At 45.7% G+C, this 144,179-nt stretch overlaps 1 protein-coding gene across 4 annotated transcripts; it reads right to left on the minus strand.

Annotated features, from left to right (window-relative positions):
- Window positions 1–2,292: 2,292 nt before the first annotated feature.
- On the minus strand, window positions 2,293–100,458 carry AKTIP (AKT interacting protein). Of its 4 annotated transcripts, none has more exons than XM_078671235.1 (10): window positions 100,363–100,458; window positions 70,658–70,771; window positions 64,842–65,050; window positions 36,493–36,557; window positions 36,308–36,408; window positions 31,365–31,453; window positions 26,286–26,384; window positions 19,489–19,596; window positions 5,938–5,998; window positions 2,293–3,201 (listed from the first exon to the last, which is right to left on the minus strand). In XM_078671235.1, exons 2-10 carry the CDS (start codon window positions 70,697–70,699, stop codon window positions 3,091–3,093), a joined length of 885 nt encoding a protein of 294 aa, XP_078527361.1. In that variant the 5' UTR covers window positions 70,700–70,771; window positions 100,363–100,458; the 3' UTR covers window positions 2,293–3,090. The 4 variants fall into 4 exon arrangements, with proteins under 4 accessions (XP_078527361.1, XP_078527362.1, XP_078527363.1 ...); XM_078671236.1 differs by lacking the exon at window positions 100,363–100,458 and adding an exon at window positions 96,249–96,397; XM_078671237.1 differs by lacking the exon at window positions 100,363–100,458 and adding an exon at window positions 95,327–95,484.
- Window positions 100,459–144,179: the final 43,721 nt, after the last annotated feature.

Consider the following 144,179-nt stretch of genomic DNA (forward strand, 5'->3'; position numbering starts at 1 on the left):
ACGCCTAATTGATAAGCTGGGGAGATGTATCATATAAAAACTTAGCCATTAATGAAAAACTCAGAATTTTTTTCTGCTATCTAGCCACAACAGTCAACCCCGCTTTCTACTCTAGGATTATCTGAGCAGGCGACTAACGTTTCGCTCGACCCTATTCTAGACGAAAAATTCCCACTGCATCCATCGACCCTCCTCCTCCCCCTCCTCCCCCTCCTCCTCCCCCTCCCCCTCCTCCTCCCCCCTCCTCCCCCTCCCCCTCTTCCCCCTCCTCCCCCTCCTTCTACCCCTCCCCCCAATGGGGGTTTAAAGCAGCAACAGGGTCAGCGGAGGCAGTGACTTGTGGACTAAGCAAGCTTAGATGGGAGGGCAGAGGTGTGGGGGGAAGCTTTAAAAACGTGTACCCCCCGAAGAAAGGAAGAAGAGACTGCAGTAACCATCAAAGCAAACATTGGCAGATTACTAGGTCTTTGAGAAAGTTAAAATTATACCAGCAAACTTCCCTAAGCACAAAAGGGAGGAAAAACAATTGCTTGGTGATATTGAGCTTTGGACCGACTTTATGTCTCTGCAGGCTGCTTGTCTAAGAAGGGGTTTTCGCTGCGCCCCTTTGCTTCTACCACAGTACTCACAGACATTGGCTTGCTGGTGGGGCAGCAAGAGTTGGCAGAGCTGAGAAAACGTATGTGATCCTGGCAAATAATGTGTAGGAGAAAAAGATCAAGCATAAATGGCCATGCAGCTGGGATGAGGCACAACCTTATCAGACACTCAACTTGGTTTGCGAAATGGACTCCCTGTTTATGCACAAACTGTTCCTTTGTTTATTGCACTATCTCATTTGTTTGATTACGCAAATAAATAGTAAAATAGTTGAATAAAAAAGTGTCAACTGTCTACCCAATTAATAAATAACTCCTCCGGAACCCGACTAAAAGGCTGATTTCCAATTCGTTTTGCCACAAATACTAAACAATGGTCGTTAAAAAAAATCCTTGTTCCCAGTTGAGAACTCTTCTTCACAAAGCACTGCAAAATGTGCGCCCCCCCCACCACCACCTGATCAGAAGAGTTTCCTCTCCAACCTAGGGCCTATATGTTCCTGCCTCTATTCAAAGATGCTTTTAAAAAAGGAAACAGGAAGTTTTAGGCAAAATATTTGGGGTCTCAAGTGTAACCATATAGAATTTTTCAATCCGACATCCTAGACTCACTACTACAGCACAATTTTGAAAACCCTGCTTCAGAACAAGCTTTGGCTTAAGCTTTCCTTTGTTGACCAGTCTGGTGTGCGCCTTCAGGCGTTTTGTTAAACCTGCTACTACACCACAAATTATCAAAATAAAAAGCCTGTATTTATATTAAGGAGAAAAAAAACCAATGAAGTAAGTGGAAACATCAGTTTTATCAGATGGAAGCAAGTAATCCTGCCCATTGCCCACCCTGGCTAAGCACAACAGTTAACTGCATTTAAAGAAGGTTTGCTTTGTGGAATTTCCAATGTGCTGGTGTCAGAGTTTTGCATGGTAGGAATTGGTGTGAAACTCTAAACAAAGGTTAGGCACTGATTAAGTAACCAATTGTCTTTTAAAAGTGGTTCGGTTTAGGAGGTTTGGTCTGAATAGCACCCTTTTCTACCTTGTTTGAGAAGCAATAGATTGTCTAGAAGACTGAGAAGATGGATTAAAAAAGAACCCCCCCCCCCCCAATTGTAATTCCCGATTTTGTTTAGCGAATGCTGAATTTCATTACAGATACAGCTTAAACTTAAGAGTGGTGGATGCGTTTGAGGTCGTTTTAAATTCTTTCATGCCGACTGGAATTGTGCCTTTCAATCTAGATATTAACCTCACTTGGAAAACAAGAATATGGCACGTATAAAAACGACAAAGTGAACATGTCATGCGTCGGAGCAGTATAAAAATATTAAATAAAATGCTATGGGAGTGAGCTGGGAAGTTGTTAGTAATCAACTAAAGTTATGATGTGCAAGTCTGCTAAAGTGGTCAAAGACCTAGAAAAATAAACTTAAGATGAGAAAGCCAACTGAAGAGCTTATACATAAGAAAGAAAACGAAACCAACCAAGATAGGTGGTAGTTCTGCTAAAGCAACAGGAATAATTTAAACGTTAACACACTGAATCACCAGGCATTGGGTAGTAGCAGCCAGGACATAGAAAAGAGGCAGGTTTCATTTTAAACATTTGGAAAACATGCTGAGCTAACTTGAAAGTTTTTGATGCCTTGAAGATACATTGCTAAGAAATCCTCCTGTGACAAAGCAAGAACACACGTCAAGTTCAATTAATTTTATTATCTTTCAAAACAGGTCAATTAAAAACACATTAGTCACCGTGAAGGACTGGCATTTCAGAGTAATTAATCTGCAAAGGAATCCCCCACAAAACTGAAATCTAAGAAAATTAGATGAATGATTATTTTTGAAGGAAAACGTCATGACAAAGCTCAGAATAGTTGTCCCAGTTATCACAATGTGATCAGACCAATGTGCGCTTAAATGACAAATCCATTTTCTGAGGTGCAGACAGAGGATGGTCCTCTCAGCATCCCTTCCCAGATAAAGTCTTTGACGTGGAGGTTATTTAACAAGTTATTTACAATAATATATCCTAAATATATTTACAAAGCTGAAACAAGCCATTTAAAAACAAATATTGTTCTGACTTTCTATACAATATGTAGTGTAGCAAAAAAATCTGTCACACCAGTCATCAAGCCAATCATGCTTCATTTCTAGTTTATCATTTCCCAAAGCCCCAACCAAGTAAAATAGAGCCCACACATCTCATTACAGAAGTGTGCAAGGTTCAAGAAATCAGCATACAGCTATTGCAAAGTATAATGAAGAACTACTGACAGTCCATATGATCGCATAGGATTACATCAGTAAAAACTGAAATGTAGTCAATCATCTATTTCAGCAGGTTGTAAATCTGATTTTACAGTCATGGTCATAATTAAGTTAGAGATTTGTACAAATCCAAAGGCATAGAGTAAACCATGTAGCAGCGTTTCCCCACCACACCCTGTTGTCCTCGTGCCCGTTGGCTAGGAAGTGCTGTGCATCAGAGTTACGACTGCAGGGGTTTCTCCTCTTTGCTGAAAGGTTGCACCGACCCAGGTTTCACCCAGGAGAGTCCAGATACATGCAAACCTTTACTTTGCTGATCATCTGGCTTCTTCTACAAAGTGGGAAAAAACAAGTGACTATTCAATATGCAAATCAAATTGAAAATTAACTACTCTTGAAGAAGTTTGAATTTAACATGTTGAGTGGGTACACGCAATGGGTCAAGTCAGATGCTAGAATCTACGATGACTGAACTATCAGAAGCACTCTTAAACAATCTAAAAACACCATTGCTTTATAGAATCTTAGATCTTCTACAAACTATAGGCAAAACAAAGCTAAAGAAAAAAAAGCCAAACACAATTTAGGTGTACTAACAGCCACAAATATCAAACAGGTGTTGAGGTTTAGATGCACAGCTTATGCTAACTGGAATACCATGCACTATCTGACATGTGGGGGTTTTATAACAGCGCATCTTAATGACAATTTTCCCTTCCTCAGATTGGCAGCAGCGAGAAAGAGGGGACAGAGCGGTGTCTGCTTTCAAGCTACAATCCCACTTAGGCCACTGCCTCACGAGACCCATCAGATAGTAGTCAATTGACCCCCCCCCCCCCGCCCCATGCTCAGGCCATGCAATTTGGCATAAAAACAACAAAGCAGCATTTTGTTCCTGATAAACTGCATCCCACTTGCCAAAAAAAGAACACCTTTGTACCACAAACCGAGCCTAGGGGATCTAGCACCTTATCTGAACAGGATCTTGAAAGGCATGGTGGAACGCTGGGATCGTTGCTTTTTTACTGCAGCAGCCCCTTTCAGTAGAGTTATTCAGTAGAATCTTGCTGCACACCCTTAACATGCACCACAACTACCCTTCTACTTTGCTCAGAATTACAGGTTTTGTCTCTGAAGGGTTATTACATCTTTTTGTCTGACTATGCTCCTAAGTATCCAGTTCATAATCATTTATTTTTGCTTTCCCCTCAGACATTTGGTTTAAGACAGACCTTTGGGCAGCAGTCTTGAAACTATGGGGAAGATTGTCCTCTGTGCCATATTGCAATGAAGAGCTATAACAATGAGCTTGATTGCGTGTGAAGTAACAACTTTTTCCTCTTTATGCACCTCACGGTCAGTTAAAGGCAGCAAACGCGAAATTGAGCAATTGTTTCAGACTAATTTTATAGTAGGACAAAATTGTGAACCGGTTTAAGACCTGGCCCCTAAATGCAGGATTCAGACAAGGGCTCATCTTTACCCCAACTTATGATAAGTCTATCCTTGAGCGACCTACAAATCACCATTGCCTAGTGACTATTTTCACTTCAACTGACAAAATTAGAAATTCTTGTGACCCCCGAACTTGTCGCTACCATAGCTTCAAAGGATACCCTTCACCGGTCACAAATCTATGGTGTTCAATGTAGAAGTCAACAGGGCTCTACTGGTGTAAGTCCATACATACCACTCTGCCTTGATCAACTTCACTGATCATGGTTTCAAATTATGATTAGATTGGTATGGCAGGTCTTGATTCTAGCAACTTTGATGCATTCGTTTGAGCATTTTCAACACTTAATGGGCTCACTCTTTTCGAAGCCATATTCTAGGAATGCAGCATCTCACCAAGTACAGACATCTAAGACTCCTACTGCAAAAAAATTCAACATTTGCTTCAGAACAAACTTTGGTTTAAGCTTGCCTATATTGACCACTCTGTTGCGTGCCTGCAGGCTTTTTGTGAAACATTCTAGTACAACACAAATTACCAAAATAAATAGTTACCCGTGTTTAAAAAACAAACACAAAACAAAGAAGTCATTGGACATTTTCGTCTTATCAGATGGAAGCACGTAATCCTACTCATTGTCAACTCTGGCTAATCACAAGTTAACTTCACTAAAAGAATGATTTCTTTGTAGCATTTCCAATGTGTTGGTGTTAAGCCTTTGTATGGTAGGTATCGGTGTTAAACTACAAACAAGCGTTAGGCACTGATTAAGTAACCAGTTTTCTTTTAAAGGCTGGGTTTAGGAGGTTTGGTCTGGAGAGTGCCCTTTTCCATTTAGTTTGGGAAGGAATGGATTTTGAAGTCACTTGGCAAAACATGAATATGAAATGTACAAAACTAACGAGGTGAACAAGTTGTGTGTAAGGCCCACTTTCTCATTAAAAAGGTGGTATGTGCGGGTGCTGGACAGTAGCAAGTCCTCAACTAAAGTTAATGTGGAAGTCTGTTAGGGGGCCAATTCAGTGTTTAATTTGAACCAGGGGTTTCTGGTGCTCTGCTCAGCATCAGAACTTAATTCTCAAACTACACTTATGACAGTGTCACTTGGTGATGCTATCAAGTTTAGAAAATGGATATAACAGCAGTTGGTTTTTTAATTCAATATACATTAAAAAGGACTAATATCCGTTGCCCAAGGCATCCTTATTGTGTTGGATGCCTGGAATAATCTAAATTGTCGCACTTAAAGAGTGCGGTGTTTAGTAGGGGTGTAGGTACGGACATAGGCAGTGCAGGCAAGGGGCAATGGGTAGTGCAAGCTGCAGTGGCCTCCTGACATAGGCCCTTACACTTTAAAAAAAAAAAATTACACTAATTAAGCACTGGGGATCATAGTTTGTCAGACCTTGAAAAGCAAGCTTAAGATGTGAAAGCCAACTGAAGATCTTTTCCATAAGAAATCTGCAAAGTAAATTATCTTTACCCCTCTGACTCACTCCCACATCAACTTTCAAATCGTTAGTAACAAAGAAAATGTTGCTATGAAACAGTAGATTAGGTGTACAGTATGCATAATATACAAATGATTAGAATGGGAAATGCATACTGTACCTTTTGAGACAGCATCTTTTCTCTAGCTTCATCATGTAGACTTGGGTTCCAGGGAGAAAAACTACAGAATGTAAAACAATCCCAAAATTGTAATTAAAACACGCACTCTAAACACATCCACAAATGTACATAGTACTTTAAGTAGAAGTCCGAAAGAGGAGGGTAAATTACTTTTAATCCTAATTCGCCATCAGGAGTTTCTTAAAACATTAGCGAATTAAACCTTTAAAGTTAGGGCAACAGCATCGGTGTAAGTGGTTTTGGAGCTAGTTAAGGAATATCACTTTTCGGGGCTTACTTCACTCCAAGCTTTCTCAATGAAGGAAACTACGGTGAAGATCTCCATCACAGTGACAGCATTATTGCGCTATGACAAAACATAGGGGGGGCTTTTATCTAGCATGCGCTTAAAACCAACTACTGGTAAAAGTGGATCAAGATTATATGGCTGTGAAATTTTAAGGCTGGATGGTTGACTAACCTATCACAAAGCAAAAGGGATGGTAATTAAAAAAAGCTCTATCCCAGGCTCAATGTTCCAAGCGGTTAGACTGATGCTGGGTTGGTCTCTGGAGATGTACGTGTTAAATATCATAACCCTTAATATTAAAGGTAGTGGACTGTCTAACTGCCTCAAGCATTTCAAGATCGGTCTTCTGGATATTATCCAATGTTCTAGTAGGGATATTTATTCAACCCAATAAAATATAAAAACATTTTTTTTACAGATGCTAGTGCCTTCTGGGATAACCAGATCTGCGAGGAAGAAAATTAGTAAAATCTACAGGTTTGGAAAATTTGAGTCTTGATCTCGTTTGAGAGAGAAGTCTTCAGCAGATCTGTCCTGTGATTATAGGGGTTCATCAAACACCATAAAATATAAGCCCGTTCATTAATCCTTCTAAAGGAAATGCCCTTCTTAGATCAAGAGTCGGGTGGTCTTAGGGTGGCAATTGGTGCAAATGATGGCCAATTACTTAAAAAAAAAAAAATATATATATATATATATATATATATATATATATATATATATGTCCTTTACATAAATTCATTTATTGGGTTGCAGACTCTTATTTTTTTTGTTTAACTATGCATTATGTGTTTTTATGTCCTTCATTTTTAAAATAGATTTAACCCCATCAGCAAATATGGATGTTGTGGGCATTGTAAAATACTATCTGTACAGTGTAAAGGATATTTTAATAAGAATTTCAGATATGTATATTTAACAGCGTGCTTTATTGAAATAAAATCAGTCTGGCAACCTCTCCCGTGAGGAACAGTTAGGATTACAATTTAGTACATTTTATGAATCACTGTATCCCCGCTGATGTCCAAGACTATGAAATATAATAGCAAATGTATCTCCCCCCCCCCCCCCCCCCCCCCACACCCAACTCCTCTAGGATGGGACAAACAGGAGTATCAACGCACAATCATTCCCATGGGTGTCTGTTATGGATTCAAAAGTGTAAGCATTTGTGCCTTGTAAATTTGTGAACCAACATCCAGATAGATAATCTGCAAATCTCAACTACAGGAAAGGAAAGAAGTAATCTTTCCCATTGCAAAATGAGCAATAGTTGGCATTTGACAGCATGTTTTATTTGTATGGTGCCTATGCAACCGGGCAGTTTTCAAAAGAAGGGGTAGAAAGGAGTTAACCGGAGAATTAAGTGGAATCCTAGCCAAAGGCTTGGCAAATGGCCTGGTTCTTTAAGTGTTTATGTATTTTGCTTCCTTATGAAGAGACCAAGATAGAGAGCTACAAAGGATGGGGACTTGCTAGTGCAGCAACATTAGCCATATTTTCTTTATTAAAAAAAGTTGCCATTTTAAAACACCTTACAAAAATACGCAGTTACTAAAAACCATAAGAAACATTAAAAATAGTGCAAAAGTTCATGTCAATGCAGCTCATGGGTGCCCAAAATGTATCAAAAAGATTGGTTAAAACCAAGTCAGTATACATTAAAAAATAAATAATAATTCGATTAAAACTACAAAGGAATATGGCTAAATACACGGTTAATGAAGCCATTACAAGGACATGGGGACCTTTTTGATAGTACACGAGTGCTAAACCTATGAAGCGGCTTATGTAGGCACCAGTTCATAAAACCAATCACTAGAGTGAAAGTGCTTCAATAGGATGCGAGAAGACGCAATATGGATCAGGGAGACAACGGCCAGTTTAATGTAGTAGTTATCTTATTCCCAAGGTTTTCAGGAGAAGGCTTCTGTTTAGTGTTTTAGACTTTGCTGCGCAAGAGATTTGACAAAGTGAGTGGTTAGGCTAAGATCAGAGACTAGCAGAGACTAGATCACTGCTCTTATACATGTTCCGATTACTCTCATTAGGAAGATTGATTTGAGCCAATATCTACGCTCTGTCAGGAGGACAGGCACATGTTTTATGTTCAATGGATTCCCAGTGGTAGTTGCATAACCGGCATTTGTTCCTGCCATCCGGCTTCCGCGATCTCGGTGCCAGATCTAGAGTTAGTAGGTCGCCAAGTCAAGACCTGATGATCTGCCACACACTACACAAGTATCTCAACTATATGGTCATGGAACCAGCGCTGGAAAGCGGACTGGTGCAGAAGAGACGGAGGCCCCTGGAGGAGCAGAGCGGCGGGATTGTGGAACAGATCCCCGGACCTGAGGCTGGTCGGTTGTTCGGCGGGGGCCCCTGAGAGAAGCCCTGCAGTCGGGAGGGTCTTGCGGTGATAGCGGGGAGCGGGACGCAGGCTCTTGAGGTGCCTAGTGTGCGGCTTCTGACGCTAGTGCAGAGCTGGCCCGGAATAGCGCTGCCATCTACAATTAGAGTGGACTGACCCGGATGACACCGGCGAACATTGCATCGGGCGGCTGAGGGCCCCGGCAGGGCCTGCAGTTCACGTCTGGGTTGGGAGCTCAGCGGAGGCGGAGGGACTGCGGACTCCTTTCCCCCCTCAGGCATTACGCTCGCGCGTGGGACAGTGAACGGAGTGGCAGGGAATCAGCTGCAAGCACAAGGACACGGGGAGATTGGACCCGAGATCGAATGGCGCAGGGCCCCGCCGACTGCTGAGAGGTGGTTTGCTCCTGAGAAGAGCAAATGGAGGCCGGCCATTTTGATCGCTCGAGTGATCTCCCTCACACCGGGCGACCTATGGCCTGAAGGGGAGAGTTAATACTCTGTGAACATGCAGTGCTGGAACGGAGGGTATCCTTGCCCAGGGAGTCAGAGCCGCGGCTGAACAGTCCGCCCTTGGGTGCTGTTGCGAAGACCCGAGTGGTGTCCAAGATGGCTGATGTCGGTGGCGCAGCGGCGGCAGGGCTGGACCAGGGTCAAACGAATGAGCTGAGCATGGGTGGCACGCTCCAAGAATACCCGGATGCATCGGCACAGGAACGCAGACTGAATGCATGCCTAGACAATATACTGGAGGCGATCACAGCGACCAAGGAGACACTGAACCAAGATATAGCGCAGGTGGCCACGGGACTGGGCCTCCTGAGGGCGGATCACGCCAAACTCTCCGATAGGGTGAAAGAAAACGAACTGCTTCTCCAGGAGCTAAAACCGGAGGTGGTCACTGAAGAGCATAAACTGTCCGATATCCTTACCCGACTGGCGACGCTGGAGAGACGGGCGGAGGATTCCGAAAGTCGCAACCACAGGAACAACGTAAGGGTAGTGGGCCTGCTGGAGAAAATCGAGGGGGACGATGCAGTGGCGTATATGGAGGACTGGTTCAGATCCACCGTAGCTCCTGAAGGCTTATCTCCGTTCTTTTCGATCGAAAGGGCGCATAGGGTCCCGTCTCGCCCGCCCATGCAGGGTCGCCCCCCCAGACCGATGGTGGCCAGGCTCCTGCATTTCAAAGACCGTGACTTATTGATACAAAGGGCGAGATCCGCGGGACCCTTCCAGGTGGACAATAGCTCGGTCACAATCTTCCCGGACTATACACAGGAAGTTCAGAGGAGCAGAGCAACGTTCCTAGCGGTCAAGAAGGAACTGAGAGAGGAGGGAATACAATACTCGCTACTCTTCCCAGCTAGACTGAGAGTGATCCTGGACGGTGCGACCCAATTTTTCCACACCCCTGATGAGGCTTGGTCGTGGCTAGAATTGTACAGAGCAGGAACTGACCGTCAGCACAAAGGCCAGTTCAGATCCGAAAGTCTCAGCGGATCCGTAAACGCGACAGACTCAAGCAGGCGATGAGAGAAGACCTGATGGCGGCGGAAAGGAAGGAAGCGCTGGCTGCAACGGCGACTATCACGGGGTCGCAGCGGGGGGAGTTGGAGAAGGACTCTGACTCGGAGGGCGGAGGAAGAAAATCAGGAGGAGAACTCTCTGAAGCTGACAGCTCTGGAGGACCGACGGTCACACCACAGACGGCAGATGGACTGTTTAATGAATAGTATGGGGGCATGGTGCTGGCCCTCCACTGGAGCAATTTGTCCTGATGGTTGGCGTTTGGCAGGTACTCTGTGGTAACTTTCATATGGGATCATGGGCTTGAGGGGAGGGTTGACCTGCCCCGGGTCGGTACTGAAGCACCCCCTACTGCCCTTAAGGCCTCCTGTGGAGACAGCCACAGGATAGTGGAATAAGTGTGATGTTACAGGTTTGGATGGGGGCTAAAGCAGTGCTCTTAGGTCCTGTCCTGGGGAGTGGGGTTGGGGAAGTTTGTTGGGGTGTTTTGGGGGGGGGGGGGGGGGGGGTATAGCTGCAAAGATGGGGGGGTAGGTTAACTCGGTTGAGGTGGAGGGGGGATGGCAGCGATGGGGTAGTTACCTGATTTGAAGTGCCTCACATGGAATGTTCGTGGACTAAGGACTGTGTCAAAGAGATACAAGGTGCACGCCTATCTGGTGAGGAGGGGTGTTCAAATTGCTATGTTGCAGGAAACTCATTTAACCAAACAAGAATGTGATGCATTGCAGAAAAGGTGGCGTGGCCTTGTGTTTGATACCTCTTATTCAGCGTTCGCGAGGGGGGTGCTGGTATGGATCAGGGCGGGGATCCCTTTCCAGGTCACGAGTCAATTGGTGGACCCTGGGGGTCGGTTTGTGGCGATGGAGGGGAGGCTATATGGCCGTGAGGTGGTCTTGTGTAGTGTTTATGCCCCCAATGTTGATCAGGCCCGATATTTTGATGTTCTCACGGGCTCGCTGGCCCACTTTCTGGCAGGCCCCATTATACTAGGAGGAGACTTTACTTCAATCACCGATATTGCGTGGGATAGATCACACCCGCCACTGGCCGACTCCCCGGAGCGCAAACTGTCAGAGCGTAGGAGGGACTGGCAAGAGCGATGGTACCTGCTGGATGTGTGGAGAACACAACATCCTAATACTAGGGATTACTCCTTTTACTTGGCACTGCACGCTCTACATGTCAGGATAGATTCCATACTGTGTAGCGCCCCCATAGCAGCCATGGTGACAAACACTGAATACCTTGCTAGGACCATTTCGGACCACAATCCCTTGCTTATGGCGGTAAGATGGGGAGAGGGCGAGGTATGCGATCCCGACATGGAGGCTGCGGCCGGATACTCTAGAGGACTTGGTGTTTGGTGACAGGGTCAACCAGGGTATAGCGCTTTATTTCAATGAGAACGAGGGCTCGGCCGCCACGAGATCGATAGAGTGGGACGCTAGGAAAGTGGTGGTGAGGGGTGTATGCATGGGCAGCTTCTCGAATGTACGGACGACTGTCCTAGCGGATCTGGAGAAGGTGGAATGTGTGCTGAGAGAGATTGAGCGATGCAGGCCTGAGCGGCCTGATCTGCAGGACCGATTGCTGGAAGCGAAGGAGGTGGTGGCGAGGGAAACGGAGAGACTGCGATGCTATGACTATAAGCTATACCTCACAAAAGTCCATGCGGAACGGGATAAGGTGGGCACACTGCTTGCGAAACTTGCTAACCCGGAACCACGGAGTGGCCCAATTATGTGTATCAGAACTGACACGGGGGAGGTGGTCCACTCTCCAACGGCAATATTGCAGCGCTTTCAGTCGTATTATACGGGCCTCTATGATACTCAGTTGGAGGCAGGGCCCTCCGAAATAAGTGACTATTTACGTACGGTGCAGCTCCCGGTGCTAGATGAGGGGACGGCGAAGGACTTGGGCGGGCCGATGTCCTTAATGGAGATCCGAGGGGCTATTAAGCAGATGGCCAGAAACAAGAAGCCGGGGGTAGATGGCCTGCCAATTGAGTTTTATGCGAAGTACGTTGATGTATTGGCGCCCAGGCTACTGGCAGTGTACTCGGAGGCGATAACTCTGGGGCACCTCCCCGCCTCCATGAGAGAGGCGCTGGTGGTGCCGCTTCTGAAACCAGGTAGGGATGCGCTGGAGGTGACGTCATACAGACCCCTCTCTATGCCGACGGTGGACTACAAGATCTTGAGCCGTATTTTGGCCACCAGACTGCTACCTCACATGACCATGCTGGTACACGATGACCAAGCAGGGTTCATCCCTACTAGAAACACGGCCATTAACACCCGCAGGCTGATCCGTATACTGCAGGGGGGCCTTGAGCTCGGACTCTGCGTCAGCTGTCTTGTCGGTGGATATTAAGAAGGCTTTTGATAGCCTTGAGTGGTGTTACCTAGATGGGGTACTGGAGAAGTTCGGACTAGGTGAGGGGTTTGGACGTTGGACGAAAGTGCTCTATTCCTCTGCCACCGCTAGGGTGCGATTGGGGTCACTCATATCATCTGCTTATCCGGTACGCAGAGGAACTAGGCAGGGATGCTCGCTCTCCCCTTCTGTTCGCTCTCGCGATGGAACCACTGGCGGCGCAGGCCAGGATGGGGGGAGTCCTTTAACGGAATCCACTATAGAGGGAGTACTCACTACATCTCGTTGTATGCTGACGACCTGTTGCTGTATTTGGAGGACATGGAGGCGGCTTTAAGTGGGGCCATGGGGCTGCTCTCCTCCTTCGGCGGGTTGTCGGGACTTAAGGTGAACTGGGCTAAGACTTGTGTTTTCCCACTGCGTCCGGATATCCAATGCCCTCCTCTTGCAGTAGACGTGATCTGGGCGGACGGATGCTTTACGTACCTGGGAGTCCGGATCTATCATGACGCGGCGAGCCTCCTAGAGGGCAATATAGGGCGGTGTATCAGGGGATTGCGTGGCTGCATGTCCTTCTGGGCCTCCCTCCCTTTGTCGGTGCAGGGTAGAGTGGCATTGTTAAAAATGGTAGCTCTCCCTCGACTGCTGTATTACTTCAGAACATTGCCTGTCTGGATCCCACAGCGGATCTTTAGGGACCTAAGGTCGTTGGTTATTGAGTTCCTCTGGGGGCAAGGCAGACGTAGGGTGGCGCTGCACACCATGACTAGACCCAAGCTCGAGGGAGGGATGGCAGTGCCGGATTTCAAACTATACTACCAGGCAGCCCAGCTCCAGGTTCTGACAGACTGTCGCTAGGGAATTTAGGGGCCCTGAATGGATTTGTGGGAAGGGTGTCCAGAGGCACGTACTCTCCTATATAGTTATGCAACAGAGACTGGCATTAAGCGAGCTCACCTTAGAGGAAAAAACCCTCCGGTTGTGCTGGAATAGGAGCCTGAAACGTGCACGGGCTGCGAGACCTTATGCCCCGGAGATCCCTCTCGGGATGCTGACGGCGCTGCCGCACGGGGGAGATTGGTCTCCGCTGTTGGACTGGGAGGAGCTGGGCCTACAAGTCATAGGTGATTTGTTTGCGGAGGGAGTAATGGCCCCGTTTGAGGTGCTGCAGGAGCAATTTGGCCTCCCAGATGGGGGTTATCTCCTGCATGCGACGATCTCTGCAGCGATGCAAAAACACTGGAAGGTGGGACTGACGGAGCCGGATACGACCATGGCTTGCCAGTACGTGGTGATGGCCGCGGGTACGATCAAGGCAGTAACCTGTCTCCAATCACGGATGTTGAACGAAGGGCTAGAACCACTCACGGCGCTGAAGGCCAGATGGGAGGAAAGTGTAGGCAAGCCTATTCCGGATGCAGAGTGGGGCCACATTATAGCAAGAACATGGAAGGGTAGTAGGAATGCTAGGTTCCAACAGGTACATTTTTTCCTTTTGCATAGAGCTTATCTGACCCCGGGGAAGCTCCGCCGGCACTTTCAAGTGCAGGACGCGGCATGCCTGAGGTGTTCGGCACCGGAGGCTGAACTGGATCATATGATGTGGGACTGCCCAAAGCTGGGTACGTACTGGCCTGAGGTGGGTGCACTTCTGAACACGATCACGGATAGGGAAGTGGAATTTGACAAGGCTGCATGCCTATTACTTTGGGTTCCTCACACAGCGAAAACGAAAGTCACAAGCAAATTCATTGATCTGGGGCTCACGTTGGCCCAGAGGGAGGTTACATGGCGCTGGAAAACCAAGGAAGGCCCGGCGGTGAGGAGATGGACGAATGAGTTGTTGAAATGGTCAAGGTGCGAGAGTGTACTGAGAATGCGGCAGGCCACCAGAATGGGGAATGAGAGGAGCCTGGAGACGGCTAGGGCTTGGGAGACGATTGTGCAGGCCTTGTGTGATTATTTGACAGGAGATGAGGAGGAGAGACTTTCGGAGACTGAGGTTCCATGAGACCAGAGGCACGAACACTTCATTATTGATGGCGCGCCATTCTGTCCAAAACCCACAATTACAACCCACGTCAGCAGCAGTTAGGGGGAGGGGGGGGGGGGGTATAGGGGAGTTCTTTGACCACCCTGGTAGGGATAGGAAAGCAGGTAGCGATGGGTAGGGGACATGGAATGTCGACATAATAGTGTATTAGCGGGACCCTACTCCGCAGATCCGGTGGGTCCATGTGTTGCTCACATGGTAAGAACGGCTCCTCCAGGGGGTGTCTAGGGGGAGAGGGGGAGTTGTTGAGGGGAAACAAAAAAGCAGATGCATCATTATGTTGTTGACCAGAAACCCCTCTGTATCATACTAGGAGACCTTTTGTTGGACTTTGAAGTTGCGCCGCCGAGCCTCCGGGATGTGGGCTGATGGGCTGTGTACAACCCTGAGAATGTATGGTACATTGTATTGAGGGGGTGATGGTTGATGTCACCCAGTGTTTTGTCCATAATTCTGCAATAAAAACAATTAAAAAAAAAAAAACTATATGGTCATGGAAACATACATTCACAGAGGAATACTGAATATTCAGAAAAGTCTGTCTTTCAGCATCCTGCACTCTATCATTCTTCATAATGGTATTTAATCTTCCACAAATAAAACAGTCATACAGCCCCAAGCTAGTCGGACAACCGCGGCTTTGGCCCCTCAAATTACAAAACCACTACAATGTTTTCAATCTCCCAGGTTATTTGGTATTTCTGTGGACAATCTGTTTATAGACATCAGTATTACCAGGAACATACAATCATCCATTTAGCTCTTCGAGATCTGTGGTGTGATATACCATCTCTTTCTCTTGCGGTCTCCTAACCACAATGCTCATATGTAGAAAAGATTTACGTATCTATTGGTCTTCATATCGTAGAGCCCAAGACACATCCATGCTGTATGCACTAACACCTCCCCTACCCAATGAGTTGCATTTATTCTAAGCAGGTTTTCTAATCGGGATATACAGAATGAAGTCCTAATTACTGCACTCAAGTGCATTTCGCCACTCCTCAGAGGACCATGGTCTAGCTCCCATGCATGTCATAGCAGGAAAGTAATAAGAGGTATTAATCACCAAAAGTAAGATGGAGAACTTATTGTTCTACATTTCTCCTGTGAATAGTTTGTAAAATCCTATGTGAAGGCGGACAAGAGGCTCACTCCAAGAGTGAAATTCTAGCACAAATTGGGTAAGCAAATTGCTTGGATGGATCAACCTTTAATATCAGGAATAAGTTCAGCATTTTCAGAGCTTAGAAGGCTGACCAGCTGGGGTATTGGAAGCAGAGCAATAGATCATCCAAAGAGAAATGCTCTCCTCTAGTGATTATTCAACCCTTGTGCTTCTGGGCATCTATCCAGACCTATTCCGCCAGAGGCTTGATAGCAAGCGATCACTGACAGGTGGCTCAGTCAATAGGAGATGGGATTGACCGCGTGACATTGACAGACCTTGGGCATGAAGTGTGTATAGGAGATCTCACTGGACCCAGAGAATGTATTGGACTCTTGAACTGGAGTTCAATGCACAAAACCCTGCTACTGTTTGGACTGTGCAGCTATGTTCACTGCCAGAGTGAAAACTGGCTCATGCGTTTCAAAACCCAGCTTCATTCGCAGGGGCACACGTCAGGGATGTTCCCTTTCTCCTCTGCTTTTTTTTATTTTATTTTTTTAATCGTGGTGTAGCCCTTGGCTGCACTTAATGGGCGTCCACTGGGGGGGATCCCTTTACGGTTGACGTCCTTATTAGGTCTCGCATACACTGCTCGAGCTATGCTGCGAGAGATCCTTTACAATGTTGTGGGCTTACAAACCAGCCACAGCATACCACAAGTTTTTGTTGTCACTCTCGTATGCAATTGTTAAATGGCTGGAGTCCAGTAGGCTTCCCTTCTCTTGTGATTGCTCCTTCCTGGAGCATTGACCAAGTACATGCGATCTTCCTAATGGGTGTTCTACATAATCAGTGTTTTTCCTCTTATTTGTGCAAAGCACTATTTTTTTTTTATTTCATGAGCTCCTCAGTATTCTTCCTAAGGCCAAGTCCTAACATATCTACAGATTAAAAGAGTATTAAATGTATTATGTTATACAAAACTGGCTGAACTTATCAGGGATGCATGTATACAAATGTTACAAATAATGGGGGATTCTAGACATTTGATAAAATTGGTGTATGGTAAACAGCCATTTCAACGATTTTTTTTACTTTGCGATACCATTACAACGCATGCATTACCATGGAAGTCTTTACTACGCATTTTGTTTTTAGAGTGCATGGTCTTTTACCACGCATGACTTTACAACGAATATCGTTGTAAAGGAATGTATAGTAAATGACCATGCGTTCTAAAAAAATTTAGATTATCTACGTCGTAAGGAAACGGAGGATGTTTTCCTCATAAAGACGTGCACCCCCCCTTAAGAAGACGTGAAGCGGGAGGAGAGAGAAACCAGAGGAACCAGAGAAAGAAGAAAGAAAGAGGAACCAGAGAGAAAGAGAAAAAGAGGAACCAGAGAGAAAGAGAAAGAGGAACCAGAGAGAAAGAGAGAGGTAGATGTAGTGCTGGGGGTAGTGTTTTAGGGTTTAAGGTAGTGTAGGGGGGTCGTGCTGGGTAGTGGTTTAGTGTAGGGACAGGACTGGAGGTCGGGGGGTTGTGCTGGGGTAGTGCAGTAGGGTTTAGGGTAGTGTAGTGGTGCATGTGTAGTGTAGGGTAAGGTTATAGGGTTTAGGGTAGTGTAAGGGGGTCGTGCTGGGTAGTGTAAATGTAGTGAGAGGCCTGTCATTTACCTTAGAAACTTTTACCCCGACTAGACCTTTACCACGCATGTCATGCGTGGTAAAGGCATAGTCAGGATAAAAGTTTGCGTTATGATGGTATCTTGTTGTAATTGACAACGCATACTAATACCTGCGTTGTAATGGTACACGTTGTATTGGTATGCGTTGTGACAAGTGCTATTCTTGGTGTATACTTCCTTCTCTCAACACAGATGTAAAGTGGCTTAAACACAGACTCCAGTTGGAAACGGATGCATAACGTACCTTACACGACTCAGAATGGAGTCTGGTCATTGCATGCCCCCCCCCCCCGCAAGATCACAAGCAATGTGTAATATAAACAGATTTGATTCTATATATTAAATAGCTTACCTTACACTATATATACACACTTTGGAGGATCTACCCATGTGCACTGTCTACTTACCCTAGGTACTGATCTTCCCCTCATGCTTTGGTCTTGTTCAGGTTTGAGACTTTATTGGGAGAAGATTACCAAGTACAAAATTCCCTAGAAGTATGTGTGGTGGGCCATATACCATTTCGCATACCTGACAGCTACTGTGAAATGTATTGGTCTAGCCGTACTGGTAGAACACCGCAACATTATGCTACACTGTTGTAGACTGAGCCTTTGTGGTCTCTTATTGACCCATAGATTAAGAACGTGCAAAAAAATGGATCGAGATGAGACCCCGGAATTGGTACCTACGCACACAGAACTAGTGCAGACAAAGGTCCAGGAAACCATGCAGGGCCTGCGGTAAGTTAAACTGTGGGCTGGTGCAGGAGAAGGACATGCTGGTAGGACAGTCTCTATGCCCCCATTGATTCATGGGGCCTAAAGGAGCTAAGGGAGGGGGGGTAAACAGAACTGCTAAACAATTGAATCATTGACTCCCTCAACACCTCAATAGGCTGCAGTGTCAACAGCATGAGAAACCTGGGAAGCACTAGCTCCAAAGACTGCAATTTGAGCAGAGTCCAAAGATGCCAGGAGAGTTGGGGCAGTTGTAATCCCAACTGCAGAAGTTCTCTGAAGGAGTGGCAGGAAGGGGGTGAAACCTTTTTGCCTATGCTTCTACTTGTCCCTCAACTTCGTTTCACCAGAGGATGACTAAGATCAATACCAATTACCTCAGGACTTCAGAGCAGAACTATCCGGTTTGGGTTCAACAGAATTTGGCCTCACACTTTAGTGGTCTATGGTGCTCTCTGATGTGTGCAAAGACCGACGTCTTGCGGGTCTGGGACTGACATCTGCTTGTGGCATGGCTTGAAGTCCACGGGGTAAGACATTTCTCTAGCACACAGTCTTTAACAAACTTTGTTAGTCTGTGGGCCCCGTCAAAAAAGAAGCACCTATGCGTGGCTCAGAGTAATCACATCCGGAGATGGTGCAGAGTAGATGAGTTAGATGGCATGAGAGCTATTGAAAGTTTCAAGATCCAGTGTGATGACTGGGAGGAGCCAAAGAAAAGAGCCAGTAGTTGTAAATAACCATCATAATGGGCCATTTATTTTATTTCTAGTGGTTAAGTGAACTGACAAATTAAGATTACTCACACCTGAGCAGTGCAACTTTCCTCGCACTGCCCACCAGCGTGAGGAGACACCTGCTCATGGCAGAAATCTGCTAATCCCAGTGCAAACACTGATCTACCTAGCTTTTGATAAGATAATCAACTACCACAATGACAGATATATTCTTCTCCTAAAGAAATAGTTCTCAATCGTTTACCAACTGAAACAAAGCAGGGTTGACGCTCCAGTGTGATGGGAATATAGATTTTTACTGCAGCGGCCAGGGAGTGGAAGTAAATTAAGCCACTTACAAAAAGAATCTAAGGAAATGGGCAAGGAATAAACTAAATGTGTGCTTAACAGGTGATTATGGCGTTATTGCAAGCATGTCAACACTTAACCCACGCAGGAGCCTGAAGGAAAAACGCAGGCTTTGCCTAGACAGAGGGAGGAGACTTCAGATATTTGTGAGAACATGGCAACTAAGTTACAACATAGGCTACTGAAATATTCAGACCACTTATAACTAGCATATGAAATGTAAATCAGACACAATCGCTGCAACAAAAGGTTTGCAAGATCAATATTGTACATCTTACTCACCTAATTGCATAGGGATCTTGTATTTTTGGCTGATCAAACAAGTGGCTGTTGCATAGCTTAACACTGTCCACCACTTTGCTTTTAAAAAGTTGGACGTCCTTTTCATAACTAGAACATAAACAATAGCAGATAAATTACAATTGTTAAAGCCCCAACAATACACACCAATTGCATCATCACGCCAACTGGCCCATGTTTAAATGTGCTCTATAAGGCATATGAAAGCACACAGCGATCCATGTAAAAATAGTTGGAGTTGCAATCTAGGTTTCCAGCTTATAGTATGCCTTCCCTTTGTATTCTTAGATGTAAGTATGGAAGTTTAACAGCAGGTTCGCACCAAATTGAAAAACAAGATCTCAAAGCATGTTAAAAGTGTATTCTAAACCAGGTGCATATTATAATCTTAAATTATTTTATTTTCTAGAGCAAAGCAAGCCTGGCACAGGTAAGCATTAAATAGTTTACAGTAGTAATGCAGTTTGAATTGCATATGCACTTTGATTACAGTCGAGTTACTGGTAGTGCAATGCTTTTGATATGCTGTACAAATACTTTGTACAGGCTTTTTTGTATAATGTCAAGTAGATTACTTTACAGATTACATTTCTTACACAGTGCAGTATACCTGGATAAAGCACTGGGACATTTCCTGTAAACAGGTAAGTAAAAGCGTTTGTTATTTAGTTACAGTTTTAAAGGTTCATAGATTTTCAAACTCCACACTTAGAAACTTTTCATAGAGAAACAGTTAGTTATCCTATGGAGGAAAATAGTGTTATCGGTTAACAGGCAAGTACTTTATTGTGGGAGTTGGTATTCTGGGGTTAGCGCAGGGGTCACCCAGGGTCAAACACGGACTATTGTTTCACCATTAGCGGCCTGAAGGCAGCCGGGTGCAGAGCGCTGAGGCCCAATGTTTTCCAAAGGGGGATACGGGTCTTCCAGTTGGTGGTTGCTGACAAGCAGGCCACTGGGTTGTGGTAGCAAAGCTCCTGAACTTAAGCGCAGGGCAAATGGGGGTTTGAGCATGCACAAAAGGGGCACCCTCAGCGGCACGGGGGCAGCATAGTGCGGTTTTGGCGTCGGGAGCCCTGTAGCTTTCAATGGGGAGTCTCTGATTTGCAAACACACTTCAGTCTTGGGGACTAAGGTCTTCTGGGTGCCTCCACCACTTTGAGAGTTAAGTTGGGATGCTGGGGGTTGGTTAGGCAGTCGGTCGGGCCACCCAAGGCTGGGGGGAGTCCGCTGCAGGGGTGCCTTTTACGGTCGGAACTTCCTACCAGCTCCTGGTCGACGTGGGGGGGGGGGGGGACTTTACGGTTTCAGTCTGAAGGTGTTGGCTGGAGGCTTGAGGCAGGTCAGGGGTCGCCGGATCTCGGGTCAGGATCGCCGGGGAGACCTCTTTGTGTTGGGCCACTTGGGCCGGGGGCGTCTGGTGCAGAGTGATGCAGACTCGCGGATCCTGCTAGAGCTGGAGTCTGTTGGTGAACATATCCAGTGTTCAAGGGAGAGTCTTGTTTTGAAGGCAGGTCCTCTGGGTTCTTGAGGCTGCTGGACACACCGGGGATTTGCTTATGCAGGTTCGATGTGGGGACAGGCCGGTAGGGCTGGGGCCAAGTCAGCAGGCATCCTCCTCATTAGCTCCGGCACGGCTGTTCGGTCCTGCTGTTCTTCTTCTTGTTTGTCCGAGGAAGCAAGGTTCAGGGGTGCCCCTAAATAGGTTTAGGGACGTTCCAGGTAGATAAAAAGGTTGGGACCAACGGGTCCCTTCCCTGCGGTGGGTACACCTTCTGTTATGCCACCCTCCGGGAGGGGGGGGGCGTAAGCCTTTCCCTGGTTGGCTGGGTCACCCCCATTTGCAAGATGGCAGGACAGAGTTGTGCTTCACCTTGCCTTCCCCACCAGAGGAGTGGAGTTGGCCGAAGTGGGCACACATCTCTTCCTCACGTGTTTCCCGCTGGTTCTCCTGAGCAAAGTGTGATTCAGAACCAGTGGGGACCAGTTGCTGAAAGCAGCAAACGCCCTGGGGAATCTCAGAAAGGTGGCAAGCCTTTGAAGCTTCCCTTTCGTGGACCCTGCCCATCCTGGGGGAGGAGGCATGGCACCTCGTCCCAGGATGTGCATTGTTTCAGGCCCCAGAGAGCAGCAGGCTCTTGACCCAGGGGTTCAGAAACATGTCTGGTGGTGGCAGCTGAAAGCAGCCACTCAGCCTGGACACTAGGGGTAGGTCGCTTTTCAGGGGGTATCTCTAAGGCACTCTGTGTGCATTTTTCATTAAATCCCACACTGGCAACAGTGTGGGTTTAATGTGCTGAGAAAGTTCATACCAAACTTCAGTTTTCAGTGTAGCCATTATGGTGCTGTGGAGTTCGTAATGACAGACTCCCAGCATCATATACTCTTAATGGTAGCACTGCACTTACAATGTCTAAGAATGGAAAGACACTGTAGGGGTACAGGCTCATGCACCGGTCCCCTCACCACTGGTATAGTGCACCCAGCTAGAGGGGTGACCAATCTATGCCAGGGCAGTGGGTAGTAGGCATGGCACACAGGGATGTGTGCCATGGTGACTCAACCTTGTTCTGCACCAAAATATGCAGCCTGCTAAGGCAGTGTGTGAGTGTAATAGTACAGGGCCTCTAAGTGTGGCACAATTAGTGCTGCAGCCCATCAAGGTCTTCCCTGGTCTCAGTGCCCTGGGTACCTGTGGTACCATTTACCAGGGGCTGACCTGTGGCCAGAGATGCCAATTGGGTTTTGTTTTCAATGCAGTTTTAGGGCAAATAGGTCCTGGGTACCTGGTTGGCAGAAGCCCAGGGCACACTCCGAAAAAGCACTTCCACAAAAAGTGGGGGCAACCATGCAGAAAGAGGGCACTTTTTTACAACAATGACACGAGCCAAAGAAAAATATGGGCAATGAGTGGGCAGAGCTTCAAGTCCATACTTATTACAGTATGCCTCATAGAGCAGCACATGCGCTGCCCAGGCCCTCCCTAAAAAGGACCCATTCACTACTACTGATCACTATGCAATCCGCTGCTATGGCCTTACTTCTGCTGCATAATTCCTGGTGAGGATGGTAGCAGTCCACTACTATGAGGGAAGCGCTGTAGATGCCCCTCCCGGTTCAACAAGACTGCAATCCGTAAGACAGGACTATGCCAATGCACACATGATACATGTATGCCTATGAAAACAAAAATCAGAATTAAGGATCCAGACATCAGTACAGTAGGGCACTCAAGGTAAGGGTGCATGTCCATTACCAGGCAGAGGACTTCTGTCCCAAACAAATCTGTACTATTTTTGGTATTTTTAACATTAAATTATATTTATATTTTTTGCTATTCAAATTATTAGAATCTTGTTTTACAGTATTTTGTATGTGGTTTTAGTTCCTGGCTCAATTCATTTATATAGAAGGGTGTTATGCCAATGGTTGGCCATGTTTGATGCTGGGCGTACTCTAGCTCAGAGTTACCAAATGTGGTCCCTTCATGGCTGTAGTAATTTTAGAAGTGCAGTTTGTGAATAGGAATGGGGTTAGTCTTAATCGGGAGGTGGATGTCCCACCCCCAAACACTAGTTGCTCCTCCCTATTCCCCATCACCTTTAGTAGTAACTATTCCCCCAGCCACTCCTGTTCCTCCCACATTTACTACTAAAATGTATACTTATGTGGGCAGAAACTCCGTACTAGGGAAGAGATCTCTGCACAGAAAAAGATAGGAGAGGCGAAGGTCAAAACACTGCACACAGGTTTGTGAATAGCATTTTGTAGTACTACAAAACAGTTTGTGAATAACCCTACTTTTGTCTAACGGGTTACAGATTTTTTATTAACTTCATTTGGGCAACTAACTAATGGGGTCAGACGCACAGAGGCCCAAAAATATTAATACAATAGTAGGACAGAGGGACAGAGAGACCGATATGATACTGTTGGCGGACTCCAGGGATTCTAATTGGATGCTGTGGCAGACGATGTCTTAACATGCTTCTTAATGACTGCTGTACGTGTATTGTGAACTGTATCTCTTTTTCATTGTAATAATTGATGTGGCTGTAACTACTGCTTGGTGAACAAAAATAAAATACTAAAAAAAAAAACTTCATTTGGGAAACACTTTTGAAAAGAATACTTAAGACGCAATATTTTTCAAACAAAAAATGGAACACCATATACTGGTAGAGACCTTTTCGTTCAGATCTAGATATGTACACATTTTTTACATTTACTTAAGTTCATTTCATCATGAATAGCACACACTACAGTACCCCAGCTCAGACTGTGAACTAGATGCATTCCCATTAATGTGAGGATAAGATAGGACTTTAACATCACTTCCTGTGATATAACTTCATATTATAAAATTGCCTAGGTTAATAATTTACATGACTTGAGCCCTGCTAGAACTTGGTTTTTGACATTAAACTTTGATTTAGCGAAATTTAAGAGAAAAGCATGGAGGAGAGAAAAAAAGGAAAACAGAAAACAATCAAGAGGGAGATGCAGTGAAAAGCGTAGGAAAGAATTAAGAGCTGAAATCAAAGCTTTTCAGCGTTATTTGGAAATCCACAATCCTCCACAAACTGCTGTACCCTCCCCGCTCCCTTATTCTTTGCAGTTACCGCGGTCTTGAGGGAACGCCGGACCAGAGGTCTGCATCCTTGTTTATTATGGGCCTGGCTCAGCCTCCACACAAAGCCACCTACTCTGTACATGTGCGTGCGTGGCGCCTGCAGTGGATGTCACACCCAGTAACTGACACATGGGATTTCATAAAGGTGCGGAGGAAGGTGTCTCTGCTCATTAGTTTGAACATCAGGCATGTGGGGTGTACCAGATCACCCGAGAAGGGTGGCTAGCATCGGTGACAGCCTTCTACAGGATATCCCTACTGTGCACCCATCTCCAAAAATAACATGCTTTTGCAATGCAATAGGTTTACGCCAGACCTATTGCATTGCAAATGGATGGCAACTTGGCATCACGGACAACTGGAGGGAGGGTGGGGGTGGGAGAGGAGAAGGTACTGACAAAGCTGCGTGAATGGAGAAACTAAAGGAAATAGTACACGCCCCGTGTAACAACCAAGTAAAGGGGCCAGTAGCCAAGGGAGGATACAAATTAAGACATGGCTGTACTTAGGTGGGACTAGCAAGCCTCATAAGGAATCAGAAGCCAGCATTTACAAAGGACAAACACCCAAGCCAATGAAAAATAAGGGTGGGGGAGTGGGCGAAGCTTCTCTCCATACTGAACTGCCACAGATCTTCGCAGAGCAGCGTTTGTGCGCTAGCTCACGCTCAACCGAAAAAGGGGGGTGGGGAAGATTCGAAGAGCATATAGTTAACAGCCCAGCAACCCAGATGCCACACATTATCTCATCATTTCTGGCCTAAAGCTCGTACTGTCCCAGTATTAGAATGAAAATACCTGGTACATATTACCACCCAGTTGTCTAAGGGAAACCTGTAATTAAGCATTTAGAAAAACAAAATCAGACAATGCATTTTTATTAAATGTGTAGGAAATTAGACCAGTATTGAGATAGACCTGTTGAACATACACTATGTGGTATCTGTATAACCCAAACCTAGCCAAAAGGCAGTGTAGTGATCCACAGGGTAAATGATGAGGCAGTTGGATTATGGGATCAGAAATGCACTCTTACTGCACCGTGGTACAGGTTTTTCCAAAGAGTATTCAATTCTTTACTAAAATTTACGAAGCTTTGGGGAAAATCCGGACTGATATGAAGATGTTGTTCCAGATACTGGATTCATAGATTATTATTGTTTATTATTTTTCAACTTAGTGTCTAGCCTCACTGTGTCCTAGATGTGGGGGTCTCAAGAGTAACTAGAGATGGTGAGCTGATCTTAAAGATAAGCAGGGGTTCTGGTTGTAATGTCTTTGTAAATGATAAATCTGGTCTTGAACAAAATGTGGGGCAGCAAGGGAGGCCAATGGTGTTCCATCAGGATGTGGTGATGCAGTAATTTTTCTCAGGCCATGATGTGATGTGGCAAATGTGGAGTATGGGGACGATGGAGCAGGGAGGTACCACCATGCAGATGAGTACAAGGGCTTGAACAGCAGTTGAACAGTCCCTTACTAGAATAAACTGTTCTACTTTCTTTGGAAGAGAGGCAGTTTTTGGAAAGATTTTCTATGTAAATTAGGTTGATGCCCAGGGTAAAACCAAATGACTTGGCATTCAGAGCAAATGTGAGGTTTGAAGCAGTCAATATTGGTATTATGGAGCGAGGTTTGTACTATTTTGCGCTTTGTTCTCGCAAACCAAAATGCTGTTGTAGTGGGTTTGAGCTTGGAGGGGTACTGGGCACCCAGATGAAGGCAGTGCTTTATGCATTGGATGACAGATGACTTTCAAGCAGAGGGGTCTGTCGACTGTAAATTTGTTCATTTTGTTTGTTTTATTGGTTCATAGAGCAGCAAGGCGCTCTATATAGAGGCTGAAGAAAACATGCTACAGTATGAACCCTAGGAGACTTCAGGTGCTCATACAAATGAAATACAGAGCAGGTTTCTAAAATGGGAGAAGCATAAACGTGTTGATTTCTTCCCCTTCATAGAAGCTCAATTCTTCTGCACATTCACAACATCTGGTGCCGGTGTGGTACTGCTCATTCACTAATTTGGTTTTAGATCAGGCTTACGTTCAGTTTGATTCAGACTGCAAAATATACCTGCAAAACAAAAACTAAATGAAACCACTCAAAATGCATAATCTGGCGTGGAGAAGAAGAAAATTAACTTACAGTACTGCAGCTTCTGGATTTAAGGGACCGACTGTGTCAATCTTGTAGAAGACTCTTCGAGCATACATTAGTACCTGCCATATGTGATTATGGTTCCGCCTGAAAGAAATGAAATGTAAGGCTTCTGATTTTAGTCAATCCAAACCTACTGAAGCCCCCACAATCATACTCAAGATTTCACGTCCATCATCCACAAAAATAGAACTTTTAACTTGTTTATTAACAAGCAATATCATGCAAAGGAAGAGAAAACAGATGGCACTCTTATTTGGTATGCAACACAGCTACAAATACTCAAATGACAAACATCTCAGCACTGTCCAGGATTCCCCTGTTCTCTACCTTATACAACCTGTAATTTAAAAGCTTTTTACACAAACCTACCCAATCACTCCCACTGCGGCTCCCTCACTCAGGTCGCTGTGCATAAAGTTTCCTCATTAATGGGTACTCCCAAGCCAATTCAAAATTTGGGAATGGCCAAATCATCATGGGTTCTCAACTTTGTAGGAAACCAGAGAGGGGCCCTCACCCTAGGGGACAACAGCTCCTTTAAGACCTGTAGCTTCGGTCTATTTTTCCTGAGGTGCTGCATAGAACACAGAACTTGGAACAATTCAGCCAAATGTCAGATTTTGTGCTGCCAGTGTTAGTTACGAAATCAAGTTGGCCAGTATCAGCCAGCAAAGTATCCAAATTCAATCTTTCTCTAGGTAGGCAGTCTAACAGTCTGCTGTATTACCACTGGGGAAGCCACTTCGGCCTCCAAAATAACCTTCTGCAGTATGCGCTCGACCAACCACCAATCTTAGTGGATTTGGCTCAATTATTTAGTGTAACATTACTGAATGCCTAAAATGATAAATCCCAAACACAGTATTTAGATTCCCTCCATACTTCGGTCACAGAAGTCATGCCCATTACGTCCTCAATTGATTCTGCCAAGGAGTACATTTTAATCTCAATTATACAATTTACTCCACCCGGTGCACTCCATTTTCTTTTGGGTGACAGTCACTCACCAAGTCCATGAAGTGAACGTCTATGCAATTAACTCACTGGGAGACAGTTTTCATTCACCAGAAAGATCAGATGCTCAGCAACCGCCCTCCAATTGATCACATTCTCTTCCTGGTGCAGATGTGAGGGTGGGTGGCAACAGGTGGCATGTCTTGCAAAATCACCCAGGGACGGTGGAATACATTCCGTTTTCAATGCACTAACAAAGCAGCATCTCCCAACCACCACTGGGAAAGGCTGAACATACCTACTAGGTGTGATTTTGGCTAGGTCTTTTAGCACTAGTATTTTGATAACGACAATTGATGGACATGCTAAATAGTTATTTTGGATTGAAAAGAGTGGAATCACATTCTGTAACCATGTGAAACAGGGAGTATGGATTGTCTTTTCATTTTTGCCACTGTATTAAATTAAAACCCTCCCACTGAGATAACGGTTGGTAGTGGCAAGCGGTCGATATGTTTTTAGGGGGGGGTTCACCACTTTTCAGCACTAGAGCATTTTGCACAGAAAACATTTCTGCTGTACACATGATCAATATGGCCGCTGCCAGTTTTCAAATATCACTGTTGGCTATCTTGAACTGGACTTTGGGGGATTCTTTTTTTTCAGGTCCACAGATTTCAAAAAGGTAGTTACTTTGGATTCTACATGCAAGGTAAATGGAAAAGACCCTGTAAGAGTTTGATCCTAGATGAGCTGCACTAGATATTAAACAGGGCCAGGCAAACTTAATAGAAAGTAATGTAGCTTTAGCTGTGGGCCGAAAGGTCAGTGGTGTGCTTTGGTGGTCAAAAGTGATCATATCTTCGAAAACTTTGTGTAGGTCTTTAACTTCTCTTTAGGCAGTAGCTCCACAAAATAGTACTAGAATGCGGATGTAGTGACCAGAGAGGGCAGACTAGTTGGCTCACTAATAGCAGTCTGCAGCCATCCTCTTCTTTTTGCAACGGTCTTGAAGTAACAGATCCTAAAGCATAGTACCACCTCTTAGCAGCAGAGGCAATTAGGTGGAGCACTAGCACGTAGACAAATAGGATCCTATGAAGTGAATGAACACATTTCCACAGATAGACAGGATAACATCCTCAGTTCAACTCCTGTACTTTAAGGGATTGCATTAGAATGGCAATTCTACCAATTTGCTAGAAAGCAAATAGATCAAGATCAACTTTCAGTTGAAAAGCACAAACCCCTACAATTTGCTATTCCAGAAATACATCCATGTTTGAGACATTGCCTTAAATATCTGGGATCAAGATAAAAAGGTCAGAACATTTGAAGTATGTGTTTTTTTCTCAACTGTTAGAAAGGTGATCCCGGGGAGGTAGAAGATGTCTGACTGACCACCCCTAGGTCCACCCCTCCTTCTGGAAGTGGCCGAGCGTTGTCGAGAGGCCTCCTGGGTGAGGTTCCTCTCCTATAATCGTACAGCAGAGCAATCACACCACTACAAATGGACACCACACAAGAGGATAAGTTCTTAGGCTTTATCAGTAATAAAGGTTGATTATCTTCGGCAATATGTACAAGCGGATCGAGGGATCCGTAAAGTCTCGTAAGCAGGGAACAGGGTAGCGGGTCAGTCTCAGTACTGGTGGGGCGTAGGGATGCCCTGCGCACAGCTCTCAATCCTCGAGCTGGGGGGGTCCGAAAGGTCGAGCCGCGGCAGCGCCAGCAGGACTCGAAAGATGGTTTTGACGAAGTTGGGCCGCGGCAGCGCCAGCAGGCTTCGAGGTAGTTTCAGCGAGGATGGGCCGCGGCAGCGCCAGCAGGCTCCCAGGATGGTTTCAGCGAGGATGGACCGCGGCAGCGCCAGCAGGCTCCCAAGATGGTTTCAGCAAAGATGGACCGCGGCAGCGCCAGCAGGCTCCTAAGGTGGTTTCAGCGAAGATGGGCCGCGGCAGCGCCAGCAGGGCTTGCGACTCCAGGATACAACTGGCGTCCTAATCCAGGCTAGCCCAGATATAGGACTGGAGTCCTTTGATGTCCAGACCCTCGCACCTGGGGTCAGAGGGGCCGGGATGGTGGTATCCAGACACCCAGCAGGGGGGTGGAGCCAGCGCCCAGGGAGGCCGGAGGGCGATCGATACCAGGCGTCCGGGGACGGCTGGAGGGCCATCGAAACTCCCCTCCTCTTGGATCCGTTGAGTGGCCACTCTACCACCTGGGGGGGGGGGGGTGATCTTGGTGCCTCGATGTCGGGGCTTCGCTGTGGTCGTGGCCACGTGCTCGGGACGTGATGGGCCCAAGATGGCGTCGTGCCTGACATGGTGGTCCGGGGTGGTAGCCGGACCTGCAGAGTTGGGATGCGTAGGGTCGCCGTGTACCAGGGGGGAGAGCCGGGGGTTGCCAGGGTGGCTGCTCTTGTCGAGAGTTCGTGTAGGGTAGCGCCAAGGGGGCGACAGCGGATCGATGGAGGGCCGATGTCGTCCTGGGCCCGCCATGCGGGAGGGGTAGGACCACGCCATGAGGCCGGGTCCAACATCAACGGGAATATCATTAAAACCTGAGCATTCTACAAGAAACCTCATTCAAAACAGTTAGATTGTTGAAGGACGAGTGGATTAGTTCTAGTTTTAAAACGGCATAGACATGGATGTAAAAACCAGTAAAGCAATGGGCCTCAAGACAGGCAGGGATGAGTGCTAATATTACAAGAGGTACAAGGGTGAAATGGTGTAGTTTGTAAAAGGTTGGTGCTCAAGATCCAAGCCGAAGTCGAAAGTAACTGATCATTCACCCACACCCACTATTCTTACAGGCATTAATAAAAATATTTGACCATAGTTTATCACTATAGTTGTGCTTAGGTTCACTTAATTTGTTTCTAAAAATCTATATCTAAAGAATAATAAACACATCTAGAGATATGCTAAGCAGATCTAACTCTTTAACCCTGCCCTCAGAGCCATTTGTTGTGCCAACTACCTTCAGGACACAACTTGCCAACATGCATAATTCGAAACTACATAGTGATGTATGATTGCTTGGGAATCTATATACAAAAGGTAAACTTTGGTAGCTGAAGTCACAAGTAGGATACACTAAAGAAAGTTTGTGCAGATTTGCCAATCCTGGTACCCCTACCCAACCTTCAGAATAGTAGGCAAAGAAGTACTCGTAGCCAAGCAGGTAAGGAAGTAAAAGCATGCTTTGGGGCAACCTTTCTAAACTCTTATGAAGGCGACCCATACAAGCTGCATTTTGAAGTCCATTACTTTGTCCTTACTAGAGTTAGTAAGGAAAATGCTAAGCCTTCAATCCAAGGACGACCAACAGAGTAAGCCAGCAATCTATTCATGCTTCCAGAGTTGGTGAATGGTAACCAATAGTTAGTGAATTTGGAAGATATTCTTGTTCAAACCCAGAGTGTCAAATGGCAGAATGGAGAGGGAGGATTTGTGGGCAAGGTCAGGAATTTAATGTCATCTAGGCAAGCTACCAAATGTTTGAACACTGGTTTCCAGGTTACAAGGTTTCATAAGTAATAATATCATATCTAGCATGAAAAAGGGGGTGTTGCTCTGCAAAAAAATGTTGGCCTCCTTTATGAAAATCGAGCTAGAGCCCAAAGGGAGAGTAGGGTTACAGGACAAGGTACAAAACCATTCTATGAGTTTTCAGCTGTATTTCAATGACAAAGATAGAAAAATGGTAACGCGAATCAAAGACAGTAACAATCTGAACTATAACATAGTACACCACCTCAGTTGATATTACTTTTACAAAACAAATTTTGCACATGGTTGGGGAATTGATTTTGGACATATTCCCCACTTCCTCATCCGTCAGTACTTGCATCTAAATAATTTTGGATGCAAAAAGACTGTCCAAAGAGTAAATACTCTTAAGTACAGTTTAGTATCACAATGTGAAAATGGTGAAGGGAACTGTCACGGAGCAGTACTTACGAGTATTAACAGACTTTCAAAATGGCACTTTTCATATGGTGGCATCTGGGATGGAAAGGAATGATGTGGTAATCAAGCTAACTTACCAGAACACATGATATTGACTTACCAATTAGCTAAAACATCTATACAAGGAACTAACCTCCATTTTGTAAAGGCTCTTTTCACATCCAGTTCCCCTGAAACAGGATCGACTAGCGGGTGGAAGACTGGTATATCGAACACTAAGCGCTAGGTTTAAAACAAAACAGACTGAAATTAATAAGTTGCAACACTTACAATGCACTTCCATAAGTCAAAATTTAAAAACAAACATATTTAGGTCTTAACTGCACTCCCACCCATCTGTGCCAGTACCCAAGCAACATTTGTTTTCTTGTTAACTATGCGTTTCACAGGCTCTCAAGAGGAGAATGTGGTCATGCTCCCGTTTTACCACAATCCCCCAAATACATTCAGGAACTAAGCAAACTTTAATTTAAAGACAATGGATTTGACCGAATTTGTATTTCCTCTCTCAAGAATGGTTTGTTAATGTTATCCTGGTATCTATCAATAAGGAGCCCAGAGGGGGTTAATGTAAGAAACGGGTAGCCCTCCACTCAATAAAATCACATAAATCAACAATACCCACCCACAAGGCAAAAAGTATATATATATACCGTGTGTAGAACACTAATCGTTGTCTTATCACACGGGGTGTATACATCACAAAAATGTAACATGTTTTAGCAAATATAACCTGTTTTTTGCTCATGGTTAATTGCTATACATCAATTGCCTTAACAAATTTATAAAAATTGCTTCCTTTCCACTGACAGTCTCGAGAGGGGACAACACTTGATTACCTGCCAGCTCTCCCCTGGGTGGTTCACCCGTGAGGGGTCACTTTGACTCCCATTTTTTTACGTTTACACTACATTTGTGGTGTTAATCGTCTATTTTAGATGTATTTCCGCTTGATTGTGAGTAATTGGTTATCAAGCGCGGTCCCCTCTCAAGAGACTGTCAGTGGAAAGGAAGCAATTTTTTTTATTTTTTTTTAAACCTTTATTTGTACAGAAAGGATATACAAATCTGGGCCTACAACCAGTCCCGCCGGCCACGACACGATAGAGCAATCAAGAAGTCCAGAAGGAAAATATACAGGATCAATCATAAGGGAGCGCAATCAATACAGCCCAAAAAGGGGAGGAGGGGGGGGGGGGGGGGAGGATCTGGACGGCCCGCAAACAGGAACAAAGAAGGTTAATTTTTATAATATTACAATAAGGAGTATAACAGGCTCGGTTACAGCATAGATGAATCCGGGGTCCCAAAGCAAACCAGTGGCTACAAAAAAGCTAAAGGGCAGCAACGCGGAGGAGTGGCACTACAGTATACATCAGTATGGGAACAGATGTGGTCAACACAAATCAATATTCAATGAGACTCGTCTTTATACACATCCACCACCCAGTAGTACATCGGAAATAGAACAAAGGAACCGGAATATCGACATCATTAAAACTAACCCGTCATACTAACCTTTGGGAGAGAAAAAATGAAAGAGGGGAGGGGAAGGAAGATGGGAAAAAGAAAAATACAGACTGAAAGAGAAGAACGCCGCGCCGATACAAGCACCCCGTAGCAAGGACACATAAAAGAGCAGGATTATTAGCAATGAGGAGGGGATGGGAGTCGCAATTGAAATGCAGCCTAACCACAAGAAGGAGAGCAGTGATGATACTGACCCCACCCCAATCATACCATGGGAGGCAGGGACAGACGCGGCGCTCCTATAAGAGACAAAAGGGCCATAGAACTAAGGAAAATAAAACAGCAGATAAGACCCATCCCACCCATCCCACCCAGCACCCCTGCAGAAGGCTACGGCCTACCCCCCCAGCAGCGTGCCTGTCGCCCTAAATAGAACCCGAAATGTAGTAGAGACAAGAGAAAGAAGAGGAAGAAAGACAAAAAGAAGGACATGAAGACAGAAAGAAATAAAGAAATAGGAGGGCGGAGTAAAGGAGCAGAGAAAACGGTCGGCCTGAGCCCTCCGCCCAACCATACAATCGTAATACATTTAAACGAAAACGACACAATCTCGAGCGTCAGAGAACTTATAAGGGGGTCACCCACAGCACTATGTATACGGGCAACTGCGCCACGGATCTGTACACCAGCAACCCACCGGGAGCATTGTATCTCACCCCAGGCCTTTCTTAGCCACAATTTCCACCCACCACATGACAGCGGAAAGTGAGCAACACGGTGCGGGGCAATCACACGAATGAAAAAAATTCCAATAAAACGTAGGCCAGGGAGGTCAATCCATAAGCAAGAGAACAAAAGTCCGGGTATGCAGACCAAGTGTCCCAACAATGTTAACAAGGGCAGTAAAAGACAGGAGTTCAGTCTCGCCGTTCGGGAAAGCGGGGGTTCCCTTGCAGTACATAAACACGAGCTCATCAAGGCAAAGATATGCAGCAGTCCACCATGCTTCTCGGGCACTCGGGTAGGATCGGGCCCCAGCACGATATCCAAGTCCCCGAACTCCAAACATTGAAGCGCAGGAGGTTCCAAAGCCACTTGCTTGCATACCTGTCGACGGACAGCAGTAGTAACCCTCGTCGTGACCGAGGGGGGCGAGGCAGTGGCATCACTGAGACGAGGGGACCATGAAGAACCGTCCATCTAAGATGGCGGCGGACCGCACCGATCCCCCAGGGGCAACGGGGGCCAAGGCCGCAAGCAAGGATCGTATTGCACCAAGAACGTCGCCAATTGTAGGCTCACGTACACATGTCCAGGACCCCGTGCAGCCCGCCGTCTTGGGGATATCCGCGGCCTAGCTCGATGGCCGCCATTTTGTAGTTTCAGCCTCGTCACCACCCTCCGCGACTCCCGGATCAGTCCCACAGATGCGGACCCCCTCAGGTATTAAGGGGGTCCCAGTAATGGCAGCCTCTGTGCAGAAAGGAGGGCCGCCAAAGTCGGGGGTCCGCCTGTACTATCGCTGGCGTGTCTGACAAACAGATCCCGGGCGCGAGGCTCCAGGGTGGATGGACGGAGCAGCGGCGGGGGGACCCCTTCACACGATCAGTCCTCGGAGCACCGCGCCCCGCACCAGCCTCACGGTCGCCAAGGCAAGCCCGGATCAGGACCACCAGGATGCTCGCACAGTGGTCTCTCGCCAGTGGCTCACGCTCTCGGCCGGGGCCGACGTTTACATCAACGCCGGGCTGGGTCCAATAGGCGAGGCCCCGGTCTCATCACCGCGGAGGCCCCGGTCCCTCCGGGGCATAACTTCGGAACCGCGGCACACAGGAACCTCCAGGTCAGATGGTGAGTAGGAGCAACACTTTACGTTTCTGTTTCTTCTCGAGTGTGTCGTTTCGGGGCAGGATATGCGAGTCAGGCCGGCAGGCTGACGGAGCCGAGCTAGAAAGCGACCATTACGATCGCGAGCTTGGCTCCTCCCCTCAGCAATTTTTATAAATTTGTTAAGGCAATTGATGTATAGCAATTAACCATGAGCAAAAAACTGGTTATTTTTGCTAAAACAGGTTACATTTTTGTGATGTATACACCCAGTGTGATAAGACAATGATTGGTGTTCTACACACGGTATATATACACTTTTTGCCTTGTGGGCGGGTATTGTTGATTTATGTGAATGTTATCCTGGTGACATGGTTACATATGGATGATTAATTTCGAAATCTAATTCGAGGATATGAGCACTAACCTACCATAGCAGCACCTTATGTTTTATAAAACCAAAAATATTCAGCTACAGGCTAGATTAACTTATCTCCATAGTAAATATTTTGGTTTACGTGTGGATCGCTTAGGATTGCTCGTTTTAACTCGAAATAGTTTCATTTTGGAATCTATTCTTACACGATTAAAGGAGACAAACTCTAGTGCTGGTGAATGACTAATATAAACAGGACCATCCATCTACCTTTAGACTACTTCAAAATCACTCAAGTACACAGAGCAGTGCATAAACATCTCCCACTCACTTTCCTTTAGCAAATAAGGTTTACCAACGTATACGGTTTTAGCAGACACAAGGAACCTTTCTGAAAAGCCCATGTTTAAAGAAATCACCTAGATGGCACAACATCATACATGCAACACAAAAGTGGCATTTCAACCGATTTTTCATAAAACACTTTAATTTTCACGTTAAAAGGCATACTCACTCCCGAATATCAAAAACTGGACTGTGCTTATAGGTTTATGAAGTGTTCCATATGATGCGTTTCCATTTCCAGGAGGAGTGGGGGGGGGGGGGTGAACTTACCAAAACACACACAAGATACGCTTCAAACTTCATTAGCATAACTTTGAAAGCAGAATAACCTCATACCAAAAACCAATACCATTAACCTCAATCAAATTATATCTTAACATTCTGCAATGATCTTCAGCCTTCTAAGTTAGCGTTAGCTGCATTACAATTATCTGTAGAATAATTCACCATGCAAATTGCCCTACTCTTTGATGACCTTACTAACCACTTACTGCACAGGTTTTGATCTTGCTCGCTACAGATATTGCAATGCTTTTTTTCAGTAAGAGAAAGATAGTCTGTTTAAATTCTCAAACTTTTGGAGCAGCCACTTTAAAACTACATGATACCCAAGTCTACCCATTCTTTTAAAGTGTTTACCAAAACCTGCTCATTTTCATGTAACCTGCTAACCATCTTCTAGTTAGCTGAAATAGCTGCCCTTGTTCATAAATTAAATTTACTGATTTAGCCATTCTTCTAGATCCGCAATCTCATTTGGGTTATAATATCTGCGGGAAGGGTGGTACAGAAAAAAAAAATCTTCACTCAGTGGATACAGTTTAACATATAGCATTGAATTACAAATGTTTGCTTACATCAAGGCCATGAACTACTGCTTTTTTGTTCTGCAGGGTAGATCTAGTTTCTAATGGTAATCTCCTCACTAATCTATCCATAGCACATCAGGCATTTTCTTATATAAATAGATGTTCAGAGGTTTGAGAGACCTGTGAGTTTTATAGGGTTCTCACATTACACTGAAAAGAGGATTAGAAGACAAACAAACTGATACTTACTGGACATTCTCCATCTGGGTAGTTATCAGGAATATAAACTGTAAACTTGAAGACTCCATCTTGGTAAAGACCGTGCCGTATAAATATAACTCCAAACCACACTGGAATAGAGAAGGCACCCTTAAAATTGTAATCATGCAGTAAATAAATGTAAAGTAATTTTTAAATAGAATAGAGCTCCTTACTTAATGCAGAACGATGCGATGGCTGAATGTAGACCCCAGGTAATTTTTGCTTAACGACCAACGTGCTACAGGTAGAAGTGTGAAACAAAAATGTCAAATACAAACTTGTTCTTTTAAAGGCTACAAATAGAGTGCCACTGTACAACACATTAGGTCAATGACTTCAAAAGTTGCTCCATCGACAGCCAATGCTTCACTAATAATCCAGATGTTGGTACCATTTCAAAGTGATTATTGAAAGGATGCCAAGTCATTAGGGAGGAGAGAAATCAAAGTCATCCAACATCAACTAGGAGCTGTAAACCAGTTGTGGAAAAACTACAACTTTATAAACTATATTGCTTTATAAGAGAAGTGTTTAGTTAGCTTTCACAGGATATACTGCTTTCGAATGTTTATATGACATAGAAGTTCGATTTTAAAAGGTTAAGAAATACGGTGTTGATATTGTCTCAGGGGTAATTAAGGTAAGAGAATTGTGAGGCACAGGATTTGCTTTTAAACAGGAGTTGCTTCACGATTGAGTTATAGTGGCAATACAACCGTCTAAAATGTGAATTTCTATGGACTGAACAACTAACTGTTTATGCATTTAGCCATGCTTCATTGCAGCAACAAGATTTACTTCTATCCAGTACTTGTTTTGCAGATCAAATGCTTTTCATGTTTCAACCATCTTAGTTTGCCCAGAAGGTTTTTGGAAACAGCCCGAAAGACTGCATCCAAGAGAACTGTGTGTTTCTGCTATCACATCACTGATTCACATGAGCCCTCGCGCCTCCGAATGGTAAACCACCTTAGCAGCTGATAAAGGCTGAATGGGCTGCTTGTGAATCCCGGAAAGACATGAAGCTGAAAACCCTTACAGGCTATTAACTCTGTAACTGCAACACATTGAAACAATAGCAATTGTAAACCGGGTGCACAAAATATTTGAGTTATCGGCGCAAGTGGGGAGGGTAACTTCCAACGTGCAGCAATTTTCCCTTCTCCGCTACAATCTGGACTTCCATTTTCAAGGCATGGTCAGTATACAAGCTTCACGAAACTGACAGTTTGTAAAGCACTTCTCCAGGAAGAAACTAGCATATGTCGGCGGATGGCTGCGTCCACGATACTTCAAGGCTAACACAATGGGTCAAATCATGGGAAAATGTAAACTTTATGTAAAAAATCTGAAGGGTCTAAAAAAAAAAAAAACCTAGGTTCTCTTTGGAATAGAAGAGCTTCAATCGGACTGCTTGAAATTCAAAAGATACAAGGAAAGCCTCCAAAAATACTTCATTACAGCTATGCAGGAGTATATATTTTGGTTTTTTTATTAACCAAATACCCGTTCGCCTTTTAGGATATCAGCTTGCAGTGATCTTCCCGCTGTAATTTCCTAATGCCGGACGAGTTTCCATGGCTAACGCCGTTTCTTCAGCGGCATTGAAACAGTGAAATGGCGCTGTGGGTGCCCTGTTACATATTCAATTAACAGGTGTGTTTTTATTAGTTATTCGCCCTTCGTGGGACTCCCAAAGTGCGTGCTGATATTCCAAGGCCTGTTGGGACATGTAGTTCTGGGAGCAGTCAATTATTTTCCCTCAGTGGGTTCCCGAGCGCCGACTTGCAAACATTATTGCTATCTTTAATCCTTCGTAGGTAGTAGGAAGTCCACTGTAAGATCACTGCAAGCGGATATACTAAAAGGCGAACTGTTGAGTGCTGCCCTAGAGCTCATGGGCATTTGCAACAATATACATATATACATATACATATATACACACCCACACACACATATATACACACACACTCATACATATATTCGTTTAGACAGGATGGTAAACGATCAGACTGTCCTTAGAGGAGTAAGTGTAAAAATTATGCATTAGAGCATGCACAGACTGGCTAACAAACTGGTGGGTGGGGTTTAACTTTTCACGATAAACAATTAGCAGTAATAATGAAATTTAGGGATTACACAGCCTCTTGCGGTTTGTGGACACCACCAACACACTTTCCATTTGAAATAATGGAAGAGGTTATTGCAGCAGCATTTTAAATTCCGAAACAGATGGGTGACAATTTTAAAAGACCACGGCTTTAAAGATTAACCAGTTGCAACTTTAGGATTCAATTGAAATACATTACAGTTCAATGCAGAGACTGTATTAGCAATGGTCAATGAACTGACGGGACACTTATTTAAACCTTTATTTTTTCGTTTTATAATACAATAGAAAAAAACAGGCAGCCAGTTGTGGCATATATGGTAGGAAAGCAACACAAATACCATACACAGCTTTTTATAAGATATTATGGAAAGTACCAGTCACAATAGGGACCTCAGAAGGATATCCAGCCTCACCCCTCTAAACCCGTACCACTCTCTCAATCAGCATGTTCTATCGTGGGGTTCCCATCCATCTGTTTCTTCCCACAGTCATCCTAGTCACTTGCCGTAGAGGACCTGTCGAAGTTTGATTTAGAAGGTCATTGCGGAAGTCTCTCCAGGCTGCCAAATCCTCTGCTAACTGGTCATCACATCAGTGTAACCTCATGTGTTTTTCTTCAGCTAGTGACTACTACATTAAGTCCCTCTGCCAATGTATTATCTCCGGTGTTCGGTGACCCATCCATGTAATGGAGATCCTTCGTTTGGCCAATACTACAACCAACACCAGCTGTAGGAATTTATATTAGTTTTCTTCCCCTTGGTCTTTTGACATTACCAAACAGGCAACACTGGGGAGAAGGGTCTATATGCAAATGAGTAGTCCTGACAATATCAGCTAAAACTCGTACCAGAGTGCCTGCGCCAAGAAGCAATGCCAGGCTAAATGCAGGAAGTCGTCATAATCTGGGCCTCATTAGGGACAGCTATTTGGGATGTGTCAGGGATAAAAAGTGTAACTGTAGGTGTGAAGTAAGTCCTATTGAAGAAGTTGTAGTGTACCAATTGAAATTGGGCATTACTGGAAAGAGTGAGTATTAGTTAGTTAACCCATGTTCAATCCCTATCAGACAGAGGTGTATCAAGGTCCAGATCCCAGGCAAGTTGCGTCTGGAGAAGGGCCCCAGCAGCCTCAGCCTGCATGGCTCTGTATAATAAAGATATCAAGTGTCGCCTCGAGCCACAATTCAGTAAAATCTCAAGTGTTTGTGTGGGCATTGGGGCCATAGGATAGGAGGGCCAGGGAATCCTAGCTATGCTAACCAAACTGGCATGTTGCAAGAACTGGCCAGTGCCAAGTGTTAACTCTTAGCGCACCTCTTCAGAAGTTAGGAATGTTTCTCCTGGGTATAAGTCTCCCAGAAGCGAGCATCCACCCTCCTGCCAAGCCTGAAACTGCACATTATCCAATAACTGCCCAATGGTTTTCAGTATCCTTACATCAAGTTCCCTGAGGAATGGAGGCAGTTTTAGTACAGTCTTTACAAAACCCTGCCAGATTAAAGCAGTTTGCCGCACTACATATGCAAGATCCGCACATGGCCCGGCCCCTTCCATCAACCACTCCGGTAAGTGGCCTGCTGCCGCGCTGCCCGAGAGCAGACTCTTTTCTTCCCGGTCACGCAATCTAGCTGGATGTTGAAGATGCGCGGCATTGTAATATAAATCTAGGCGTGGGACCTCCAATCCCCCATACTCATGCCGTTTAGTTCAAGCCACCCTGCTAGGGTAAACAGCCCAAAGGAGTCCGTTTAAGTGAAAGTCAAGTTGCTTAAATATAGTGTGTGGAATGGGACAGAGTGAGTTCTGCAGTGCAGAGAGACATCGCTGAAGCAGCACAATTTTTGCAATAGCCATCCGACCCATTAAGGAAAGGTTCAAAAAGGGGGTGGTGATGGACAGAGTATCTGAGTTAATCAGAACACTCCTACCCAGTCAACAGATCAGGACTTGATCCATCACCGGTTTTTTAGCTCACTGCACCATCCCAGTTCAGAACATGGCTATATGCAAATTAGTCTGTCCCTGGCCCAGTGCATCATGGGAACAGGGCAGACCAAACTACCAAGCCAATTCTTTACTGGAAAGGAAACAAGCTTCCGGGGACCGGTTTCTGGCATTACAGCAGTCTTCGGCCCGGCTTGCTTGAATCCTGATGGTGCAGTGAGCAAGGGACTCACATCTGAGCATACCCTTCCACGCTTGTGGTGGCCAAAACGATTCAAAAAGGGGGTGGCAGATACTCTGTCCATCACCACCCCCTTTTCTGAATCGTTTTTGGCCACTACAGGTGTGGCAGGGTATGCTCAGACATGAGTCCCTTGCTCACTGCATCACTAGGATTCAAGCAAGCCGGGCCGACGACGGCTGAAATGCCAGAAACCGGTCCCCGGAAGCTTGTTTCCTTTCCAGTAAAGAATTGGCTTGGTAGTTTGGTCTGCCCTGTTCCCATGATGCGCTGGGCCAGGGTCAGACTAATTTGCATATAGCCAGGTTCTGAACTGGGGTGATGCAGTGAGCTAAAAAACGGTGATGGATCAAGCCCTGATCTCTTGACTGGGTATGAGTGTCTAGATTAATTCAGATACTCTGTCCATCACCACCCCCTTTTCTGAACCATTAAGGAAAGGGGCAGTGTATTCCAGAACGTTACTGAGATCCGCAAGGACTTCAGGACCCTCTCCCCATGTTTAAGTGGAGCTGCTGGGTGCAACTCGAATTCCAAAACAGCGAAACTGCTCTAATTCCCAACGCAGTCCCAAAACCGGTAAACGACTTATGCGTGGTAAACAGAGGTAAGTGGTAATATTAAGGGCTTGTGGCCATTTAGACGCAAGCCTGAGATATTTCCGAAATCTAGGAGTTGTAGAAGTGGCGGTAATGTGACCCTGAAAGATAAAATACATATACAACATATAGGGAAATTACATGTTGTACCTCAACCACCTGTATGTCCATATGTGTAGTCCCCAAATAGCTAACGGTTCAATCGCCAATGCGAACAGAAGGTGAGAGCGGGCGCCCCTGACGAGTTCCCCTGCCAAGGGCCCAACCCTCAGTATTTAGGACCGAAACCCATAATCTGCTGTACTTGGAATAAATAACCCCAGTTCACACTCTTGAAGGCCTTTACCAGATCAAGCGACACATGCACAAGTTCTTTGTTGCGATATTCCATCTCATGCAAGACGTGCGTCAGACGTCTAAGGTGCATGACTGTACCTACCCGGAATGAACAATGGCACTGGTCCTCATGAACCAAGCGTGGCATATGTGGTGTTAAACTAACAGTAAGTGTTTTACTAAGCATTTTCACGTCTACGTTCATCATAATGAGAGGTCTATATATTGTAGGACCTGCATCAACCCATGGTTTGAGGAGCACAGGTCACGCATCACACATTGTAGGTAGTAAACACCTAGGTTTGAAACCTCCATAAAGACCTCCAGGAGGTTGTGTTAACGTGGCTAAAAACTCCTGATAAAACTCGGGCGGGAACCCATCACCGCCTAGCATCTTGGCTTGTGGAGATTTATTAAGCACCAACCGAAGCTCCTCAAGCGTTAACTATTCATCCAGCTCTTCAACAGCTGCCTGTTCCAACTTAGGAATACCCAATCTTTCCAGAAAGGTGGTGTAAATATGCTCGCTGACATTCTGATCTACCTTGTATATGTGTTGTACGTTTGCACAAAACACTTCCACAATATCCGCTCTAGAGGAAACCCTGGCCCCATTCTGTGTGTCTAAACAAGTCAGAATGGTGGATACTGTTCCATTTGCAGAATTCAGGCCAATAAGCGGCCATATTTATCTCCTTCATGGTGCAAACGCTGCCGGTATTGTTTTAAAGTATTCATCAAGTTGGTATCATATTTCAGAGATACGCCCACTTGTGTTATATTCATCCCGAAGAAAGACCGGAGTAGTGGGATGCTTCACCTGGGCTTGAGCAAGTATCGGTTCTGCTGCGCACAGGTCAGCCTAGAGCAGTCTATGGCCCTGGCAAGTCAGTCCCATACATGTGCCCCTTAGCACCACCTGGAGTGCCTCTCTACAGCGCTGGTCCCAGCAGTGCCCCAATTCAACTCCAAATAACTGGTTAGGACAAGCGATATTGATTCCCTGCTGGTCAGGTCCTCCAGTATATCCACGTGCATCCGCCAATGGAGAGAACCTAGCGGTGCACCCCCAAGAGTGATCATGCGGCACACGGGGGAGCGATCTGATCGGAATTGTGCCAGGTGAGTTACCTGATCGTCATCTAGTCTAGGAAACCCAGCTACCAGTACCCAGTCCAGCCTAAAATGTGTTGTGTATGGCAGGTAAATAAACTACGATCTGGATGTTTGACGCCAGATGTCCACTAATCCTACACTGGACAGAACTTCCCAGAGCGCGGTCGCCATATGTGACTTTGGGCCCGCTCTAGCCAGCGTCCTGTTTAAATAAGTGTCCCAAAAAAAAAAAAAAAAATCGCCCAGCCACAGCATTTATTTATAAAGTTTTATATAGCGCGAACAAGATTCCGAATAATGGCAGATCAACGCCCTGTGTGAGTAAGTCTTGCATGGTGTAAAAAAATAATAATAAAGTAATCAGTATTGGGTGCATATGTACTAAGTAGGGAAATATCCAGCCCATCTAGGGAACCCTGTATGAGGATGCATCTGTCCCCCACACCCGCCTCCATGTAAGCACTCCCAGTGCCACACAGATGTAAATGTAAATGTATAGGCATTTATATAGCGCACTACTTACCCGTAGGGTCCCAAGGCGCTTCGACCGCTGCGAAACCCTTCCTGGCTTCCCTGAGAGATGGTCCCTTAATGGGTATCTCCAGGGTGAGACCAGGCATCCCCGGCGGTCTGGTGGGGCCGTTAGTGAAGATGAGGCAAGCTAATGCCCAGAGTTGCCGAGTGTGATCGCTGATCAGAGTGGGCACCGAGGCGAGAGAATTATCGAGTCCGCTGACCCTGGTCCAGAAACCTGCCGCGCCGGGAATCGAACCCTGGTCCCGGGCCGTCCTCTGCTCTCGGGTCTGCCGCCTCTAACCAGTGAGCCACACTACTTCACCTGATCAATGTGCCTCTAGCATATGTAGAAAAGAATGAATAAGTTTGGCCTCTCCATTTCTCAGCTAGTATAGCAGCACCTGAATCATTCAAGTGAGTTTCTTGTAAGCATGCAATGGCAATTTTGTGGCTCTTGAGCAAGGTGAGCACCGGGTATCTCTTCATATACATGCCCAATCCACAGACGTTCCAAGTAACTCGGTAGGTGCCACTCATTCCTTCCACCCACGGACAAACCTAGCTCAACTAAGTGTCTATCGATGTCACCCATCTCGTGTGCCAGTACTCACACCACATTCCCTGCCAGTTCAACAGGGATGTGCTAACACCCAGTTGTCAAACAGCGTCCCAATCGGCATTCTAGAAATCAAACATCACGCAAAAATATTTAAAGTGAGGTTACCTGTGGTGGAACTGAACAAATGTAAATTGGATGAGCGATCAGTCAAGAGAACTCCAAACATAGCCTACTAGTCACATGTATAGTGCAGCGTGGCATGGTCCCATCCTCGCGGATTGGAATTTAAGAAACCAGAGGGCAAGAGCTCAAGCTGATTGCCCTCAAGGCCTGTGTGCTCGAGTGCCCCACGCTCAGGAGCGGATAGCTCCCGACAAGAAGCCTGCAGATTTGCCTCGGATTTCAAGCCATTCCCATACATCTTCTGGACGTTCAAATAAGTGGGCCTTCCCCTGGTGGCAGAACTTAGAGCTTCGCTGGACACAGGAACATATAGGGAAGATTGAGTGCCCTTAATTTCGGTTTGACGCTGAGAAAGGATTTACGTCATTCCTGTACCTGTTGTGTATACTGGATGGATGGCAATTTTAGTGCTGTCAAACTGGGGGAAAGTCCCCTCCCTCGCCATACGAATAATACAGTCCATTAAAGTAGTTAATGATTTGGCAATGAGGGCTCGAGGAGGCGCCCCGGGGGCGCCGAGGCAACACCAAGGATCTATGAGCTCTTTTCACAACAAACTGTTTGGGAAGGCCTTCTAGTTTAAGTTCTGTTTGCACCCAGTTCTTCAAGAATTGCTTAGTGGAGAGTCCTCCAGATTTCTCCGGTAAGCCCAAGAGTTGAATTTTGCCTCGGCGAGAGAGTCCTGCTGCATCTTTGGCCCACCTCTCCAGGTCCTCCGATGAAGTTGAGCAACTTAGTGCCCGAGGGGCTTTACCTCCCCTTGTAATAATTTAGCAAAATTGTCCTCTGCCGATCGGACTTAATCCGCTACTTTCCGTAAGTCTGTACGGAGGAGGTTGTCTTCAATGGGGACTGTCATAATCTTCTGCTACTTTCCGTAAGTCTGTACGGAGGAGGTTGACTTCAATGGGGACTGTCTTGATCTTCTGCTCAAGGACAAAGCCCTGTATGGCTTCCAACAGTTCTGCTCAGGTCGGTTATACATCCCCATCTGAGCAATCAGCAGTGTTCTGCATTTCCGACTGCTGCTTGATCGTCTGGGTAAGAAGGTGCGGAGTGGTGTATTACATTAATACACAATATATCCCGATCTAGACTGTTTCACAACTATGAGTTTAGATAGTGGACTGAAAGATAAATCAAAATGGACCCCACAATTACCGAGTGGTAATAGTATTGGTGCCTTTTCTAAAAGCATCAATCGGGAATTAGATTTGTTAGAGGATAACTTGAGGAAGAGGAAAAGACCCCCCTGTTTTCTGTATAACTTGAATGCTAATGATTAAACTTGCCCTTAATAGCTTGAGAAATGATAACACCCTGACTATTAGGCAAGCAGATAAAGGGGGAAACATTGTCATTATGGATAGATCGAAATATGATGATGAGGTACTAAGCCAATTAAGTAATAATTTGTGGTATAAGGAACTTACATACAATCCCATCTTTGAAGTGGCAAATATCATTAATAAACACCTGAAGGAATGGTATGCATTCGGTATTATCAAAGATTGCGAATATAAATATCTATTGGTCGATCGACCTCGCTTCCCTTGTATGTATACCTTACCCAAGGTCCATAAGGATCCAATTTCCCCTCCGGGTAGACCAATAGTGAGTGGAATTGGGGGTCCTACGGAGAGACGATCTGAATTTGTAGATTCATTCCTACAGCCCTATGTCCTGAACCTACCTTCTAACATCAAGGACACCACGCATATTCTTATCATGAATGAATACACCTGGGAATCGAATATGTTATTTGTGACACTAGACGTAGTGTCACTATACACAAATATTGACCATCAAAAAGGTTTACATGCCTTACGACACTTTCTATATAGGAGACCAGTGGAACTGTTAGAACATACTGAGATGCTCTTGACAATGTCCAGACTTATACTGGAGCAGAATGTGTTCCTCTTTAATGGAAAGTGGTATAAACAGATGTGCGGGACTGCCATGGGTTCCAGATTTGCGCCGTCCTTTGCCTGTCTCTTCATGGGATGGTTGGAGGCGGTGCACATCTGGGGCCCAGGTGGTAGCCCATGGCATGATTTTATTTGTTACTACGGACGATACATTGACGATTGCTTTTTAATTTGGACGGGTGGTGAGATAGAACTACTACGCTTTTTTGATTACATGAACAATAACGAAGCCAATATGACATTTACTATGAATTACAACAATGAAAAAATGGTTTTCCTTGATGTTGAATTTTTCATTGTGGAGAATAAAGTTTGCAGTAAACTCCATAGAAAATCAACTGCCTGCAACTCAATACTTGTTGGTAATAGCGCCCATCCGAGAACACAGGTAAACTCTATACCTTATAGGTAACTTTATCGAGCACGTAGAAACTGCTCGAGGGACATGGAATTCCAGAAATGTTTGGGAGATGTGGAACAACGATTCATATCCCGTGGATATGACAGTAAAGTAGTCACACGGGCTTAACAAAGAATCGCTAAACTCCCAAGGGAACAGACTTTAAAAACTAAAAGCAAGAATAAAAATAAAAATGTGTCCACTGTAAGTTTGATTACCAACTATAATACCCTGTCCTCTAAGATAAACAAAATACTTAATAAATACTGGTTCCTTTTAACATCAGACCCTGGACTGCGTCCTTATATTACGAGTCACCCCTCTGTGACATATCGTAAAGGAATGTCGATTAAAAATATTTTGAGTCCTAGTTATCCCAAACAACAACTGAGAGCTCTAAATTGGTTGAATTTAAAAAGTATTGGCTCATTTAGATGTGGAAATTGCAGTACGTGTTGCAGAATGGTACAGGGCATACGTTGTTTTAATTACAACAGCTCACCGAATTATAACATCACAACACACATTGACTGTAATACTACGTATGTAGTATACGCTTTAATATGTAAATGCAAATTAATCTATATAGGAAGCACGATTAGGAGGCTCAAGGACAGGGTATCTGAACACTTCAGGGCTCTGAAGACTTTGGATACCAGGTATCCAATCGCGGCTCATGCAGCAGAATGTAGATTGCAGGGAGCCCACCCTGCATTCACATTTCATGGAATAGAGAATGTACAGATGGATGCGAGAAGAGGAAATGGAGAGCTCAAGCTGCGGCAGAGGGAGGCCCGTTGGATTCTAAATCTTCGTGCTGTGGATAGGGGTTTAAACTTTGACAATGAGCTTCAATATTTTCTGGGATAAACAATTTTTAATAACTCAAATGTTGCACTGCCTGCTATGAAATGTGACTGCATTAATTGTTTTTTTTTAATTATTTCTGTAATTACTGGAAATCCTTAGAGTGTATGTGAACAATCTTATTCATATAATGTAAAAACTTTATTATAATTTGGTTGGTATTATGTACAATCTGTGTCACCATGTGATTGTATACAGGAAAGTACTCCTTATAAGGGCTAAGAACTTTACTCTCTCCCTGTTCTATCTGAATGGTGACTTTGTAGGACCTGATACTAACTTTATCTGCTTCCTTTTTTATACAATTGGTAATTTGATTCACAATAGATTCTCACTATTCTTTCTTTTTTGTTTAAACTTTTTCCTCCGGGTCTTTTCTTTCGTTATTTTATATTTTCGGTTTGAATTTAATTTTGAGATTATGAGTATGATAATAAATACTTAGGTTAAATCAGGTTTCCGTAAAGAGAATATGTTGATTTTAAAGGGCAGCATATACTTTAAGTGTTTATTACGAGTGCCAAATTAAGTTTCTCGTATTGAGCTGGGCGCCATTTTGGATAAGGAACAAGACCGTGTAATACATGGTCCGTCGTTCATGTTTGAATCCGGGTATAAATTGATAGTCAAAGATGGCGCGGGTGCTAGACGCCGTACTCGTGCATCGCTCGTAATTTCAGATATCCCAAATTTACGGGTAAGAACGCTGTGAGAGTAAACTATGCAGTTATAATCCCCGCCTGTTGAATTTTGCTAACGTTAGAAGAGATCGCTTACTCGTGTTATTAAATATAGATATTTACGATAGAATATATAAGGTCGGAAGGGAGCCCTAGTGTATAATTACAATATTTGGTTTTGAAAAGACGGTTTGCTACGAATTGACTTTGGTTAAAATGAAACGGTAAATTGTTACCCATGCCATATTTGGATTAAGTTTAATGTAGGGCCTTGGATATCATTATTCCCTCCATTTAGGTGTGGAAGTTGGACCAGCCCTGACGTGGGTCGTGGTCATAAGAAGTTAACCAGTGTGCTACTACTTCGTTTGACTTGATCAATTTTCAACGATTTTAGTGAGTATTGAGGGTGATGCATAACATAACGGAGATGTGTGTTATAGCTACTAGGAAATTGTGCTTAAAAAAAATCTTGAAAAATATAATTTTTCATTTGTTCATTTGTTTGCCACAGATTACATTAACAATGTTGCAGTAATGAACAAGCCAGTGGTATCATCGTACTTTAATCAGATAGACTGGTGAGCAATGATATTGCCCTATGCATGGAATACATCATGCTTGCTTTTGGAGGTTTTAGGGTCTGGATATTTCTAGTCTTTTCACTTTCATTCCAATTCAATGCATTTGGATTAGTACGTTTTTTATGATTTCATTTGGTCACAATTAATATTTGAGTTCTTTATATTGGTGATGGTAATGAGGGCTTCTGTGACTGTTTTTGCACTTCTTTTTTCCGTTTTCTTTTCCTTTAGAATAGATAATCTGGGTTGTGTTTGGTTGGTGTTAATATACTGGAAAATGGTTTTAATGATTCTTAATGAACTCCTGTCATCGTTAGCAACATCATTATGACAATGCTCATAGCACAACTTGACCTTTTTTAATTGGTTGTAATAATGTAATATACAATATATTTTAAATGGTAATTATTGTTTTTATTGCATATTCTAGCCCCGATGAAGTCTAATTGCATAGACTGCTGTAAATAGACGAAACACGTGTTGGCTAGTGATCTGAAGAGATGCTTGTGATCTAATAAGAACATTAAAGAAGATTGATACTGAGCTTGGAATACGTCACTTTATTCTACTGCTGTTTTGTACACGATTCAGTTTTGCTCGGGATATATTGTGTATTAATGTTTTGTATGTAGTTCACTACATTATTTATGACACTGGATAGACGTCACTATTATCCCTTGTAGCAGCCTTGATAATTATCCTTACACTTTTGACAATTGTGCGCGAGTTAAAAACCTTCTATCTTGTTGCTTTGTTGGAATGGTGTATTACATGATGGTGTTGGAGGTTAGCATCATCGCTGCCTTATCTTTCCCCATGATCACAGTCACCCCTCTCGGTAGAGGTTAGTCTCCAGTACTACAGTGAGTGCTGTACCCCCTGAGATCACAGGCCTCAATGGTAGCCCCAAAGCTACCCCCGCGTCTAGGTGTGCAAAATAGTTACGCAGGCCAGCCCCCAGCACCAGAGTGGTTTACTGCAAGGGTGCAACAGTATAAAAAAAAAAGCTGGAGACAACAGCATCTACTGCAGCTTTATGCATTCCAGATCAGAATATGGAGGAGTTATTGACAACCTTCAACATAGTCTACCATCCCACCCTCAGTCACATCAGTAAGCTACAACTACAAGACTTTGCCTACACCCTCCACTGTTCTGCCTGCACAATCAATACTATTCTTTCACATGTGCTCCCAGAGACAGAACTACTATGACAAGTTGAGTCCAAGGATCCATCCAATTTGTTTTAAACCTCTACATTGATCTCCTTGGAACTCTACACACTAACAGCATAAAAACCCACCTATGTGCTAATGACAACTATATAAAAGTACACAACCGGATCACTTTATTTCAGTAATCAAAAATACCATAACAGACATAAATAAAATCAGAAAACAGTCCTGGTCATAAAATACATTCATGATCTTAAAATACATTTATGATCTTAAAATAAATAAAAAAACTTTTAAAACTTATTGGTATGGCACACAATTCCATAGCTTCAGTACAGAGGATTTAAAATCTTTGTAATCAATTATACACTTTAAACGTTCCTAGATCAAATTTTAGAGAAATTCCCTTTTTATTAACTGCAAACCCAATACTCATAGACCTCGGTGTTCCAATCACCATTGGGGCCAACAAATCTGTCTAGAGGATTCCGATAAGGCAGCTACTCCAGTTCTTTCCTACAAACCAAATACTCATGAAAAACCTTGATACCGCTAACATCATTGGGCAGAATAATCTGTCTGGAGAATTCTGCACATCTCCAAGTGCCTTCTGACACGGAGACGTCTACAAGTTGGCAATATCCACCTGGCCCTCACCCTACTATAGGCAGGGCAGAAAAGCATGTGCTACAGATTCTTGCTAATGTCCAAAAGATGGGCAGCCCATCGCAACAGAAATGGCCGACTTAGCCCATCTGGAGGTAAAAGTGCAGAGTGACAAAGTGCCATATCTGAAGAGAATGTAAAGTTGCCTATCCAGGTTTGGTTCTGTATCATCTAAATATACTCTGCACAATAAAACTCCTTTGTTGTGAAAAATTTGTCTGTTAATAAACCTAAAGTTGATGATGCTGGGAGTTTGAGCCGTTAAGAAAAACACATTTTGTTCAATTTACGGAGATAGAATAACTACCCCCTTGGTCTGTCCATATATTTGCTAAACCCCATTCAAGTAAACATTTAACCGACATCTCATCCATGGGAGATCTGCGGAGACAGGATATCTAAAAAGTTCAAGTCCTTTATGATCATATATAATTTTGGGGTTAACCCAAATTCTCCTCCAAAAAATTAAAAAGGTCTTCGAGATAGGTCTAAGACCAGCACCAAACCTCAAGGGAATGCTAACCGGAATACACAACACCTGCCGTAAAAAACGATTTTCCACCATATTTGGTTGTTTGATGTTTTTGTGGCCTTCGAGCTTCACACCCTACAGGGCCACTCCCAAGTACTGGCATGAATAAAGCTGGAGGACTGGAGAGAACAGTTGAAAGTGGCACCCTCAATAAATCTTCATTAAACCACCGATCTTCTGTTCTAATTTTACCCTCAGCATAGAAATAGGTTGGGTCCATTCCATCCTGAAGTCTAGACTAACAGCCACATAGTCAAAGGTGTAAACCAACTCAAGTGGTTTCTCATTCAGTGTTTGATTCAACTAAAGGTTTGGCAAGGATTAAAAACAACATACTTTGTTTTGCACACCTTAATCTCCGATCACTACAAAATGTGTTCAACTGATCCAATGCTCTCTGGATCTCCATAGGTGACTTACCAAGGAGGAGGGTGTCATCTGCAAATATAAGGGGCAGGCAATCATATTTGCTAATTTAGGTGCTCATTAATCACACTCATTTAAGCAATTAACACGGCCACTAATAAACAGGGTAAAAAGGGTCAGGCCAACAGCCCAGCCACACTCCTTTGCTCACTAAAATGGTAGTCACCTCCCCCAAGCTTCCCACAACATACCAGGGCATCAGTGCATTCATGCCAGAGCTCAATTCCACATGAATACAGTGGAACACTCATCTCTCTCAGCAATTACCAGAGTGTTGCCCTCGAAACAATATGAAAGGCAGCGCTAAGGTTCACAAACACTGCTTAGAGTCTTAGAGGCGGTTGTTTTCACTTCCTTGCCTCCTCCCTATGGAACTCTCTGCCTCTGACACAGACTTCATGAAGATTTGTTGGCTTTCAGAAAGGCTTTCAAAACTTGGCTTTTTAGGCAAGCCTACTCATAGTTAATCTGGGCTCTCTCTGCTATATGTTATGTCTTTGCAAACCCTCCAACAGCGCCATGAAGCCTACGGGCGTACGTGCGCTTAATAAATCTAATTTAACATAACATAACATAACCTTTGCTAGTGGTTACTGTCTCCCAATATATTAGCTGGAGCCTAAAATGTGATCAATGGTTGAGGTACAAGAGTGAACGCCCCTTTGAAGGAGACAAAGCATCATTCTCATCTAAACATTGCTGTTATCTGAAAAGAATAACCTTGTTAAATAATTTCTGGGTAGAGTCAATTAGGCGGATAGGCCTATAATTTGCAGAGTCCAAGGGAAAGCCCTTTTTATACACGAAAACTTAGCACTCCAGCCCATACCTGTGGAATCCTCATTCCCTTCAATATGAAATTGAAAACCAGTGTTATATAATGGGTCCAGATTTTTATTTTGGTCAACAGGTCAGCTGGAATTTTGTCGATACCCGGGTCTTTATGGGGGAACTGCCTTCCTGATTGCTTGCTCCACTTCTTCACACGTAATGGTCAGGGAGAGAAGTGGGGATACCTCAGGACTGATCAAAACCGTAAAGCCAAAATGTACACACCCAATATCTGGAACTATCACCCTTAACCATCAAGACATTCAATTTATGAAATTGTTGTAGACATACATTTTAAGAAAGCTGCACCCTGCGAGAGATTCCGATATATGCAGGTTAGGCATGCTTTGTTGGCAAATCTTCCCCTGGGGGCCAAGCTTCCAGAGGCCTCCCCATTGGAGGATCGAGTGTTGGACGGTCACCTCCCGACCAAGACTATTTCACTGATTTATAAAAAGTTCATTAATCACACGGAAGTTCCTCTGGTCAAAATTAGAGACCAATGGAGTGCAGATGGCTTTGTGCTGGAGGACGAGGATTGGAGTGAAGTCGTCTCATCCCCCAAAATAGTCGCGGTTCAAATGAGACTAAGACTAGTCCAACTGAAGATCTTGCATCGGTCATATGTCACGGGTCCCCGACTGGTAAGTATGGGGTTAGCGAATGATGGAGGTGTCGTAGAGGTTGTGGGGAGATGGGTACATTCATACATATCTTATGGAATAGCGCAGAAATACAGGACTACTGGATTAAAATACACAGCAAGATCTAAGAGGTGCTAGGGGTGGAAGTGTCGATGGAGACCAGATGTTGTCCTTAATGTTTGGGAGCCGACTGACCTTAACACGCACAGGAAACAATGGGTGACACTGGCATGTATGATAGCCAAGCGTAACATTGCACAATTATGGGGAGCTAGCCAGGTGCCGCAGGTGGGGAAATGGATGGAGGACCTGGATTGGTGCATATTTAGAGAGATCAGTGTATGTGGCCAGAGGTCGCCCAGGAAAATGGGGGAAAGTTTGGGGTGCGTGGAATTCCTATAGGGGAGATATATGTACTCCGTCTGTCAGAGGATGCTGGGACGTTGGAGTCTCCTGACCCTTGAGTACAATCCATGATAAAATGTTTGACATGGAAGTGTATGTATAATTGTTGCGATTGATTGTGCGCCACCTGATGCCATTTATGTTTTATATGGTAATAACATTTTTTTTTTTTTTTTAAAGAAAGCTGCACCCTTGTCTACACTCACTCCAAATTTGTCTTACTCTTTAACCTTAAGCCCTGCTCAGCTGACAGTTAGCTATTATTAGAACTTGTATGGTGCAACAAATCATCCCCAAGGGGATCTCTTGGGGCATGGGTAGCAAACTACAGATTGAAAGTGATTAAAACATCCAGGTTTCCAGCTGTTTCTTAAACTGTGCTAGATTTGAACAGGCAGTCTGTTCCAGTGGGTGGGGGCTAGATGGGAAAAGGCACGACCACCCATTTTAGCTTTACTAATTTTCCGTGTACCGAGCAGCTTCAGATTACTTGATCTCAATTGACACAGGGATATAAGGTTTTAGTTTCTTCCTTAGTTAAGCAGGGCCAGCCCCTGAAGCACTTTAAACACTATACACGGGAGCTTAATGACTATTCTCTTCCGGATAGGAAACCAGTGCAGTTGTTGCAAGAGAGGTAGCAACGAGGTGCGTACCGGTTTGTTGAGAGCAAGACGCACTGCTGTATTTTGAACTATTTGCAGACTTGATAATAAATCTTCCCTTGTTCCTACTAATAGCGAATTTCCATAATCTAGTCTGCTCATTAGAAGCATCTGTATGAGGGCCTTTCTGGACGCAAGGGGAATCCACAGAAAGATCTCTCTCAGCATCCGAATTATACCAAAGCAGGTGCCCGAGACAGTCTTCACATGCTCATCCATTGAGAGTTTGTCATCGATTATAATGCCCAGGTTCCTCGCATGCTTCTTTGGTCTAGGAGCTTCCCAGAGTTCTATAGGCCACCAGTCAGCAGACCCCAGTTCCTCAGCTTTCCCAAACAGGATCTCAGTTTTGTTGGAGTGGAGCTGAAGGAACTTCTTACTCATCCATGTGGCTATTTTTAGCATACAGGTCTTAAACTTTGCTCTGGTCACTGCGGGATCCGGCTCAATAGGGACCATCACCTGGGTGTCGTCAGCAAAACCGCATGATCTAATAATGGGGCCAGAGGAGCCACATAGATATTGAACAATGTGGGACTTAAGATGGACCCCTGAGGGACACCCTTGTCCACTAGCGTGGTATGCGGCATAAACGTGTCCAATTGGACATATTGTGTGCTGTCGGTCAAAAAGCTTTGTAGCCAGTTTAAGGCCATTTCTCTGACACCAATCTCTCGTAGCTTATCCAAAAGGATTCTATGAGAGATGGTGTCCAAGGCCACTGACAGATCAAGAAGTACTAACATCGTGGGAGTCCCCTTATCCAATGACATCCTTATTGTATCGGCTACTTCAGAAAGCACAGATTCGGTGCAATGACATGCCCGGAAGCCCTAATGGGAGGGATCAAGTAGATTATTTTACTCCAAATAACCCGCAAGTTGTTTATTGATCAATGCCTTCATGATTTTAGAGCAACATGGGAGCTATGTTTGAGTTACACAAATAACACATACATCAAAATATTGGTATGCTCAATTCAAACCTTCAGATATTAATAAAAATACCAGCAGTCGGTAAAGCACAAGTTACTTACCTTCGGTAACGATGTATCTGTAAGAGACATTAGTTAGTTATAGATTCCTTACGTTAGAATTACCCCCAGGCGTCAGACTGGGTACGGAAAGTTTGTCAGCAGTACCCCTGCGTGTCGGAAGGTGGCGTTGTGCGGCTCCGTGTCCGTCATAGAAGTTGCGGCAGCTACTTAGACGCCCTCGTGCGCGGACATCCAGTTCTGTACACTACTTTCCGCACCAGGAACACAGAGCCATGCAAGATACGGACCACTGGTGCAATGAAACTAGGGCCCTGAAAGGGATGACCTTAACCCTGGGTATCAGTTCGCAGAACGGGGAAGATGGGTGGGCGGTAAGGAATCTATCACTAACTAATGTCTCACAGATATATCGTTACCGAAGGTAAGTAAGTTGTGCATCGGAAAGACAAGTTAGTGACAGATTCCTTACCTTAGAACAGATACCCCATCAATATCACACCCGGTGGAGGGTCTGCGAACCAAGATCACACCAGAAAGTCATGGAGAACAGAACGGCCAAAGAAGCCGTCTCTCAGGACTTGGCAGTCAAGGCAATAATGCTTAGTAAAAGTGTGCAGCGAGGCCCACTTGGCTGCCTGACAGATGTCTTGCTGGGGGAATACCACGTCCCAATGCAGTAGTAGCTGCTGTTGCCCTGGTAGAATGGGTGCGCAGCCCCACCGGAGGCTACTTTTTAGCCGAAGAACAACAGGCTTTTATAAACAAGATGACCCAGCACGAGATAGTTCTCTTGTGTACAGCTCGGCCTTTCTTGGCCTTTCTTGGTGCCTACGTAGCCAACAAAGAGCTGGTCATCCACCTGGAATTGTGAGCGATTCAGGTAAAATTAGCGCGCACGTTTTGAGTATAGACGGTGGAGGCCCTCTTCCTCTCTAGAAGGGTGCGGAGGCGGAAAGAAAGTGGGCAAGGTGATAGTTTACCCGATATGGAAGGCAGGAACACCATTTGGAAAAACGGAAGGACGAGTGTGGAGCACAACTTTGTCCGGATGAACAGACAGAAAAGGAGGTTTACAGGAAAGAGCCTGGAGCTCACTCACACTCCTAGCAGAGGTGATGGCAACCAGGAGAGCAGTCTTCAAAGTCAATAAACGAAGAGGACAGTTGTGAAGCAGCTGAAATGGAGCGCACATTAAATAGGCAAGAACCAGATTTAAGCCCCACTGCTGCATAACAAAAGGAACAGGAGGGAAAAGCTGAGTAATGCCTTTGAGAAATCTACTGAAGACAGGTGACTTGAAAAGAGGGCTGATCAGGGACCCTGAAATTGCAAAAAGGTAGCCCGTAATAGTACCCAGAGCAGAGCCCTGCCGGGCCAAAGAAAGAAGGAACAAAAGGACTTCTAAAAGAGGGGTAGAAAGGGGGGAGGGGAGTGGGATCTACAGCTTTTGATGTGCAAAATGCCACAAATGTGTTCCACCTGCAGGCGTATACCGATTTAGTGGAGGGACGCCTGGCTGCCAGAATGATATCACAGACTTCAGGAGGCAAGTCAAATGGAATCAACTGTTGCCACACAAGGAGGTGGTGGCTGGACAGGTTCGGGTGGAGCACGGTCTCCTGCTGGTGCGACATAAGATCCTCCTGAAGAGGCAGTCAGATCATGGGATCCACACTTATACTGAGTAGCTCAGGATACCAAACTCTTTGAGCAAAGTCCGGGGCAACAAGAATGACTTGGGCCTGGTCACGCTTGATCTTCAGCACTCTGGGTAGAAGTGGTATAGGCGGAAAGGTGTTCAACAGACTGCATCTCCACTTGTGACGAAAAGCGTTGCAGAGCTTGGCCCGCATTGGAAATTTCAAAGCGGAGAACTGCCGACATTGCACGTTCTCTTCAGTGGCGAATAGATCTAACCAAGGCTCTCCCCACTGTAGAAAGAGACCTTGCACCACCTTCGAGTGAAGATGCCATTCGTGATCCATCATGCACCTGCGGCTGAGTTTGTCCGCCCTGACGTTCAAAGGACCTGCCAAGTGTTGAACCACCAAGGGAATGTCTTTGATGTTCCAGCTGTGCCCAGAGACACAGGGCCTCCTGACATGGGGTCCACGACCCCACCCCGCCTTGCTTGTTGCAGTACCACATGGAGGAGGTATTGTCTGAACGCCTGCACTACTCTACCCTTGACAGAGGGAAGGAATGCCTTCAGTGCAAGTAGGATCGCCTGAAGTTCCAGAAGGTTGATATGGAGCCTGGACTCCACCAGAGGCCTCTCATCTCCACCTCTCCTATGTGGCCGCCCCATCCCAGGAGGGACGCATCCGTCACCACTGTGTGCTCCAGTTGGGGAATGGAGAGTGATCTGCCACTGACCCAATGCTGGTTCGTGAGCCACCACTGCAATTGTTGTGCAGTGCCCTCTGAGATCTGGACATACTGGGACAGGTTCCCCTGATGCTGTGCCACTGGAACTTCAGGTCCCACTGCAGAGCACTCAAATGCCATCTGGCATAGTTGGTCAGCAGGATGCAGGAGGCCATGAGGCCCAGCAGCCTCAAGGTCATCCTGACCGAAACACAGGACAAAGGCCGAAAGTTCGGAATCATAGCCCGAATGTCTCGGACTCGCTGTTCGGGAGGATAAACCTAAAACTGCACTGTGTCCAGAAACGCTCCGATAAAGAGGAGCTTCTGAGAGGGAATCAGGTGCGACTTCGGCACGATGGAGAACCCCAGTAAATGCAGGTCGGCCGTAGTCTGGAGGTGGGAGTAGACTGCCTGGGGCGAGCCCGCCTTCACCAACCAGTCATCGAGATTGGGGAAGACTGAAACCCGTGATCTGCGCAGATGGGCTGCAACCACCGCCATCACTTTTGTGGCCTACTGTGAAGCACAGGTAACGCTGGTGGGCTGGCAGGACAGGGATATGAAAGTAAGTGTCTTGCAAGTCCAACGCTACCATCCAGTCTTGCGGGTCTAGGGCAGAAAAGACCTGAGCATCTTGAACTTCTCCTTCCAGAGGAAGCAATTGACTTCTGAAGGTCTAAGATAGGACGCAGGCCCTTGTCTTTCTTTGGAACCAGGCATAGTGGGAACAACCACAACCCACTTCGGGCTTCGGAACCCGCTCAATGGCCCCCTTAGCCAAGAGGGCCACAACTTCCTGCTGGAGAAGTGTCAAGTGATCTCCAGACATGAACTGAGGTGGCATGGCTGGAGGGGTAGTCTCGAAGGGGAGGGAGTAGCCCCTTTTGACTATCTGCAAAACCCACCTGTCCAAAATGATGGTGCGCCAGTGGGAGAGGTGATGGCGAATTGTGCCGCCCACTGGCGAATGATGGGCCTGAAACACAGAACTAGGAAGGTTTGGAGGCAGTGGTGGCGGACTCACCCGCCCGCTGGCCCCTGGATCCACCTCGGAGGGTCCCATGTCCGCGCCGAGACTGTTGCTGCACAGGCCTGTGGCTCTGAAACCAACGTGTTTGGGCGCCCCTTTCGTGGCCACGAAAGGGCCGAAAAGCAGAAGTCGAAGGAGGGCACGTGGCTGAAAGGCCCAGGAACTTGGCCGTAGCCCGCAAGTCCTTAAAACGCTTCAATGTACTATCTGCCTTGTTGCCAAAAAGGCAAATGGCATCAAAGAACATGTCAACGAGAGTGTTCTGGACATCCCCAGAGAAGCCAGTAGTCTTCAGCCAGGTGTGGCGACAAAGCGCCACTGTCGTGAAATTGCTCTGCCCAGTGAGTCGGCCGTGTCAAGGCCACAACGAATCGTGAACTTGGCTGCATCCCTCCCTTCAGCAATAGCTGGTGAGAACACGGTCCGGGTTTCCTCCGGACATTGAGGCAGCACCTGTGCCACCGTTTCCAACACAGTGGGAATAACAGCCCAAGAGGCATGCAGTGTTCACAGACCGCAACCCTGAACTGGCGGAAGAGAAAATCTTCCTAAACTGCTCCAGTTTCTTGGATTCCCTGTCCGAAGGTGCGGAAGGGAATGCGCTCAGGGACGCAGAGGCTTGGACAACCAAGCTCTCAGGGGTAGGGTGTTGGGATCGGGCCACGTACCTATCCACAGGAGCCAGTGTTGGGCCTGGACCAGGTGCCCAAAAGAACGTCCGAAAGTGTGTCATTAAATGGCAGCCGCGGCTCCGCAGAGAAAGCCGCCCGCCGAAGCACTTCTGTCAGAAGGTTAGCCCCGACGGCCACAGTAGGGAGCTCGAGGTGGAGAGCCTCGGCTGCCCTACGCAACACCACTGAATAAGTACCACCCTCCTCCGTAGCCACGGTAGAAGGAGACAGTGCGCCAGGTTCTTGGGAAAAATCCAGTCCACCTGCATCCTCCAAATCCTCTGCCAAGTCTGGGTCTAACTCGAATTGGGCTGCGAGAGGGTCTTCACACCCCTCAGAGTCCTCCGTAACTTGCTGGGCAGGCAGGAAAGGAGGATGGAAAAATGGATAGAAATTCCCCATCGGTGTCAGAATCGGCATAGACGGACACTGGTTCGGCACCGTCTCCATGTCGGGGTGGAAGTCGGGGACGACAATCGGCCAGGGAGCCGCCAGACGCCAGTGCTGTAGACGTCAGAGGTCGTACAAGGTCAACCAACGTCTGTTGGGATCCATGCATGGATCTATTAGGACTCGCTGCGCCAAAGCAGTAGACGCCTGGGCCATCGGAAAAAGAGAACTGACGTCAGCGCGCAAGGGCAGCGTCAAAGTAGCTGCCACAACGTCATTCTGGCGATCACGACGCCTACAACAGAAGCGGAGCCGCACAACGCCACCTTCCAACACGCATGGGTACTGCTGACAAAAACTTTCCGGATCCAGTCTGAAGCCTGAGGGTAATTCTAAGGTAAGGCATCTATCACCAACGTGTCTTTCCGATAACGACATTTTTGCACCAAGGAACTATTTACTTTAATGTGCGCATCATATAAATGGTCAATATTAGATGGACAAATGACAAAGGATTTCCTAAACATTGCCTCTACTAGAATCCACATAACGTTTAGAAAAACTGTTGACCACGTGTTCGAATTAACCAGAGCATTAGAATGGTTGAGTCAAGCTGAAAAATACATTCGCTCTGGTAGCATGTAAGAGGATGAATCTTCACTTTGAGCCCCAATAATATTTTTATAAGGCCTGGCATGGATTTGTATTGTTAAACTACAAAACACTGAGGTTTTAATTAAATTACCGAATGCTATGCTACAAAAACATCCAGTTTGTGCTTTACTCCAAAACTGAACAAAAAAGGGTACACAGGAGAAGAGGGTGATTCCTGTTCAGCCATCCACTCTATAGCCCCAGACTGAACATGCACTGAATGGTTTACCAGACCTTGGGTTACTTGTGTTACAGGTCGGGAGGACCAGGCCTGGCAGTTCAGGCTGGACTGTTGGTACTGGAGCAGAGTAACGTCTGGTTTTCATATGGCTAGGACCAATCCAAGTGGTGTGGTGTGCAAGAGAACAATGGACTGGGATGTGGCCCGAGCAATTACCAGTGGCTGAGATTTATTCTCCCTATACTGCCATCTCCTCTACCATCTGCCAGGCAACACTTCCACATTTGGAGAACTTTCCGACCTGATAACACACTGCTCACTTTTGGACTCCAACATCATAATACTAGTTGACCTCAACCTCCATTGGAATGATGAAAATACTCTGGTACAATCCTTAAACGAACTACTCAATAATCTTATCCTACACTGCACAGAGCAAACCCATAACAGAAGTTCAATCATGGACGCCATTATAGCTCATGAAGATAGTAACTATCGACCACATCCTTCTTGTCAACTGGTCAGACCACCACATCATTCAATTTTACAACAAAATGACCTTTTGCCTACCCCGGAATCCCTTTCACTGGGCAAGAAATCTAAGACTGATTCCCCTTGCTGACCTGGAAGAAAGGGTAAGAACACTACTCCCTCCCGCCCCCCCCCCCCCGCCACCACGACCGCTTTACAACTGAACTTTCTACACACTACAACGCAGCAATGACAACCATACTAGACCAAGTAGCCCCCTTGAAACAAAAACAAAAAAGTCTGGAACAACCCATCGAGATCATTGTTCACAGACCTAAACTCCGAAAGAGACTACACATCAGAGCTGTGGAAAGACTCTAGAAAAACAACCAGTCCACAACCCACCTTGACCAACTCAAAGCAAAACGCAGAAAATCTAAAAAATATAAACAAAACAAACAAAAAAAAACCACAAAAACACACATCAAGAATGAAAAAACAACCTTCTTCCGTAGTGCATTAGACCATGCCAAAATTCGTCCCAAAGAACTCTTCAATCTCATTAAACAACAAACATCCAAGCCTCCCGCAACAGTGCAGGCCTCCAAAGACCTATGTGACAACTTTGCCAATTTCTTGAACGAAAAAATCACTAAGGTTGAGCGCTCCCTTGATGACCACCTCAACGAAAGCCTGCCCCCTGCAAAGAAGGTAATAACCCCCTCATGCATACCCCTAGCAGCTGGAAGTCATTCAATTCAATCTATGAAGCAGACCTCATTGAAATGATTATCAGGTCCAAACCCTCCTCACACATAGCGGACCCTATTCCTGCCCATTTGTCTAAAAAGCTCGACCTCGCCCTAGACCCTCTCTGGACCAAGATTATAAATAACTCCCTGACAACCAGAGTCATGTCATGACTAAAAAAAAAAAAAAAATGGGCTGGACCCAAACAATCCTAATAACTCCAGGCCAGTCTCCAATCTCCCCTTCTTAGCCAAAATCCTGGAAAGATGTGTTCTCCTCAAACTTAACCAACACATTGACAGACAACCTTTTGGATTCTCAATAAAGGCTTCAGAAAAGGATGCAGCACAGAGACAGCGATCCTGAAAGTCTTAGATGAGGTCCACAAATCACTCTATACAGACCAATGAGGTTTACTCATATTCGGCAGCCTTCGATACCGTTGACCACAAACTACTCCTAAATGAACTCAGAGAAAGGATTTGAGCAGACAAGGTGGTCCTACAATTGTTTACCTACTTCCTTCAGAACCGCTCGCACGAATAAAATTTAACTTCTTCGCGTCGGACCTACTCCCCAGAGCCAGGGGTGTTCCACAAGGATCAGTTCTCTCCCCATCACTGTTCAGTATCTACATGGAGCCCCTCACCGCCATACTAAAAAAAAAAATCCAACATCCCCTTCCACCTCTATGCGGAAGATACCCAGATCTACCTAGAAACATGCTCAATTAGAGACATACAGAGACTAAATGACTCTAAAATGACTCTAAGGGAAGTCCAGCACTGGCTATCCCACAACCACCTAAAACTCAACCATGATAAGACGGAAATTCTTCTCATATCCAACAAGTCTAGTTTGTTTTTGTGACTGGAGAGAATTCCATTTTTATGTGGCACCATACCCTAATGCAAGTATTTAAAAAATAACATCCAGGAAATCGGGTTCACAAATCAATATCATTTGTGAACACCAATTTCGCCTGACATTCTTAGGATCTGGTCCAATTAACTTTGCACTTCAAACGTGGGACCTTGTATCTCAACTAATTTTCTATACGCACACTAAATGTTTTGGACTAGTGAGACTACTTCTGCTTATGAAAGGAACAGTTGCAGTTCCTGTGAAATATTGACCCAGCGCATTGGACTGGTGAAGTTAAAGACTAATTTCAACATCATTTGTGATAATGTATCTGTTTTGATTTGGAAGGCAGACTATGTTTCTCTTGACCTGAAAAATACTGCAAATTGGCAAGGGCCAATTTAACCTTCCTGTGCAAATGTGGCATTAAGCAAGACTAAAACTCCCTTGCTGTTGGGAGTGTTTGATGGCCTGGACGGCTCCTGGACTGATAAGTGCTGCTTGGGGACCGCACTGGCGGTAGCAAAACGAGACACTGCTGCTCAATGGTCCCAGGCTGCGGCACCGACAATATGAAAGTGGAGAAAGGGGGTGGACTGGTGCGGGGTGCAGGAGGAGGCCCTCTGAGGCCCGGGGATGCCCAGAGATGTTTGGTAGAGTATGGGGTAAATGGTTTGGCTCGTTACCTTCTTGACCAAACTCATTCTTTCAATATACTGATGGGGGTACTAGTTACTTATTTTGAAACGTCTGCCATGATGTGAACTGTGAGGTGGGAGGGGCAGGGGTATTTGATTGGACTGTGTGATCTACTGTTAATGAACAGTGTGTTGAAAACTTCAATAACTTTGATTATTAAAAAAAGCAAGACTAAAACTATGAATAGTGAGAAGAGTGAATGGTTCCAGCACATGCATTCTAAGGATACAGACCCGAAAAACGTGTAAATCTTCATTAGCCCATTCTGGTACCTTTGCTGAACCATAGACAGACTGGCTATTGAGAACACAAAGCAATGACATGATACAGAGGTCAAAAATATTAGAGTTTTCCCTATAATAAATCCTCTGCCGAGTTAAAACAGTGCATGCAATTAGCATACCCCAAATGTACTAACTGTGTGAGATCGTTAGATTTCTCATTGTAATTTATGAGAAAAGGAGAGTGCTTGATGCAGAGGTCTCACTTGTAAATTGAAGTAACTAAATTTAGTGTGCACGCATCTCATTGCGCCCACCCCTCACATCTCTGATCAAACTAAGAAAAACCATTCATTTTGGAAGGATTTCTTTTTAAATAAATTGTTTTACTAGTGTTAACAGTAACAATCGAAACCGCAGAAAAGCGATTTGATTGCATAATCAAGATACAATCGCATATCACTGAACAGTCATAAGATCACAGCTAAACCACTCCACCTAGGCACAGATATTCTCATCTTCCAAATGTTGGTGTTTGAAAGATTTTAGGTATACATTCGCAGCGCTGTATTGGCAGTCTACAATTAATGCAACTTTTATTTTCTGTCGTTGAAGAGTCTATAAGATTCCTTCTGCATACATCTATAGCATAGCAAACTATATATGGCTATTAAAGACAATTGCAGAAAGTTTTAGGTACTAGGCCCCAATGTTTTAAAGATTATTGCAGTCACATATTGCATTACCAAGCATATCTAGCAAATTAAAGCTCACCCACTACTATTTTGGAAACCCGAACAAAGGTCATAAAGTTTACAAGAAAAGTTAGGGCTTTGAGATACTGAATACAGAGTCAATTCACAATTTATTTTAGGAAAACTGAATATTTTTCATATACTTGGGCTACCAATTCAGAAGGCGACTGACTGGGTCAGAGACAGCAAGAGTAACCATGGGGATTCGAACAAGAAGAAATGTAACCATGGGGATTCGAACAAGAAGAAATGTAACCATGGGGATTCGAACAAGAAGAAATGTAAACTATTTAAATTAAGTCGAGTTCAGCCAAATTCAAAATGTTATTGGCTACCAAGTCCGTAAGCTAAGCTCAGCCTTGCAACTATACTAGCCATGTCATGTAAAGGAATTTTACAAAAAGATTTATACTTACGCCGGGTTTAATGTCATTTGGAGTAGAAGAGTATTCAGTCAAAAGAAAGTGCTAAACTATAGAAGAGCCGGTTTATTTATTGACTTTTGATCTAGGCATGTACCATTAGACATTAAATAAGTCAATACCTCTCCTAAATGTCAATATCTGTACGTCACATCACCCATAAGAAATATTCTTGCATGCAAAATATTTACAGTGCATTCATACTCGCGAGTTCCCCTAATGTGCTAAGACATGCACACAACCCACTGCAGTATAAGGTGCCAAACTGAAAGAACATTTACAATAGAATTAAAATCCTTCAAAAGCCTGACACTACCTCCAGTAAGCACCCATTAACGTCCTGCATTGTAACACATACCACCTCTTAGGAGTATATTTGAAGCAAGAACCACAACAGCATTGCTGTCGATATGAAAATGTGCTATTTCCGAAAATTCCAAGTTCACTCAATGTAAATTGTAAAGTCATACTATGAGCGACGATGCATAACGAACCTGAAATAAACACATGGTGAATTCTAGAATCAGACGTTCATCCAGAATAGAACATAACATTTAATAAGGGCATCAGCATAGTTGGGAAAAATAATTAACTTTGACTAGCAATAGCTGTAAGCCAACAAATAAAACATACAATTCAGCGAGGAGGGAGTACTCCAAGTAGAAGGGTCCGTAGGAGGCATGGGTTCCATTTGTAGACTGCACTGGAGTGGCTGGAGAAATGGGCTTGGTTATAGGCACCGCATTCTTAGGTATAGACGGAAGCTGCTTCTTCGTTGAAGACGTATATGGAGGACTGACTTTCTGATCTCCCGTCACCCCTTTCTCTTCATTATCAGATCTCTAAGAAAGCAAAAAAAATATATATATATGAAGGTCACCTTAAAGAGTAGGAGTTCTAGTGCACGGTACGATTCAATATTAATTTACAAAATGAGGGGCAGGGATCAAAAATAGATAAATAGTAGTAGTTGGTTTATAGTAATATTGCCTTTTAATTTAGGCTAGTGCTTCTTGTTTGTGGTTTCTAGCTCCTAGCAAATGCATACCCATGACTGGTTGAGTTACAAATGTCACAAGAGTAGACCTACCCACAGAATAATTGCTTTGAACACAAGTGAGGAGAATGGCATTTGTACATCCACACAAAGCTGTGAAACGTGAACATGAGGTAGTCCTAGTCTGTAGGAATGCAGTCATATAGATAAAATGCAGAGAAGGACACAACACTAAGACATGATATATTTTACATCCAAGTAAAAATGTATACCAAGCCACAGTATCAATCACTTCATGTACCATATGTGGTAGCATGTGGCCACCAGCTACACAGCATGTATATTTTTAAAGACCTTAATCGTTTCCAAAAGTGATTCCATCTCATTACATGGACCTCAAAAAGCTGTAAGGAATACAGTTTCAATAGTTCTATACGCAGCAAAAACCTTGAGACATCTAACAAATAAGGAGGAAGGAGTGCAAGACTTGCCATACAAAATCCCTTACATCAAACTTGCTTGCAGTAGGATAGAGTAACAACCCTCATTAACTTATACACGGTAAACTGAGGTACACTCCCAGACCACACAAGGAGCACTACATCACACCCAACAGGAACACCATCCTAATGTCACAAATATCAGTCCTCTCCCCTGCTGCCCAGCATTCTCCACATACAATACAAATAACCGACTAACATCCACCACTCAAATTACTTTCATATTTCACTATTCTAACACTAATCTTTTATGGATTCCGGAGTAGCATGCTACGCGTCGAAAAGGTGCTTTGACGCCTCGTCAGGGGTAGTAAGTCCTATCTAAATGCAATTACAATACACATCAGGATGCCATTTCCATCTGGTGAACTTTAATGTCAATTCTTTATTCATCATTGCAGCATAAAAGACAGACGTTTTGGCCCGACACTGAAAAAGTTCTTTCCTCAAGTCCTCCAGGTTTCAAAAAAATAATTAGGGCAGGGCTAAGATTAGGGAGAAAGTATTTCACACCCCCAAATAAAAAAACTAAACAAAAAAACACTTAAATTTAAAGAATTTGCTGGTTTTCGTACATCCTTGCATGCCGCCTCCTCTTGGTTCACTGTCATCACTGTGCTATTTATTCCAGTCATTCCATTTGAGCCTCACCAAGGTAAGCAAAGTGTTTATATCAGCGGGTGGAAATGTTAGACTCTTATGAATCACATTTCTGCACAAGATAATCTCCATTTGTTCTGCCAGAACAAGTGTATCTAATGACATCGGCCAGCTCAAAATCATCAATCTTTGACCACTGAGTAGTTTTCAGGCCATTAAACCTACTCTTCTAAAAGGATCACCAATAACAGTGTGCAAATAAAATATATGCAGATGAGAACGCAATGGAGATCACAGAAGGGGAATGTATGCTCGTATTGCTGTCAGATAAATTACATTTGAAGTAAATGCAGGCGAGAAGTGAATGACTGCTTTCAAAACCAGGATGACAAAGGTGAATACAGTGGAAGGGAGAGCCACCTCTCTGGTGGAAAAAGTTATTCAAGCACCTGAAGGTAAACCTGTGTAGCAGAACTGGAACCACAAGTGTGATATATGCTGCCTGCACAAGACGCTAGGTTGCTGTAGTACACTACAATGATCCATTGGAAATGTTCCCAGAATGTTTTAGCCAATTCTCTTCTAGGGGTCGACATTCTATTTACACTCTGCCTGATTTTGATGCTGCTCAGTCTTAGGTGTGGGAGCTGGTTTCAAGACAGTAGACAGGCATGCTCACTTATAGCATGTAGAAATCATTTATATCAGGATCTGTTTAAACTTTTAAAATTAGAGTTGGGTATCTTGATCAGGTGTCCTGCTAGTGAGACAACTTGTTAACTATTTAACAGTTTGCGTTCCATCGAACATGGAATAATATCCTCCCTTATTTTTGAGGCAGGTTCTCCAGGTGAAGCACGCCAGAATTACAAAAATGACTAATCAATGTAATCTACAGATTCAGTCATTTCGGCCAATTAAATTAATCAACGCATAACTACCCCAGATCTCACAAATTACATGAGCGTATGGTCCAGCAGATTCAAGCGGTTGGTAGAGCCATTGATGGTGTATAGTGAAAGAAGGTGAGGTGTTTTATAGGGCAAAGTTAATATAATTTAACAGTTTCCTAGAGCAATGCACACTGTCTTTCGGTCCATTCATTAAAGGGACAAATAGCCTGGAAATACAGCTGCTTTAGAAAGGCCAGATATGCTCCAGGCAGAAGTACCAGATCGGTAGATTCTTCCTGTAGCACACGGAATTTCTTTCATTAGGAGTATAGTGCCACATGCACTTGCAGAGTAAAGAGTTTAGGCTTCATGCATTTAAGATAACATGGACCTAACTTCCAGGATAAACTAAGCACTATACTGAGACCATCTATATTGTTACAATGTGGCGTAATTCTGCAATTTGTAAGAAAATGTTAATAGCAGCAGGGCTCGGTTGCCGGCAGCCCTTATATGTAGTACACTATGGCAGGGATGACAACCTTTGCAGCCACCATTTTCAGACTCTGGTTGCTGCATTGTACACTATGCTGCAATGAGACTACCCCAGTTACATGAAGCGCTTTCCAATATTAAACACCTGGGATACATTTTGTAGAGTGCAGCTCTATACAGTACCAACAGAGTCTCCAGCACCCACATATTTAGTGAGCAAACAACTTCAACACTAGACTCAGTTGCTCTACCCATATTTAAGTTATGCAGGGCAATAGAGATTTGCCCAGAAACACAATTTTGTTATGCATTAAGGCCAGGAATGGAACAGGACTGCAGCAAAGCACTTTGATCACTGATCATATAGTGAGAGCAAAAATAAAATTCTAAGAGGTATTTGGGCTTTAAATCCTAAACTTCTGTTCAAATATTTTTTGCATTACCATTTGTTTTTATGCAGGGCATTACAAACTGTGTAAACAATTCACTGCACTTCAAGTGTAAACTGTAGAGACCATTTAGAACACTGGTTCCACAAGAACCAGGACAATATTTGACAGTTCCAGGGTTCCCTTGTTTCAGGGTTAGTTGTGGGTGATGTTAATCTGGAGGAAGGGTGTGGTGCAAGGCCGTTTGATACTGGGTAATATTAGAGAGTAGGGTATGGGACAGTGGGTTATATTTACTTCAAGTCAGAATGGGGCAGCTGTTAAGAAGTGCGACAGTGTAAGTCATCAAAACAGTGAAGGTCAGTGTAAGAGTCAACAGTACGTAGGAGATTTAGCATTTTTTAACGTGAGGGATTCAGAGTAGGTCTGGTTCAGAACTAGAATATGGATTTGTCAGCCAACCGTATCTGATAGGAGTAAATCACGTTTCACTGGAGAATTAAGTTTGACTAAGTAAACTTTATGCGGCATTTGAGATTATGCAATTAAAATGCAAAAAGCTAAATTTGGTCCCAAGCGATGATTGCCACTAGTATCGATGGCATGTTATGCAGAGGTCAGAGTTTCCCCCCCCACACACACACATCTGCTTAGAAAGTAAGAGTTGCAATAACAGTCTGGAGAGTATTAGAGTGGCAACTCTGAAGCGAGCTAAAGCAATGGTTAAAGTTTGCTTAGATATAGAGTATCCTAGTATGGTCTTGGTTTTATCCACATATGCCGAACTACCCAAAAGTGCAGCATACACTGATTTGTAGCAACAAGTCCCAGGCACACATAGGCAAGGTGTCAAATGAAAGTTCATAAAAAGTTCCAAACATAAAAGACTCAAAGTTCAATCCTCCAAATTCTTGTTGTTTATTCAAAGCAACACACAAAACCAGCCGGCACGTGTTTCGTCACCAATGGGAGTTTGTATTTTTCCTTCCTGTTACTCAAAATCATCGTGAGTCTTGTGTGATATTTGGCTACAATTGGCATTATACGGGTTTCCACTTATAGGTGAGAGTCACTCTGCTTTAGACACTTAACTGACCGGAGTCCGTAATTTATTACGGTCTTCAAATGGTGACAGTATTGTTTGTATCTTTCCCAGCCCTGAGGAAGTCACGGGATAACTCCCATTGGCGCCGAAACACGTGTCTGCTAGTTTCGTGTGTTGCTTTGAATAAACAACAAGAATTTACAGAGGATTGAACGTGAGACTTCTATGTTTGGAACTTTTTATGAAATCTCATTTGATTGACGCCTTGCCTACGTGTGCCCGGGACTTGTTGCTATGGACTCGGTGTAGGGATTCCTTACACAGGGGTTTTAGGGAATTAACCCCTTGCCTGGTGGCACCATACACACACCATCTTCTAACACTACCGTAGATAGAGCAGTGCGCCTTTTTCGCCTGAATTACTTAACCCCTTCCACGCTGATGACTAGCTCAGCTCGTCATGAGGTACACCTCTCGTACGCTCATGACTAGCTGAGCTCGTTATGAACCGCGGGATTTTGCAATTCTCAGCGCACAGCGGGAAAACGCGCAGCGTGCATGTGGTTAAAAACCCTCCGCATACATTATAATATACACTGATCTGTAGATGGGTTTGGCGTAAACTTGTACAGATGTGTACTCATGCCCTGGTATGGTATACAGATGCGCAGTGAGGGAAACCCTCATACATAAGCATTGATAGGGCCTCAATCATTTAAGCAGAATCAGGGGATCATGTTGGCGAAATAACATTTTCCACCCCCTCCGTAGCTACTCCACTCACACACTACGCAACCAGAACACACAGAGCCCTTCTGGCTCATCCAAAATACGGTGAGTCAATGTTGCTTCCCTCTTCCACCACATGCAACGGGACCTATACCGTTGCTGCACCGACCCCTAACCCTAACCCATAGCAATTACATTTCCTCAGAAGAAGTGTAGATTCTTGGAGCAATAGCTAGCAGATTTCAACACAACAGTCTCTGCAAGTAACAACGTTTTAATACAACAGAAAATATTAAGTCGGAAAACTTGGTCTAATGGAAGAGGTCTTGCATAGTACGTCATTGAGAAGTGATTGCTTGTGAACCATGAGAACTTCACCTCAGAGTGTACTTTCACACAGTACTGAATAACTGCCTCGGATATTTAAATTGCAATGAGGCAGTTATTTCTTTTTTTTTTAACCAATTACATTTTAAATTAGAGGTCTGCAGATTGTAACTGCATGGTCTTGCATAAACGTCCCAAATAGAGCACGTACATAAAAAGCTTCCTCCACAAATATGTTTTATGTTTACTTAAAAAACAAAATTAAACCATTGACAGAAACATCTGGGTCATTTTTGGTGTGTATTAGGCTATCCGCTGCACAGCTTTTCGTCTCATGAGGCAATAAGGGTGCAAGTAAAACTGAAACCCAAATCCTGTTTTGCGAGCTTGTGACTGGATTTGTTGCGGAATGGTAAATGATTTTCTGTGAAGGTGATACAGTTTGATGCCATAGTTATTTCACTGAAAACCCACCTTGCGGACAGATCCTGTAGACATGCTCCAGAAAGGGTTCATTACTTGCTCTCCCAGCTTGGAAAAAGATTTTTCCCTACCCACGCTTCTGCCAGCTTCTCAGGTCCACTTATTCTAAAAAAAGGTAATGAAAAGAAAGCAAAACACATCACACCTATTACTTTAACTCCACTGTAGACAATTTTTCCTATTCAAAGTACTACTTCAAGGAGGTAGTAAGGGGACCGTAACATTTCTCCTTCACAATCTTTTCAGAGACAGAAAATTCCATTCACTTCTAACAGCAGATCTTTGTTTCACTGCACAAGTTTTCCGCTCAACGGGAAATCGACATCGTGTAGTATTTGCCAATTAACACAAATGTACAGAATTTCACAATTGAAAAGAAACTCCAATGTCAACTCTGCAGCGCAACCATCTAATGACTAAACAGCTTTATTTGCCAGCACTGCAAAGTCTAACAAACGGCCAACTCCATTCTATGGATGGCTACAACAGAATTCCGACAGTCTCGCACCGTATTCATGAGAAGAAACTTAGTCAGCCAATATCTCCAAGGTCCAGGTCAAATGAAACTTCATTTCAATGAGGGTTTATGAACCATGTGTGATTCTACTCATCAACTCTGCGTCATAATGCTAATCCAAATATTTAAATAGAAGCTTCTTACAATCTCAATTGTAATTGTGGGGTCTGCCACCTACCACAGCCATTGGCAGGCAGAAAGGAAACCACACTGCCTACCCCTTTAGGCTTTCAAGATCTTCAAGGGGACTTTGTTTTTGAGAAAATGATCACCTCATGCAGACGGTGCATGCTAAGAGCGAGGACATCACAAGAATGGAGACAAAGGAATGTAGGAAGACAAAGGCAAGGATTAAGCCTTCTATGTGCACATGATCTGCAGCATTCCCAATGACATTCGAACTATTCGGCCACTCTTTCAATTAGGAAAGAAACTTAAGACATCTCATTGAAAACAAATCCACCACACACAAAACAAACTTGTAACCTACCTCATTATGAATGAGTCAGTCATACCAACAGTCCCTTCAGTTTTTCATTGCTTTCTACCTAGGTTTGTCATTTACAAATGCTATTTTATACAAACACAATGAACCTAGGTGCAAAAGCTCAAAGACGGATGAAGTCAGGTGTTATTCCAGTTCGACAATATGTATATAATCCAAATAAAAAAACAAATGTGTAGCATCATGACAGTTTACTCCGCAAATAAAAATAACTATTAGGTAATTTTAGAATAAGGCTGTCTCAGCAGCACTATAGTTTTGAATCATGTGATGCAATGTTACCTGGTTCACTAATTAAAAACACAATTGAAAAGTGGATGATACCCAACAAGTACAGTCAAATTAATGTGCCCCTGTGCAAATATCTGCCATTTTTTACTGGTCTAAAGTTAAACCCTGCTCTCAACCTATCAGTGTAATAAAAGATCCTATAAAAGCTGCTCCAGCTTAGCTGGAAAAATACAATTGACACTGCTTGGCGATCATTCGAATTACTAGGCCTCCAAGTCTATAAACATTTAGGATTGCTTCTGCATTACTTTCTTTAATGTGCCTTTCCCTATTTTATCTGCAATCTACTTTTCTTTCCCATTGTACCAAGCTCCCTGTAAAATACTTTTGTATTTAATGTGCAGAGATTTAGGATAGAAAAGTTAAGGCTGGCCATTGTGATTTGGTCGCGCTACCATAGAATTCGGTAGATAGGAAACTTCGGATTTGAATTTAGCTTACCTTTACACCCACAACAACTCTATTATCAGTGGGTATTTTCAAGTACCACAATCACCAGATGACATCTTTGGAGTAGTTATGTCATAACTTTTAGTACACCATGACAATCTTTTTCAAATGAGGGTTTATCACCGGTACTTCTCAATCATCTTGGCATTGGTACAACAGGAATTCAATGCCCCAACTGTTTTATAACTAAAGTGGACCTGTATGTGGCCCATACTGTGCAACTCCTGCAACATAACGGACTGTGCTCCAAGATATGTGCATGGATTACCCACTTTCACAAGCAAAATCAATACAAACTGTACAACTTTGCGAGTGGTCAGAATTACACAGAGTAGCTGGGGACATGGTTGAAAGGTCCAAGGGCCAAAATTGCAATTTGAGAACAAGTTAAGACACCATAAGAACTGCTGTTAGACTGTTTGCTACCTATGTCCCAAAAGAACACAGGTTAGCTCCAACAGCTAGCAAAAGACAGGCATCACACAAGTCATTTTGTAACTCAAATAATATATGTATTTATTATTTAAAGTCTTAATCCAAGTCGTGGTCATAGCACATAAGTTTAATATCAAGAAATTTACACAACTTGCTTTTCCTACCAAACATTTGCCATTAATCCAACTACTGCACATTGTACTATGGGGCTACGACTCAGAAGTGTACAGAAACTACAGAGGACCTTATCCCACTTTCCAAAACAAGGGTCTTACTTGCTGCCTGAGGTTAAGCTTTGTTGTCTTTGACAGAAAATAAAAGTTCCTTCCTTCTATCCACAGTGCCCTGCATTATTAGGGATAGACATTCATTTCTCCTCAGCTGAAATAGTGGAATTAAGCAAACTCTGCGGGCAAGAATGTAATCTCTCATGGAAAGCTTCAAATTATCTGATAAGTAATCCTACTTCCCCTTCATTGGCTATGGGAGAACACAGTGGACATGTCTCCCTAGGGCAAATTCGTTGAAGTCCAAAATCCTAGTGTTAAATTTCGTTTTTAAGTGGGAGAAAATATAACCTCGACCATTCAGCCAGACCCCCCCAAGACAACCATTTAAATATGAGAACCGTCAAACATCGGCTGAGTCAGGCATTGCATTCTTGTTTCAAATTCTAATTTGTAATTAAAAAGGCCTCACGTATGATTTTCCATTCATGTATAAGGGTTTGGGTAAAATTACATTGTCCAGGCGGTCAGTATAGGTCAAAATGCAGGACAAACAGGAGTCATCTGGCCTTTCTTGAGCAATTGGATTCCCAAAAAGTTATTTAATTATTTAGATCAGATCATAGGCCAGAATAAGACCAAAAGTGCTGCTTTCTGGCCTTTGTACCTATGTACTAAAATACTCAAGAATAATAGACAAGTGGATCACAGTTTAGTAGTCCAAAAAAATAGGAGAAAAAAATGCTAAAGAGGACAAGAAAGAAAGGGTTTCAACATTATGGGTGTTCTGGTTGTAGGAAAAGGTTGAGTGCTCTGCAATTGCTCTGATGGTGATTGACCCCAACCCAACAGTAGGACAACCACACCGCCACCTCTCTTCAATACAACAAACAAGAAATTAAAGCCATCTGGGAAATCAACATAAGAATATTTGGGATGCAAAACTTTAATTGTCTTCCATCCTGCCTTTTCCGGCCAATCAGCTCCTGCTTTAACCCCCTCCTTGGCAATCAATTTGCAGCACCCGAAACTCCCATGGGGTCACCAAAGTGTACAAAAACTGTTGAGAACATAATAAAGGCGGGGGTGGGGGGGAGGAGGTTCTAAAGGAAGGATAAACTACTGAAGAATAGGGATAGTGAAGATGTCGAATAAAAGATGTTGGTTTAGCATCATCCTTAGCAAAGACAAAGGATCTGCCCAAGATGGGTAGAACTGAACTTAAATGAATTGTTGCCACTCCGATTAGAACCCACAAGCGTGGGGGGAGGGGAGGGGGGGGGGGGAAAAGACATCATGGGGAGAGACTAGCACTAATTAAGTCATCTTATCATGGAATATTGCGTGGTTGAAAATAGTTTTATGGAGAGTAACTAACGTTTGTTAGTAACTGTAGGAGATATTGTTTGCAGGAAACACGGAGTTTACAGTTATGGCTGGCTACACTGAATCCTATTATCTAACTAATCGCTTAAAATAGGTAAGACCAAGAATGTCTCCCAGTCTGGATCTCATACAAATGGAATTGCAAACTGCAGCAAATTGATGTAGGACACAAACGAAGTCTCGTGGATGTCAGTAATGAGACTCGTACCACTGACATCTTAATGTATAAGCCCTCAGAGGTTTAACACGTTTGGTCAAGTCCAGAGAAATATGTGCCCTCAGAGAGAATGGTTCAAAGGAAACTGATTAAAGTGTGCTCCCTCTAGATCTGCGGTTAGCAGAGATATTTGTTATTCATTAGTCATTCATTAGTCCATACCCCACACAGCCCGAACCAACAGATCGTTGCTCCTTGTATCGCCTCATTTCACTTCTTACAGTGGGAGTTCAGATCGGGGCAAAAGTGCTTGCAAATTGGTTCATTAAATGTTGGCTCCATGATACATCTAGATCATGCCCCAATGAACTACAAGACATAACATTAGATGTGTGTATAACACTAAGCTCTGGCCGACAAGAATGCGTGGGCCCCCTGTAGCCTGTTGGCTGACTTTCATAAGGCCTTTGATGGAGTTGGAAAATTCATCAACTAAATTCACCTTTTATGGGGACATGCCTGTGAGGGGCAGAATAGGATGCACATTGTCCCACACTTTTCAGGTGTCGCAAAGCACCCATTAGAGGTGTCAACTCTTGCCTTCACTCTTTGCATTTGCTATTGAATGCCTGGACGCTTTGTTACAGATGTATGCCTTGGTCAAAGGATTTCAGTGGACTTTGGGTTGGATGACTGAGGAAAATTGAATTTTGCCTTGTCATATGTGCCTACGTGTTCCCCATCCTATGTTATATGTGCATGATCGATATGCATGTATCCCCCTATGATCGATTAAAGACGCAATTATAGTTGTGTCCAACGTTAGTATGCCAGTCTCCAGTTCTCGTGAAAGCAACGAGTATTAGGCCTATGTTGCCACGTTTTACAGTATGCACGTTATATTCCCCGCATTGTCCCCGTTTCTAGGCCTCAAAGGGCCCGGACACCAGATTCAAGCTCCAGTCTCCAGAACTCACTCCGAGGAGCGATGCAGCCCCCACCTGCATCCCTGACCCTTCACTTACTTCCTGCCGCGCAGCGCGGTGCCCGGCCTGGCTCTGCCTGCCAAGAATATGTTATGCCTCTAGTTATCAGTTCAGCTCTCCGTCTTCACATTCCTAAGCTAACGAACCGCATAAACAGCTTCAGCTATAGTCTAGTCTTTCTGTCTCCATGCAAGAGAATTACTGTATTAATATTCATGGAAGATTTATAACACACGCAACACATGTAGAATATATGCATGCACCAGCCTTAGTGTCAAGTAGCATTTGCCCTGATAACTTTTAGATTCTATCAACATGTACTCCAAAACACCAGATACCAGATATGCTATAGGTACATGTCGTCCTGACATCGCAGACTTTCGTCTCCTCTTCTAGTGCAGAAGTCATAGCCCCCAGTTCTCCCCGGTAACACGTCATGGCCCGTTTGCGCGCACCACTAGGTTAAAGGTTCCAGCTGCTCAGGTAGCCCCCTCTATGTATCCACCCACTTTATGACACTTCTGTGACGCTCTCATCACATGTCTACGTGCACGCCCTGTGCACGCCTTCTTTTCACGCCCATGTGTTCTTATCTTACGCTTGTCACTAGTTACGCCTACTGTATGTAATGTAATTGTGATGTTTTACTATATATACTTTGTACTGTTGATGAAACGTTGCAGCTGCCTCTCTATTTTATTTCAGGCTGTCCCGATCCTGTCCCTTCCCTTTTGCCTGAATAAAGCCCGTTCGACCCAGATTCCTCGGATCCTGCCTCTTATTTATTGAGCTCTCTGTTATTGTTAATGTATTTAAAAATAGTACCGGTATTTAATTATTTATCTACCACAGAAATGGCGCCCGAATAGGGACGTGCCCTTTCCCCACGCGCCGGCGATGTAACGCAGGCCCCCTGACCCTTCTACAGCCGTGACGGAACTCTACCGTGCACGTGCAGATATTTCTGCTTCAAGTCTCCCTCAGGCCCACGGAGGAGATGGAAACTGCGGTCCGGCATCCAGACGAGGCGGTGAGGAATGCGGTTCGTCCCGACCAGAGCCCAAGCCGAGAGAGCAAGGTCCGAGGTATCCGGAGGCCCACCTGTTCCTGAAGTCTGAAGTTCGTAGTCCGACGTCGTAGCAGTCCAGTCCAGTCCGAGGCCTTCCAGTTTCTGCTTCCCGGTGAGTACCGTTACGGGGGAAGTATCTAGACAGGTTCACTAGTTTGTTCCTGGTCCGATGGGTTTGGGTACACAGATCCAGTCCGAAGTATTCACCTAGGTGGATACGGTATGACGTGTCTCTTTATGAGACCGGTATGTTCTGTACTGTTTTAGCAGTGCATCCAGTAATTCTAGTAAGTCCGTTCGAGAAATTCAAGTGTTATGTTTTCAGTGTATCAGGTAGTATTCTGTTCAAACTGTCATTAATGTATTTCTATGTCGTGGTATGAGTGATTTGTTTGCCATTTCATTACTGTGATTGTGTATTGTGTTCCAAGTATAAACTCAGTCATGCCTCTGTTCTCGAAATTACGTCAGATAAAAACCAGAAAAGGGTTACTCGAAGCAGTTCCTGTCCCTCCTAGGGACAGTCCTGGACATTTCATGTATCACAAGCATGGCTTAGATGCCATATTATATCTAGACTTATGGGCGGATTATACGAAAGATCTTGAAGAGAAATATAGATGGCCTGTATCAGGTACATGGGATGCCGAGTGCATCATGCGAGTAGAAGAAGCATTATGGAAAAAGAAAGCCAGACAGTCCCAGAAAGATGCCATCGAGTTATGGCGCAAAGAATCTCATAAAAGAACCGAAAAAGAATTCAGGAAAACAGAATTAAGTAGGGAATCCTCAGAAAAAGCCCAAGAAAGGGAATTAATCGAAGGTGAACGAGTTAGAGCAGAACAGTCAGACAGACAGAGAAATGCCCTTATTAAAGGTATGTATCCTCTTCTTGCCGAAGGCAACCCCGGAAGCACCCTGTAATTTACCGCCACCATTGGTCCCGATTAAGCTACGTCAAACCGACCGCAGCTGAAATTTCTCTTTCGTCCTATTTGGACGACAGTTCCAGCGTATGCAAATCATATTCCGCCTGCTCACCCTCCGCATCCTGTAAATGTAATTCCTGTTCCTCCAGCCACTGGTCCGGGGACCAAATTAATGTGCCAGTACCCCCGGACCAGCCCACAGTAAATGTACCCGCTTTGCCAGTCACTCTGCCAGCCCGTACAGTATTAATTGACGATTCTAGTTCAGGAGCAGTGGGGGGAAGTGCTCCTATCACCCCGCCTCAAGTAAGACGACTGACGCCGCGAGACGCAGCGTTACAGCGTACGCCAAAACTAGCTACATACGCAGACCTCAAGCGACTTCTTACGGAATGTATATATGATCCAGTTCCAGGCGATGATCACATGGTATTATATTCAGTACGTTTAAGACGGGTTGCCAACTTTTTGGTCACCCTGCCCGACATGAAGGATCATCTAGACAGAATATATCGTTTTGTCCGTACAGGAGAAAATCCCGGAAGTATTCACGAAGCTATGGCACAAAGGAAAGCAGAGATTCAACATATGATTTTACAGTTCTTGATTAACTGTTTAATAAGAGAACAAGATTATCCTGATAAAGACAAAGACGAGATGAAAGGTCTGACTAAGTGGAGTGACAACATAGCCGAGGGAAAACACAAGACACTAGGTAGTATAGAAAGTATGTACAAGAAAATTCGTAAGGAAATTATAAGTATACACCAGAAGGAGGAAGCAAAAAGAGCAACCGAGAAAGAGTATGACTCTTCTAGTGAAGAGGTAGACAGCGAGAATCCCTCCAGAATAGCGTATGTAGGTAGAACTGGACTTTCCGACCGACATTCACGTCTAGATTACAAGAAAGTTTTTCCTCCTCCAGTACCAGAACAGTGTTCTCTTGAACAAGTATTCCAGGCCACCGATCAAATTCTGAAATCACGAATAGGTTAGTGAGCTTAGTACCATGCATGAACAAGAACTAGCCCGATCAGCAGTCCGATGGACTAGTGATTCTAGCACATTTCCAGATGAAATAGTGGCCCAAACGTTTCTGAAACTGCCCCCAGCCGAGCAACGTCTGGTGGGTACGTATATGATCCAGCACCTCATTACACTGTATGAGGATCAGCATTCTGATCCAGGTCCTTTACATGATTTACTGAACGAGTTACTCCTAAACAGATGGAAAGGTCTAGGTACCGATTTAATTAGTGTCATACTAGAACAGCGCCACAAATACAGAACGTTCCTGAATCCGCATTCTGTTCCTGTTCCACCCCCAGAAAGAAAATCATTCTACATAGACAGACAGAATCCGTTACGAGAAGTACATCCGGTTAAGGGAGAGGGGGGTGGTCTAGAACGAGTATTTGTTTACACCCCTATCACAAAAATAGAACTTCTGGAAATGAAAAAGTTAATCCCCTGTCACGATAAAGATCCAGCAGGGTTCCAACGTGAATTAAAGGACATGCTCCGTATGGGAGAATACACGTATCCTGATATCATTAAAATGTTAAAGGTCCTGTTGCCTGCGGGCATATATGAAAAACTCAAAGAAAAAGAATGGGAGGTGGGAGAGAAAAAGATAGATTGGACCGCATTAGAGACTGAAGATAATACACGAGTTCCAGGTACCGGTCTTGGGGAAAAAGCTAAAGCATTGCCCGAGTTATTGATACAAGTCTTGCCAAGATTACTAGCCACGAAAAAGGAAGACTGGGATGCCATCTCAGCCTGTAAACAGAAACAAGATGAAGACACTAGTGATTTCTATTCTAGATTTGAGAAATGTTTCATTATTAATAGTGGTCTGAAAACAAGTAGTGAATCGTATCCCCATCTTTTTGTTACCAAGCTAGTCGAGAATTCAAGTCCACAAGTTAAAAATCGAGTACTGAAAGTCGAAAGTACCTGGCAAGCTAATACTCCGTCACAGATGCTCCAGATGTTACAGTATCACCAGAACAGAATTAGGGAGGAGCAGGAACATGAAAGGAGACGTATGAAAGACACGAAAATGAAAGTACTAGTTGCACAGTCTGTTCCGCAAGACAGTCAGAAGAGGGGTACGAATCAAGCTAGTCATCCTGCAGCTCCCGTTAAAGGGACATGCAATTACTGTAAACAGCCAGGTCATTATATAAACGAATGTGCAGTTCTGAAACACAACATAGCTACTGGTAAGACGAAAGAGAGACCACGTCCTCCTAGACAAGAACAAGTTTCACAGACTTCCCAGCCACCGCAGAATGCACAACAGACAGTTACAGTACCGCAGCCTATAGCTGCCACACAGCACGTTACACAGCAGATGTACCAGTACGCACAGTCAGAGTATCCAGATTATCAGCCGTATTCATGAAACAGCCTAGAGAGGGAGGTTGGCTTGCCTCTCATCGAGATACCTGTAGATCAAGAGGGTCCCTAGGTACACAGTCAAGTATTAGGGAAAGACAGAAAGTTTCTGATTGATACAGGGGCAAGTAGGACTACCATCAGTCATGACGAGGTTCCAGGGGCTCCGCTCTCAGGCTCTAGAAATGTTTCCCTTGGATTTTCAGGAAAGCCTATTGTTAATGAAATATCGAAACCAGTTACTCTAGAAGTTGGTCCATTGTCCCGAACTACAGACTTGTTACTCACGAGATCGTGTCCAGAAAATTTATTAGGCATTAGGACCCTGAAAGAATTAGGAGCAGTCATATGCTGCTCCCCAGAAGGGGTGCGACTGCTTCTGAGAGATTTTAAAGGTCATTATGTATTACGTGATTTTGATCCAAGATTATTGAATGTACCACAGCATTTATGGGCGCAAGGTCCAACTGATGTAGGCTGTATGCACATCACACCCCATCGTGTTACTCTGAAGCAAGGTGTTGTATTACCACGAATCCGACAGTACAAATTGCCACCTGAGGCTGTAGCAGCCTTATCCAAAATTATTGACGAGCTTATTGCTCAAGGAGTGGTTGTAGAAACTGACTCCAATGAATGTAATTCTCATATCATTCCGATTCTGAAACGTACTGATCCAAATACACCTCCAGTTTATCGATTAGTGATTGACCTTCGAGAACTTAATAAATGTATTATACCCCAGTACCCAGTGGTTCCAGATATTTCTTCCCTATTGACAGCCATTGATTCCGAAGCTACGTTCTTCACTGTTATCGATCTCAAGAACGCATTCTTTAAGTGTCCCCATTCATCCAGATAGCCAGTTCCTTTTCGGATTCTGTTTAAATGGAAGGAGCTATAAATTCACACGAGCTCCTCAAGGTTTCACAGAAAGTCCTAGCATTTACAGTCAAGCACTTAAAAGACAACTAGACAATATTCACATGCCAACAGACACTGCTCTGCTCCAGTATGTCGATGATCTATTGATCACAGCCCGTTCTGAACGTGACTGCGAACGTGCGTCACTTACAGTCTTGTATTTTCTGGCCGAGATGGGGCACAAGGTGTCCCCTTCCAAATTACAATTCTGTGTCCAGCAAGTGGTCTACCTTGGACACTTACTGTCCAAGAGGGGTAGGCAGTTGACACCTGACCGTATCCAGTTAATAGCACATCTTCCACAGCCCAAGACACAGAAGGAGGTACGAGCTTTTATCGGCCTCACTTCTTACTGTAGACAATGGATTCCTCAGTACGCATTTCTAGCCAAACCATTGATACAGTTAACGACACAGGAGGCAGCCGTATCGACTGTCCTCCCTTGGACCCAGGAACATACACTTGTTTTCAATGAGTTAAAGAAAGCTTTATGTAATGCACCTGTTCTAGCAACACCGAACTACAGTAAGCCTTTTACACTTTGTCACTGAACGTGATGGTACTGCATTATCTGTTCTCACACAAGATCAAGCAGGACAATACAAGCCCTGTGCTTATTTTTCTAGCACATTAGATCCAGTGGCCCAGGCTCTGCCTGCGTGCCTCAAGTCAGTTGCAGCCACAGCTCTAGCTATCAGACAAAGTGATTCCATAGTGTTAGGACACTCCCTGACAGTACAAGTTCCACACTCCGTGGAAGTTCTTTTAAACCGAACCCAGACTCAGCACTTGACCATTGCACGTTTAACAGGATATGAACTGACACTGTTCCAGCAACACATAGAAATCAGACGCTGCAATATTTTAAATCCCACTACACTGTTACCCTCAGTTACCTCAAATCCTGCCACACATGACTGTGTGGAAGTTGTTAACACCATGACAAAGCCAAGACAAGACTTGACAGACGTTGCATTACCTGATCCCGACCTGACACTTTATGTGGATGGTTCATGTATGAGAACAAGTACAGGAGAACTAGTAGCCGCGTATGCAGTGACTACTGAAACCGAAGTTATAGAAACACATCGTATTGACACCCTGTCTGCTCAAGCAGCAGAGCTCGTCGCTCTGACCCAAGCCTGCATACGAGCTAAGAACCTGAAAGTAAATATATATACACGGATTCACGTTATGCATTCGGAGTCGTACACGATTTTGGAGTGCTCTGGCCAGAAAGAGGTTTTATGACTTCTCATGGAACCAAGATTCAGCATGGCCCCCTCATTCAAGCTCTGTTAGATGCAATACATTTACCGACAGCTATCGCTATCATGAAGTGCAAGGCACATACGAAAGTCACTGACATCATTTCCCAGGGTAACGATCTGGCAGATCGAACAGCCAAGCTTACAGCTCAGACTCCACACATTCCAGTTAACCCGACACAGACAGACATCCCAGATCAGACTACTTGTATGACAGTTAAGGACCCTACACAAGACGTAATAGATATACAGTCACATGCTACTCCCGATGAAATCAAGAAATGGTCCGAACAAGGAGGGGTCCAGACAGATCAAGGATGGTTGACGAAGGGAAAAGCCACATGGTTTTTCCCCGACTCTATGGTTCAAGTCATTATTAACACCGCACATAGTCCAGTACACTTAGGAGAAAAAGCCATGTTAGACAGTATTCAGAACCTCTGGTTTAACAAGCATTTACGAGCAGCAGCCAAGCAGAAAGTGCGTACCTGCATGATCTGTTAGTTCAATCCAGGTAAAGGTGTCCCGGTGGAACAAGGTGGATTCCATCCTCCTGACCACCCTTTTGAAGTCCTCCAGATGGATTATATTCAGATGGAGCGATGTCGAGGTTTCAAGTATGTCCTCGTAGTTGTATGCGCTTTGTCCAGGTGGACAGAAGCATATCCAGTCCCAGATTACACCGCTGCGACCACTGCCAGGCAGTTGGTTCGTGAGTTTTTCCCCCGCTATGGATTGCCTAGGGTCGTGTATTCAGATAACGGCCAGCCATTCTCATCCGAGCTCATGAAACAAGTATCCCTTCTGTTAGGGTACCAGTGGAAGTTCCACTGTGTACGACATCCAGAAGCAGCCGGTCTCGTAGAGAGACAACCAGACTCTGAAAATCCGCATTGCCAAAGTATGCGCAGAGAAAGGTGTAGATTGGATAGTAGCACTGCCAGTCACCCTTTTCTATATGAGAATGGTCGCTCACTCCCGTTCAGGTCTGTCTCCTTATGAGATAGTGTTCGGTCGTCCCCCAAACATGTGGGGTACACCTAGACCACGTACAATTACAGATGTTGACAGTAATATGCCGACAGATTACTTGGCCTCCTTGATGTCTGCACTACAATCTTGTCGTTCACAGGTTGCCGCTGCTTTTCCAGACAACACCGAAGTGAAACCGCATGAGGTCATACCAGGCGACCTGGTCCTCGTGAGGAATTTTGATCGTTCAAGTCCGCTGGAGCCCCGCTGGAAGGAGCCCCGACTTGTACTACTAACAACAAGGACCGCCGTGAAGATTGAAGGCAGGAAGGGGTGGTTGCACTCCAGTCATGTAAAGAGATTCCATGGACTCAAACCAAAGACTTCTCTCAAGGACTGCCCCGTTCTCAAGGACTGCCCAGACACTGAATCTAAACTTCCCCTGTTAGAGAAAACTCCGCAGAAGGAGTATAAAGAGAAATTAAGGTCTAGTAAGTCAGCCAGTTTAATTGTCTAAGTCCCTCTCGGGTGAAACGGTTAGACAGGTTCCTGACATGTATGAGATAGACCCACACAGTGAGAGAGTTAGTCAAAACTCTAAGAGAATACGTTATCAAAAGAATCTTCGAAGTAGATGTATTGTTACTTTATTTTTTATGCTATTTCTGAGTCTTATGGTTACCTGCATAAGTTATGCCTTACATTTATGTTTTCCTATTACTTCACATGTACATATGTTTTCTAATGTTACAGTAGAGCACACTTTTAGTGACCTGCCTCCTCACGAGTTATCGTATCGTCTTGCCATGCGTAATAATACGTTTATCCGAATGTTACACTATTCACACCAGACCAGCAATGCCACTAATTGTTGGGTGTGTGGTCGACTCCCCCCTTTCCAGACACCGAAGGGAGTTCTGCCACTCTGTCCTTATCCGTTTTCACACAATGGTTCGTGTGGAGCATGGTCCACGATAACGTCATCCTCGAATGATATGTCCCTTCTGAATAGAACATGTTTCCCAGACAAGGAAGGTCTTTCCCATAGAACAGGGTTAGATCTAGAAAATGAAGTATATGATCTAGGTAATTATTCCTCGAATTTCATGGTTTTGAATGTTCAGTCCGAGACTACTCCAGATTTGCCTGCTATTTCAGTTCTACCCGTTAAAGGCGAATTATGTGTCCGAAAGAATGGTTCCGCACATGTAGGACATAGTGATTGTACTACTATGGTCGAGTATAGTGACAGTGGGAAATCTATTTTCAAAGCTTCACGTCATTCTTATTTTGTTTGTGGTCAGACCGCATATGTTCGTCTGCCCCTCGATTGGGATGGAACATGTTACATTGCCTTCCTACTGCCACCAGTTTTTCTAGCCCCATCCGATTATCACAGAAACACACATCTAGTACACGGTAGACATAGAAGGGAGACTGAGTCCCCAATTGTCGATCAAACTGATACTGCCTTAGAACAGTATCAAGACTTCAATAAAGGTTTCTTTTTCTTCATAGGTCCTGTCCAGAATAGTAAGCTAATACGTAGGCTAACCAGAACCCTTGAAGCAGTAGTGAATGAGACTACTTCCGCTCTAGGTAACTTAACTGAAGAGCAATCTGCTATGAGATTTGTTGTGCTCCAAAATCGTCTCGTCCTTGACGTCATACTGGCCGATAGGGGAGGAGCTTGTAGAGTCATCGGATCTAGTTGCTGCATTTTCATTCCTAATAACGCACCGTCTGTTTATTCAGCCATAACCAGACTTCATAAAATTGCCCATCAGTTACACCAGAATCCAGGCACCTGGACATGGTCCGGTTGGCTCTGGAGTATCATATCTGCCTGGGGATGGAAAGTATTGTCATTCCTAGGTATAGCAGTAATGATCATATTCAGTTGCTGCCTATGTTTACAATGTGGCCCTGCGATTTGCGGCTTGTGTGCTACCTCTTGTATTCCTAGTCCTAAGTCCCGTTCCAAGACAATTCGAGACGAGCAAATGATGCTATATGAACAGATAGATGGTATCATGAATATTTATGTTTCCTGATGGAAACGTAGGGCACAAGGAGGGAATGAGGAAAATTGAATTTTGCCTTGTCATATGTGCCTACGTGTTCCCCATCCTATGTTATATGTGCATGATCGATATGCATGTATCCCCCTATGATCGATTAAAGACGCAATTATAGTTGTGTCCAACGTTAGTATGCCAGTCTCCAGTTCTCGTGAAAGCAACGAGTATTAGGCCTATGTTGCCACGTTTTACAGTATGCACGTTATATTCCCCGCATTTTCCCCGTTTCTAGGCCTCAAAGGGCCCGGACACCAGATTCAAGCTCCAGTCTCCAGAACTCACTCCGAGGAGCGATGCAGCCCCCACCTGCATCCCTGACCCTTCACTTACTTCCTGCCGCGCAGCGCGGTGCCCGGCCTGGCTCTGCCTGCCAAGAATATGTTATGCCTTTAGTTATCAGTTCAGCTCTCCGTTTTCACATTCCTAAGCTAACGAACCGCATAAACAGCTTCAGCTATAGTCTAGTCTTTCTGTCTCCATGCAAGAGAATTACTGTATTAATATTCATGGAAGATTTATAACACACGCAACACATGTAGAATATATGCATGCACCAGCCTTAGTGTCAAGTAGCATTTGCCCTGATAACTTTTAGATTCTATCAACATGTACTCCAAAACACCAGATACCAGATATGCTATAGGTACATGTCGTCCTGACATCGCAGACTTTCGTCTCCTCTTCTAGTGCAGAAGTCATAGCCCCCAGTTCTCCCCGGTAACACGTCATGGCCCGTTTGCGCGCACCACTAGGTTAAAGGTTCCAGCTGCTCAGGTAGCCCCCTCTATGTATCCACCCACTTTATGACACTTCTGTGACGTTCTCATCACATGTCTACGTGCACGCCCTGTGCACGCCTTCTTTTCACGCCCATGTGTTCTTATCTTACGCTTGTCACTAGTTACGCCTACTGTATGTAATGTAATTGTGATGTTTTACTATATATACTTTGTACTGTTGATGAAACGTTGCAGCTGCCTCTCTATTTTATTTCAGGCTGTCCCGATCCTGTCCCTTCCCTTTTGCCTGAATAAAGCCCGTTCGACTCAGATTCCTCGGATCCTGCCTCTTATTTATTGAGCTATCTGTTATTGTTAATGTATTTAAAAATAGTACCGGTATTTAATTATTTATCTACCACATGACAACGGGGGGTGCTCTATGCAGATGAAGTCCTAATTCTCCTGGAGTACCCGCAGGAGTCTGGGCCAAGGGTACCACAAATTATTCAAATCTTCTGTAGATTCTCTAGGTGGACTATTACCTAAATTAAATCTGCCATATACAACATTAAATGCCCTCCCTCACTATTGGTGTGGGCTGGAGACCTACATACCCTGATTGAGGGATCTAAGCACTTGGGGTGTACGTTACAGGGGACAAACAGCAGGCTTAGGGCCAGAACATTCAGTGTCAGATAGAACACTCAACCAGGAACTATGGGTTCAGGTCATCACTACCTTTGTCCTTTCTGATGTGGTCCTTGATACACAAAATGGTAGTCCTGCCTACATGGACATACAACTAAACAAAATTACACATCATCATGTTCCTTGCCCCTCCTCCAAGATTGAACAATTACTCTAGAAATTCCTTTGGCATGATCGACCTTCCCAATCACCTAATAGAAATATTTTAAATCCACCTACAAGGGTGGCATAGCTGACCCAGACATAACTTCCTACTATAGATCAGCCTGCTTACTAATCTTAAATGAATGGCAACTTGGCCTCAGATATCTGCCTGAGCCTCTAAGAGTTAGGAGGTTCAAGAGTTCACTTGTTTTGCGATGGGATGACCATTACATTTCTTCCACCTACCACAAGAGTGGTGCTTCCTGCTTGAAGAGACTCCTCTTGGGCTCTGGGCTGGACCAAGTATCCCACTAGGCTGATTTTACTGTGGATGGGATGTTTGCTCTGGGAGGTAACCACGCTGTAGGGATTTAGGGAGTGGGGTGCCACTGCATTGGCATTTCAAAGCTGGGAGATGTTGGTGTTTACATTCAGGAATTAAATCTTCACAAAAGCCAGTTCTTTAGAAATTTACACCTCAAACACGCTCTCCTGCCACATATTACAAACCTGGTCGAGCTCCCCGACTGCAGCCCAAAGAAGGAGAGGGTCTTAACCGAGGAGCTGATGAACCTCCATTTCACATATTTACAGACCCCTTGTGACTAATTTACCAGAAGCATTTGGTCCACTTGCGGGAGACATGGGAGAAAGATCTAGGTTGGCCCACTAACTTAAGACAAATGGAGATGGCTATGGTATTTCTCCCCCACCCCTTCCTCCAAGAGGGGCTGACCAACAATTTGTATAAACACTTCGAATCTTACCTGGTTCCTAAATTAGTGAACCTCTAGAACGGTTTATACACACGAGCAGGGTTTCCCCACAAATTCCTACGCATATATTACGCTCATCCACAAAGTAGGTAAACTGCAAGATCGGCGTGCCCCATGCAGATAAATTCCACTGCTTAATGCAAAAATCTTCCCTAAATTTTGAACAAATAGACTTTTACTCAACCTCCCATACCTTATTCATCCAGATCAGTCGGGGTTCATCCTATGCTGCCAAGCAGCTGATATTAGCTGGGTGCTACATCTGATAGCAAAGGCAGACTACAAGAAAATTCAAATGGCCATACGGTCGCTCGATGCAGAAAAGGATTTTGATCGAGGCTGATGGTTGTTTCTTCAGTGAATGCCAAAGGCAGTGGGCCTAGGACTGCGAATACTGGCTTGGATCAGAGACAACCACCATTACCCTACAGCCAATATACAGGTCAATGTTGTTAAAACAAAGACTGTACATATATATAGGGGCATGTGACTATGATGCCCACTGAGACTCCTTTTTATACTGGTAGTTAAGCCCTTGGCTGCCTGCATTCGCCAACATTACTTCATTTAGGGAATGTTCTTCAGTGGGGACAAACATAAAATACATCTATTTGCAGAGGACATCCTGCTGATTTAAATGGACCCCATATCCCTACATATTATTGATTTATACAGCGGGTAAGGTTTGATGGTTCACCTTAGCTAATTAGAAATGTTCGGTGTGAGCATAGCGTGAAGGAACACATTTCTAGGGTATCACTTCACCAATGGGCCTAGGTGGAAATTAAATAACTGGGAATTTACATCACCCTTAAAGTCCCGACTACCAGGTGAATGATCCTAGACTCTTCCATAGCTTCACCCAAGAACTATGTAGACTGCCAAACCTCTACATCTTGTGGTTGGGCAGAGTAGTAGCAATCAAATTAAATATCCTACTGAGAGTATTGTATGCTTTTCAGGTACTGCTGGTCAAAATACCAGGAAGACACTTGAAAACTTTCCAATCAGTTGCTGACACTTTCAGTCCAACATGCACACATCAAGGAGTGTGCTAAATCCTAACAGGATGCCGGGTGGACTGGGTCTGCAGGATATAAACCATTTTCATTCAGCCTAACTTAGAGTTGTTTGTGTGGTTTAGGAGACAAAGACACTGGATCCACATGGATGCAGCGGTTATGGGCCAGGCCCCATGGGGGGGTCCAATGGACGCTCAAACATGAGACCCTCGGTAGGCTACGTTTCAGAGGTAACGCGATCCATTATTGAAATGTGGGATATGGTCACAAAAAGGCAGACTCATACATATTTCCCATTCCCCAACACAGCCCTTTTTGGCAATGCAGGTTTTACCCCAGAGTGGAAGAGGCGAGAATTTATGAGATGGTCAGCTGGGGCTGTAGAATGCTCACTTGTTCAGGGTGGGTGATTAAATCCTCTGATGTGTGTAAAAGACAATTTATGGTATGGAGGGGGGCCGACTTCAATACATTCAACTAAGGCACTGGGCAATGCACCCAGGAAACCAAGGCAACATTTAGACCCAGCAGTGGGAGCAGTTATTTGCCACATATGCTTCACTGAAAGGGTTGATCACCAATACTTATGCTGCCCTGGCAGATGAGGGTGCTAACCATATATAAAAGTGTGGCATAGGTAGTTAAAGGCTGAACTTACCTCTGGTCAGTGGAAGAGTTTGTGGGAGGGTAGACATCGATTATGTAACAGTCCAAACAGAGTCTTTATAAACATATGATGTTATGGCATTGTATGCCTTGAAATCGAAACAGATGTATGCAGACGCCTCCAGTCTCTGCTTGAGAAATTGTGAAATGAAAGGAATGTAATGCAAATAGGGAGCTTGCCCTAGTTCAACTGTGTTTTGGAAGGACATCTTGAGTTGCATAAAAGTACCTGATCCAAGCAGACCCAGCAGTTATTATATTGGGTATTCGGCCTACCGAGATAAAATTCTTATTATCAACTGATTGGAGAACAGCTATGAACATTATTCTTGCGTCTAAACAATGACTAGTCTGTAGATGGAAGACAGCAGGACTGGGCTAGTCAATTATAGACACTGCTGGCAGTGAATATAGAAATTAAACTGGGACTTGAACGTTCGAATGCGAACTAGAGAGCAGAGTGGTGCACTACATGTCGGCAGGCAGAGTATTGGCTTCGTTAAAACGAATGCAATAAGGTGGTTTGGACAAGCTTGGCTGGGAGCCTGTATTTATGACTTTTAGCTACTTATTCTCTTGCGCTCCAAGTGTAGGACAGAGCCTAAAGTTTGTGTTTTGACTGACTCCAATACCCTATTTGTGGAGGGTTGGTGGAGAAAGGGTGGGGGTGTTGCTTTGGAGTGTTGAACTGGTGCTGGGTTACTAGAATGCCAAAAATTCAATATAACAGTTGGAAAGAAAAAGCTTCCATTGAACAGTTTGATGTCAAAGGTGGAAAGAGCACTCCAAGATATGAAACTGAACAAGGTACCTGGCCCTGACCTAGTCCAAATCGATCTTTACCAGGCAAACCCAAAGATTAGGTTGGATGATAACAAAAGAGCTAGTAACATTCATGTAGAGAATATACCACCTTCACTGCGTTTGGATATCATATCACTATATAAGAAAGTTAGTTGTGGTAACCCATTGAACCATTGGCCAATATCGTTATTACATGGGGCAATGAACGATACTGGAGTAGTTTTACTAAAATCGAATCTAGGGCTGTGTGGATGACAAGAATGCTTTGACTGAGGTGCAAGCTGGCACTTGGTCGTGAACAAGAACAGCTGCCCAAGTTGTTCAACTGTATGAGTAGTTACAAGTATACAGTAGCAAAAGATCACATTGTATCTTACCTTCATTGACCTAAAGTCATCAATTGATCTCGTCAATAGTAAGAAATGTTGCATATTCTCCAAGCATTAAGGATTGATAATACATTCCTGCATGCTTTAGTGGGTCTACACACTTTCTACATGGTCAAAGTCCATTATGGGACATATGGCGAGTGTAGCCTATTTTTCCGAATTAAAAAGTAGTAAAGCAGAGCTACATATTAGCCCCAGTCCTTTTTTGTTTACTTTTAAAATGCAGTGGAATACCTGTTGGAGACCGCTCTTGACGTCCCAATTATATTCAGTAAAAAGGGACTTCTGTTCACGGTTTTATTATCCAGGACAATAAACAAATACCACAAATTTCTAGACAGATTTTCAGGGTATTTCAGAATGAAGGATTTAGACATCAACAACAAAGATTGTTAATGAGGCTCTCCTCTCCCTTAAAGAGAAAACTGACGGTATGGGGTGAAAAAATAGAATGTGTTCCTTATTAGGACTATCTAGTTACACGTTTTAAAAGACAACTTGAAAAGAATAGATAAGCAAGTACCACTTTACAGCAAACCTCAAGGACAGTGATAATGTGTTTACATGTCAACAGAAAGCAGGCTGTCAGTCTATAAGCAGAATACTCCCAATCTATACACATAACATGGTGGCTGCTGCTCTATATGGAGCTGAATTGTGGGGCCATAGCAACCCAAGCTAATTCCAAATAATAGAAAATAACTTCCTGAGGTCCTTTCTGAAGTTAGGCCCAGGACATCCATATTGCCACCTTTCCTGGAGTTACGTATTGCCACTATCAAAACTGGCTGCAATGGTGCCAGTGCTGTATTGGTTAAGAATGCAAGAAAACCCAAACATAGTGTATCTAAAATCGGTGTTGGAGGTGAAAACGCAGGTTGTATGGACAGTGCTAGCTAGTTGACACATAAAAAAGGTATGTTTTGCAGGTGACCGACAGAGACAGACACACAGAGACAGACACACAGAGACAGACACACAGAGACAGACACACAGAGACAGACACACAGAGACAGACACACAGAGACAGACACACAGAGACAGACACACAGAGACAGACACACAGAGACAGACACACAAAATTTGGAATGGGGATATTCTCTACAAGACCACACCTAGCGAGATGTAGCAGGCTTAAAAAAGGGGAAGAATATTTTGGCTGTGCTTTTAGTTCTTTTGCTCACCACGCCACCCCAGTCATATACAAATCAGTCTTGAACCTGTACCTCATGGGAACAGTCCAGCCGGAACTGCCAAGCGCGGTCCTCCCTGGACCGGAAAAACCCATCCTGGGACTAGTTTCGGGGCATCACCCCTCATCAGCCAGGCTAGTTTGAATCCAGTGGTGCAGTCAGTACGGGACCCATGTCTGGGCATACCCTTCCCACTTAGGGCAACAAAAGCAAAGGAACAAATGATGGATAGAATGAACAACATCTATACTGTAAACCCAATGTAGCTCTTGAAACTATTTTTTTCAGCTCTACACACATATTAAGGTTACTGTATACTGTCTTTACCAAATAACACTTGCCTTTTTAAGTCGCTGTTTTGTAGGCAGATTTCCCTGCCAACACTAGGGGCTTATCCTCACAGTAATGTTGGTGCCCTGCTAGACAAATATCTTTTTCCAAGCCTTTATCAGATCATTGGAATAAAATATACTTTCACACTACTTCAGAGATCTGTCCATAACCCAAAGTAGAGTATATATATGAAATCCAGGTAATAGGCTGGAGAGCAAACAAGGGCTTTAGAAGTTAAAATAAATTGTATTAGGATCTGATGTAATGCATTCATCCCCAAAAAACAACACTGATCATCAGTAAAGCGACAATTCCAGACCCCAGCTTTCAAGAGTAAGGTTATAAGCTACACAAATACTGCATGACACTTATTCTACTTAGTCACAGACCCCACAGACATGTTTTACCCCCAGGAAAAAGGTAACTGCAGTAACAAAAATAATTGTTACGCAGTCCAGCAATTTCATAGCTTGATAAATAAATGGCTTGTTATAAACCTTGAGAGAAACTTCAACCTTTCTACGTTACCTAGAGGCTCTGGTACAACTGAATTATTAACCTACTTATCCAGCTCCATTATAAATAATGTATTGGAATGCAACTCCTGCATGCTTAAGGTATGACTAATCAAGTGTTAAACGAAACCCAGCTCTATGACCAACACTTGTATTGCATTATCACAGATTAAAATAGACACCTCAAGAGTACCGGCCTCTTAGGAACTTTCCAATACACTAACCGACCATTTGAAGAAAATAATCACAACCATAAATAAGAATCTTACCCTCTGTCCTCCCCTTCCGCTCTCCACTGATTCCCCTGCTGTCACTACCCCCCTACTGCACACCTCGTGTGCTCTGGAATACTTTGAACTTGTTACCCGACAACCTGTTCTTAAAACTATGAGCAAAATCAAAATCAGGATCTCCCTCGGACCCAGCCCTGCCTCATAATATGATGTCTCTAGATAACACCTTGCTCCCAGACATCACAACACTGTTCAATCTTTCTTTTAACACTGCGAATGTACCTCAGGCCTGGAAAACTGGACAGGTGATGCCAATTCTCAAAAAACAATGCAAGTCCTCTAAAACCCACCAATTACAGCACCATTTCGCTTTTTCCATATCTCAGTAAAAATCTAGAATGTCTAGTAAAATCAACAACTATCGAGCTACTTGGGTTAATTCCAACCTAGATATTTCCCAGACCGGCTTCAGAGCCTCTCGTGGTACAGAAACGCTCTAATAGCGGTCTTAGATGACATCAGAATCTCCCTTGATGATGGCTACCCAGCCATGCTAGTACTACTTGATCTGTACGCTGCCTTTGATGCCATCTCACACTATCATGGTCCAGAGACTAACGGAGATTGACATCACTGCCAAAGCACTGGGATGGCTTCATAGCTTCCTCAATGATCGTGCACAGACAGTAAACTTAGGACTATTTAAATCACGTGTAAGGTCATTAGACAGTGGGTACCACCGGACTCATCCTTGAGCCCAACACTTTTTAATATACACAACACCCCTTCGACTAGATTCGTAAGATCCTGCAGTCTGGAGATCATCTCATATGCAGACGGCATGCAGCTATACATATCAATGGGTCCTAACCCCGAATGTATAAAAATTAAACTCAGACTGCGTGCGGAAAATATCCTCCTGGGTGTCTTAAAACTGCTTGCATCAAAAACAGTGAAATCTGAGATCTTTCTATTTGGCAATACTTATTCCTTCAGGACAGACTATTGGTGGCCACCTGAACTGTGTGTTGCCCCACAACCTAAAAAGGTTGTAAAGAAGCCTATGCAGCTTGATAGACCATAAACTCTAGATAAAAGCAGGTTGGGTCCCCATGCGGGCCTGTTTTAGAACCATGCAAATGCTAAAGGCCTTTCAATGGCTTCTCCTCCATACTAGGAAAACTCATGCAGGCCTGGGTAGTCAGCCACCTGGATTACAAAAACTCCCTTTTGGCTGGAACAAATGAGACCCTCTATCACAACTTCAGGGAGTCCAGTACACAGAAGTATGCCTTGTTTGTAAACTACCTCCCTGCACTCCCTCATAGCCCACCTTCAGATCCCTTCACTGGCTCCCAATCAGGAAGAGCTACATCTTTAAGCTATTATGTCTGGTACATAAATCCCTCTCAGTAAAGGACCTGCTAATTTCCAAAACAAAAGTCGCCTTTATCCTACAAGAAACTTGAGCTCCCAACGTATTTGTACAGTCAAACACGGCAGCCACTCTTTGTACCTTGGCCCCCATTACTGGAATAAACTCTAGCACATTTGCGACTGTTATGAAATTGCCAACTTCGAAAAAACGTTCTAAAACTTGCCTATTTTAAGCTCCCGTTTCCGTTCTCACCTTACATGGATTGTAATGCATCGCCGAAAAATCCCTGTGGGGTAATCCGTTGCGCTATATGAAGTCCACATAACAAATTTGCGATAAGATAAGTAGTGTCATTGTACTATGCCACATTTATAAGATGTTCTACTGAACACACAACATCTAGGATAAACAGCAAATTTTTAAAATGGGAAAATTGAGGTATGAGTCGATACTCATCAACTGTTTCCCTACATAAAAAAACTAGACCGACAGTTTACAGCATTATATTAGGAGTTACAAGGGAACAACATGTTCAGGCTGGGAGGAAAGCATTTTACTCACAGAAGTTCAGGAGCTCACAGAGAATAGGCTCAAATCACGTGTAATAGAGCCTTTTTTTTTTAAATAAAATTTTGGAAAGACCTTGAGTATCAAATACCTGAATAATATGGTGGACTCAAAAATGTTATGTTTAAAAGCTTAAGGAATGGGTCGTTCGGATACTAGCACTTAGTTGTAGGAATTAGTTATCTTACAATCTAGGAACAAGTAGTTCAAGTAAGCATTGGTCGTCATACCAACAGCCACGAGGTAAACAAGTTATACATTTCTTACTACAACAGCCACGATGAAAGCAAGGAATATGTGTCTTCCAATCGCAATAGATTAACAAAACAAATAGAAAAAAAACCAGACACCACAACACATCAAGTAGCACAAAAATAAAAGATTCAGTGATACCCTGGAACAGAAGTTGAGCGGTCTGAAAGCCTGCTTCAGAGGTGTTGGGCGAGGGACTAGGAGTGGAAACGAACTAATGTAACAATGTCAAGGATAAGAATCCACGAAAATATATGGACTAGTCACACTGTCGAGCTCCAGAAACCCAGTGCTGTCTGACAACAGCTCCTCCCACTCCTACCCTTTTAAACATGACAGCTCTGTCGCCAAAACGCACCAGAACACTGTACACCGCTGTACATCATGGCTCGCTTTACAGTTTATAAGCATTCACTTATCCTTTCAGTGACAGGGACAGCAGACCTGCTTAAGTAAGCAAATATACACCCAGACCGTCTAGCACCCTTCCTAACCCCATCTGCCATTGGAGATATTAAAGGGACCACAAATAGTACACAAAATAGAAAACGGACAAACGTAAAGAGCCAATTGTGAAGTGAACAACCAGCCCACCATCTTGGAAAGGCTGTAGTACATGTCTCCTCGACAAGGAAGACACACTTTGTTCTTCAAGTACATTACATAAAAAATAAATATAAAAAACACTCTACACATAATCAAGATGTCATAGCCAAAACATAATTTACGACAAAATACGGTTAGAGCAGATGTACCTATACGTTCTCTTTATATGAAGCGTGCGCCCCGTGGAAGAACGCCGTTATTAGTCCAGGTTAAACTCCTTTACTTAACAGCACCACATTTCTAGGACGGACACACATCTCACGCTTGCAAGAAATACCACCATATAATCGATAGTCCGTCCTCACTGTCGATACAGACGCTAAGCCGCTCAAACAAGCTCTTTTAGGATTCACGGGCAAGAGGCGGGACAAGGCAATACTCTTGAACTTAAAACGTTCGTTGATTGGTTTAATCAGAAGAAAGGAGGCGGGACCAGGAAGGGGGGCTGGGGTTCAGCACATAGCTGTCAAAGGGCTGTGGCTATACACTAGGATAAAAGTAGGGCTAAGAGTGACATTGTCCCAAAACAAAACGCGACTATTTAAGAGCCCAGATGGTCGTTGTCCAAGTTAGGGGAAGAGAAAACTGTCCTAAGGGGAATTTACGGAGAGACTACCACTTCCTGGATTTATGCGAGCATGACAGCGGTCGGGCAGGTCCAAAGCAATACTCACCCGCCGCCGGCTCATGTCCTGGCTTCTCTATTACTCAAACACGTTGTCAACGCCAGCTTCTGATCATCTGCTACAGTCTCCAGCCTTCATCGCCTACCAGGGTAGTGCCTTAGTGCGGCCACCGCCCCTAGCAACGGATATCCTTTCCCAGGGGCCACCGCCCACGTACTCTGATTGGTCAACAATGTGTCACTCAAATCTGAGTGACGGGGCGCTAGACCAGTGGCTAGTCTCAATTGTACTGGTGCTGGACCGAAAGGGTGTGAGGAGGAGGAGCATCAGTTTTAGGTCGCCCGGAGAAACCCTAGCATGTTAATCCAACCTGTGCAGTAAATTGGGGAAATTTACGAGAGAGGTGATTTATTACTGTCAGCGAAGTCATCTGTCAAAGAAGGTGCGCATATGGCTTCCATGGAGACTATACGTAGTAGGGCAGAGTGCGAACACCTGGTTTGCTGTCAAGAATAGGCGGTTTTCTAATAGAGCATCTTGTGCCTTGTGTCATTAGTTCACCCTAACCTATAGATTACAGCTCAAATCATATACGGAGTTTAGAAAAATTAGAACATGTATTTAAGCCAGGAGAAGTAGTAATAAATATTGGATTGATGTGGTAAAGAGGCCGCTTTACCCTGATGTTTCCTATAATTCTAGCGTACGGTACATGCCCAGCTTTGGTGCATGCTCAGCTTCGAGGTGCTTGCTCGGCACTGTTATCGTTTTAAGTTTCTGTATAAAAACATTTCACAATTGGTCATAATTGTAGATTTAGTATGCTACTGCTCATGCTGACAGGTAAGGCAATATGTTCTGTCCTTTCGTGGCAGCAAACTTTTGATCATGCGGGCAGCGGGGCATAAGTCCTAAACACGATTTTGCAATGCAATAGGGCTATCATTTGCGAGTGTTTGAGCTATTGGCATTATAAATTACAATGCCTTTTATTTATGTGTTTTGAAAATCAGCAAGCAGTGCGTAAATACGCACTTTGTACTTTTAGTCCTTGCTTACAAGAAGCAAGGCTGGCAGTAAATGAGGCGCAGGTACTGCCAGCCTTGCTTCTAATAAGCAACTACTATAAGCAGAGCCTCCAGGATATCGCGATTTCGCGATTTGCCGCGAAATCGGCACTTTTTTAAAAGTGCCGCGATTTTTACCAAAGTGCCCGCGAAATCGGCACTTTAGTAGAAATCGCGGCATTTTTACAAAAGCCGCCGCTATATCCTGGGGGTCTAATGGTTGTAATCCAGTTAATGGGATTAACTCCGAGGTTAGGCAGCTAAAGAGTTGCATGCTGCTCGCTCAGTCACACTGTTAGTTAGTTGTGCCCTGATTCGTTGGTGCCTCAGAGTGACCATGCAGCATACCGAGCGAGTCCGCCCGACCTCACCCAGCCGACTCTGTGGTTCGCTGGCTTCGGGGTGCTAGAGAAGTCGTGGCGGCAGGCCCTTCATACAGTGGTGGCTTGCTCTGAGTGCGTTTCACTCATGAACAGGTATTTATCATTCTTTTAGGTTATTTTTTAATTCATCATAGGTTCGTGACTGTTATCTACAGTTAAGCCTGCTCAATATGTGTGCGCTGGACGGGCTAAAGGCCACGGGCTGGGCTGCACATTTATTTACCGTATTTAGGGGCATTAGACTTGAATAATTAATGGCGCAAGGGAGTAAAGGTGAATCTGGAAGCGGGCGGACAGCAACGAGTGAAAACATAAAAAGCCTTTTTCTGAGCACCGTCATTGAAACGGCCTGTTGCAGAAGGTTACAAGGCCAAGACAATCACAAGCAGGCCTGGAGGCCGGCGCGTCAGGCCCCTATCACCACACTGTAGCTGCAGCCCATGGCCCCCCCACCCAGACTGTCCCGGCCAAAAACACTTTCTGTGTCAGCCTTGCTGCAGTGATTAGAGAAGCACATATCATGAGATCCGTTTAAATAACATGAAGTTAAAAACAACGTGTGGAGCTGAATTCTTCGTTTTTATGCAACTAACACAAATGTCAAGATAGCTCTGGTGAATGATGGAGGGCTGGGGCTAGAGCAGCTTTTATTGAATTACAGTTTTCCCATAAGAATATGAGCCACGCTTATTCTCAAAACTCTATTTTATGAGAATTAGCTGTGAGTTACTGCTTTTTATTTAGTTTTTGCCCTTCCATTTCTAGTGGTTTACAGCAGTTTTAAGATATTCCTAAAGTTTATTGTTGCTCAAATTGGTGTAATTTCTGATATTTATATGTTTTCCTTGTGGTCATTGCTTGATTTTGCTCCCGAGAAAGGGTCACTCATAGTTGTTGAATGTCACTCATATTTATAGTAAAATTATAAAAATGTCACACATATGAAATCTGAACCCTTGGCAGCTGTGTATGTCGGCCCACGAAGCTGCAAACATGCAGCAAAATGCCCCGAGCCCTGTCTTGTCAGTGGGCGATGAACACACCTGATGTATCCCACCCACAACTCCCTCATCTGCTCTCCAGGTGCCCAGACTTTTACTTACACTTTCTTCCTTGGGTATACCGCACATCCCCACAATTCGGTTGTTCCCACCCAGGTGAGTAAATGCTAGCGCCAGGTACTGTCTCCAGGTTGTTGAGTATGAGGTGGAATTGGTGTGCAGATGGGTTTTCTGCCCGGAAGGCTTGAGGCTGTGATGGTAAGAAGCACAATATCGATTTCAGCCCTGCTATCCTTGTTTCTGCCTCCTGTGTGTGGCGAGCATAACTTGAGGGGCATTCGGAAGATGATGCATGTGGGGTAGATATACTCGCAGCCGCTCCCTGCCTGGCAGTGGGGTTGGAAGTGCACTTCTGACCCCACTTCTCATATACATAGCTTCATGTTGTTAAATAACTAAAAAAAACAAGATATCTGTGTTTGTTGTAGGAAAAATGGCCGAATAAAATGCCGCAAAATTGCCGCTAAATTTCCATTTTTGTGCCGCTAAATTTCCATTTTTGTGCCGCTAAATTTGCGAATCCATGCCGCTATATCCTGGGGGGTCTGTATAAGTACAAAGTGCGTGTTTACGCACTGCTTGCAGATTTTCAAAACACATAAATAAGGCATTGTCATTTACAATGCTAATAGCTCAAACTCACAAATGCGAGAGCGATGCATTCCAAATGCTTGTTTAATGACTGTACACACTTCACAGTTTAGCTGGCATCGCCTTTACAATACCTCTCAAAAATAATATTCCAGTCGGATTACCAGTCAGCAGTCCTGACTTCACCAATGGTTCAGGGATATCACTATTTGAGGGATAATTTTGTTTCATTTACCTATGTGGCTGCTCTAAATGGACGAGGTTGTCAGTATTTCAGTTGCACAAGTCTGTCTACCCGATTTTGTGCAGACCTTACCCACGTTTACATTTTCAGTAACTGCTGGTATTTGTTGCGCCTAGAAATAGCCTAGCACTTCTCTGCAACTCTCAGTGTGTGCTCAGTGAACACTGTGCATGTCCGAGGGGGAAATACTTCCAAACTAGCAGTGAGCCTGTGCTGGAATGAGATGAAAGAGGAGGCAGAGGTCGCCTCCAGCACCTACAATAGCTCAGTTGGTAGAGCGGAGGGCTGAGTCACAGGTTGTGAATCCGCCGTGAAATACTTTTTTTTTGTTTCTCGTGAAAGTTTTAATTTCCTTTCCGGGACGTTGTGGTTGGAAGGTTAGTAGACTATGAGAGGAGGACAGGGAGCTAATGGGGAAGAAGAGGGGTTGAAGAGACTGTAGGATGGGTGGAAAGGGAAGTAACATGGACTTACAGCGTTTTCCTCTAACATGGCTTGCATGGCCTCAGACACCCCAATGTGGAAAGTGGTGTTGGTTTAAAAAGCCTGGACTGGCAGGTGTGTCGAGCACCTCATGGAGCTACTTGTAGATGGCAAGAAAGGGACACCATGTACAGAAGTGCTGCAGGGAACCAGCGCTCCGCACACTGGAACTATTTAAAACATGGCGGTCTTCTTCACTTGAAAACTTTGCAATAAATAACCTCGAACACAGTGATCTCCGTCTTTTAAAAAAGACAAACCAGCCAGTCGCCATGAGGCACAGGAGTTACGCTAAATACATTACCTCACACACACACACACACGCATACTCACCACTGTTGTTGCCGTGTTGCTGCCGCCACTCTGGTCGCTACTTGCAACAACAGGAAATGCTCATACATCAACTGCCTGGCCAGAACATCTAGATTCCTATCAGAGAAACAGATGAAAGACACAAACAGGAAAGGGGCAAGCGATAAGCGAAGGCCAGTTCTGAAAGGTAATCTTCTAGTTGTATGTGCTGGAATTATAATCTGTATCTTTGAAAGGAATCTGTTTAGAAATAGAAACCATCCTCCCTGCTCTTCTCTGCTTATAACAGATGGATTGCCGTTGCTTAAGTAGACTACGAATATTTGATATTTGCACACCCTGGAGGCACTTTTACAGATGCAGCCCAAATGATGAAGCATGACACCTGAAAGGGTGTGTGAGGGCATAACAATCCAACATATGGATTCACAACTGTAAACCCCAGCCGGGGCACGGTTGGTTCCGGTCTTTTCTGACTCTGCAACCCTGACACTAGAGGAACAGCATAATCCCACTTTTTTTTTAATACTGTCCGGGACTATGTCGGGAACACAGTCAGGGTCTTGAGCAAGGACTGGGACGAAAACGTACCATGCACAGAAAGAGCAGTACAGGGCTGCCTAGGATCCCACAAGGAGTCAGAGGAGAAAAAGGGATCCAAAGGGGAAGCCTGTACAATATGGCTAAGTCTGAGAAAGGAAGCGCACTCACAAGGCAATTTAGCATTCAGATTAGCTACACCAGGACAGACGTGCAAGATATATATATATATATATATATATATATATATATATATATAACACAACATTAACAATTAAGGGAATGTGGGGTAAAGCACTCAGGAGCTCCACATGGTAAGACTGAAGCTCAGTAAGTTCCTCACCCACAATTTCGGTTACAGATACTGACTGAAAATACCCACATATAGGATATATATGCAAAGGCAGGGTCTGTCGAGCTTATACCTATGGTGATGGTATACATTTTACTCAAAGACAATATTTACTGGGAACAAGAAACACTACCTAGGTAGTCAGCTGTGCCCATGGATCCTGGCTATCAAACAGGAACACGCAAGGCAGTCACAGCAAAGGGGTAGGACTAAACACAAGCACAATAGACAAGGAGCTAGCAAGGAGGAGTGCTTAACAGGAAAGGAAGGAAATCACAGGGCACACTTGGCAGAAAGCAGGTAACACACACACGTTAACAGAAGGAAGCAAGACAGTAGAATAGAAAGACAGCAAACTAGAACTGGAACCAAGGAAGTGGGAAGAAAGGCAGGAACTGGAAAAGGATATACAGAAAGGGAGGCTACAAGGGTATACTAGAATAATGGAATCAAGAAGATAAAGTAGCATAGAAGGCAGTGCTGGGGCAGAAACAATAATTGAGCTAAGGCTCAGAAGTCAAGGTGGCACTGCAGGCAGTGCTGGTTCAGGAACAGGGAATTACTAAAGCTCCAGGAGTCAAGATAGCACTGCAGGCAGTGCTAGTTCAGGAACATGGAATTACTAAAGCTTCAGGAGTCAAGATAGCACTGCAGGCAGTGTTAGTTCAGGAACAGGGAATTACTAAAGCTTCAGGAGTCAAGGTAGCACTGCAGGCAGTACTGGTACAAGGAAACAAGTAATAGCTACAGCTCAGGAAACAAGGAGTCAAGAGAGCAATGAAAACAGTGCAAATCAGGAAGAAGAAATAGCTGAAGCCCAGGAACAGGATCAAAGAATAACTATAGCCCAGCAAACAAGGTAGCACTGCAGGAAGTGTTATTTCAGGCACAAGGAATAGCTATAGCTCATGAATCAAGGAACCAGGATTAACTATAGCTCAGGAAACAAGGATTAGTCTCACCGGAAAACAGCTACAATAACCAACACTGAGCTGAGGGGAGCTGGGCCTTAAAAGAGCTCACAGTATTCATGCACATCAGGTGTGAGCAGGCTAGCAGCAGTCAGCCACAGGTGAGCTGAATTCCTCCACCCACCCTTGTCCTGCAGGGGTGGAGACAAAGCAGTGAGCAGGGAATTCTGGATAATGGAGTTTCCAGCATGAGCAGACTTGCTTCCACAAAACCCGGCATGGATTGGGAATGGATGTCAATTCCTAAATGATGTCCAAATGCCTGGAAGTCAGGATATGCATACCGGGGAGTGTCTGGAAGCATATTAGAATACTGGAAAGCCCCACAATTCGGCCCCCTGGTGGTGGGAACGAGAGCACTGGGAGTGAACCGTGACACTAAACTGTTAATATATATTATGAATAAAAAGGGGGCCACAATACAGCCTTGATGAACCCTCCTAGTGCAATTAATTTTAATCAGTGAGCCCCACCCTGTGAAAGTATCTAACTGCCACTGTAGTATGGGCATGAAGGGTCATTAATAGACTTACAAATGCGGGATCGATCCCCAAGGAATCAAGTAGAGCCCACAATTTCTTAAGATTCACCTGATCAAATGCAGAAGTAAGGTCCATGAATCCCCAAGAAAGGGCGCCAGGTTGGGCAACCGTATATTTAGAAACTAAAAGGTAGAGGTTTCGACATTGCTCTGTAGTTGATTTTACTGTTCGGAAACCATACTGCACCTCTGTGAGAAAGTGCCATCTTTCTTGCCTTGGTATGCCCCCACTTTTTTCTGAACTGCTGATGTGCTTTGACTGAGTGTGCCCTGGGTCCTGCCAATCAGGTACCCAGGGCCTGTGTTCCTTCCCTAAAAACTATGCTGAAGCAAAATACCCAATTGGCATCTCTGGCCCCCTGTCAGCCCCTAGTAAATGGTACCATAGGTACCCAGGGCATGGTGACCAGAGAAGACCCCTGAGGGCTGCAGCACTGATTGTGCCACCCTCAGGGGCCCTGTGCCCTGGTACCCACACACTGCCTTTGCAGGCTGAGTGCCTAAGTACAGAACTAAAACAAGAGTCGACATGGCACACATCCCTGTATGCCATGCCCACAGAACCCACTGCCCTGGCGTACCTCAGCCACCCCTCTAGCTGGGTGCCCTATGCCGGAGGTGAGGGCACAGGTGCATGAGCCCTGTGCCCCTACAGTACCCAGGACCATTCCTGGGCACTGTAAGTGCAGTCATGCCATTTAAGAGTATATGGTGCTGGGAGGTCGTCATTACGAACAACACAGCACCATAATGGATACACTGAAGACTGACAAGTTTGGTATCAAACTTCTCAGCACATTAAACCCACACTGATGCCAGTATGGGATTTAATGTAACATGCACGAGAGGGCATCTCAGAGATGCCTTCTAAAACCCGAACCTGCAATCCACGTCTGGGCTGAGTGGCTGCAGAGGCTGCCACCCAGCAGACATGTTGCTGGACCCCTGGGTGGAGAGCCCCCGCTCTCCTGGGTCTGCAACAATGCACATCCTGGGCGAGGTGCTATGTCTCCTCCCCCAGGATGAACAGGGGGAAGCTTCAAAGGCATACCGCCTCTGAGAGCTTCTCCAGACCATTTGCTGTACCCAGCAACCAGCCCCCCACCAGTCCTACCCCCAATCTGGCAGGAAGACTGGCGGGAAAAACTACGTCAGGAAGGGTGGTGTGCCAACCTGTGCCAACTCCACCCCTCAGGTGGAGGAGGCGAGGTGAAACACGACCCCGGGCTCCGGCCATCTTGTAAATGGGGAGTCCTGCCCAATCCCAGCTAGGCTCCTGCCCCCCTCCCACGGGAGAGGAGCAGGCTAGGGGGTGTACTCACCCCAGGACAGGGACCCATTGGTCCCTGCCCTTACCCTACCTGTAACGCCCCTAAATTTAGTATTTAGGGGCTCCCTGAACCTTCCTTCCTCAGATCCCGATATCAAAAGAAGAAAGAAGATCAAGAAGAAGAAGACCCGCCGCGCAGCTGCTAACAACAGGACAACAACAACTGACTTTGCCCCAGCCCTACCAGCCTGTTGATCCTGGAACCTGCTCCTGCCTAATCCCGGGGACCTCCGCGGACAGCAACCTTGGGACCCCCAGAGGACCTGCCTGCCTTGACCCTCTCGAAGATTGGGACTCCCATCAGCAGAGGCTCTGCTGCAACAACCAGGAAGCTCCGGACCAGCCCACTCTGCACCAGCCGAGCCCGGCCGGGCCAACCTGAACCAAGACCACGAGGACGTCCCCCCGGCGACTGGGACCCAAAGTCCAGTGCCCAAAGACCCTCCTCGACTAACCAGCCGACGCCTGCAGACTCAGAACCAGGGGCCACCCCAACCGCGACCAGCCGAGAGTAAGCTTTTCCGACCCCCAAAGACACCCCTCCACCCGGCGCCCCGCGGCCCCCTGTGCCTCCCTTTGGGGTACCTACCTGTGCTCCAAGATCCCAACTTGCCTCTCGAAGTGCTGGTCGCCCCTGGAGAGTCACCGCCCCGAGCCTGCAGCCTTTGTTCCTTTTTCAAGATCCTCATTGGATAACATTGAGCAACCGACGGCTCAAAAGCACCCTGCACCCAGCCACCCGAGTGCCGCTGGCTGTGACCTCTTTGCCCTATCCTACTTCCCCCCTTGCCCAGAGCAAGTGACCAGGAGCCCAGCTCCCAGAGCCGCGTGGCCTGCTAACCAGCAGCCACCACCCGAAGGCCCCCTTTCCCTCATTGGATAACATTGGGCCTACCTACCTCTGCACCCGGCCACCCCTGTGCCGCTGGGACTGAACTAACTGTACTCACCTGACCCTGGGGGACCCCTGAGTCTACGCCCAGAACCCTAACTTCACCAATCAAGTACTCACCTGGAAACCAGTAATTCACTTACCTGCCGTTGGATAACATTAACCCATTTTTGACCCGAAAATTTTCTAAGTGTGAAGTTTTGAAAACTGAAAATATTCCTATAAAATCAACAAAAATCCGAATTCGAAAATACTCACCTGTGATCAGGGGAGAAGCCAGTACTGTACCTTTCAGCCCAGTACTGAAACGCAAAAGTAATCCCTAGCGGGTTTACTAGTAACCTGTATTTTCTCCATAGGAACCCATTGTCTGCTTTTCTATGAAATTTCTTCAGTGTCTACTTTTGAAAACTGCAAATATTCTTTAAAAATCGTACGAAATACTGAAACGCATTTACCTACCTGTTTTGAGTTACGCCCCCAGTGCTGGCCCTAGGAGACTAGTGCTGGGTTACAAAAGTAACGCGATCATACTTTACCTGTAACCTGAATTTCCTCCCATTGGATAACATTGTCAGAATCATCTTGAAAAGTTTCTAAGTGTGAACTTTTAAAACAGCTTTATATTCAGGAAAATTCAGCACAGTAACTAAAACGTTTTTGCTAATCTGGTTTCAGCTTAGACCCCAGGACTGAATTTAAGATCTAGTCCTGGAACTACCAAAGTAATCCATAAAGTAATCAACTGTACTTTCCTATGAAAAACCCATTGAGCTCAATGCTAAAGTGTGTTTCAGGACTGTATTGCTTATCAGCTATCCTGTAATGATTGTGTGCACAAATTTATTGCTCCTCTGCAAAGCATTTACATGAGAGTACCCGTATCTCGAAAAGTATATTTTTATAACTGTTGGTTCTAAAAATAAAACAACTATATCTGAGGATATAATAACAATTGGCCTGGAGTTAAGTTCTTGAGTGTGTGAAACCTTTTGCTGACTGAGAGTGTACAACAAATGCTTTACACTGTCCTCTGGTACTGCCTTACTGCTCGACCAAGCTACCTCTTTGGAGAGTAAGGTCAGTTCTGACTTTAACCTCTGTTATACCTTTGGGGCTTGTGGACTCTATACACACTGTACTGACTTATTGTTCAGTATATATAGAGCCACTTTCTCACAACCTCAGAGATAATTCTATTTGTGTCAGCCCAATCAGAGAGCCTATTTATTAAGACCCGACTCAAAACTTTAACCGTGAAATCAATTAGGGATATGGGGCGGTAGCAATGGGGGTCATCCTTGTCTCCCTTCTTAAAAATCAGGACAATGGTAGCAGTCGATCATGAAGGTGGCATCCCGTTCTTTGCTGCTGCGTTTAACACACTAGTGAACACCGGGGCCCATACATCAATGCTGTCCTGGAAAAAGTCTTGAGGGACCCCATTGGATGCTGGGGCTTTATTCTGGGACAATCCCTCAATGCCCAACCGTACTTCATCCAAGGAGAAAATGTCAGGAGTAACAGTCGGTCAATGGACCATCTCATTAATGGTTCCCTCGCCTTGTCCGCAGTTATAAACTCCTTCAAAGAATGTGTTCCATTGTTCCAGGGTGATATGATGACATAATGGGGGTCTTAATGGCTCAGACTAGCAAGGTCTATTTATAACTTGCCAAAAGCGAGTACTGTCCCGCTGCTCACTTGCTTGAGTTAACTCATCCTATGCCAGTATTTGTAACATTCTTCTCCATTCCTTCAGGGCCCCCTTATAATTGCCACCTAAACTCTGTCTCAGGGGATCTGTTTCAAAGCACTCTCCAGGAGGCGGAGGGCCCAAGAACACTTGGCATCGAACCATCTCGGATAATCCGAGGTAGGAACAACTGTGGGAACTGGTAACAAACTAGCCATTGTCTGGGCAATGGAAATACATGACTTAATACTTTCTTCATCAGAGGTTAATGAATCTAGGCAGGTTTGGATCTCCTGTTGTCGATTTATGAAAAGGGAGTAATTAAAAGCCGTAGGGTCTAACTGCGACCAGCATAGGCGTCTACCCTGGTCGGTTAAGGATAAAAGGCCTGCAGGTGTACTTAAGTGCACCGGCTGATTACTCACCCCTTCGAGCATTAGCATCAAGGGGTTGTGATCACTGTTATGGACTATGTGAAATCTTAAAAGAAAGAAGGGACCCTCCAAGCCAAGCAGAGACAGAAATATAGTCAATTACCATTGCACAACACCTGCCTTTACAGGTTGGGAGATATATGATTTGGAAGGGTCCGACATCTTACCTAGGGTAAGTACTAGATTTATAAAGGTGTAAAAGACTATTGAGTTCGAGCCATTTTCGGGAGTGCTCCATATGCATTCCCTCCACCATTGTGCATGTTTGTAAGCTATGCTGATGTTGTAGCGAATCAGGGCAGAGGTGGCAATCAAATCCCCAGCTATGATGAAATTGCCTTGAGAGAGGCCCTCTCCCCGTAACGCATCAGGGGTGCCAGTTAAGGATGAGAGGTTTGAGGGCCCATGCTTTCCCCTTTTAGCATTATAAAAATCAAGATCTTCCCACAACTAATTTGAGGCCCTGGAGCACTTTGGAGTCCCACTTCAGTGGCTTCACGGACCCACAGTGATCAAGCGCTACAAAAATAATTAGGCCACCACTCGCTCTGCCTGCTCTAGAGCCCACCGCCGGGAGCAAAAAGTTCATTAAACCTTCGGGAAAAAATTTGTCCTCAACTTCCCATGTTTCCTAAAGGCAAATAATATTAAAATATCTAATAAACAGGATCCACCCTGCATCTGCAAACTTTGCAGGTAGACCAGCCATGTTCCATGAGACGAGGTTTTGATCTTTCCCATTACCCTAATTATGGCTTAAAAGAGGGGTTATAGGACCTGCAGACTGGTTTATGGCCACTTGGGTTGGAAGCCTACTGGTTAAACGATTTACATTTATGTGGGAGGGAACCTCAGTGTCTGCCGTAACCTGTGGGGAGACCCTGGAAGGAGATAGATATATTGGCATCTAATGACATCATCTGTGAGGCAATCTAGATCGTTAAGGTCTGCCAAGGGGATGTAGCGGTTAGAGGATGCATGCAACCCTCCCATAGCACAATCTTCCCCACCACTGGCAAAAAGATGGTCATTATTTATGAAGGTATGAGAAGGTCTATAGAAAAAGCCCAGTGATAATCGTTTAATACAAGATTTAAGAAAATACGGCTGGGAGGAGTGCCGCAAGATGTTACGTACCAGTCCTGGGTATCTAAAATTAAAGATCACACAGTTTCCCTCAAAGGACTTCCTGGAGGGCCTTATCCAGAAAATCCTCCTCACCATCAAGATGTGCCCATAATCTGTCATGTTATATCTGGAGTGTCTGCGTAACCAGTGAGAGACTTTATTAATTAGTTGGCCCGTAGTCTCCTGGTTTAGGGGGTCGAGCCCTATAAGTATAAGGACAGCAATCTGGGGGAAGGTTAATGACAAGTAAAAAAGGGGTGTTAACAGAGGCTTGCGCCTCCAATTGCTACTACAGGGGCACATGACGGGGGACGCTGGTTAGTAATAACTTGCTGCTTACGATCGACTTGGGTAACGGGATGGAATATTCAGGCTTGTAGCTCTCGCTCCTATGGAATTATAGATATGAGACTGTCCACTACCCAAGTGATCTGGGAGGGGCATCTCGATACATGTAGCTTGGGCCTGTGGGGTTAGGGGAGGGGAAACTTTATTAATAATGAAGAGAAAAGGGGGGGGAGATCGCGGATGTCCTTGGCACACTGCCGAATACCTCCTTATGACGGAGGTATGGGAGTCACCAACCTTCATCTCTATTACCTTGCCACGAAACTTATCGTGGTTCACGACTGGTTCACGGGCGGCTGGTCCGATCCGGCGTACCAAATGGAACTTCAGGAGCTGGACTTCCCGCGGCTCCAGGCTTACTTGTATGGAACCCCCATGCCGCCATACCTTCCCCCATCACACGGTCAGTCCACCAGGCGTGGCGCACTGCCTTGCGCCACACACGGTGGGTTTGGACACTTACCAGGCAGACCCCCACACGCCCCCTCCGTGGCGTGGCACATAGCTGCTGGCGGCCTCATCCCTCTGGGACTTCCACCGATTGGACCGCACAGGAATCTCGCTTCATGGGGATGTTTGGGTGGGGGATCATATCAGAACTTTTGCAGACCTGCAGCAGCGCTACTCTCTCCACCCCTCCCAGTTTTAAAATACTTGCAGCTCAGACACGCCCTGGGGGTGCACCTGCCCTCTCCCTCCTCCCTTCCCGAGTTAAGTCCCCTTGAGGCCCAGGTGATGATGGGGATCTGGGTAGTGGCGGGGTCTCCCTGATATACCGTTCACTTGTGAACAATACTCCCGCGACCTTAGACGCGTTGCGAGCCCGTTGGGAGGGTTGGCTGGGCCCCTTGGAGAAGGCGGATTGGAGGGACGCACTTATAGCCCCTAAGTCCCTGCCGACCTCATCGAATCTGCGCTTAGTCCAACTTTACTATTTGCACGGGGCTTATCTCACCCCGGAGCGCCTGCACAAAGCCCAACTGCACCCTTCCCTGACCTGCGCGCGTTGCAACCATGCCCCGCGGATTTCTCTCATATGGTGTGGCAGTGTCCGGCCCTTGCTCCATTCTGGGCGGGTGTGGAATTTGAGCTATCACAGACCCTAGAGTGGACCTTATGATCCTTTACACCTGATTCTAGGCGTGTTCAATGGCCTGGGCGGCTCCCAGGCCGACAAGTGTTTCCTCGGGACGGCGGTGGCAGTGGCGAAGCGGGACATAGCAACACTGTGGTCCCAGGCCAGGTCCCCCACTGTGCGGAGGTGAAAACGGGAGTGGACTGGTGTGGGACTCAGGAGGGCCCCCTTCTTCGAAGCCCGGGGCTGCCCCGAACTTTTCCAAAAAATATGGGGCAAATGGTTCAACCTGCTCTCTCGAGGAGTGGATACATGTTGCTTGTCTTCTGGATTAACCCTCTGTATGAATTTATCCTGCTAATTGATTCGCCAATCTTTGTTGGTTTACACATGTATGTACAGTATGATTCTCTGCTTGTCTGTGATGCCATTATAAATTTGTACTTTAAAATTTTAATAAACTTGATTATAAAATAAAAATAATGAAGAGAACACTCTCCGCTTTGTCAAGTATATCTCTAAAGTCCGTCATGAGTTTCACAATTTTATTCCAAAATGAAGTCATTAAACTAGTCAATGTATCTATGATTTTTTGCGTTAAAAGATCCCCAAACTCCTCAAAGTCCTTCAATTCTTGCATGTTCAATCCAGTCCCCTCCCGGGCAATTTCCCTTTCTTCAAACGTTTTGGCCTTACGTTTCTGCTTCCGGCTGGGGGCTTTACTTAGTCCTTACCAGCAGGTGAATCTAGAGTAACCATACTGTTGTTGGGGCCAGAAAGGGAGATATTGGCACTGAGGCTGTCTAGTTCTATTGGAGCATTCCCTCTATCAAGCTCCTGCACGCATGGACCATCCGGGTGTAAGGCTTCCCAAGACAGTAATAGGAGTGAGCCTCTAGGTCTTACCGATCCTACAGAGAGCCTCCTCTCCGCTCGATCAATTTCCGTTGAGATGGCCACCACCGCTTTCGCTAAGAAGGAGTCAATAGTTGATCTCTTTGAGCCAGTGGGTGTTGTTGCAGGCACAGTTTTCGTTTTCCCCATTTTCCCCAATTTTACTAATAAGCCAAGGGAGAACAGAAACGTACAGCTGTGGCCGTGGTACTTTGCGGCGCTAAATAGATGGTTACTCGCTGTTGGATCTTGTTCTTGTTCCCTGATTGATGTCTAGTATCGAGCCAGCTCCTTAAGTTTGGAGAAACAAATAACTTGCCCAGAGAACCAAGAGAGTTGGCTGGGCCCAACCTCTGGTCGCTGACGGGCCCAGACGGGCCCGCTCTGGGCACGTTCTTCACCCAGGCATATGCCCAGGTGCGACTTGCACAGCGGGGGCCCCAAGCAGCTAAAATTCGTGCCTCTGGGCGTGAGAATACAGGTGTGGGTGGCTGATGCCGCAGCAAACAGTGGGGCTTGAAGTCCAGCCTCTTACTCCTCTGTGAACGGGCTCCTCATTAATATTTATGAGGTAGGTCTATTCGCAACCCACTGGGAATTGCAAAATGTGTAATAATACATTTGTATATGAGTTTTTAGATTTCCAAATAGTGAATCACAAAAATTCGCTATTTGGTAATTGCAAACGGTTACCTACATACATCTGGCCCTAGATGTGTGTCTTTGTTTCCCCTCCTTTGCATTTGCAGCTAGGTGTGAGATTACAGATAGCTCCCAGCCAGGATACTCTATCCAAAGGTGGCCTGATGGCCCCTTAACATGGCCTTTGTTTTGGGCTCAGCTGGAATTTAAAATAACGAAACCCCTAGCCCCCTGCACATTGCTGCTCTGAACAAAAGCAGACAATGTGCAGGCCCTGCTGAATGTCTCCCGGAGTATGAAAATTATACCAGGACCAGTTCAGCATATTTCTGTGGAGCCTAACTTCTTGGGAGGGGAGACTGCGTCAACCCTGTGAAAAGAGTGGGCAGATACCATCTACCCATGTGTACCCCCGACTTGTGCCCTGAGATCACGCAAAACTGTTTACCATCTGCAGCTGTGTGTAACTGGCAGGCTATCCTGCCCATCTAGACAGAAACGGTTGATTCGCCAAATGTGTTATTTGCATATGGAGCCTCACTGGAACAGTTTCAGTATCCTGAAAGCAGCTCAAGACGAGCATCATCCACCGTATGCAGTCACTAACAAAAGGTCTGCCCCCTGTGTTCATACATGATCCTGACAATTCTGCTGCCTTAACTGGCACACGTAGTTAGTGTCTGTAATAAACAACTCCACCACCTGTTCGCACGTGTAAATGTTTCTGAAATACCTTTTCTGCAAGCAAGCCTGTCTCCACCTCAGTACAAAGCCCTAAAGGTAGTTCCCAGGACCTCAAGGGCGGTATACTCCAGCAATCCCAATCCCTCCAGGCTTCTGATTATAATTAAGGATTCTGGTTTTCTGATTTTTACAAATAAATACAGACGGAAAACGTTTTGTTTTTGAACTGTATAAATAGAAACGGGAAAATACTGACAAAACAAATGCTCATGCCGCCTCTGTGCTCCTCTATAAAATCTGTGTCAGAGGCACACAAGGGCTGCAAAAGAAATCTGAAACTGCTGCCCTGGGCAATAGCTCGCTTAATCTTCCCGACGCCCCCCCCCCAGCGCCTAGAGACCCTTACGGGTGATTGTGCGCTTTACAAATGTGGACTTTACTTTACTTTACTTTACTGCCCTCAAACTGCCACTCTGGAGAGGGGTGAACAAGTGCAGCTGGTAGCACTGTGTCTGCAGAGACCCCCCAGCACCCCTCACTGTGGTGCTCATGCAAAGTAAATTGTTAAAGCAGTGCAAGCAGTCAATTTCCACAAAGAGGTGTGAAAACACCCCAGGACATCGACTGCAGCCCCAGCAATCTTCTGTTGTATGAGGGGGGGGGATGAGGTTGATGGGGGCAGGGCCTAGGGGCAGACGTGCCTCAAGCAGCTATCAGCATAAAGCCTGGGTGCATCCCTCACTGAGTATACGCTGCTGTGGGGTAGTGAGGCTGAGTGAGAAGTGTGCGGGTCAGTTAGAATGATTTATTTTGACTTAGTTAGTGTTGAGTAAATGTAACACAGACTGATAGAATTAACTGTAATATTTGAGCCATCTTTTTAAATAGAGTGGACTTTACTTTAGGTGGGTTTGTCAGGAATATCAAACAGCATCAGGAAGCAAGGACACTGGCTGCTTTGTCACCTGATCTGCTGCAGGGAGTTTAAGGTTTCGTTTAGGAACCAGAGTGGTCAGACATGGAAATTATGGAAAACTGGAAGCTGGAGACTGTCATATTTAGTAGCCATTGTTGCACTTTTGGGTTAGGGGTGGAACATACCAGGAAAGCAAGGCAGAACTAGAATATAAAAATCTTGCATTCTCCCAGTAGGTGCCTGGTAATGTGAGTTGTTGTTTTGGCTTTCTACTGCCGTATTCACTTACCACTTGGCTTTCCGTTCCCTACACTTTGTTGTTTTTGTCTTTCCTGGTTCCCCATTCCCTTTTCTTCCTTTTTACCATATAGGACTTCTGTATGATCCCTAGTGTTGCTTGCTTTTATACTCTTGGCTGCTTCTTCAAAACCTCCATCTACCGGCTCCATTATTGTCCAGCTTACAGCCTTCCAGTTGGCATGGAGTAACTACTACGCTTCTGCAGTTATATGCTCCTTCTCCTCATAGTTCTGGTAATACTTGGGCCCATTACCGGCTTTGTATACCGAGTGGAGGGTGAACCGCAAGGCTGATGTATCTTAAATACTTTACATTTTTTATTGAAGAAACTAAAGAAAATGCACATTATTCTTGCTTTGTCAATATTAGCAAGCAGTAGTTCTGTGAAGGTCCAAAGCTGTGGTATTTGCCATTCCATACCAGTGTCTCCTGCGTCTTATCCTTTACCCCAGTTTCTTATGGAAATATTACTATTAAGTGTCTTGACTGGGAAGGGAAGATACCTGAGATTGTGAACTATATTCCAGGGGTCGAACATATCCTTCACAAAACTGACAGTTTGCCAGGCTGCTCATTCTTTCCCACTATGGACTCAGCCAACAAAGTATGCATCTTAATTTAAATCAATGTGGAAAAATACTAGCAGACCGTCTTTTTTTGCTTCCAACAAAAATAAATGTGGACAAATACACATAAAATGACCAAAAAACAAATATGGATAAATACAGACGGAAATGTTAAAAAAATAACTACCATAAAACTAGGAGCCCTAATTATAATGCTAGAGGGTCTGGGTGTGATACATACCTGCTAACCTTAAAACACAATTCATTGTGTGATCGTACAGGGAGAAGAATGAGGTTTTGTGCCCTTGCACTTCTTAAACATCGCACCTACCCTCCCACAGAGCAAGAACATAACCATCTGGACCTCCCCATGTCCTGGGGAGTTTTTTGTTAGAGTCCATGCACACAAATAGAATTGATGCCTGAGCATTCAAAAGGTGGCGATATGATGAGTCAAGAAAATGTGTGTCAAATGGTGGCAGTTTGTGAGTTGGCAGTTCAGGATATCGCAGAACTTGCTCTGATCTTTTGACTTTGTTGTATAGCAAGGCTACCTACCATCTCACGTGGTATTGATGGCAGATTGCAGGGCCAGACTGGGAAGCAAAAGCAGCCTTAGCAAAAATTTTCAAACTAGCTCCACTCTCTTCCTTCTTTCTTATTTTTCTTTCCTCTCTGTCACCTAAGCACCTGCTGTAATTGCTTGGGGGAGCAGGAAAAAGTGTTAGAGAAGCCAGAAGCTGCCCTCTACCTCCAGTGGCGCCAGCCCACCGGGAAATGACTGATAAAATAAACAGGCAGTCTGGCCGTGGCTATGGAAGTAAGTGACTGTTTAACTCTTCAACATAGGCCTGGCACAGTCATAGAAATATCACATTAGGGATGTGATGTGACTTAGTGGGTATTTTGATGACGTAGAAACTTGAAAAAGTAGTTTCTATGCCTGGTTCGACACTTTATCAAAAATGTACAATTCAGCACACATCACTTAATTTCTTTGGCTCTTAAATCGTAAAAAAATGCACTGCAAATATGCAAAAGCTTACTTAATGTCCAGCCTGAAATTGGCTCACCAACCCCTTACCCCATCACCACAACACCAAATTAAACTAGCCAAAATGAAAAATGTGATAGTCTATGTTGGAAGTGGAGGTCCCTGTCACTTACGGCCGCCACCAAATACTGGAGGCGTGCGACCCGACCACTCACTTCAATGTTAGGCTAAGTAAGGACACCATCTGAGATAGCCCTGCTCACCCCCTTAGTATCGTGGCACGAGCAGCCAGGCTTATCACAGTTCGGGCTGAACTGTTCCAAAGAGGCACAGGGTCAAGACTGATTTGCATATGGCCATGTCTAAACTGGGGTGGCATGGTGAGCAAAAGAATGATGGATTTAACCCAGATCTCTTGACTGGAGGTGAATGTTTTGATTTGTTCTGCATTCCGTCCATCAATTGTGTGTCTTTTTGGATTCACGCCCTAAGTGCGCCAGGTATGCCCAGACTTGGGCCCTGGGCTCACTGTGTCACTGGAATCAAGCTATCCTGGCTGAAGAGAGGTGAAACCCCGTAACCGGTCCATGGATGCTTGTTTCCGGTCCAGGGAGGTCCTGGCTTGGCAGTTCGGGCTTGACTGTTCCCATGAGGCACAGGGTAAAGACTGATTTGCAAATGGCCAGGTTTAAACTTGGGTGGCATGGTGAGCAAAAGAATGATGGATTTAACCCAGATCTCTTGACTGGGGTGAATGTTTTGATCTGTTCTGCATTCCGTCCATCAATTGTGTGTCTTTAGGCTTATTTCCAAGGCACGAGTGTTCAGTATGTGCAACCACGCTCACAGTAACCCCATGATGTCATCCCAACTAGACTCCACACGAGTATTGATAAAATTAGTATAATCTTTATATAAGCAATAATACGATACGACCACACGATACAAAAATCAACATATAAGAATGGGTAGTATTCTTTCCGGTGGGTTGGTAGGTTCTAATCCCAACCACCCCTTCTAACCAACAATTAAGCTCACTTCTTTTTTTAAATTTAAAAAAAATATATATTTTCAAAAACAAACTTTATTGTCACTAAATCAGTGCTACACAGCTTCAGGCCTACAACCCGGAGGCTGGCCGCATTTAAAATTGGGGTAAAAAACAGTGACAAACAAATGAAACACAGCCATATGACCGACAACCCTGAGGTCCGGCGGCGATGCAGCAGTCTTATTGAGGCTGACTCTAAGGAAGTCTCCCAAGTAAATGACAGCCCCCTCTGATTAAGAAGAGAGATCTCCCCCCGTCTGGCCCTCCCCGGAGCTAATGTAAGCAATAACCAAGATTAACAGTGTGAGAAGTTGGCCTGATATATAGTGCTCACTATTCTAGTGATCACTTTGTATCATACCAAACAACCCTTATTGATGATTGGTTGTAAGTCAACCTGATAGACCAGCTATCCTAGTAGCATGGACACGAGCAGTCTTTAGGCTAAACTCTAGATCTTGTTACTTACCTGCTAGTATTTCGCATTCCACTTTTGTAGTATATGGTTTTTCGTGCCCCTCGGGCATTTGTGTAAATTGTGCGACTTGAAGTATTTTCTTAAGAGTTTTGTGTTGTGCTTAGCTCCCTGACTCATAAAGAGTTCAGGGTAGTATTGTTAGAAATACATATACTTTATTTTCATAACAACTTGTGTGGTGTCCTTTCACTTGGTGTTCAAGGGGTAAATGTGATGGTAAAACAGCTGGCTTAACACGCCCTCTAGAGTTTAGCCTAAAGACTGCTCGTGTCCATGCTACTAGGATAGCTTGTCTATCAGGTTGACTTACAACCAATCATCAATAAGGGTTGTTTGGTATGATACAAAGTGATCACTAGAATAGTGAGCACTATATATCAGGCCAACTTCTCACAAACAGCACCTTAGATCACAAATAAACGCAGACTCAGAGACAATTAAAGAAAACAACCCCCTCCCGCCCTCCACCCTGCCACAACTCCTCTGACCATTCCTGTGTGTTGTGCAGCCTCTACACGCCCCTGTCACCTCTGCATCTGCAGTCATGGGTCTGCGCTGCCATAGTCCATTCACAGTCGCCAGGCCGGAAAAAACATGTCACAACCATAAGAGGATAGAGGGAGCAATCTCCCAGCCCCAGGAACCCTCGCCACAGCCGCAGTCCCAGGAGATGTGACTAGTCCGCTCCTTGTCGTGGTGCAGTCTCTAGAGCTACCAGTGTGTCTACTCCCGCCTCCCCCGGCTCCCCCTCTGCGCACATCGTGTTCAAGTGTGTCCGATACAGCCCCCAGAAGTTCTTAGGCCGAGAAGTCGGGGGGAGCAGTTCGCTATAGTGTTCTGTTTGTGTGCAGCAGTAAATCATGTCATGCGCCCATCTTAGTGGTCGGGGGCGGGCCCCTCATCCAGCGGAACGCCACTACTCGCCTGGCCATCAACATTCCCATATCCGCCAGTCGTCTCAACGCCACCGGTAGTCGTTTCGAATACCCCAGGAGCACCAACGCCGGGTCTGGGCTAATATCTAGTTCCAGAATTGCACTCATCTCCTTAAATATACCATCCCAGTATTTCTGGATAGCCGGGCATTGCCACGCCAGATGCAGAAAATCCGCTACCGGTGCATGGCATCTCTCACACTCCGCCGTTTGTCTCAGGCCATACCTGTGCAACCGTTCCGGAGTATAATATACTCTCTGCAGAAACTTAAAATGTATAAGTCTGTGCCTCCCATTTAGAGAGATCTTCTTGGTATTACCGCAACAGTACAGCCACATGGCATCGTCTATTGATATTTGAAGGTCACGCTGCCACTCAACCCTGGCTTTCATGAGGTTCTGTTCCCTGTACATTATTGCCTTCCTGTACAGTATTGTGACCAGCTTACGGGGCTCCGCCGCCTTTATAGTATGTGTGAGCTCTGGAATTTCTGGCGGCTCTGCGAGATCCGGGCCCAGTAGGCTCAGCAGGGCTCCCCGTACTCTGTGGAAGTGGAAGCGTGCCAGCAAGGAGACAGCCCCGTCGCCGGCATATATCTGCTCCCACGTCTTTTCCCGTCCTTCCAGAAACAAGTCACCTATCTTAGCTATGCCCAGCTTGCGTAGTGCTTGCGTCACTCCCTTGTCTTTCAGTGGTGGGAGCCATAACCCCCACTCAGGAAGCATGTCCGGGGAGTACAGTATTTCACAGTTCCGAGCCCGAGTCAGGGAGTGCCAAGCGTGGTTCGTGGCAGCCAGGGAGTCCAGGACACCCGTCCTACGGTCAACCGGAAGGCACACCGTGGCCGGGAGGGGAGGTGCGAACAGACGTTCCAGCCGGACGTGCGGGATAGTGGCCTCACCGTGTATCCAAGTATGCAGGTGCGAAGCCTGCGCTACCCTGTAGTATAATTTCAAGTCCGGTGCATTCAAACCACCCATCTCGTATGGGAGCGTTAATGTACTCCATTGCACCCTGGGCTGCTTGCTCCCCCACGCCAATTTAATCATAAGTTGCGTGACTGTCTTAAAGAAGTTCTTAGACAGAACCACTGGAAGCGCACTGAACAAAAATAAAAACCTTAGCAGCACCACCATTTTCATGATGGCTATGCGGCCCATGAGAGAGAGCGGCAACCCACACCACTTTTCCACGTCGTCCTCAAGTCTGCTGTAGGTCACACCGTAGTTTTCTCGTATTAGAATTTCCGGATCCGTGTGCAGTTGAATCCCCAGATAACGTACCGGTTCCTGGGACCACTGCAGTGGGTACTCCGCGTCGAAGCGGCTGGTAGCCGGGGTTAGAGGAAAGGCCACCGACTTCGACCAGTTGACCTTCAGGCCGGAGAGAGCGCCGAAACGCACCACTTCCCGCAAAACCGAAGACAGGTTATTCTCCGGGTCGCGGACATAGAGCAGGGTGTCATCCCCATAAGTCGAAACTATGATCTTGTGAGCCGGGAAACTAACACCCTCATGCCAATGGTATTCAAGCAATGTGCAAGCCAGCGGCTCCGCCACCAGTGCATAGAGCAGCGGCGACAGAGGGCATCCCTGTCTGGTCCCACTACCTATAGGAAAAGGGTCCGTTACCAGGTCTCCCATGTGCAGTCTCTCCGAAGGGTCGTGATACAAGGCTCCGATCACTTGGATAAAGGGCTCGCCCAATCCCATGCGTCGCAGCACTCTGATCATAAAGGGCCACTCAACAGAGTCAAAAGCCTTTTCCATGTCTAGGAATACGGCTATAGCTTTCGCATCTTGCTTCACGTGTTGGACCACGCCAAGGACCGTCCTAATGTTATACGTGAGGTTCCTATTGGGGATGAATCCCGCCTGTTCCGGAGCAACCAACTCGGGCGCTAGAATGGCAAGGCGCGTAGCCAATACCTTGGCATATAATTTGGCATCAACGTTCATGAGCGAAAGCGGTCTATACGAACTGCATTCGTCATGGGGCTTATTGGGTTTAAGTATAGTCACCAGCAGTGCCTCCCTCATCGATGGTAATTTACAACAAGGGGTGGTGATGGACAGAGTCTCTGAATTAAGCAGAGTACTCTCACCCAGTCAAGAGATCAGGGCTAGATCCAACACCGTTTTTTAGCTCATTGCACCATCCCAGTTTCAGAACCTGGCTGTATGCAAATTAGTCTGTCCCTGGCCCAGTGCATCATGGGAACAGGGCAGACCAGACTACAAAAGCCAATTCTTACACTGGGAAGGAAACAAGCTTCCGGGGACCGGTTTCTGCCATTTCAGGCGTCTTCGGCCCGGCTTGCTTGAATCCTGATGGTGCAATGAGCAAGGGACTCACATCTGAGTATACCCTTCCACGCTTAGGGTGGACAAAATAATTTACAACAAGGGGTGGTGATGGACAGAGTCTCTGAATTAAGCAGAGTACTCTCACCCAGTCAAGAGATCAGGGCTAGATCCAACACCGTTTTTTAGCTCATTGCACCATCCCAGTTTCAGAACCTGGCTGTATGCAAATTAGTCTGTCCCTGGCCCAGTGCATCATGGGAACAGGGCAGACCAGACTACAAAAGCCAATTCTTACACTGGGAAGGAAACAAGCTTCCGGGGACCGGTTTCTGCCATTTCAGGCGTCTTCGGCCCGGCTTGCTTGAATCCTGATGGTGCAATGAGCAAGGGATTCACATCTGAGTATACCCTTCCACGCTTAGGGTGGACAAAATAATTTACAACAAGGGGTGGTGATGGACAGAGTCTCTGAATTAAGCACAGTACTCTCACCCAGTCAAGAGATCAGGGCTAGATCCAACACCGTTTTTTAGCTCATTGCACCATCCCAGTTTCAGAACCTGGCTGTATGCAAATTAGTCTGTCCCTGGCCCAGTGCATCATGGTAACAGGGCAGACCAGACTACAAAAGCCAATTCTTACACTGGGAAGGAAACAAGCTTCCGGGGACCGGTTTCTGCCATTTCAGGCGTCTTCGGCCCGGCTTGCTTGAATCCTGATGGTGCAATGAGCAAGGGACTCACATCTGAGTATACCCTTCCACGCTTAGGGTGGACAAAATAATTTACAACAAGGGGTGGTGATGGACAGAGTCTCTGAATTAAGCAGAGTACTCTCACCCAGTCAAGAGATCAGGGCTAGATCCAACACCGTTTTTTAGCTCATTGCACCATCCCAGTTTCAGAACCTGGCTGTATGCAAATTAGTCTGTCCCTGGCCCAGTGCATCATGGGAACAGGGCAGACCAGACTACAAAAGCCAATTCTTACACTGGGAATGAAACAAGCTTCCGGGGACCGGTTTCTGCCATTTCAGGCGTCTTCGGCCCAGCTTGCTTGAATCCTGATGGTGCAATGAGCAAGGGACTCACATCTGAGTATACCCTTCCACGCTTAGGGTGGACAAAATAATTTACAACAAGGGGTGGTGATGGACAGAGTCTCTGAATTAAGCAGAGTACTCTCACCCAGTCAAGAGATCAGGGCTAGATCCAACACCGTTTTTTAGCTCATTGCACCATCCCAGTTTCAGAACCTGGCTGTATGCAAATTAGTCTGTCCCTGGCCCAGTGCATCATGGGAACAGGGCAGACCAGACTACAAAAGCCAATTCTTACACTGGGAAGGAAACAAGCTTCCGGGGACCGGTTTCTGCCATTTCAGGCGTCTTCGGCCCGGCTTGCTTGAATCCTGATGGTGCAATGAGCAAGGGACTCACATCTGAGTATACCCTTCCACACTTAGGGTGGACAAAATAATTTACAACAAGGGGTGGTGATGGACAGAGTCTCTGAATTAAGCAGAGTACTCTCACCCAGTCAAGAGATCAGGGCTAGATCCAACACCGTTTTTTAGCTCATTGCACCATCCCAGTTTCAGAACCTGGCTGTATGCAAATTAGTCTGTCCCTGGCCCAGTGCATCATGGGAACAGGGCAGACCAGACTACAAAAGCCAATTCTTACACTGGGAAGGAAACAAGCTTCCGGGGACCGGTTTCTGCCATTTCAGGCGTCTTCGGCCCGGCTTGCTTGAATCCTGATGGTGCAATGAGCAAGGGACTCACATCTGAGTATACCCTTCCACGCTTAGGGTGGACAAAATAATTTACAACAAGGGGTGGTGATGGACAGAGTCTCTGAATTAAGTAGAGTACTCTCACCCAGTCAAGAGATCAGGGCTAGATCCAACACCGTTTTTTAGCTCATTGCACCATCCCAGTTTCAGAACCTGGCTGTATGCAAATTAGTCTGTCCCTGGCCCAGTGCATCATGGGAACAGGGCAGACCAGACTACAAAAGCCAATTCTTACACTGGGAAGGAAACAAGCTTCCGGGGACCGGTTTCTGCCATTTCAGGCGTCTTCGGCCCGGCTTGCTTGAATCCTGATGGTGCAATGAGCAAGGGACTCACATCTGAGTATACCCTTCCACGCTTAGGGTGGACAAAATAATTTACAACAAGGGGTGGTGATGGACAGAGTCTCTGAATTAAGCAGAGTACTCTCACCCAGTCAAGAGATCAGGGCTAGATCCAACACCGTTTTTTAGCTCATTGCACCATCCCAGTTTCAGAACCTGGCTGTATGCAAATTAGTCTGTCCCTGGCCCAGTGCATCATGGGAACAGGGCAGACCAGACTACAAAAGCCAATTCTTACACTGGGAAGGAAACAAGCTTCCGGGGACCGGTTTCTGCCATTTCAGGCGTCTTCGGCCCGGCTTGCTTGAATCCTGATGGTGCAATGAGCAAGGGAATCACATCTGAGTATACCCTTCCACGCTTAGGGTGGACAAAATAATTTACAACAAGGGGTGGTGATGGACAGAGTCTCTGAATTAAGCAGAGTACTCTCACCCAGTCAAGAGATCAGGGCTAGATCCAACACCGTTTTTTAGCTCATTGCACCATCCCAGTTTCAGAACCTGGCTGTATGCAAATTAGTCTGTCCCTGGCCCAGTGCATCATGGGAACAGGGCAGACCAGACTACAAAAGCCAATTCTTACACTGGGAAGGAAACAAGCTTCCGGGGACCGGTTTCTGCCATTTCAGGCGTCTTCGGCCCGGCTTGCTTGAATCCTGATGGTGCAATGAGCAAGGGACTCACATCTGAGTATACCCTTCCACTCTTAGGGTGGACAAAATAATTTACAACAAGGGGTGGTGATGGACAGAGTCTCTGAATTAAGCAGAGTACTCTCACCCAGTCAAGAGATCAGGGCTAGATCCAACACCGTTTTTTAGCTCATTGCACCATCCCAGTTTCAGAACCTGGCTGTATGCAAATTAGTCTGTCCCTGGCCCAGTGCATCATGGGAACAGGGCAGACCAGACTACAAAAGCCAATTCTTACACTGGGAAGGAAACAAGCTTCCGGGGACCGGTTTCTGCCATTTCAGGCGTCTTCGGCCCGGCTTGCTTGAATCCTGATGGTGCAATGAGCAAGGGACTCACATCTGAGTATACCCTTATCGATGGTGGCATGCTGCCCTCCACACAAATGTCATCGAATAGTGCGGAGAGATGCGGGATCAGCTTGTCCTGGAACGCTTTATAGAAGCTCACCGTGAGCCCGTCAGAGCCCGGAGCACTACCAGAGCGCATGCTCACCAGAGCCTCCACTATCTCATCCTTGCCGATGGGCATCATAAGGAATTCCCGCTGGGCATTCGAGAGCATAGGCAATGCAATGTGTTCCAAGTAATCAGAGATGTCATCATCCAGGTTTCCGCCTTTTGCCGAATACAGGTCCGAGTAAAAGTCTCTGAACCGGTCAACTATCTCAGCATTCTCGGTAGCCAACTCACCATCAGCCGCCTTTAACTCCGTAATCTGCGTCTTCCCTCTATTACCTTTCAGAATTCTGGCTAGTAGAGAACTAGGTCGCTCCCCCTCACCATACGTCCTGGCCACCGCGTATTTCCCCATGTGCTGGACCTCCCTGTCTGCCTTCTCGTGGTATTCAATAAGCAGACTCTTGATTTCCTTGAGGACCTCAGTGTTTGAGCTTTCACGCTGCCTTTGCTCAAGGGTGGATAACTGTTTTTCTAGTAGCGACAGTCGACCCCGGATTGATTTGAGGACACTGGAATGTTTGGACATAGCCATGCCCCTAATATACACTTTAAAAGCCTCCCATAGAGTTTGGTAGCTATCCACCGATCCCACATTAGTATCAAAGAAGACGTCAATGTCCTCCGCAAGCTCCCCCTGAAACTTCTCGTCTAGCAGTGAATAGGGAGGAAAATGCCACGTGAACGGTGGTATGCTTTTAACAGGCGAGTGTAGTTCCAAAAGCACTTGGGAGTGGTCCGAGAGGGTGCGTGGCAGCACTATACAAGACTTGATACCACCTATTATCGCCGGCGTCGCCATCCAGCAGTCAATTCTAGTGTGTATATCATGAAATGCGGAGTAGTGTGTGTACCCTCCCCTCTCAGCGTGTCTATAGCGCCACACATCCTCTAGATTGAGCGTGAGGAGCTCCCTGCTTAGCGCCTGTGCAGCAGCCGATGGCCTACACAGGGGACCCGCTGATCTATCTAGCGCCGGGTCAAGTACCAGGTTAAAGTCACCTCCCCAGAGCATTCGCGATGAAGCATGAGAGCGGACTGCAGACGCCAATGTGTTAAAAAACTCCGGGGAGTCAAAGTTAGGGCCATACACATTGACTACCTCAAAATCCAACCCCTTTGTGCAGCACCTGGAAATGACATATCTCCCCTCCGAATCAGCTTTCAAAAGGGTCTGTGTCAGCGTGGTTCTCGGGTTAACCCAGGTCAGCACTCCCCTAGCGTGTGTCGTAAATCCAGCTGCGGCATAGTTACCCGCCTATCCCCTCGAAAGGAGCATTCTGCTAGCTGTCGGCAAGTGCGTCTCCTGAAGTAGAGCCAGATCCACCCTACGGCGCTGAAGATAGCGCAGCACTCTCCTAAATTTACGATGGTCGTTTAGGTCTCTAACGTTCCATGTGAGGACTCGCAGCGTGGGTGCTGGATCATGACTACCCGTTGTGCTATTTGCAGACATCCCTACATAAGATACAGCGTGTCTGAGGCAAGACAAGGTGTGTTTCAGGCAATGGCCTTCGTGTGATAGGCAACCAAATTCCCTCCCCTCCCAAACAGAAAGCTACAGAACATCAAGAAGCAACCCCTCCCCCCTCCCACAGCAGACCTCCCACAACCTGGCCTGGCCGACCTCCTTCCCACCCCCCTCCCCCTCCTCTCCCAAACTCAACCTGAATAAGAACAACCCTACGGTGCGTTGCGCGCTGGGGACAAGGTCACCTAGCATCCACAGTATGATATCCATGCACAATGTACTTCTGGGACCGCACCCCCGCCGCCGCCGCGCCTTGCATTCCAGCACCAAATGAGCATAATAGTAATACAATTACCCAACAACTTTATGTATCAATACCCCCCCCCCGCAGCCCAAAGATCAAATCCTGACTCATCAATGCATACAACATATCTACCATGCGCAGAAGCCCCCAAGCACCTCACAATTCTCAGCGTTGTCTGTCCCTCCCCCCCACACTGCTAAACATACATCCGATGCAACATCAACATATGAGGGCATCTCAAGCAAGTCCTACCGCCCTGTCAGTAGTTCAGTCACTCCTGCTCGTCCAGCCGACTGCTATCTTCTCCCTCATCATTCGAGCAATTCAAATTATTAGATCGTTCCCTGGCCCAGCTCTTCATTGCACGCTGCAGAGCGGCGGTGTCTGTGAATATGTGCAAGTGACCCTGTCGATTGACCCTGAGTTTCGCCGGGTACAGCATCGCATAATCCAAGCCAAGGTCTTTCAGCTGCTTCTTGTACGGGATGAAGGGCTTGCGTGGCTCCTGCACCCTGGCGGTGAAGTCCGGATACAAGGAAATGGACGATCCCTCGTATTGTAGAGAAGGTTTAGATCTGGCCAGACTTAGAGCAGTGTCTCTGTCGCGATAATTAAGCAACTTCGCTATGGCAGGGCGGGGGGGATCTCCCGGTCGCGGTCTCGGCCCCACGAACATCGCTGAAAATACTCCCTCACCTAGGAGAGTCGTTAGGAGTTTCTCTACAAACGCTTCCATGGGATCCGTTGAGGTGGTCTCCGGCAGCCCAGTGATTCTGAGATTACAGCGCCTCCAAATCTTCCGTCTTCTCCTGGAGTATTTGCATGAGCTTGTCGAGTTTTTTGTGGCCCGTATCAAGTTTCATCTGGGCCTCCTCCACTTCCGTGAGCCTGCGCTCCGACATGTCTAGTCTTTCCGCATGCTTATCTATTCGTTCTGCCATGCGGTCCATCCTATAGGTTAGGGCGTCAATCTTGGAGCCCAATGAAGAGATGCTCGTCTGTATTCCCTTCTCCATTGACATTAGGAGAGTCTTGATATCCGATCCAGCCGACGGCTCGTCTTCCAGTGGCGCAGTCGCTTGGTCAATAGCAGTGGCTCCCTGCTGTTGCGAGTGCCTTTGCGAGAAAGGCAGCTTGCTTTGGGTTTTGTCTCCTTTAACCATTTTCTCAGGCCTCATCAGTAGCGAGACATGTGTATAGTCAAAGAGTTGTGATCTCTAGCCAGCCAGTTGAAAACACCAATAGACTCAGACTCGCCAGACTCCGCCGTCGCGCAGTGTATTGGATCAAGTCCAGAGCTGAATCTCAGTCAGTCGCCATCCCAGCGGCTTATAGAGATGCCAAGGAGGGAGCCCCGATGTAGCCACTATGCTGGGCAGATAGTCCCTTCCCGGAGCAGAGGTGCCAACCCACAGCGCCCGCTCCCAATGTCCAACCTTGTTGGGGCCTGCTTGCGCTCTGCTGTGTACCCCCAGTGCTGACCTCGTATACTTGTTGTAGTGGGGGGGGGGGGCACCTCGCACCAGGCCCACTATGCCACAAGAGTCACCAGGCCTTATATAGCACACCCCCTCCAGAGAGCAGTAAGGTGCACTCCCATCAGTTCTTTTCACCTCCGTTAAGCATCAGCATGGGGTGTGGCAGCCGCACTCCGCGTCCACCGGCAGGCCGAAGTAGCACGTCCCTGTAGCAGAGTGGGAATCGCGTTTTGCCCAGGCTCACCTCTCTATGTCGGTCCGGTAAGCGCTACACTGCACTACTCCTCTGGGTCTCCGCTTGTGTCACAGCAAATAGACAGGGTGCGCAGCTCCAGTCACGGCTCTCTGTGTCCCCCGCTGGCTCCCGTTCACCTCCGACACTGTGCCAACCTCCAAGGGGCCCTGCCGCCACCCGCCGAAAGTCAGCCCGTGGGGAGTCCGTCGTTGCTTCCCCCCAGCCGCCGGCCTCCAAGCTGAGAGATCCGGGACCGCCGTATCGGGGGCCCAGCGTATCACGCCCGCCTCCGGGGGGCCGCCACGCAGTCTGCATCAGTGGCCGTGGGGCACCACAGCCGAGTAATGGGGTCAGAGCGCACCCCCACCGTGCTCCGATTACATCTCTGTAGGTGTCGCCGCAATCCTTCCAATCGCACACTTCGCCGATCGCCCTTGGGCTCCGCACTCCACCGGACCGGGATGTCTGGGTGACTCCAGCCGCACGTCGTGTTACGTTGCCCGGACTGGGCATCTGCTGTGGACCGGGGATTCAGGCCTCCCCCCTCGTCTCCCTGCGCAGCTCCCGAGTCTCCTCCTCAGCCGGAAAGGGCACTGCGGGCTCCTCAACAGTGAGCGGACTCAGGGGAAGGGGTGGTGGGGTCAGTGTGCACGCTCAGGTGCAGGATAATTAAGGATATGTGTTAAGGCTCGGCAGAGCAGCGGGCTCAAGCGGCCATCACAGATTCCGGCAAGCTCCGCCCCCCCAGTTAAGCTCACTTCTAACTGTTTCCCGAAAGGTTATGCAAGTCGTATTGCTAGAATCAAACACATTGCAAAAAGAAACAATACTGCAATGCGTAACAATATTCTCCTATACTGTGCAACAGAGAAACAATGCCATACATAGCGCCACAGTCATGTACTTTGCAATCGAAGGAATAATGCAATGCCTATTACCACCAGCATGTCCTGTACCAGGAAGAAACAAAGCACTGCGTCATGCTACAATCCTGTACGGTGCAATGAAGAAATAATACACTGTGCCACGTAATACTCAGATAAGGTCCACTGAAGAAATAATGCAATGCGCCACATTACAATCAGGTAATATGGAAGGGAGAAATAACTCAGTGCGTAACTCACCAAGCATAAAGTTCGTCAGGCAGAAATGAGGTCAGGCGTCATACGATAGTTCGTTAGCAGCAATAATGCAAAGTGTAATACGACAGTTTTAACAGTTCCCCCGTTATGGATCAAATGATGACACAAAAAGTACTGCTTCCCACTCTGTCCCCAGTACTGCCCCGTCTTGGGTCAGCACGGGCTGGGATCCGAGGCGGAGCAACGGCTCGCGCAGCTGATTGAAGCGGGAGGCCGAAACAGTGTCCCTCCGGGCCCGCACCCCACCCCAGGTGTTGATCCACGTTACCTGGGGGTGGGGCCGCGATCCCAATCTCCACCCACACGTCAGTGACTTGGGCCTTGATCCAGAACTCCGTCACGGGCTGCGGTGGACTCGGGCTGGTGGCTCAGTTCTTCCGTGGCTGCCGGTCCGGGCCTCTGCTGATTAACTCCGAGGGCCCCAATGACTTGGCCCTCACTGCAGCGGTCTCGGTCCACACCAAGACCCGCCTTTCGGTGCACACCCTAACCGGGCACTCCTCACCAGTACCTCAGGTTGCACTTCGACACCCACATCGCGCGTCCAAGACTCGCCTCTTCTCTGGTGCTCACGACGATCCGGCGCTCTTCATCAACGCTCTGCGTGCACCTCTACACGCACCCTGCGCGTTTAAGCCTCTCCTCTTCTCCCAGTGCACATGATGTCCAGGCGCTCTTCACCAATGCCCTGGCTGCACCACGACACGCACTGTTGCATGTCCGAGTCTCACCTCTTCTCCCGGTGCACACGATGTCCAGGCGCTCTTCTCTTATGCCCTGGCTGCACCATGACATGCAATCTTGCACGTCAACTCACTTCTTCCTTTGGTGCCTACGAGGCCCCGGCGCTCCTCACCAACACCAGGGCTGCACCACGACACGCACACTGCTCATCCGAGCCTCGCTTCCTTCTTTGGTGCACACGAGGCCCAGATGCTCTTCACCAACACCCGGGCTGAGCCTCGCCTCGTCTCCCCGTACACACCACTACCAAATGCTCCTCACCAACGCCTTGGCCTGCACCTCGGCACGCACTCGTCTGAGACTTTGCTTGCTCCTGCGTGGCAACGATCACCAGGCACTACTTCTGAGGGTCTCAAGCAGCAAAAAGCACGCGCACACCGCGTTGCTTGGGTTTTCTCTGGAAACTTTTATGATCCTGTATTTCCAAACAGGGAGCCAGCTCACCTCGGGCCCTTGGGGTTACAAGACACAGCACCAAGCACAGTCTTCTTCAAGAAGGGGGACCCAGCGCCTCCAAGCACAGTCCCAACACCCTCTTCCTTAGTTAGAACAGCAAACTGCAGACCAGCCCCAGATCACGAAGCAAGGATTGGTCTATCCACAGCAGTCTCTTCAGTTGTTCCTTCTCTAGCAGTGGTTCCTCTTGACCACAGAATGGGTCCAAGCCTTTTCAGTCTCAATCCATATCTGTTTCATTCCAACATTCAGGGGTTTCAGCTCTCATTTGATACTGGGGTCAGGGTCCTTAATCACTCAGCAGTAGATGGGTCAATTGGTTTATAGCACCAGCCCAGGCCTTTTCATCTCCCGTGCTTCTCCTCCCCCTACTCTCCAGATGCAGGGCAGCCTGGTGCCATCTCAACCCCTCCTTGGGTCAAGACATCTCCCAGTTCCTCTCACCTTTCAGTTCCAGACAGACGATCCACATTTCAGAGACACACAGAAATGCTCAGAGCACAGAACTTTCTAAAAGAGTGGTTTATAAACACACAGTGACAAAACCACCTTCACAGAAAGATGCATTATTACACTGTGAGTCCATACATACTAAACGTCACCTCTCCATTATAAACTGACAGGAAACTAGGCTAACAAACACAACACCCAGCCTCCCCCATTCTGTCCTATGGGCAGAAAGGCCTTTCAGCACTGAAAAACGAAATGGAGAGTTTTTCACTGTCAGAATATAACACACACCTCAGTTTATGTTCTGCCTTTTACGTACACTGCACCCTGCCCAAGGGTTACCTGGTACCTACCACAGGGGTGCCCTATGTGTATGTAAAAGGGAAAGTCAGGTCTGACAAGTGGTTGCGCTTGTCAGGACTACATGCTATCTTAGCATTGTGCGCCCAGGCCCTACACTGAATGCCTGCGTTCCCTTCTCTGCGCGCCCTTGCATTACTAGCCCTTGCACAAACAGTGCACATCACTAGGGACCTTTACTAGTAAGGCAAACATACCAATCATGGCCAACCAATCACCATTACATTTTACATAGGGAACTCCTATACTTTGACACTGATCAACAGTGGCAAAGTACCCAAAGCATCTAAATTGGCATCTCTAGGTCAGGAAAACGGTCTAGGGGTAAAGCAGAATGTTTATAGAACTTTAACGCAAAAGGCAAAGTCCTACAGTCTAGCTGTTCTTCTTTACTTTATCAAGCATATAAAGACCCTGGTTTAATATAAATATATAGTGTTTCCAGCAAGTTTCAAAATTATCTTACTAGTAAGATAGCTCATGTGGTTGATGCACTTGCAGAGAGACCTGTGTGTAATCTCTGGTCCTAGGTTTGAATTATTATACATTGTGTAGAGGGTAAACGTGTAAGAAAGTAGTATCTGCTTTCATGGTTACCCCCAATTTCTGCTGGTGTTATTCTATTTTCTGATTAGTATGACTGGGATCCTGCTAATCAGGACCCCAGTCACTGTGCTCTCTCCCTAAATTGACTATGGTAACTACTTTGGTACCTTCCCAATTGGCTACTGGTGTACCCTTCTGAGTCCTAGTATATGGTACTAAGGTACTCAGGGCATAGGTACACCAGGGCTCTCCAATGGGCTGCAGCATGTATTATGCCACCCCTGGGAGACCACTCAAACTGTAACTACAGGCCGGCCATTGCTGCCTGTGTGAACTCGTGCTAGCACTACTCACAACAGATATGTTTCCTTATATATGAGGTCACTGCACTTAAAACATATAAGTCACCCCTAAGGCAGGCCTTTCAATCCTGAAGGCAAGGTGCTAGGTTATGAGTGTGAGGGTGCCCTGCATGAGCAGAACACCCCCTACAAACCCCAGAGTCGATTCGCCAGGCTTTGTAAGTGTGGTCAGACATTTAATACATATAGTGGACATCAAGTCAATTACGAGATGTCTAACTATATATTGGCTGCACCAAATCTGGTCATGTTTGATATCAAACATGTTGGAATCCTACCACAACACCGATTCAGCGTTGGATGTAGGATCCCATGTACTGGGGACTACTTTAGGTAGCCCTCCTGTATTCCCGGTATCAGCCTTCCTGGGTCTAACAGCAAGCTAGTGCTGCTGCCGCCCACAGACACGATTCAGCCCTCCTGCTGCTGAGCTGAGCTCGAGCAGGGGAAGGTAGAACAATAGGTTTCCTGTTACCGGGAGGTGTGACCACCTTCCAGACAGGACTTAGTGTATTGGACTGGGGTGGGGGCACTTGCCAGCGCCATCAGACTGTTTTGAAGGGCAGATTTGGCACCCTCCTTACATACTCCAGTTGCAACCAGTTTAAGGAGCCATTGGATCCTGCTGTGGTGCACAACTGGAAAAAGGTCATGGGAGTATCCTCCCCTCTGTCCAGCCCCACCTCTGGGAGGGATGCATGCATCGCCCCAACCCTTTCCCTGGAGTACTTAAGGGTTTACCCATGGGTGCCGCTTCATATTAGTCGTGGGACAAGATTCAGATCTGTAACCACTTCAACTTCTACCGTCTGGGCACTTTGCACTTTGTCTGGAACCAATACTGCACCAAAGAAGAATCCAGCTGCTCCTGGTATCATTGTCCTGCCTATCTTCTGCATTGTCTGTGCCTGTGCTTCATCCAAGTCCTTCTCCAGGCTTTGGGCATCAAAGACTCCCGAAGTAATCTCCTTTGGAGTGAAGGAGTCACCCCCCCTGCACCTGCAGGCACAGCAACGAGCTGACCGGTCTGCTGCTCCTGAGGTCTCACAGACTCTAAAAGGCTCAGCAACACTGGTGGTGGTTCTGCAACTCCCTCGAGGACTGTACTTTATTCTCAGCAAGTTTGGGCTTGTATCCCTCGTCGGAACCGCTGGAACAGAACCCCTGTGCACCACATCTACTTGCTATTACCAAGGATTGTTGACTCTGTCCTCCAGAGATCTTTCGGCTACAAGAAGCTCCAGCCTCCTGCATCTCTTGGTACCAAGATCACCGCATCCTCTATACTGTGGACCTGCATTCATGGTGAACTACTGAAAGGTCCTCATGTGACTCCTGTACCTTTGGCCTGTGGGTCCTCTTGAGGGTCTTCTTTTGCTTCAGCTGGCTCTCCTGCTTACTCAGTGCCTGCTCTGACTCTCCTGCACTTGGTGAATCCCTTGGACCTTGCTGGTCCCCTAGTTGCACCTTTTTCGTCTGCCACGCCTGTTGCTGCTGCCAAGGTTTGTTAGGTTCTCCCACCGGACAACGACCCACTGGTTCTCGACTTCCAATGTGGGACAGCTTGTGAACGGCTCCTGGTCTTCCACAACCTAGCCTGGTCCCCACAGCTGTAGCGACAAAGTCACCAACAACTATCCTGCATCTCTTGTCATCGGTGGTCATTAGTCTTCGTGCCTCCTGGTCACTCCAGAGTGGCATAGACCCTGTCCCCTCTGCTTGCGGGTACTCCTCTTCAAGAATGCATCCTTGGATTCCACTGTACTCTTTCACCTTCGCCAGCGGCATCTTCACTAAAGTCCTCCATTGTGGTCTGCTGCGGTTTCTGACGTCACTTCGCACCTATGCATTCGGCATCCCTGGTGTAGGTATCCTGGTTCCTGGGGCATCCACGGGTGAGGTGACTGTCCAACATTCCATCTTCCACAGGGTTTCTTTAGGGTCCACTGGGAAGGGTCCTTCTTCTTCAAAACTGCAACCACCATTTCCTCATTGACTTGCATTGAGTACGCAGCTGTGTGTCCACTCTGCACACAGCTTCCCCGGGGTTCCTGGGTACCTACCTTGGGTGGTTCCTTTGGTCACAGTTCGCATTCCACTTTTTTAGTATATGGTTTGGTCTCACCCTGGAGACCACTGTGTATTTTGTGCCTACTTATGTTTCGATTTGAAATATTGTGTGTATTGCGCTCATATCTCGTTATAAGAAATATACCAATGCGTTAGTGAGTGTGTATAATAACTATAACTATTTTTATAACTACACTGTGTGGCTCTTTTTCATTTAACCTACACTATATGATTAACAAGCTGCTTATTACTCCTTCTGGACTAAACCTGAAGGCTGCTCTGAACAGCTACCACTTAGAGAGCTTTCTATGGTTGTCTACGACCACTAAAATCAACATAAGGTTGTCTGGATTAGTGCAAGGTGCTTCATTTAAATAAGTGTGCACCATTTACTAAGCCAGCCTCCTACATTGGTGTGCAGTGGTTGGGATTTAAGCCTGCACTGTTTTATCAGCTAATCTAAGTGTGGATTAAAGGAAAAAACATCACAAGCATTAGGAACATATACAAATATTTTTGTAAACAAGTAAGTTTGACTGAACGTTTAGATTGGTTATTAAAGGCCTAGCACAACACTTTCTCCAATCTTTGGAACTTTCATTTTCACTAAGGTAGGTAGGTGCAACACCACTGTACACCTAGTCACCATGTCTTTAGTTATGGAACCCAGGGGACTCCAACCCTCTAGATACAGTGGTCTAAAGTTCCAGGAACTGAGGACTCGGTGTACCTCTAGAAAGTTAAAGACCGGTAGTAAACCTAGCACTAAGCAACTCTTAGAGCTGCTTCCGCTAGATGACCTCCAGAATCCTGATGGGTCAGAAGCGCAGGACAAAGTGGGTGGGGATGCTCCAGAAGATGGGTCAGGAAGGGTTGCCCCTAGTGACCTTAATTCTGAGCATGACCAGGAGGAGTCTGATGACTCCACCCTGGTGACCTCTGATCCCCCAGGGAATAGAACTGATAGTACAGAGGGTGTCCCTAGAGGTAGGTCTACCTTTGTTCCTCCAGGGAGGGTACAGAAAATGCAGGGGAGGTCAAGGTGCTCCTGTGTTAATACCAATGCGTCTGTTAATTCCATAAGGACCTTCATCTCTAGCAAGAGAGTGGACTCTTTAGAGAGGGAATACCACCTGATCAGACTTGAGAGAGATAGACTAAAGCTCAAGCAAGAACAGTTGGACCCTGATAAAGAGACCCTGGAAGTCCAGAGGGTTAGGAAGAATTTGGGACTAGAGTCCCAAGGTGGCAGGACTAGTGGACCTAGAGTCAGGGAACCATCCTTTGATACTAGGAACCTGAGCAGGATAGTCCCTCCTTACCAGGAGTGGGATGATATCCATAAACGGATCAATGCTTTGGAGACGGCCTGTAAAGTGCAGAAGGCCCTCAAGGGCAGTGGGCTGCTATCCCGTGGTTCTCCTTTGCTAATAAAGTTAGATACAAGTGCCTGACTGTTAGAGAAGAGGATGCTGCTAATTACTCAGTGTTGAAGAGCGCCCTCATAGATGAGTTTGGTTTAACTACAGAACAGTACAGAGTTAAGTTTAGGGACACACAGAAGAAACACACTCAAGACTGGGTTGATTTTATAGACAGTCTTATTAATTCTCTGGAAAGCTGCCTTCATGGAAGCAAGATACATGACTATGAGGGATTGTACAATTTGTTGATGAGGGAGTATATTCTTGATAATTGTCAGAATCAACAACTGCTACAGTACCTGGTGGACTCTGATCTGACCTCTCCCAAAGAATTAGGAAAGAAGGCAGACAAATGGGCCTGTACCAGGGTAAGCAGAAGAATAATGGTGGTGGAGGTGAGCAGAAGAAGCAAGATTCTTCTAAGGCCCAAGAGAAGGGCCGAGATAAGGGTAAAGACAAAAAGGAATCTTCACACTGTCCCAAAAAACCTGTCTCTGGAGGTGAGTCCTAAAACTCCAACTTTAAAAAGAAACCTTGGTGCTACCTGTGTAAGGAGAAAGCCCATAGGCCAAGGGATGCTAAAGGACAGCACCAATAAAGCTACTTCCACTGCTCCTAAGGCATCTAGTCCTCCTAGCACTAGTACAAGTGATAGTGCAGCTCCCAAGGGATTTGTAGGGTTAACCCTGAAGTGGGTTCTGGCCAAGTCAGAACACCCACTCAGGCTGCCCTTGTCTGTGACAGTGGCATGGATCTTGCCACTTTACTTGTAAGTCCCACTAACTTGGGCAAGTCCAGACAGCAGTCTTTAATTAATGGTAAAGAAGCTATGGCTTACAGCAGAGTTCTTCAATCTGTGGGGCGCGCCCCCCTGGTGAGGCGCGCAACCGTCTCAGGGGGGGGCGCGCACTCCTCCCTAAAATCTCACCTTTGTCCTTTGATTCAGGCCTGCCAAGTATCACGCATCGGACGTGACACTAACGCATTTCAGCGTGGTGATCCGCATCACCGCACTGAAATGCAAAGTCACGCATAATTGACATAGTGCCTCCTAGGACCTCAAGCCCCATCCAAGCACTGCTAATCACGCAGCATTGGAATACAAGCTGCAGTGGCAGCGCGCCCTAAACTGATCCTGGCAGGCTTTAGATATTTTGCGACAATGTAACAACCATTCAAATCCGGAACTGCACAACGGCGCAGGACGTAACGTCTCCTGCTCCCGCCCGAAGAAACGTGAGCGGGTGGTTGCAGTTCCTGGGAAGTAAATTGTGGGAGGCTGCAGGTAATGAGTGCTGCTCTTAATTCAGGAGTTTTGACCCACCAAACCAATTGCAGGGACCGCGGCCGCCGCTGGAACCCAGGGCACGCCGTTAATGTGCACGCCCGATTGCTCCAAGAACTGTTGTGACCACGACTGAGCTCACGGGCGGCACCGGAATTACAGCACTACTCTAATCGCACCTGCTGTGCTGCTGGGCCGCCTGAGCTGTGGGGCTAAATTATCTGGCACCCCGCCGGCTAATAATTATTTCCGAACCGGAGCTCGGGCCGCCCGAGGGTCGAGAAATCAAGGAATCTGAGCCCACTTGCAACATTCAGCCAGAGCACAGTAGCGGCAGCGCCGGAGCCAGTCGCATTGAGGGATGAGTGCAGCCTGCAAAAGGGTCAAAGTAAGTATAAGCCACCCGAGTGCGTGTGCTTATTCTACCGTGTGAAAACAGTACGTGCTGAATATGTGATTAAACCCATTTGTTCACAAGTAAGACAAAATAAGTAACAATATTGATTTTAAATATTACAAGACCTTTATTGCAAACATTAACACTTTTCAGAAGTCTGCCTTTGTTTAGATGTGTTTTTTCAATGATTAGCGGTTTGTGTGCTGGTTAGTGTCATTGGGGGACGTGCGATAGGTTGCTAGAACGTTCTGTACATTGGTCATCGAAAATCACGTCCGGTACATGCCCCCTTGCTCTGTTTCTACAAGTAACTCCTGTTGTGTAAGGATCCTGAACGGGTTTTCTCGGGCAGGAAAATGAAATATGCATTTGGTTAAAAATAAATCCTATGGTGGCTGTAAAATTCAATCATGGCATACGAAAAACTTGGAAACTGTGGTCTAAACTGCAGAGATGGGTGAAAGTAAAGGCTTGTGACAGTACATTTTTTTGTAATAATAAATGTGCGAATCCTAATACATCACAGCTTTTGTGCCATCACGACTGAGCATAATCTTTACAACCGAGCTGGTTCGTCGCCTTCCTCAAAAGAAAGTGTCCTGAAAGTCAGGTCAGTGAGACTTTGCTATCAGCCAAGCTGTGGCCTAAATGAGTGCCTCCCACGCACCACTTTCTTATGCAGCCATGCTAACTGCTCATGTGGTCGGCAGCAATCGAGTGACTCTGCGAGCCCCTCCCCTGACTATAATAAATTATGAACACCTTCCAGGCTGCTTTATCTATTTTCTGCAATGTTGGCTGCAGTCCGATAAATAAGTTGTTTAACAATTATTTCTTATGCTTTGAAGCAGTTAACTTTTTAACTCTCTTTGCTCAAATGATTGTAATTTCTGATATTTAGGTTTTCCTCTTCTTCACTACTTTATTTTGTTCGCGAGCAAGTGTCACTCATAGTCGCTGAAATGTCACACATAATTTCAGTGAAATTATGAAAATGTCACACATACCAATCTGAAACCTTGGCAGCTATGTTGATTCTTCAAACGAATGGCAGAGTGGAGCTGCAGGGGCCCTAAGAAGGGGTGAAAAGCATTAAAGCCTCATTAACAAGAAAAAGGTATTTTAAAGACCTGTGGCATTAAAGCCTCATTAACAAGAAAAAGGTCTTTTAAAGACCTGTGAAATACTCAGTGGGCTATGTGAGCACCGGGAAGCTGTCTCATCGGGCTGCCACACACGGGGTTTGGGAGGGGGGGCTATCCTGGTTAATTGTTACATCTGAAATGCTTTAGCTGCAGTGGGAGGCAAGGGGCCCCCTTTGCTAAAACTGAAAGCACAATTTCAGAGCAGAGGAGACTCCTCGCCTCACACTGCAGATTAAATGAATGTTTGTTACTTGCTTTCAGTTTTAGCAGAGAAGGCTTCCTGCCTCCCACTGCAGTTGAAGCATTTCAGCTCTCGGAAATTAACCCAATCCAGGGAGGGACAGCTCTTCCCAGAAAGGCGACAATGTTGCTTTTTAAAGTACACTGGCAGGAGTGCAATGATCACAGTGGTAAAATGGGTTTAAGTTGCCAAAAGACAAATCCCAGTCAGGTGTTTAAACAGCCTACAAATTGCTTCTCTTGACACTAAATATGAGTTATAAAGAAGTATGTATTCATTCATGATGTGACTTTTCTGTCTTTATTCCCTTTTATTATCAGTCATATCATTCAGGCAGCCCTAAAACACACTTTAAAGTGCTCTCTATTTATATTTGCTGTTCAGAATATGCACAGATAAGTGCTGAAAATAGAGCTTTAGGTGACTGCTTATTTTTGTACCACCTGGGACATCAAAATAATGAGCTGGCAACCCTAATCATAAAACTGGAAGTTTGTTGCAATATCAGCCCAGTATTTATTTCCTCCACCCTCGATCCCTGGTTAATGCCATAATTGCAAAGCAATAGTTTAACATATCTGAAACCCTGCGCTGCCGTCAATAGCATGCTGAGTTACTGCAAGTTTCTGGGAATGCACCCTGCATTCAGACAACTTGCTCCTCATTCTCGCCCTTCACTTTCATGCTCACCCTGCACTCACAGCGATCACAATTCCCTCATACTGACCCCCATGCACTCACACCCTGCACTCCGTGATCCCTCTGCTCTCACAATGCACTTGCGCGGTTTTCCTACCAACCCTGCACTCATGTGACACTTCACTCACCTGTCCCCCTCACTGCTCAATCTGCAATCTCACTTAAACAAGCCCATCACTAACCATGCATTCATTAGTCCCACTCTGCACTAACATGCACACCCAAATTCATATGGTCACCTCACTCACCCTGCATTCACTCCACTTACCCTACTCTCACACTGTCGTATACCTCACTGTGCACTCACATGAGCATTCCTGCCACCCTCGCAGCACAGCGGGTTAATGTGCCTGCTATGAAGAAGGTGTACCATGCAAATCAAAGAATTGAGGGGCATATGTTCAAGGAAGTTGCGGAGTGAGGCGTTAGCAGTCATGGGTTAAGACCTCTCTCCGCCACTTCAGAAACGGAAGCCTGCACCATATTTACAACAATATGGTGCAGCCTTGCGTTTCCCCTGCGCTGGCGCTACACTTAGCAGTGGAGCACTAACTCAGACACCAATATACCATAGTGCAAGGGTGTCTGGGTGCAGGGAAAAGATTGTGTATGTACAGGAGGGGGACCTTCCTCTACATAAGGAGGGGGACCTTCCTGTACATAAACAATCTTTAAATGCCATTTGTCTAACTTCCATGTGTGCTGCTTAATGCAGCACACACAGAAATCACAAAATGGATTTTTTTTTAAGATTACAAATACAAGGCATTTTGCTTTTTCCATGTGTGCTGCACAAAGCAGCACACAATAATGAAGCAAACATGAGGAGAAATAATGCATTTCTCCTAGTTTCCCCAGCTTAAGACCAGGTTTTCCCTGTTCTTAATTTTAACGCTGCCTCACTTTTACACTGCCCTTGTAAATAGGGCGCAACATCAAAATCAGTGCCTGTTGCAGTGGAACGCCCACCACAACACCCACTGCCCACTCTTTCACGCTAAGCATAGCATGAAAGGGGGCCTTATTTACAAGGCAGCGTTAAGGCAAGTTAAGTGGCTTAACTCTGCCTTGTAAATACGCCACTGCCCCTATCGCCACCACAACGTCGTAAAAAGTGACGGTGTGGTGTCTATAGGGGCTTGTACATATGCCCCTAAGTATGATGAAACTATGAGTAGAACTATAAAAAATATATATGTTTGCCAGAAAAGCGCTATAGAGAGATGAGATGCATTGTTGGTGAGTGGTAGTGAGGGAAGTCATGGAGAAGGAGGAAACACTCATTGTTTTGAACATTATTTGCCGGATATGGCCCGGGATATGGGGGTGGCGGTCGAATATGTAGAGTACCAGATTCCAGAAATTTTTGTCAGGTGGTGGGGGGGCCCGACATTTAAAATAATTCAGCTGGGGGGGCTCAACCTTCAAAAGTTTGAAGACCTCTGGCTTACAGGGAGACAGGAGCCAGTGTCACAATGGTGACAGAGAAACTAGTGTCCCCTGAAATGATCATACTTGGTCAGCTGTACCATGGGACCAATGCCAGCAATGTCAGGACTGATCACTCCTTGGAAATTGTGAATCTTAGTTGGGGAGAGATAACTGGCCCTAAAAGAGTGTGGTTTCTCCAGACCCAACTGTAGATTGTCTGTTGGGCAATGATTTGGAAACTTCAGCCTGGTCTGAAGTGGAGTTCAGGACACGTGCAGAGATGATGGGAATCTCTGCCAGTGCATTTGCTGTCACTCTGGCTATTATGATCTTTTGGGAAGATGGGCTCGTGTTCCTTGAGTGTGGAGACCCCAAGCCTGGACCCATCAGGAGGTTGGTAATACCTCAGACGTTCAGTGGTTTTCTTCTATCGTTAGCACATGACCTTCTCCTTGCAGGATATCTTGGGCAAAGCAAGACTTGGGACAGACTAGTCCCTCATTTTTACTGGCCCCACATGTCTGACGACATCAAGGTGTTTTTTGGCTCCTGTGTCACTTGCCAAGCAAGTGGTAAGTCAGGTGGCACTATAAAGGCCCCCTTAAGTCCACTTCCAGTGGCATGTTGGTCCATTGTGTCTGGTTAAGAAGGGCTGGGAGCAGCCTCTCAAATCTCCTAAGGATATTGTGGACTATGTCCTTGGCCTGCGTTCACGTATGGCTGAGTACATGAAAAAGGACAGCAAAAACCTTGAGGCCAGGCAGTAGCTTCAGAAAGCTTGGCATGACCAAAAGGCTGTACTGACTGTTTACCAGCCAGGACAGAAGATTTGGGTCTTGGAGCCTGTGGCCCCAGCAGGTCTCCAGCACAAGTGGAGTGGCGTCCACACCATTCTTGAGAAAAAAGGTGAGGTCACCTATTTGGTTCACCTCGGTACTCCTAGAAGTCTCCATGTGGTACTTCATGTGAACCGCCTATAGCCTTTTGTTGACTAGGCTGGCATGAGCTTGCTCATGGCTGCCGATGATGAACTGGAGGAAGAGAGTGAACCTCTTCCTGATCTTCTCTCTCTGGACCCTGTTGATGGGTCAGCTGATGGAGTAGCTTTGGCAGGCAGTCTCACTGACCAGCAGCTAGCTGATTGCCTGAAAGTCCTCCATCAGTTTTCCCACTTGTTTTATCTGACTCCCAGTCAAACCACCCAGTGTACCATTGAAGTGGACACAGGTGACAGTTTGCCTGTGAAGAATAACATTCACAGACAGCCTGACCATATCAGAGACTTCATCAGGACTGAGGTCTAAAGGATGCTGGAGTTGGGGGTCATTGAGTCTTTGGATAGCCCTTGGGCTGTCCAGTAGTCCGTGTTCCAAAACCTCACACCTAAGATGGTAAGAGGGAGAATACATTTTGTGTGGACTACAGAGGCCTCAATGAAGCCACCAGGACTGATGCCCATCCAATTCCTAGGGCTGATTGCACCTGCCTGCATATTTAAGCAGGGAAGTGCGAGCGAGCTGTTACATAGACTACAGAATTGCTTTGCGGCCACGCTGGCTGTGCAGAAAGAATTATCAGGGACCTGTATGGTTTAATATCGCCGTGAACTGCTTTTCGCTATTTTAACATTTTTGGTTGTGAATGCTGCTTACTTGATCTTTTAATTGTGTAACTGAATCCACTTACCTGCACCATAAAAACGATCTTTCTTCACCCGCTGTTTGAGAGGGGCTTAAATCACTCAATTCTTACTATTAGCGCCATCTTGGGTGAGGTGTGAGGAGTGCGAGTCCTACTGCCATTTCTCTGCGCCATATTGGGAGGCGCTCTAGGGGTTGGGCTGATTGCACCTGCCTGCATATTTAAGCAGGGAAATGCAAGCGCGCCCGACTGCGCCCATCCGCGCCCCGGACGCGCTCAGCGCCAGCCATGCTGCCCGTTTTCATGGCGACCAAGGACGCTTGACTTATTCCAGGGAACAGCTTACGAATTTTGGTAAGACAGATTGTAAAGATATTCACCCGATGCCTACTATAGGAACTGTGGAAAAGTCCCTCACCTGCGGACTGATTAACAGCCGGTCACTAGTCAAGCACTATACGAGGCTTCAGGTCGGATTGAAGATCTGAAGCTGGAGGCACTGTTTTTAACAGAGAAGTGGACTAGTGCTGAGTCGGTGGTGGGAATAGGACTTGCTTGTCCTAATGGATATAAAATCCTTCATAAGCCTAGAGCAGCGGGCAGAGGTAGAGGAGTGGGGGTGATTTTTAAGTAGGAGCTGAATCTTGTGTCTCTGATGATAGATGAGGTGGTGGGGATAGAACTTATGGGTTTCTCACTGCAGGCACCCAGAGGTAGCCTACTCACAGGACTGTTATGCTATAGGCCCCCAGGATGCACTACGCAATACCGAACTCTCTTGGATACTATTACTAACTTAACTTTGGCACACTCCAGAATGATTATATTAGGAGATTTTAATCTAAGGGAGGACGGGAGTCTAAGCAACCATCTGAGAGATTTGAGGCAAACATGCGCAAATTTCAATCTATCACAACTGGCGGAACATTCCACCCATCAGGGGGGCACACTCTTGATTTACTGTTCGCCAATCAATCTATAACTAAGGTGCTAAATAAAATACCACAGTACTGGACTGACCACCATCTAATTCATTTTAATATTAGGCTACCTTGTCCAGAGGACAACACTAGTCAACCAGGGACTTATCGGAGAGGCAGGTAATGGGCAAAATTAGGTAAAACTAGAACCCATGTGACCGCCCCAGATGCTAACCACTTTACACCCACTGTGACAGTAGAGGAAAATAATAAAATCTATTCTAGCTATATAACCGATATTTTCAGGTAATTCCAGTAAAGAAGCTAAAAAACAAAATTATGGCTCCCTGGTATAATGAAGAACTGAAACAGTTGCGTGTGATCCGCCAGAAGGCAGAGAGGAAGTGGAGAAGGAGCTACCTTGAGGAAGACAAGAAAGACTTGAGATTAGCACAGTTGAAATACAAAGAGCTCATCCTTAAGTCTAAGGCGGATTTCTACGCTACATCTATTACACAAGCGCCGAATGGGACAAAAGCGCTTTTCAAGATCGTTAAGGATCTTTCCTCCCCTACTTGTCTGAGTAATAAAGTGGCAGCATCGCAAAAATTGTGTGATGAGATTGCCTCTTATTTTCAAGACAAGATTGCCAAAATTGTCGGTACACTCCATCCTAATAATACCGATGGTCAAGATAATCCGGATCAAATGATGGATGAAGACTCACAACAGCTAACGACCCTGGATAATTTTCAGACCCTCACTGATGCTTCTTTTAATAGTCTGGCGCATAGTGTGTCCTCGGGCTTCCCCCTTGAACCCCTGGCCCATAAAATCTGGAACACATTTGGCCAAGAAACCTTCCCCTGGCTGCGGCAGATTTGCAATCAGTCCTTAGAAGAAGGAATTGTCCCGGAGGGTTGGAAGGAAGCTGTGGTGACTACACTGATTAAAAGGCCCTCCCTGGACCCGTCAATCCCTGCAAGTTTCAGACCCATCTCTCTCCTGCCATATCCGGTTAAAATCCTGGAAAAGGCAGTTAGCAGGACACTATTGTGCTTCCTGGAGGACAATCACTTGCTTGATAGAGACCAATTTGAGTTCCGCCCAGGTCATGGGACTGAGACGGCTTTGGCCACCATGCTGGACAATCTACGCATGCGAGCCGACAACGGGAATACTACTGTTCTAGTGCTTCTCGATATGTTGGCTGCATTCGACACGGTGAGTAATTCAATCTTAGTGGAGAGATTGGAGAAGATAGGAGTGAAAGGACGGGCGTTGCAATGGCTTCAGTCCTATCTAGCGGGGAGAAAGCAGGTGGTAACCTTGGCACCGTTTTCCTCCAGCAAATCCCCGGTAGTTCATGGGGTGCCATAGGGCTCTGCGATCTGCCCTATTCTTTTCAATGTCTATCTGCAGCACCTGTTCCCTATTATTAAATCATTTGGAGTCAACCTAGTCAACTATGCTGACGATACACAACCGGCGTTCTCCTTTGAAGGAGAACATTCTGTATCTCTGGAAATGTTCCAGCAATGTATGCGTCGGACGGCTGGTTGGCTCAGAAGAAACTACCTACATTTCAATGGCAGGAAGACTGAGGTGGTGTACTGCTCCTCTGCCAGGATGTCTAAACATCTACCATTTGAGTTTAGACTTACTCCTGAGGAGGAACAGCTGACTCCGGTCAGCAAGGTACGCAATTTGGGTGTTCTGATTGATGACAATCTTCAGATGGAGTCACAGGCAAATAAGACTGCCAGTGTGTGCTTCTCCCTAATGCATATGCTACGCCAGATACTCCCACTACTACCAAAAGAGTCGCGCTCCCTGGTAGTGAGAAGCACAGTGTTAAACAGGCTGGACTACTGCAATTCCCTGTTTTTGGGAGCTCCAAAATACATCATTCAGGGATTGCAGAGTCCAATCTGCAGCTGCAAAACTGGTGCTTATTAGGCAGCAGCGCTCATCTACCACTCTGGCCCTGAGAGACTTACATTGGTTGCCTATCAAGGAAAGGGTCCACTTTAAGTCACTCTGCACGGTGTTCAGAGCGGTGCACGAGCTGGGTCCAGTCCCACTGCAGGAAAAATGTACCTGGTACCAGCCCAAGAGGCAGCTTCACTCCTCTTGTGCCAGTCTACTGACAATTCCCAGGTTTAAACGTTCTAGGATGGGAGGGAGGGCATTTAATGTGGTTGGTCCCGTCTATGGAACGAGCTACCCCAGAACATCAGACAAACTCATTCCTTGACTGAGTTTCGAAAGAGTCTTAAAACCTGGCTCCTTCCTAGAGTTTGATTTCTTTTTCCCAGATTTTTCTGTGCTGACCTATTCTTTTTTTTTTTTAACAACTCTTTTTATTGGTTGACCGCACACAAACGTAGCACTCCGTATCCCGGAGGAACCACAGTAGATACAACATAGCATAGTCAGCGATCCAAATAACATTTTATGACGAAACCCCGAACTCCCCACTCACCAACCCCCCCTTGTGGCCCCCCCCGGCACAATGTCTCTGCAGTCCAGTAGAAAGGTTTGCATGCATATAACCATGTGTACGATATTGCCCTCTCACCCCCTTCAACCCAGTCCCTCTGTGTCTCCTATTTGTGCTGGCGGTTCCAGCCATATTCCCCTGTAGTCTGCCCATCTTTTCCATATTTTGT

Source organism: Lissotriton helveticus, chromosome 12 (genome assembly GCF_964261635.1).
Source record: "Lissotriton helveticus chromosome 12, aLisHel1.1, whole genome shotgun sequence".
NCBI classification, from domain to species: domain Eukaryota; kingdom Metazoa; phylum Chordata; class Amphibia; order Caudata; family Salamandridae; genus Lissotriton; species Lissotriton helveticus.

Excerpts from the sequence above, each read along its gene's own strand:
- AKTIP (XM_078671235.1), bottom strand. The coding sequence starts at position 70,699 with ATGAACCCTTTCTGGAGCATGTCTACAGGATCTGTCCGCAAG. Across the intron at positions 36,409-36,492 it reads ATCGCATCGTTCTGCATTAA|TGTGGTTTGGAGTTATATTT; the intron begins GTAAGGAGCTCT and ends TCTCTATTCCAG. Across the intron at positions 19,597-26,285 it reads AATCCAGAAGCTGCAGTACT|TTATGAAAAGGACGTCCAAC; the intron begins GTAAGTTAATTT and ends TTTATGTTCTAG.